Raw genomic sequence first — 144,179 nt, 5'->3', positions numbered from 1 at the left:
TTGGCTTCTGAATTTCCTAGAGAGGTCAGGTTTGTTTTAGTGTACTCCAATCAACAGCCCCTACAACCACAAAAAGGAATGGAGTCATTAGCACTTATGGTTTGTAAATGGCACCCAGAATTATGTTGCACGAAGCACAATTTCACATCATTCTGGGTCCATTTGTGTGAAAACAAGGTCCAATCAGGCTGAAACGTTACAAGAAGGTAGAATCTATTGAGTTGTAAGTGATCTGAACGTTTCATGATGATCGCACATTCCTATAGGGGGTCAAACCATGTCCCAAAGGTCACCGGGCCTGGTGTCACTTTAAAGAAGTAGTCCAGTTACACCTTTGTGGGCTTATAACTTGGCTACTGAATGTCCTAGAGAGGTCAGGTTTGTTTTAGTGTACTCCAATCAACAGTCCCTACAACCACAAAAAGGAATGGAGTCATTAGCACTTATGGTTTGTAAATGGCACCCAGAATTATGTTGCACGAAGCACAATTTCACATCATTCTGGGTCCATTTGTGTGAAAACAACGTCCAATCAGGCTGAAACGTTACAAGAAGGTAGAATCTATTGAGTTGTAAGTGATCTGAACGTTTCATGATGATTGCACATTCCTATAGGGGGTAAAACCATGTCCCAAAGGTCACCGGGCCTGGTGTCACTTTAAAGAAGTAGTCCAGTTACACATTTGTGTGCTTATAACTTGGCTTCTGAATATCCTAGAGAGGTCAGGCTTGTTTTAGAGTACTCCAATTAACAGCCCCCATTACCCCAAAAAGGAATGGAGTCATTAGCACTTATGGTTTTTAAATGGCACCCAGAATTATGTTGCACGAAGCACAATTTCACATCATTCTGGGTTCATTTGTGTGAAAACAAGGTCCAATCAGGCAGAAACGTTACAGGAAGGTAGAATCTGTTGAGCTGTAAGTGATCTGAATGTTTCATGATGATAGCCCTTTCCTAAGGGGGTCAAACCATGTTCCAAAGGTCTCCGGATCTGGTGTCAATTTAAAGAAGTAGTCCAGTTACACATTTGTGGGCTTATAACTTTGCTTCTGAATATCCTAGAGAGGTCAGGTTTGTTTTAGAGTACTCCAATTAACAGCCCCCATTACCCCAAAAAGGAATGGAGTCATTAGCACTTATGGTTTTTAAATGGCACCCAGAATTATGTTGCACAATTTCACATCATTCTGGGTTCATTTGTGTGAAAACAAGGTCCAATCAGGCTGAAACGTTACAGGAAGGTAGAATCTATTGAGTTGTAAGTGATCTGAACGTTTCATGATGATAGCACTTTCCTAAGGGGGTCAAACCATGTCCCAAAGGTCACCGGATCTGGTGTCAGTTTAAAGAAGTAGTCCAGTTACACATTTGTGGGCTTATAACTTGGCTTCTGAATGTCCTAGAGAGATCAGGTTTGTTTTAATGTACTCCAATCAACAGCCCCTACAACCACAAAAAGGAATGGAGTCATTAGCACTTATGGTTTGTAAATGGCACCCAGAATTATGTTGCATGAAGCACAATTTCACATCATTCTGGGTCCATTTGTGTGAAAACAAGGTCCAATCAGGCTGAAACGTTACAAGAGGGTAGAATATATTGAGTTGTAAGTGATCTGAACGTTTCATGATGATCGCACATTCCTATAGGGGGTCAAACCATGTCCCAAAGGTCACCGGGCATGGTGTCACTTTAAAGAAGTAGTCCAGTTACACATTTGTGGGCTTATAACTTGGCTTCTGAATTACCTAGAGAGGTCAGGTTTGTTTTAGAGTACTCCAATTAACAGCCCCCATTACCCCAAAAAGGAATGGAGTCATTAGCACTTATGGTTTTTAAACGGCACCCAGAATTATGTTACACGAAGCACAATTTCACAACATTATGGGTCCATTTGTGTGAAAACAAGGTCCAATCAGGCTGAAACGTGACAAGAAGGTAGAATCTATTGAGTTGTAAGTGATCTGAACGTTTCATAATGATCGCACATCCCTATAGGGGGTAAAACCATGTCCCAAAGGTCACCGGGCCTGGTGTCACTTAAAAGAAGTAGTCCAGTTACACATTTGTGGGCTTATAACTTGGCTTCTGAATATCCTAGAGAGATCAGGTTTGTTTTAGTGTACTCCAATCAACAGCCCCTACAACCACAAAAAGGAATGGAGTCATTAGCACTTATGGTTTGTAAATGGCACCCATAATTAAGTTGCACAAAGCACAATTTCACATCATTCTGGGTCCATTTGTGTGAAAACAAGGTCCAATCAGGCTGAAACGTTACAAGAAGGTAGAATCTATTGAGTTGTAAGTGATCTGAACGTTTCATGATGATCGCACATTCCTTTAGGGGGTCAAACCTTGTCCCAAAGGTCACTGGGCCTGGTGTCACTTTAAAGAAGTAGTCCAGTTACACATTTGTGGGCTTATAACTTGGCTTCTGAATATCCTAGAGAGGTCAGGTTTGTTTTAGAGTACTCCAAATAACAGCCCCCCTTACCACAAAAAGGAATGGAGTCATTAGCACTTATGGTTTTTAAATGGCACCCAGAATTATGTTGCACGAAGCACAATTTCACATCATTCTGGGTTCATTTGTGTGAAAACAAGGTACAATCAGGCTGAAACGATACAGGAAGGTAGAATCTATTGAGTTGTAAGTGATCTGAACGTTTCATGATGATAGCACTTTCCTAAGGGGGTCAAACCATGTCCCAAAGGTCACCGGATCTGGTGTCAATTTAAAGAAGTAGTCCAGTTACACCTTTGTGGGCTTATAACTTGGCTTCTGAATGTCCTAGTGAGATCAGGTTTGTTTTAGTGTACTCCAATCAAGAGCCCCTACAACCACAAAAAGGAATGGAGTCATTAGCACTTATGGTTTTTAAATGGCACCCAGAATTATGTTGCACGAAGCACAATTTCACATCATTCTGGGTTCATTTGTGTGAAAACAAGGTCCAATCAGGCTGAAACGTTACAGGAAGGTAGAATCTATTAAGTTGTAAGTGATCTGAACGTTTCATGATGATAGCACTTTCCTAAGGGGGTCAAACCATGTCCCAAAGGTCACCGGATCTGGTGTCAGTTTAAAGAAGTAGTCCAGTTACACATTTGTGGGCTTATAACTTGGCTTCTGAATGTCCTAGAGAGATCAGGTTTGTTTTAATGTACTCCAATCAACAGCCCCTACAACCACAAAAAGGAATGGAGTCATTAGCACTTATGGTTTGTAAATGGCACCCAGAATTATGTTGCACGAAGAACAATTTCACATCATTCTGGGTCCATTTGTGTGAAAACAAGGTCCAATCAGGCTGAAACGTTACAAGAAGGTAGAATCTATTGAGTTGTAAGTGATCTGAACTTTTCATGATGATTGCACATTCCTATAGGGGGTAAAACCATGTCCCAAAGGTCACCGGAACTGGTGTCACTTTAAAGATGTAGTCCAGTTACACATTTGTGTGCTTATAACTTGGCTTCTGAATATCCTAGAGAGGTCAGGCTTGTTTTAGAGTACTCCAATTAACAGCCCCCATTACCCCAAAAAGGAATGGAGTCATTAGCACTTATGGTTTTTAAATGGCACCCAGAATTATGTTGCACGAAGCACAATTTCACATCATTCTGGGTTCATTTGTGTGAAAACAAGGTCCAATCAGGCAGAAACGTTACAGGAAGGTAGATTCTATTGAGTTGTAAGTGATCTGAACGTTTCATGATGATAGCCCTTTCCTAAGGGGGTCAAACCATGTTCCAAAGGTCTCCGGATCTGGTGTCAATTTAAAGAAGTAGTCCAGTTACACATTTGTGGGCTTATAACTTGGCTTCTGAATATCCTAGAGAGGTGAGGTTTGTTTTAGAGTACTCCAATTAACAGCCCCCATTACCCCAAAAAGGAATGGAGTCATTAGCACTTATGGTTTTTAAATGGCACCCAGAATTATGTTGCACAATTTCACATCATTCTGGGTTCATTTGTGTGAAAACAAGGTCCAATCAGGCTGAAACGTTACAGGAAGGTAGAATCTATTGAGTTGTAAGTGATCTGAACGTTTCATGATGATAGCACTTTCCTAAGGGGGTCAAACCATGTCCCAAAGGTCACCGGATCTGGTGTCAGTTTAAAGAAGTAGTCCAGTTACACATTTGTGGGCTTATAACTTGGCTTCTGAATGTCCTAGAGAGATCAGGTTTGTTTTAGTGTACTCCAATAAACAGCCCCTACAACCACAAAAAGGAATGGAGTCATTAGCACTTATGGTTTGTAAATGGCACCCAGAATTATGTTGCATGAAGCACAATTTCACATCATTCTGGGTCCATTTGTGTGAAAACAAGGTCCAATCAGGCTGAAACGTTACAAGAGGGTAGAATATATTGAGTTGTAAGTGATCTGAACGTTTCATGATGATCGCACATTCCTATAGGGGGTCAAACCATGTCCCAAAGGTCACCGGGCATGGTGTCACTTTAAAGAAGTAGTCCAGTTACACATTTGTGGGCTTATAACTTGGCTTCTGAATTACCTAGAGAGGTCAGGTTTGTTTTAGAGTACTCCAATTAACAGCCCCCATTACCCCAAAAAGGAATGGAGTCATTAGCACTTATGGTTTTTAAACGGCACCCAGAATTATGTTGCACGAAGCACAATTTCACAACATTATGGGTCCATTTGTGTGAAAACAAGGTCCAATCAGGCTGAAACGTGATAAGAAGGTAGAATCTATTGAGTTGTAAGTGATCTGAACGTTTCATAATGATCGCACATCCCTATAGGGGGTAAAACCATGTCCCAAAGGTCACCGGGCCTGGTGTCACTTAAAAGAAGTAGTCCAGTTACACATTTGTGGGCTTATAACTTGGCTTCTGAATATCCTAGAGAGATCAGGTTTGTTTTAGTGTACTCCAATCAACAGCCCCTACAACCACAAAAAGGAATGGACTCATTAGCACTTATGGTTTGTAAATGGCACCCAGAATTAAGTTGCACAAAGCACAATTTCACATCATTCTGGGTCCATTTGTGTGAAAACAAGGTCCAATCAGGCTGAAACGTTACAAGAAGGTAGAATCTATTGAGTTGTAAGTGATCTGAACGTTTCATGATGATCGCACATTCCTTTAGGGGGTCAAACCTTGTCCCAAAGGTCACCGGGCCTGGTGTCACTTTAAAGAAGTAGTCCAGTTACACATTTGTGGGCTTATAACTTGGCTTCTGAATATCCTAGAGAGGTCAGGTTTGTTTTAGAGTACTCCAAATAACAGCCCCCCTTACCACAAAAAGGAATGGAGTCATTAGCACTTATGGTTTTTAAATGGCACCCAGAATTATGTTGCACGAAGCACAATTTCACATCATTCTGGGTTCATTTGTGTGAAAACAAGGTACAATCAGGCTGAAACGATACAGGAAGGTAGAATCTATTGAGTTGTAAGTGATCTGAACGTTTCATGATGATAGCACTTTCCTAAGGGGGTCAAACCATGTCCCAAAGGTCACCGGATCTGGTGTCAATTTAAAGAAGTAGTCCAGTTACACCTTTGTGGGCTTATAACTTGGCTTCTGAATGTCCTAGTGAGATCAGGTTTGTTTTAGTGTACTCCAATCAAGAGCCCCTACAACCACAAAAAGGAATGGAGTCATTAGCACTTATGGTTTTTAAATGGCACCCAGAATTATGTTGCACGAAGCACAATTTCACATCATTCTGGGTTCATTTGTGTGAAAACAAGGTCCAATCAGGCTGAAACGTTACAGGAAGGTAGAATCTATTGAGTTGTAAGTGATCTGAACGTTTCATGATGATAGCACTTTCCTAAGGGGGTCAAACCATGTCCCAAAGGTCACCGGATCTGGTGTCAGTTTAAAGAAGTAGTCCAGTTACACATTTGTGGGCTTATAACTTGGCTTCTGAATGTCCTAGAGAGATCAGGTTTGTTTTAATGTACTCCAATCAACAGCCCCTACAACCACAAAAAGGAATGGAGTCATTAGCACTTATGGTTTGTAAATGGCACCCAGAATTATGTTGCATGAAGCACAATTTCACATCATTCTGGGTCCATTTGTGTGAAAACAAGGTCCAATCAGGCTGAAACGTTACAAGAGGGTAGAATATATTGAGTTTTAAGTGATCTGAACGTTTCATGATGATCGCACATTCCTATAGGGGGTCAAACCATGTCCCAAAGGTCACCGGGCATGGTGTCACTTTAAAGAAGTAGTCCAGTTACACATTTGTGGGCTTATAACTTGGCTTCTGAATTACCTAGAGAGGTCAGGTTTGTTTTAGAGTACTCCAATTAACAGCCCCCATTACCCCAAAAAGGAATGGAGTCATTAGCACTTATGGTTTTTAAACGGCACCCAGAATTATGTTGCACGAAGCACAATTTCACAACATTATGGGTCCATTTGTGTGAAAACAAGGTCCAATCAGGCTGAAACGTGACAAGAAGGTAGAATCTATTGAGTTGTAAGTGATCTGAACGTTTCATAATGATCGCACATCCCTATAGGGGGTAAAACCATGTCCCAAAGGTCACCGGGCCTGGTGTCACTTAAAAGAAGTAGTCCAGTTACACATTTGTGGGCTTATAACTTGGCTTCTGAATATCCTAGAGAGATCAGGTTTGTTTTCGTGTACTCCAATCAACAGCCCCTACAACCACAAAAAGGAATGGAGTCATTAGCACTTATGGTTTGTAAATGGCACCCAGAATTAAGTTGCACGAAGCACAATTTCACATCATTCTGGGTCCATTTGTGTGAAAACAAGGTCCAATCAGGCTGAAACGTTACAAGAAGGTAGAATCTATTGAGTTGTAAGTGATCTGAGCGTTTCATGATGATCGCACATTCCTATAGGGGGTCAAACCATGTCCCAAAGGTCACCGGGCCTGGTGTCACTTTAAAGAAGTAGTCCAGTTACACCTTTGTGGGCTTATAACTTGGCTACTGAATGTCCTAGAGAGGTGAGGTTTGTTTTAGTGTACTCCAATCAACAGTCCCTACAACCACAAAAAGGAATGGAGTCATTAGCACTCATGGTTTGTAAATGGCACCCAGAATTATGTTGCACGAAGCACAATTTCACATCATTCTGGGTCCATTTGTGTGAAAACAAGGTCCAATCAGGCTGAAACGTTACAAGAAGGTAGAATCTATTGAGTTGTAAGTGATCTGAACGTTTCATGATGATTGCACATTCCTATAGGGGGTAAAACCATGTCCCAAAGGTCACCGGGCCTGGTGTCACTTTAAAGAAGTAGTCCAGTTACACATTTGTGTGCTTATAACTTGGCTTCTGAATATCCTAGAGAGGTCAGGTTTGTTTTAGAGTACTCCAATTAACAGCCCCCATTACCCAAAAAAGGAATGGAGTCATTAGCACTTATGGTTTTTAAATGGCACCCAGAATTATGTTGCACGAAGCACAATTTCACATCATTCTGGGTTCATTTGTGTGAAAACAAGGTCCAATCAGGCAGAAACGTTACAGGAAGGTAGAATCTGTTGAGCTGTAAGTGATCTGAACGTTTCATGATGATAGCCCTTTCCTAAGGGGGTCAAACCATGTTCCAAAGGTCACCGGATCTGGTGTCAATTTAAAGAAGTAGTCCAGTTACACATTTGTGGGCTTATAACTTGGCTTCTGAATATCCTAGAGAGGTCAGGTTTGTTTTAGAGTTCTCCAATTAACAGCCCCCATTACCCCAAAAAGGAATGGAGTCATTAGCACTTATGGTTTTTAAATGGCACCCAGAATTATGTTGCACAATTTCACATCATTCTGGGTTCATTTGTATGAAAACAAGGTCCAATCTGGCTGAAACGTTACAGGAAGGTAGAATCTATTGAGTTGTAAGTGATCTGAACGTTTCATGATGATAGCCCTTTCCTAAGGGGGTCAAACCATGTCCCAAAGGTCACCGGATCTGGTGTCAGTTTAAAGAAGTAGTCCAGTTACACATTTGTGGGCTTATAACTTGGCTTCTGAATGTCCTAGAGAGATCAGGTTTGTTTTAATGTACTCCAATCAACAGCCCCTACAACCACAAAAAGGAATGGAGTCATTAGCACTTATGGTTTGTAAATGGCACCCAGAATTATGTTGCATGAAGCACAATTTCACATCATTCTGGGTCCATTTGTGTGAAAACAAGGTCCAATCAGGCTGAAACGTTACAAGAGGGTAGAATATATTGAGTTTTAAGTGATCTGAACGTTTCATGATGATCGCACATTCCTATAGGGGGTCAAACCATGTCCCAAAGGTCACCGGGCATGGTGTCACTTTAAAGAAGTAGTCCAGTTACACATTTGTGGGCTTATAACTTGGCTTCTGAATTACCTAGAGAGGTCAGGTTTGTTTTAGAGTACTCCAATTAACAGCCCCCATTACCCCAAAAAGGAATGGAGTCATTAGCACTTATGGTTTTTAAACGGCACCCAGAATTATGTTGCACGAAGCACAATTTCACAACATTATGGGTCCATTTGTGTGAAAACAAGGTCCAATCAGGCTGAAACGTGACAAGAAGGTAGAATCTATTGAGTTGTAAGTGATCTGAACGTTTCATAATGATCGCACATCCCTATAGGGGGTAAAACCATGTCCCAAAGGTCACCGGGCCTGGTGTCACTTAAAAGAAGTAGTCCAGTTACACATTTGTGGGCTTATAACTTGGCTTCTGAATATCCTAGAGAGATCAGGTTTGTTTTCGTGTACTCCAATCAACAGCCCCTACAACCACAAAAAGGAATGGAGTCATTAGCACTTATGGTTTGTAAATGGCACCCAGAATTAAGTTGCACGAAGCACAATTTCACATCATTCTGGGTCCATTTGTGTGAAAACAAGGTCCAATCAGGCTGAAACGTTACAAGAAGGTAGAATCTATTGAGTTGTAAGTGATCTGAGCGTTTCATGATGATCGCACATTCCTATAGGGGGTCAAACCATGTCCCAAAGGTCACCGGGCCTGGTGTCACTTTAAAGAAGTAGTCCAGTTACACCTTTGTGGGCTTATAACTTGGCTACTGAATGTCCTAGAGAGGTGAGGTTTGTTTTAGTGTACTCCAATTAACAGCCCCCATTACCCAAAAAAGGAATGGAGTCATTAGCACTTATGGTTTTTAAATGGCACCCAGAATTATGTTGCACGAAGCACAATTTAACATCATTCTGGGTTCATTTGTGTGAAAACAAGGTCCAATCAGGCAGAAACGTTACAGGAAGGTAGAATCTGTTGAGCTGTAAGTGATCTGAACGTTTCATGATGATAGCCCTTTCCTAAGGGGGTCAAACCATGTTCCAAAGGTCACCGGATCTGGTGTCAATTTAAAGAAGTAGTCCAGTTACACATTTGTGGGCTTATAACTTGGCTTCTGAATATCCTAGAGAGGTCAGGTTTATTTTAGAGTTCTCCAATTAACAGCCCCCATTACCCCAAAAAGGAATGGAGTCATTAGCACTTATGGTTTTTAAATGGCACCCAGAATTATGTTGCACAATTTCACATCATTCTGGGTTCATTTGTGTGAAAACAAGGTCCAATCTGGCTGAAACGTTACAGGAAGGTAGAATCTATTGAGTTGTAAGTGATCTGAACGTTTCATGATGATAGCACTTTCCTAAGGGGGTCAAACCATGTCCCAAAGGTCACCGGATCTGGTGTCAGTTTAAAGAAGTAGTCCAGTTACACATTTGTGGGCTTATAACTTGGCTTCTGAATGTCCTAGAGAGATCAGGTTTGTTTTAATGTACTCCAATCCTCAGCCCCTACAACCACAAAAAGGAATGGAGTCATTAGCACTTATGGTTTGTAAATGTCACCCAGAATTATGTTGCATGAAGCACAATTTCACATCATTCTGGGTCCATTTGTGTGAAAACAAGGTCCAATCAGGCAGAAACGTTACAAGAGGGTAGAATCTATTGAGTTGTAAGTGATCTGAACGTTTCATGATGATCGCACATTCCTATAGGGGGTCAAACCATGTCCCAAAGGTCACCGGGCATGGTGTCACTTTGAAGAAGTAGTCCAGTTACAAATTTGTGGGCTTATAACTTGGCTTCTGAATTACCTAGAGAGGTCAGGTTTGTTTTAGAGTACTCCAATTAACAGCCCCCATTACCCCAAAAAAGAAAGGAGTCATTAGCACTTATGGTTTTTAAACGGCACCCAGAATTATGTTGCACGAAGCACAATTTCACAACATTATGGGTCCATTTGTGTGAAAACAAGGTCCAATCAGGCTGAAACGTGACAAGAAGGTAGAATCTATTGAGTTGTAAGTGATCTGAACGTTTCATGATGATCGCACATCCCTATAGGGGGTAAAACCATGTCCCAAAGGTCACCGGGCCTGGTGTCACTTAAAAGAAGTAGTCCAGTTACACATATATGGGCTTATAACTTGGCTTCTGAATATCCTAGAGAGATCAGGTTTGTTTTAGTGTACTCCAATCAACAGCCCATACAACCACAAAAAGGAACGGAGTCATTAGCACTTATGGTTTGTAAATGGCACCCAGAATTATGTTGCAGGAAGCACAATTTCACATCATTCTGGGTCCATTTGTGTGAAAACAAGGTCCAATCAGGCTGAAACGTTAAAAGAAGGTAGAATCTATTGAGTTGTAAGTGATCTGAATGTTTCATGATGATCGCACATTCCTTTAGGGGGTCAAACCATGTCCCAAAGGTCACCGGGCCTGGTGTCACTTTAAAGAAGTAGTCCAGTTACACATTTGTGGGCTTATAACTTGGCTTCTGAATATCCTAGAGAGGTCAGGTTTGTTTTAGAGTACTCCAAATAACAGCCCCCCTTACCACAAAAAGGAATGGAGTCATTAGCACTTATGGTTTTTAAATGGCACCCAGAATTATGTTGCACGAAGCACAATTTCACATCATTCTGTGTTCATTTGTGTGAAAACATGGTACAATCAGGCTGAAACGTTACAGGAAGGTAGAATCTATTGAGTTGTAAGTGATCTGAACGTTTCATGATGATAGCACTTTCCTAAGGGGGTCAAACCATGTCCCAAAGGTCACCGGATCTGGTGTCAATTTAAAGAAGTAGTCCAGTTACACATTTGTGGGCTTATAACTTGGCTTCTGAATGTCCTAGTGAGATGAGGTTTGTTTTAGTGTACTCCAATCAAGAGCCCCTACAACCACAAAAAGGAATGGAGTCATTAGCACTTATGGTTTTTAAATGGCACCCAGAATTATGTTGCACGAAGCACAATTTCACAACATTATGGGTCCATTTGTGTGAAAACAAGGTCCAATCAGGCTGAAACGTGACAAGAAGGTAGAATCTATTGAGTTGTAAGGGATCTGAACGTTTCATGATGATCGCACATCCCTATAGGGGGTAAAACCATGTCCCAAAGGTCACCGGGCCTGGTGTCACTTAAAAGAAGTAGTCCAGTTACACATTTGTGGGCTTATAACTTGGCTTCTGAATATCCTAGAGAGATCAGGTTTGTTTTAGTGTACTCCAATCAACAGCCCCTACAACCACAAAAAGGAACGGAGTCATTAGCACTTATGGTTTGTAAATGGCACCCAGAATTATGTTGCACGAAGCACAATTTCACATCATTCTGGGTCCATTTGTGTGAAAACAAGGTCCAATCAGGCTGAAACGTTAAAAGAAGGTAGAATCTATTGAGTTGTAAGTGATCTGAATGTTTCATGATGATCGCACATTCCTTTAGGGGGTCAAACCATGTCCCAAAGGTCACCGGGCCTGGTGTCACTTTAAAGAAGTAGTCCAGTTACACATTTGTGGGCTTATAACTTGGCTTCTGAATATCCTAGAGAGGTCAGGTTTGTTTTAGAGTACTCCAAATAACAGCCCCCCTTACCACAAAAAGGAATGGAGTCATTAGCACTTATGGTTTTTAAATGGCACCCAGAATTATGTTGCACGAAGCACAATTTCACATCATTCTGTGTTCATTTGTGTGAAAACATGGTACAATCAGGCTGAAACGTTACAGGAAGGTAGAATCTATTGAGTTGTAAGTGATCTGAACGTTTCATGATGATAGCATTTTCCTAAGGGGGTCAAACCATGTCCCAAAGGTCACCGGATCTGGTGTCAATTTAAAGAAGTAGTCCAGTTACACATTTGTGGGCTTATAACTTGGCTTCTGAATGTCCTAGTGAGATGAGGTTTGTTTTAGTGTACTCCAATCAAGAGCCCCTACAACCACAAAAAGGAATGGAGTCATTAGCACTTATGGTTTTTAAATGGCACCCAGAATTATGTTGCACGAAGCACAATTTCACATCATTCTGGGTTCATTTGTGTGAAAACAAGGTCCAATCAGGCTGAAACATTACAGGAAGGTAGAATCTATTGAGTTGGAAGTGATCTGAACGTTTCATGATGATAGCACTTTTCTAAGGGGGTCAAACCATGTCCCAAAGGTCACCAGATCTGGTGTCAATTTAAAGTAGTCCAGTTACACATTTGTGGGCTTATAACTTGGCTTCTGAATTTCCTAGAGAGGTCAGGTTTGTTTTAGTGTACTCCAATCAACAGCCCCTACAACCACAAAAAGGAATGGAGTCATTAGCACTTATGGTTTTTAAATGGCACCCAGAATTATGTTGCACGAAGCACAATTTCACATCATTCTGGGTTCATTTGTGTGAAAACAAGGTCCAATCAGGCTGAAACGTTACAAGAAGGTAGAATCTATTGAGTTGTAAGTGATCTGAATGTTTCATGATGATCGCACATTCCTATAGGGGGTCAAACCATGTCCCAAAGGTCACCGGGCCTGGTGTCACTTTAAAGAAGTAGTCCAGTTACACCTTTGTGGGCTTATAACTTGGGTTCTGAATGTCCTAGAGAGATCAGGTTTGTTTTAGTGTACTCCAATCAACAGCCCCTACAACCACAAAAAGGAATGGAGTCATTAGCACTTATGGTTTGTAAATGGCACCCAGAGTTATGTTGCACGAAGCACAATTTCACATCATTCTGGGTCCATTTGTGTGAAAACAAGGTCCAATCAGGCTGAAACGTTACAAGAAGGTAGAATCTATTGAGTTATAAGTGATCTGAACGTTTCATGATGATAGCACTTTCCTAAGGGGGTCAAACCATGTCCCAAACGTCACTGGGCCTGGTGGCACTTTAAAGAAGTAGTCCAGTTACACATTTGTGGGCTTATAACTTGGCTTCTGAATATCCTAGAGAGGTCAGGTTTGTTTTAGAGTACTCCAATTAACAGCCCCCATTACCCCAAAAAGGAATGGAGTCATTAGGACTTATGGTTTTTAAATGTCACCCAGAATTATGTTGCACGAAGCACAATTTCACATCATTCTGGGTTCATTTGTGTGAAAACAAGGTCCAATCAGGCAGAAACGTTACAGAAAGGTAGAATCTATTGAGTTGTAAGTGATCTGAACGTTTCATGATGATAGCACTTTCCTAACGGGGTCAAACCATGTCCCAAAGGTCACCGGATCTGGTGTCAATTTAAAGAAGTAGTCCAGTTACACATTTGTGGGCTTATAACTTGGTTTCTGAATTTCCTAGAGAGATCAGGTTTGTTTTAGTGTACTCCAATCAACAGCCCCTACAACCACAAAAAGGAATGGAGTCATTAGCACTTATGGTTTGTAAATGTCACCCAGAATTATTTTGCACGAAGCACAATTTCACATCATTCTGGGTCCATTTGTGTTAAAACAAGGTCCAATCAGGCTGAAACGTTACAAGAAGGTAGAATCTATTGAGTTGTAAGTGATCTGAATAATTCATGATGATTGCACATTCCTATAAGGGGTCAAGCCATGTCCCAAAGGTCACCGGATCTGGTGTCAATTTAAAGAGGTAGTCCAGTTACACATTTGTGGGCTTATAACTTGGCTTCTGAATGTCCTAGAGAGATCAGGTTTGTTTTAGTGTGCTCCAATCAACAGCCCCTACAACCACAAAAAGGAATGGAGTCATTAGCACTTATGGTTTGTAAATGGCACCCAGAATTATGTTGCACGAAGCACAATTTCACATCATTCTGGGTTCATTTGTGTGAAAACAAGGTCCAATCAGGCTGAAACGTTACAGGAAGGTAGAATCTATTGAGTTGTAAGTGATCTGAACGTTTCATGATGATAGCACTTTCCTAAGGGGGTCAAACCATGTCCCAAAGGTCACCGGATCTGGTGTCAATTTAAAGAAGTAGTCCAGTTACACATTTGTGGGCTTATAACTTGGCTTCTGAATGTCCTAGAGAGATCAGGTTTGTTTTAGTGTACTCCAACCAACAGCCCCTACAACCACAAAAAGGAATGGAGTCATTAGCACTTATGGTTTTTAAATGGCACCCAGAATTATGTTGCACGAAGCATAATTTCACATCATTCTGAGTTCATTTGTGTGAAACAAGGTCCAATGAGGCTGAAACGTTACAAGAAGGTAGAATCTGTTGAGTTGTAAGTGATCTGAACGTTTCATGATGATCGCACATTCCTATAGGGGGTCAAATCATGTCCCAAAGGTCACCGGGACTGGTGTCACTTTAAAGAAGTAGTCCAGTTACACCTTTGTGGGCTTATAACTTGGCTTCTGAATGTCCTAGAGAGATCAGGTTTGTTTTAATGTACTCCAATCAACAGCCCCTACATTCACAAAAAGGAATGGAGTCATTAGCACTTATGGTTTGTAAATGGCACCCAGAATTATGTTGCACGAAGCACAATTTCACATCATTCTGGGTCCATTTGTGTGAAAACAAGGTCCAATCAGGCTGAAACGTTACAAGAAGGTAGAATCTATTGAGTTGTAAGTGATCTGAACGTTTCATGATGATCGCACATTCCCATACGGGGTAAAACCATGTCCCAAAGGTCACCAGGCCTGGTATCACTTTAAAGAAGTTGTCCAGTTACACATTTGTGGGCTTATAACTTGGCTTCTGAATGTCCTAGAGAGATCAGGTTTGTTTTAGTGTACTCCAATCAACAGCCGCTACAACCACAAAAAGGAATGGAGTCATTAGCACTTATGGTTTGTAAATGGCACCCAGAATTATGTTGCACGAAGCACAATTTCACATCATTCTCGGTCCATTTGTGTGAAAACAAGGTCCAATCAGGCTGAAACGTTACAAGAAGGTAGAATCTATTGAGTTGTAAGTGATCTGAATGTTTCATGATGATCGCACATTCCTATAAGGGGTCAAACCATGTCCCAAAGGTCACCGGATCTGGTGTCAATTTAAAGAAGTAGTCCACTTACACATTTGTGGGCTTATAACTTGGCTTCTGAATATCCCAGAGAGATCAGGTTTGTTTTAGTGTACTCCAATCAACAGCCCCTACAACCACAAAAAGGAATGGAGTCATTAGCGCTTATGGTTTTTAAATGGCACCCAGAATTATGTTGCACGAAGCACAATTTCACATCATTCTGGGTTCATTTGTGTGAAAACAAGGTCCAATCAGGCTGAAACGTTACAAGAAGGTAGAATCTATTGAGTTGTAAGTGATCTGAACGTTTCATGATGATCGCACATTCCTATAGGGGGGCAAACCATGTCCCATAGGTCACCGGGCCTGGTGTCACTTTAAAGAAGTAGTCCAGTTACACCTTTGTGGGCTTATAACTTGGCTTCTGAATATCCTAGAGAGATCCGGTTTGTTTTAATGTACTCCAATCAACAGCCCCTACAACCACAAAAATGAATGGAGTCATTAGCACTTATGGTTTGTAAATGGCACCCAGAAATATGTTGCACGAAGCACAATTTCACATCATTCTGGGTTCATTTGTGTGAAAACAAGGTCCAATCAGGCTGAAACGTTACAGGAAGGTAGAATCTATTGAGTTGTAAGTGATCTGAAAGTTTCATGGTGATAGCACTTTCCTAAGGGGGTCAAACCATGTCCCAAAGGTCACCGGATCTGGTGTCAATTTAAAGAAGTAGTACAGTTACACATTTTTGGGCTTATAACTTGGCTTCTGAATGTCCTAGAGAGATCAGGTTTGTTTTAGTGTACTCCAATCAACAGCCCCTACAACCACAAAAAGGAATGGAGTCATTAGCACTTATGGTTTGTAAATGGCACCCAGAATAATGTTGCACGAAGCACAATTTCACATCATTCTGGGTCCATTTGTGTGACAACAAGGTCCAATCAGGCTGAAACGTTACAAGAAGGTAGAATCTATTGAGTTGTAAGTGATCTGAACGGTTCATGATGATCGCACATTCCTATAGGGGGTAAAACCATGTCCCAAAGCTCACCAGGCATGGTGTCACTTTAAAGTTGTCCAGTTACACATTTGTGGGCTTATAACTTGGCTTCTGAATGTCCTAGAGAGATCAGGTTTGTTTCAGTGTACTCCAATCAACAGCCCCTACAACCACAAAAAGGAATGGAGTCATTAGCACTTATGGTTTGTAAATGGCACCCAGAATTATGTTGCACGAAGCACAATTTCACATCATTCTGGGTCCATTTGTGTGAAAACAAGGTCCAATCAGGCTGAAACGTTACAAGAAGGTAGAATCTATTGAGTTGTAAGTGATCTGAATGTTTCATGATGATCGCACATTCCTATAAGGGGTCAAACCATGTCCCAAAGGTCACCGGATCTGGTGTCAATTTAAAGAAGTAGTCCACTTACACATTTGTGGGCATATAACTTGGCTTCTGAATATCCCAGAGACATCAGGTTTGTTTTAGTGTACTCCAATCAACAGCCCCTACAACCACAAAAAGGAATGGAGTCATTAGCACTTATGGTTTGTAAATGGCACCCAGAATAATGTTGCACGAAGCACAATTTCACATCATTCTGGGTCCATTTGTGTGACAACAAGGTCAAATCAGGCTGTACCGTTACAAGAAGGTAGAATCTATTGAGTTGTAAGTGATCTTAACGGTTTATGATGATCGCACATTCCTATAGGGGGTAAAACCATGTCCCAAAGCTCACCAGGCATGGTGTCACTTTAAAGTTGTCCAGTTACACATTTGTGGGCTTATAACTTGGCTTCTGAATGTCCTAGAGAGATCAGGTTTGTTTTAGTGTACTCCAATCAACAGCCCCTACAACCACAAAAAGGAATGGAGTCATTAGCACTTATGGTTTGTAAATGGCACCCAGAATTATGTTGCACGAAGCACAATTTCACATCATTCTGGGTCCATTTGTGTGAAAACAAGGTCCAATCAGGCTGAAACGTTACAAGAAGGTAGAATCTATTGAGTTGTAAGTGATCTGAATGTTTCATGATGATCGCACATTCCTATAAGGGGTCAAACCATGTCCCAAAGGTCACCGGATCTGGTGTCAATTTAAAGAAGTAGTCCACTTACACATTTGTGGGCATATAACTTGGCTTCTGAATATCCCAGAGACATCAGGTTTGTTTTAGTGTACTCCAATCAACAGCCCCTACAACCACAAAAAGGAATGGATTCATTAGCGCTTACGGTTTTTAAATGGCATCCAGAATTATGTTGCACGAAGCACAATTTCACATCATTCTGGGTTCATTTGTGTGAAAACAAGGTCCAATCAGGCTGAAACGTTACAGGAAGGTAGAATCTATTGAGTTGTAAGTGATCTGAACGTTTCATGATGATCGCACATTCCTATAGGGGGTCAAACCATGTCCCAAAGGTCACCGGGCCTGGTGTCACTTTAAAGAAGTAGTCCAGTTACACCTTTGTGGGCTTATAACTTGGCTTCTGAATGTCCTAGAGAGATCAGGTTTGTTTTAGTGTACTCCAATCAACAGCCGCTACAACCACAAAAAAGAATGGAGTCATTAGCACTTATGGTTTGTAAATGGCACCCAGAATTATGTTGCACGAAGCACAATTTCACATCATTCTGGGTCCATTTGTGTGAAAACAAGGTCCAATCAGGCTGAAACGTTACAAGAAGGTAGAATCTATTGAGTTGTAAGTGATCTGAATGTTTCAAGATGATCGCACATTCCTATAAGGGGACAAACCATTTCCCAAAGGTCACCGGATCTGGTGTCAATTTAAAGAAGTAGTCCAGTTACACATTTGTGGGCTTTTAACTAGGCTTCTGAATGTCCTAGAGAGATCAGGTTTGTTTTAGTGTACTCCAATCAACAGCCCCTACAACCACAAAAAGGAATGGAGTCATTAGCACTTATGGTTTGTAAATGGCACCCAGAATTATGTTGCACGAAGCACAATTTCACATCATTCTGGGTTCATTTGTGTGAAAACAAGGTCCAATCAGGCTGAAACGTTACAGGAAGGTAGAATCTATTGAGTTGTAAGTGATCTGAATGTTTCATGATGATAGCACTTTCCTAAGGGGGTCAAACCATGTCCCAAAGGTCACCGGATCTGGTGTCAATTTAAAGAAGTAGTCCAGTTACACATTTGTGGGCTTATAACTTGGTTTCTGAATTTCCTAGAGAGATCAGGTTTGTTTTAGTGTACTCCAATCAACAGCCCCTACAACCACAAAAAGGAATGGAGTCATTAGCACTTATGGTTTGTAAATGGCACCCAGAATTATTTTGCACGAAGCACAATTTCACATCATTCTGGGTCCATTTGTGTGAAAACAAGGTCCAATCAGGCTTAAACGATACAAGAAGGTAGAATCTATTGAGTTGTAAGTGATCTGAATAATTCATGATGATTGCACATTCCTATAAGGGGTCAAGCCATGTCCCAAAGGTCACCGGATCTGGTGTCAATTTAAAGAGGTAGTCCAGTTACACATTTGTGGGCTTATAACTTGGCTTCTGAATGTCCTAGAGAGATCAGGTTTTTTTAAGTGTGCTCCAATCAACAGCCCCTACAACCACAAAAAGGAATGGAGTCATTAGCCCTTATGGTTTGTAAATGGCACCCAGAATAATGTTGCACGAAGCACAATTTCACATCATTCTGGGTCCATTTGTGTGACAACAAGGTCCAATCAGGCTGTACCGTTACAAGAAGGTAGAATCTATTGAGTTGTAAGTGATCTTAACGGTTCATGATGATCGCACATTCCTATAGGGGGTAAAACCATGTCCCAAAGCTCACCAGGCATGGTGTCACTTTAAAGTTGTCCAGTTACACATTTGTGGGCTTATAACTTGGCTTCTGAATGTCCTAGAGAGATCAGGTTTGTTTTAGTGTACTCCAATCAACAGCCCCTACAACCACAAAAAGGAATGGAGTCATTAGCACTTATGGTTTGTAAATGGCACCCAGAATTATGTTGCACGAAGCACAATTTCACATCATTCTGGGTCCATTTGTGTGAAAACAAGGTCCAATCAGGCTGAAACGTTACAAGAAGGTAGAATCTATTGAGTTGTAAGTGATCTGAATGTTTCATGATGATCGCACATTCCTATAAGGGGTCAAACCATGTCCCAAAGGTCACCGGATCTGGTGTCAATTTAAAGAAGTAGTCCACTTACACATTTGTGGGCATATAACTTGGCTTCTGAATATCCCAGAGACATCAGGTTTGTTTTAGTGTACTCCAATCAACAGCCCCTACAACCACAAAAAGGAATGGATTCATTAGCACTTACGGTTTTTAAATGGCATCCAGAATTATGTTGCACGAAGCACAATTTCACATCATTCTGGGTTCATTTGTGTGAAAACAAGGTCCAATCAGGCTGAAACGTTACAGGAAGGTAGAATCTATTGAGTTGTAAGTGATCTGAACGTTTCATGATGATCGCACATTCCTATAGGGGGTCAAACCATGTCCCAAAGGTCACCGGGCCTGGTGTCACTTTAAAGAAGTAGTCCAGTTACACCTTTGTGGGCTTATAACTTGGCTTCTGAATGTCCTAGAGAAATCAGGTTTGTTTTAGTGTACTCCAATCAACAGCCGCTACAACCACAAAAAAGAATGGAGTCATTAGCACTTATGGTTTGTAAATGGCACCCAGAATTATGTTGCACGAAGCACAATTTCACATCATTCTGGGTCCATTTGTGTGAAAACAAGGTCCAATCAGGCTGAAACGTTACAAGAAGGTAGAATCTATTGAGTTGTAAGTGATCTGAATGTTTCAAGATGATCGCACATTCCTATAAGGGGTCAAACCATTTCCCAAAGGTCACCGGATCTGGTGTCAATTTAAAGAAGTAGTCCAGTTACACATTTGTGGGCTTTTAACTAGGCTTCTGAATGTCCTAGAGAGATCAGGTTTGTTTTAGTGTACTCCAATCAACAGCCCCTACAACCACAAAAAGGAATGGAGTCATTAGCACTTATGGTTTGTAAATGGCACCCAGAATTATGTTGCACGAAGCACAATTTCACATCATTCTGGGTTCATTTGTGTGAAAACAAGGTCCAATCAGGCTGAAACGTTACAGGAAGGTAGAATCTATTGAGTTGTAAGTGATCTGAATGTTTCATGATGATAGCACTTTCCTAAGGGGGTCAAACCATGTCCCAAAGGTCACCGGATCTGGTGTCAATTTAAAGAGGTAGTCCAGTTACACATTTGTGGGCTTATAACTTGGCTTCTGAATGTCCTAGAGAGATCAGGTTTGTTTTAGTGTACTCCAATCAACAGCCGCTACAACCACAAAAAGGAATGGAGTCATTAGCACTTATGGTTTGTAAATGGCACCCAGAATTATGTTGCACGAAGCACAATTTCACATCATTCTGGGTCCATTTGTGTGAAAACAAGGTCCAATCAGGCTGAAACGTTACAAGAAGGTAGAATCTATTGAGTTGTAAGTGATCTGAACGTTTCATGATGATCGCACATTCCTATAGGGGGTAAAACCATGTCCCAAAGCTCACCAGGCATGGTGTCACTTTAAAGTTGTCCAGTTACACATTTGTGGGCTTATAACTTGGCTTCTGCATGTCCTAGAGAGATCAGGTTTGTTTTAGTGTACTCCAATCAACAGCCCCTACAACCACAAAAAGGAATGGAGTCATTAGCACTTATGGTTTGTAAATGGCACCCAGAATTATGTTGCACGAAGCACAATTTCACATCATTCTGGGTTCATTTGTGTGAAAACAAGGTCCAATCAGGCTGAAACGTTACAGGAAGGTAGAATCTATTGAGTTGTAAGTGATCTGAACGTTTCATGATGATAGCACTTTCCTAAGGGGGTCAAACCATGTCCCAAAGGTCACCGGATCTGGTGTCAATTTAAAGAAGTAGTCCAGTTACACATTTGTGGGCTTATAACTTGGCTTCTGAATGTCCTAGAGAGATCAGGTTTGTTTTAGTGTACTCCAACCAACAGCCCCTACAACCACAAAAAGGAATGGAGTCATTAGCACTTATGGTTTTTAAATGGCACCCAGAATTATGTTGCACAAGGCATAATTTCACATCATTCTGAGTTCATTTGTGTGAAACAAGGTCCAATCAGGCTGAAACGTTACAAGAAGGTAGAATCTATTGAGTTGTAAGTGATCTGAACGTTTCATGATGATCGCACATTCCTATAGGGGGTCAAATCATGTCCCAAAGGTCACCGGATCTGGTGTCAATTTAAAGAAGTAGTCCAGTTACACATTTGTGGGCTTTTAACTAGGCTTCTGAATGTCCTAGAGAGATCAGGTTTGTTTTATTGTACTCCAATCAACAGCCCCTACAACCACAAAAAGGAATGGAGTCATTAGCACTTATGGTTTGTAAATGGCACCCAGAATTATGTTGCACGAAGCACAATTTCACATCATTCTGGGTTCATTTGTGTGAAAACAAGGTCCAATCAGGCTGAAACGTTACAGGAAGGTAGAATCTATTGAGCTGTAAGTGATCTGAATGTTTCATGATGATAGCACTTTCCTAAGGGGGTCAAACCATGTCCCAAAGGTCACCGGATCTGGTGTCAATTTAAAGAAGTAGTCCAGTTACACATTTGTGGGCTTATAACTTGGTTTCTGATTTTCCTAGAGAGATCAGGTTTGTTTTAGTGTACTCCAATCAACAGCCCCTACAACCACAAAAAGGAATGGAGTCATTAGCACTTATGGTTTGTAAATGGCACCCAGAATTATTTTGCACGAAGCACAATTTCACATCATTCTGGGTCCATTTGTGTGAAAACAAGGTCCAATCAGGCTGAAACGTTACAAGAAGGTAGAATCTATTGAGTTGTAAGTGATCTGAATAATTCATGATGATTGCACATTCCTATAAGGGGTCAAGCCATGTCCCAAAGGTCACCGGATCTGGTGTCAATTTAAAGAGGTAGTCCAGTTACACATTTGTGGGCTTATAACTTGGCTTCTGAATGTCCTAGAGAGATCAGGTTTGTTTTAGTGTGCTCCAATCAACCGCCCCTACAACCACAAAAAGGAATGGAGTCATTAGCACTTATGGTTTGTAAATGGCACCCAGAATTATGTTGCACGAAGCACAATTTCACATCATTCTGGGTTCATTTGTGTGAAAACAAGGTCCAATCAGGCTGAAACGTTACAGGAAGGTAGAATCTATTGAGTTGTAAGTGATCTGAACGTTTCATGATGATAGCACTTTCCTAAGGGGGTCAAACCATGTCCCAAAGGTCACCGGATCTGGTGTCAATTTAAAGAAGTAGTCCAGTTACACATTTGTGGGCTTATAACTTGGCTTCTGAATGTCCTAGAGAGATCAGGTTTGTTTTAGTGTACTCCAACCAACAGCCCCTACAACCACAAAAAGGAATGGAGTCATTAGCACTTATGGTTTTTAAATGGCACCCAGAATTATGTTGCACAAAGCATAATTTCACATCATTCTGAGTTCATTTGTGTGAAACAAGGTCCAATCAGGCTGAAACGTTACAAGAAGGTAGAATCTATTGAGTTGTAAGTGATCTGAACGTTTCATGATGATCGCACATTCCTATAGGGGGTCAAATCATGTCCCAAAGGTCACCGGGCCTGGTGTCACTTTAAAGAAGTAGTCCAGTTACACCTTTGTGGGCTTATAACTTGGCTTCTGAATGTCCTAGAGAGATCAGGTTTGTTTTAATGTACTCCAATCAACAGCCCCTACATTCACAAAAAGGAATAGAGTCATTAGCACTTATGGTTTGTAAATGGCACCCAGAATTATGTTGCACGAAGCACAATTTCACATCATTCTGGGTCCATTTGTGTGAAAACAAGGTCCAATCAGGCTGAAACGTTACAAGAAGGTAGAATCTATTGAGTTGTAAGTGATCTGAACGTTTCATGATGATCGCACATTCCTATAAGGGGTAAAACCATGTCCCAAAGGTCACCAGGCCTGGTATCACTTTAAAGAAGTTGTCCAGTTACACATTTGTGGGCTTATAACTTGGCTTCTGAATGTCCTAGAGAGATCAGGTTTGTTTTAGTGTACTCCAATCAACAGCCGCTACAACCACAAAAAGGAATGGAGTCATTAGCACTTATGGTTTGTAAATGGCACCCAGAATTATGTTGCACGAAGCACAATTTCACATCATTCTGGGTCCATTTGTGTGAAAACAAGGTCCAATCAGGCTGAAACGTTACAAGAAGGTAGAATCTATTGAGTTGTAAGTGATCTGAATGTTTCATGATGATCGCACATTCCTATAAGGGGTCAAACCATGTCCCAAAGGTCACCGGATCTGGTGTCAATTTAAAGAAGTAGTCCACTTACACATTTGTGGGCATATAACTTGGCTTCTGAATATCCCAGAGACATCAGGTTTGTTTTAGTGTACTCCAATCAACAGCCCCTACAACCACAAAAAGGAATGGATTCATTAGCGCTTACGGTTTTTAAATGGCATCCAGAATTATGTTGCACGAAGCACAATTTCACATCATTCTGGGTTCATTTGTGTGAAAACAAGGTCCAATCAGGCTGAAACGTTACAGGAAGGTAGAATCTATTGAGTTGTAAGTGATCTGAACGTTTCATGATGATCACACATTCCTATAGGGGGTCAAACCATGTCCCAAAGGTCACCGGGCCTGGTGTCACTTTAAAGAAGTAGTCCAGTTACACCTTTGTGGGCTTATAACTTGGCTTCTGAATGTCCTAGAGAGATCAGGTTTGTTTTAGTGTACTCCAATCAACAGCCGCTACAACCACAAAAAAGAATGGAGTCATTAGCACTTATGGTTTGTAAATGGCACCCAGAATTATGTTGCACGAAGCACAATTTCACATCATTCTGGGTCCATTTGTGTGAAAACAAGGTCCAATCAGGCTGAAACGTTACAAGAAGGTAGAATCTATTGAGTTGTAAGTGATCTGAATGTTTCATGATGATCGCACATTCCTATAAGGGGTCAAACCATGTCCCAAAGGTCACCGGATCTGGTGTCAATTTAAAGAAGTAGTCCACTTACACATTTGTGGGCATATAACTTGGCTTCTGAATATCCCAGAGACATCAGGTTTGTTTTAGTGTACTCCAATCAACAGCCCCTACAACCACAAAAAGGAATGGATTCATTAGCGCTTACGGTTTTTAAATGGCATCCAGAATTATGTTGCACGAAGGACAATTTCACATCATTCTGGGTTCATTTGTGTGAAAACAAGGTCCAATCAGGCTGAAACGTTACAGGAAGGTAGAATCTATTGAGTTGTAAGTGATCTGAACGTTTCATGATGATCACACATTCCTATAGGGGGTCAAACCATGTCCCAAAGGTCACCGGGCCTGGTGTCACTTTAAAGAAGTAGTCCAGTTACACCTTTGTGGGCTTATAACTTGGCTTCTGAATGTCCTAGAGAGATCAGGTTTGTTTTAGTGTACTCCAATCAACAGCCGCTACAACCACAAAAAAGAATGGAGTCATTAGCACTTATGGTTTGTAAATGGCACCCAGAATTATGTTGCACGAAGCACAATTTCACATCATTCTGGGTCCATTTGTGTGAAAACAAGGTCCAATCAGGCTGAAACGTTACAAGAAGGTAGAATCTATTGAGTTGTAAGTGATCTGAATGTTTCAAGATGATCGCACATTCCTATAAGGGGTCAAACCATTTCCCAAAGGTCACCGGATCTGGTGTCAATTTAAAGAAGTAGTCCAGTTACACATTTGTGGGCTTTTAACTAGGCTTCTGAATGTCCTAGAGAGATCAGGTTTGTTTTAGTGTACTCCAATCAACAGCCCCTACAACCACAAAAAGGAATGGAGTCATTAGCACTTATGGTTTGTAAATGGCACCCAGAATTATGTTGCACGAAGCACAATTTCACATCATTCTGGGTTCATTTGTGTGAAAACAAGGTCCAATCAGGCTGAAACGTTACAGGAAGGTAGAATCTATTGAGTTGTAAGTGATCTGAATGTTTCATGATGATAGCACTTTCCTAAGGGGGTCAAACCATGCCCCAAAGGTCACCGGATCTGGTGTCAATTTAAAGAAGTAGTCCAGTTACACATTTGTGGGCTTATAACTTGGTTTCTGAATTTCCTAGAGAGATCAGGTTTGTTTTAGTGTACTCCAATCAACAGCCCCTACAACCACAAAAAGGAATGGAGTCATTAGCACTTATGGTTTGTAAATGGCACCCAGAATTATTTTGCACAAAGCACAATTTCACATCATTCTGGGTCCATTTGTGTGAAAACAAGGTCCAATCAGGCTGAAACGATACAAGAAGGTAGAATCTATTGAGTTGTAAGTGATCTGAATAATTCATGATGATTGCACATTCCTATAAGGGGTCAAGCCATGTCCCAAAGGTCACCGGATCTGGTGTCAATTTAAAGAGGTAGTCCAGTTACACATTTGTGGGCTTATAACTTGGCTTCTGAATGTCCTTGAGAGATCAGGTTTGTTTAAGTGTGCTCCAATCAACAGCCCCTACAACCACAAAAAGGAATGGAGTCATTAGCACTTATGGTTTGTAAATGGCACCCAGAATTATGTTGCACAAAGCATAATTTCACATCATTCTGAGTTCATTTGTGTGAAACAAGGTCCAATCAGGCTGAAACGTTACAAGAAGGTAGAATCTATTGAGTTGTAAGTGATCTGAACGTTTCATGATGATCGCACATTCCTATAGGGGGTCAAATCATGTCCCAAAGGTCACCGGGCCTGGTGTCACTTTAAAGAAGTAGTCCAGTTACACCTTTGTGGGCTTATAACATGGCTTATGAATGTCCTAGAGAGATCAGGTTTGTTTTAATGTACTCCAATCAACAGCCCCTACATTCACAAAAAGGAATGGAGTCATTAGCACTTATGGTTTGTAAATGGCACCCAGAATTATGTTGCACGAAGCACAATTTCACATCATTCTGGGTCCATTTGTGTGAAAACAAGGTCCAATCAGGCTGAAACGTTACAAGAAGGTAGAATCTATTGAGTTGTAAGTGATCTGAACGTTTCATGATGATCGCACATTCCTATAAGGGGTAAAACCATGTCCCTAAGGTCACCAGGCCTGGTATCACTTTAAAGAAGTTGTCCAGTTACACATTTGTGGGCTTATAACTTGGCTTCTGAATGTCCTAGAGAGATCAGGTTTGCTTTAGTGTACTCCAATCAACAGCCGCTACAACCACAAAAAGGAATGGAGTCATTAGCACTTATGGTTTGTAAATGGCACCCAGAATTATGTTGCACGAAGCACAATTTCACATCATTCTGGGTCCATTTGTGTGAAAACAAGGTCCAATCAGGCTGAAACGTTACAAGAAGGTAGAATCTATTGAGTTGTACGTGATCTGAATGTTTCAAGATGATCGCACATTCCTATAAGGGGTCAAACCATTTCCCAAAGGTCACCGGATCTGGTGTCAATTTAAAGAAGTAGTCCAGTTACACATTTGTGGGCTTTTAACTAGGCTTCTGAATGTCCTAGAGAGATCAGGTTTGTTTTAGTGTACTCCAATCAACAGCCCCTACAACCACAAAAAGGAATGGAGTCATTAGCACTTATGGTTTGTAAATGGCACCCAGAATTATGTTGCACGAAGCACAATTTCACATCATTCTGGGTTCATTTGTGTGAAAACAAGGTCCAATCAGGCTGAAACGTTACAGGAAGGTAGAATCTATTGAGTTGTAAGTGATCTGAATGTTTCATGATGATAGCACTTTCCTAAGGGGGTCAAACCATGTCCCAAAGGTCACCGGATCTGGTGTCAATTTAAAGAAGTAGTCCAGTTACACATTTGTGGGCTTATAACTTGGTTTCTGAATTTCCTAGAGAGATCAGGTTTGTTTTAGTGTACTCCAATCAACAGCCCCTACAACCACAAAAAGGAATGGAGTCATTAGCACTTATGGTTTGTAAATGGCACCCAGAATTATTTTGCACAAAGCACAATTTCACATCATTCTGGGTCCATTTGTGTGAAAACAAGGTCCAATCAGGCTGAAACGATACAAGAAGGTAGAATCTATTGAGTTGTAAGTGATCTGAATAATTCATGATGATTGCACATTCCTATAAGGGGTCAAGCCATGTCCCAAAGGTCACCGGATCTGGTGTCAATTTAAAGAGGTAGTCCAGTTACACATTTGTGGGCTTATAACTTGGCTTCTGAATGTCCTAGAGAGATCAGGTTTGTTTAAGTGTGCTCCAATCAACAGCCCCTACAACCACAAAAAGGAATGGAGTCATTAGCACTTATGGTTTGTAAATGGCACCCAGAATTATGTTGCACAAAGCATAATTTCACATCATTCTGAGTTCATTTGTGTGAAACAAGGTCCAATCAGGCTGAAACGTTACAAGAAGGTAGAATCTATTGAGTTGTAAGTGATCTGAACGTTTCATGATGATCGCACATTCCTATAGGGGGTCAAATCATGTCCCAAAGGTCACCGGGCCTGGTGTCACTTTAAAGAAGTAGTCCAGTTACACCTTTGTGGGCTTATAACATGGCTTCTGAATGTCCTAGAGAGATCAGGTTTGTTTTAATGTACTCCAATCAACAGCCCCTACATTCACAAAAAGGAATGGAGTCATTAGCACTTATGGTTTGTAAATGGCACCCAGAATTATGTTGCACGAAGCACAATTTCACATCATTCTGGGTCCATTTGTGTGAAAACAAGGTCCAATCAGGCTGAAACGTTACAAGAAGGTAGAATCTATTGAGTTGTAAGTGATCTGAACGTTTCATGATGATCGCACATTCCTATAAGGGGTAAAACCATGTCCCTAAGGTCACCAGGCCTGGTATCACTTTAAAGAAGTTGTCCAGTTACACATTTGTGGGCTTATAACTTGGCTTCTGAATGTCCTAGAGAGATCAGGTTTGTTTTAGTGTACTCCAATCAACAGCCGCTACAACCACAAAAAGGAATGGAGTCATTAGCACTTATGGTTTGTAAATGGCACCCAGAATTATGTTGCACGAAGCACAATTTCACATCATTCTGGGTCCATTTGTGTGAAAACAAGGTCCAATCAGGCTGAAACGTTACAAGAAGGTAGAATCTATTGAGTTGTAAGTGATCTGAACGTTTCATGATGATCGCACATTCCTATAGGGGGTAAAACCATGTCCCAAAGCTCACCAGGCATGGTGTCACTTTAAAGTTGTCCAGTTACACATTTGTGGGCTTATAACTTGGCTTCTGCATGTCCTAGAGAGATCAGGTTTGTTTTAGTGTACTCCAATCAACAGCCCCTACAACCACAAAAAGGAATGGAGTCATTAGCACTTATGGTTTGTAAATGGCACCCAGAATTATGTTGCACGAAGCACAATTTCACATCATTCTGGGTTCATTTGTGTGAAAACAAGGTCCAATCAGGCTGAAACGTTACAGGAAGGTAGAATCTATTGAGTTGTAAGTGATCTGAACGTTTCATGATGATAACACTTTCCTAAGGGGGTCATCCATGTCCCAAAGGTCACCGGATCTGGTGTCAATTTAAAGAAGTAGTCCAGTTACACATTTGTGGGCTTATAACTTGGCTTCTGAATGTCCTAGAGAGATCAGGTTTGTTTTAGTGTACTCCAACCAACAGCCCCTACAACCACAAAAAGGAATGGAGTCATTAGCACTTATGGTTTTTAAATGGCACCCAGAATTATGTTGCACAAGGCATAATTTCACATCATTCTGAGTTCATTTGTGTGAAACAAGGTCCAATCAGGCTGAAACGTTACAAGAAGGTAGAATCTATTGAGTTGTAAGTGATCTGAACGTTTCATGATGATCGCACATTCCTATAGGGGGTCAAATCATGTCCCAAAGGTCACCGGATCTGGTGTCAATTTAAAGAAGTAGTCCAGTTACACATTTGTGGGCTTTTAACTAGGCTTCTGAATGTCCTAGAGAGATCAGGTTTGTTTTATTGTACTCCAATCAACAGCCCCTACAACCACAAAAAGGAATGGAGTCATTAGCACTTATGGTTTGTAAATGGCACCCAGAATTATGTTGCACGAAGCACAATTTCACATCATTCGGGGTTCATTTGTGTGAAAACAAGGTCCAATCAGGCTGAAACGTTACAGGAAGGTAGAATCTATTGAGCTGTAAGTGATCTGAATGTTTCATGATGATAGCACTTTCCTAAGGGGGTCAAACCATGTCCCAAAGGTCACCGGATCTGGTGTCAATTTAAAGAAGTAGTCCAGTTACACATTTGTGGGCTTATAACTTGGTTTCTGATTTTCCTAGAGAGATCAGGTTTGTTTTAGTGTACTCCAATCAACAGCCCCTACAACCACAAAAAGGAATGGAGTCATTAGCACTTATGGTTTGTAAATGGCACCCAGAATTATTTTGCACGAAGCACAATTTCACATCATTCTGGGTCCATTTGTGTGAAAACAAGGTCCAATCAGGCTGAAACGTTACAAGAAGGTAGAATCTATTGAGTTGTAAGTGATCTGAATAATTCATGATGATTGCACATTCCTATAAGGGGTCAAGCCATGTCCCAAAGGTCACCGGATCTGGTGTCAATTTAAAGAGGTAGTCCAGTTACACATTTGTGGGCTTATAACTTGGCTTCTGAATGTCCTAGAGAGATCAGGTTTGTTTTAGTGTGCTCCAATCAACCGCCCCTACAACCACAAAAAGGAATGGAGTCATTAGCACTTATGGTTTGTAAATGGCACCCAGAATTATGTTGCACGAAGCACAATTTCACATCATTCTGGGTTCATTTGTGTGAAAACAAGGTCCAATCAGGCTGAAACGTTACAGGAAGGTAGAATCTATTGAGTTGTAAGTGATCTGAACGTTTCATGATGATAGCACTTTCCTAAGGGGGTCAAACCATGTCCCAAAGGTCACCGGATCTGGTGTCAATTTAAAGAAGTAGTCCAGTTACACATTTGTGGGCTTATAACTTGGCTTCTGAATGTCCTAGAGAGATCAGGTTTGTTTTAGTGTACTCCAACCAACAGCCCCTACAACCACAAAAAGGAATGGAGTCATTAGCACTTATGGTTTTTAAATGGCACCCAGAATTATGTTGCACAAAGCATAATTTCACATCATTCTGAGTTCATTTGTGTGAAACAAGGTCCAATCAGGCTGAAACGTTACAAGAAGGTAGAATCTATTGAGTTGTAAGTGATCTGAACGTTTCATGATGATCGCACATTCCTATAGGGGGTCAAATCATGTCCCAAAGGTCACCGGGCCTGGTGTCACTTTAAAGAAGTAGTCCAGTTACACCTTTGTGGGCTTATAACTTGGCTTCTGAATGTCCTAGAGAGATCAGGTTTGTTTTAATGTACTCCAATCAACAGCCCCTACATTCACAAAAAGGAATAGAGTCATTAGCACTTATGGTTTGTAAATGGCACCCAGAATTATGTTGCACGAAGCACAATTTCACATCATTCTGGGTCCATTTGTGTGAAAACAAGGTCCAATCAGGCTGAAACGTTACAAGAAGGTAGAATCTATTGAGTTGTAAGTGATCTGAACGTTTCATGATGATCGCACATTCCTATAAGGGGTAAAACCATGTCCCAAAGGTCACCAGGCCTGGTATCACTTTAAAGAAGTTGTCCAGTTACACATTTGTGGGCTTATAACTTGGCTTCTGAATGTCCTAGAGAGATCAGGTTTGTTTTAGTGTACTCCAATCAACAGCCGCTACAACCACAAAAAGGAATGGAGTCATTAGCACTTATGGTTTGTAAATGGCACCCAGAATTATGTTGCACGAAGCACAATTTCACATCATTCTGGGTCCATTTGTGTGAAAACAAGGTCCAATCAGGCTGAAACGTTACAAGAAGGTAGAATCTATTGAGTTGTAAGTGATCTGAACGTTTCATGATGATCGCATATTCCTATAGGGGGTAAAACCATGTCCCAAAGCTCACCAGGCATGGTGTCACTTTAAAGTTGTCCAGTTAGACATTTGTGGGCTTATAACTTGGCTTCTGCATGTCCTAGAGAGATCAGGTTTGTTTTAGTGTACTCCAATCAACAGCCCCTACAACCACAAAAAGGAATGGAGTCATTAGCACTTATGGTTTGTAAATGGCACCCAGAATTATGTTGCACGAAGCACAATTTCACATCATTCTGGGTTCATTTGTGTGAAAACAAGGTCCAATCAGGCTGAAACGTTACAGGAAGGTAGAATCTATTGAGTTGTAAGTGATCTGAATGTTTCATGATGATAGCACTTTCCTAAGGGGGTCAAACCATGTCCCAAAGCTCACCGGATCTGGTGTCAATTTAAAGAAAGTAGTCCAGTTACACATTTGTGGGCTTATAACTTGGCTTCTGAATGTCCTAGAGAGATCAGGTTTGTTTTAGTGTACTCCAACCAACAGCCCCTACAACCACAAAAAGGAATGGAGTCATTAGCACTTATGGTTTTTAAATGGCACCCAGAATTATGTTGCACAAAGCATAATTTCACATCATTCTGAGTTCATTTGTGTGAAACAAGGTCCAATCAGGCTGAAACGTTACAAGAAGGTAGAATCTATTGAGTTGTAAGTGATCTGAACGTTTCATGATGATCGCACATTCCTATAGGGGGTCAAACCATGTCCCAAAGGTCACCAGGCCTGGTGTCACTTTAAAGAAGTAGTCCAGTTACACATTTGTGGGCTTATAACTTGGCTTCTGAATGTCCTAGAGAGATCAGGTTTGTTTTAATGTACTCCAATCAACAGCCCCTACATTCACAAAAAGGAATGGAGTCATTAGCACTTATGGTTTGTAAATGGCACCCAGAATTATGTTGCACGAAGCACAATTTCACATCATTCTGGGTTCATTTGTGTGAAAACAAGGTCCAATCAGGCTGAAACGTTACAAGAAGGTAGAATCTATTGAGTTGTAAGTGATCTGAATGTTTCATGATGATCGCACATTCCTATAAGGGGTAAAACCATGTCCCAAAGGTCACCAGGCCTGGTATCACTTTAAAGAAGTTGTCCAGTTACACATTTGTGGGCTTATAACTTGGCTTCTGAATGTCCTAGAGAGATCAGGTTTGTTTTAGTGTACTCCAATCAACAGCCGCTACAACCACAAAAAGGAATGGAGTCATTAGAACTTATGGTTTGTAAATGGCACCCAGAATTATGTTGCACGAAGCACAATTTCACATCATTCTGGGTCCATTTGTGTGAAAACAAGGTCCAATCAGGCTGAAACGTTACAAGAAGGTAGAATCTATTGAGTTGTAAGTGATCTGAACGTTTCATGATGATCGCACATTCCTATAGGGGGTAAAACCATGTCCCAAAGCTCACCAGGCATGGTGTCACTTTAAAGTTGTCCAGTTACACATTTGTGGGCTTATAACTTGGCTTCTGCATGTCCTAGAGAGATCAGGTTTGTTTTAGTGTACTCCAATCAACAGCCCCTACAACCACAAAAAGGAATGGAGTCATTAGCACTTATGGTTTGTAAATGGCACCCAGAATTATGTTGCACGAAGCACAATTTCACATCATTCTGGGTCCATTTGTGTGGAAACAAGGTCCAATCAGGCTGAAACGTTACAAGAAGGTAGAATCTATTGAGTTGTAAGTGATCTGAATGTTTCATGATGATCGCACATTCCTATAAGGGGTCAAACCATGTCCCAAAGGTCACCGGATCTGGTGTCAATTTAAAGAAGTAGTCCACTTACACATTTGTGGGCTTATAACTTGGCTTCTGAATATCCCAGAGAGATCAGGTTTGTTTTAGTGTACTCCAATCAACAGCCCCTACAACCACAAAAAGGAATGGAGTCATTAGCTCTTATGGTTTTTAAATGGCACCCAGAATTATGTTGCACGAAGCACAATTTCACATCATTCTGGGTCCATTTGTGTGAAAACAAGGTCCAATCAGGCTGAAACGTTACAAGAAGGTAGAATCTATTGAGTTGTAAGTGATCTGAACGTTTCATGATGATCGCACATTCCTATAGGGGGTCAAACCATGTCCCATAGGTCACCGGGCCTGGTGTCACTTTAAAGAAGCAGTCCAGTTACACCTTTGTGGGCTTATAACTTGGCTTCTGAATATCCTAGAGAGATCAGGTTTGGTTTAATGTACTCCAATCAACAGCCCCTACAACCACAAAAAGGAATGGAGTCATTAGCACTTATGGTTTTTAAATATCACCCAGAAATATGTTGCACAAAGCACAATTTCACATCATTCTGGGTTCATTTGTGTGAAAACAAGGTCCAATCAGGCTGAAACGTTACAGGAAGGTAGAATCTATTGAGTTGTAAGTGATCTGAACGTTTCATGATGATCGCACATTCCTATAGGGGGTCAAACCATGTCCCAAAGGTCACCGGGCCTGGTGTCACTTTAAATAAGTAGTCCAGTTACACCTTTGTGGGCTTATAACTTGGCTTCTGAATGTCCTAGAGAGATCAGGTTTGTTTTAATGTACTCAAATCAACAGCCACTACATTCACAAAAAGGAATGGAGTCATTAGCACTTATGGTTTGTAAATGGCACCCAGAATTATGTTGCACGAAGCACAATTTCACATCATTCTGGGTCCATTTGTGTGAAAACAAGGTCCAATCAGGCTGAAATGTTACAAGAAGGTAGAATCTATTGAGTTGTAAGTGATCTGAACGTTTCATGATGATCGCACATTCCTATAGGGGGTAAAACCATGTCCCAAAGGTCACCAGGCCTGGTATCACTTTAAAGAAGTTGTCCAGTTACACATTTGTGGGCTTATAACTTGGCTTCTGAATGTCCTAGAGAGATCGGGTTTGTTTTAATTTACTCCAATCAACAGTCCCTACAACCACAAAAAGGAATGGAGTCATTAGCACTTATGGTTTGTAAATGGCACCCAGAATTATGTTGCACGAAGCACAATTTCACATCATTCTGGGTTCATTTGTGTGAAAACAAGGTCCAATCAGGCTGAAACGTTACAGGAAGGTAGAATCTATTGAGTTGTAAGTGATCAAACGTTTCATGGTGATAGCACTTTCCTAAGGGGGTCAAACCATGTCCCAAAGGTCACCGGATCTGGTGTCAATTTAAAGAAGTAGTCCAGTTACACATTTTTGGGCTTATAACTTGGCTTCTGAATGTCCTAGAGAGATCAGGTTTGTTTTAGTGTACTCCAACCAACAGCCCCTACAACCACAAAAAGGAATGGAGTCATTAGCACTTATGGTTTGTAAATGGCACCCAGAATAATGTTGCACGAAGCACAATTTCACATCATTCTGGGTCCATCTGTGTGAAAACAAGGTCCAATCAGGCTGTACCGTTACAAGAAGGTAGAATCTATTGAGTTGTAAGTGATCTGAACGGTTCATGATGATCGCACATTCCTATAGGGGGTAAAACCATGTCCCAAAGCTCACCAGGCATGGTGTCACTTTAAAGTTGTCCAGTTACACATTTGTGGGCTTATAACTTTTCTTCTGAATGTCCTAGAGAGATCAGGTTTGTTTTAGTGTACTCCAATCAACAGCCCCTACAACCACAAAAAGGAATGGAGTCATTAGCACTTATGGTTTGTAAATGGCACCCAGAATTATGTTGCACGAAGCACAATTTCACATCATTCTGGGTTCATTTGTGTGAAAACAAGGTCCAATCAGGCTGAAACGTTACAAGAAGGTAGAATCTATTGAGTTGTAAGTGATCTGAACGTTTCATGATGATCGCACATTCCTATAGGGGTCAAACCATGTCCCATAGGTCACCGGGCCTGGTTTCACTTTAAAGAAGTAGTCCAGTTACACCTTTGTGGGCTTATTACTTGGCTTCTGAATATCCTAGAGAGATCAGGTTTGTTTTAATGTACTCCAATCAACAGCCCCTACAACCACAAAAAGGAATGGAGTCATTAGCACTTATGGTTTTTAAATATCACCCAGAAATATGTTGCACAAAGCACAATTTCACATCATTCTGGGTTCATTTGTGTGAAAACAAGGTCCAATAGGGCTGAAACGTTACAGAAAGGTAGAATCTATTGAGTTGTAAGTGATCTGAACGTTTCATGATGATCACACATTCCTATAGGGGGTCAAACCATGTCCCAAAGGTCACCGGGCCTGGTGTCACTTTAAAGAAGTAGTCCAGTTACACCTTTGTGGGCTTATAACTTGGCTTCTGAATGTCCTAGAGAGATCAGGTTTGTTTTAATGTACTCCAATCAACAGCCCCTACATTCACAAAAAGGAATGGAGTCATTAGCACTTATGGTTTGTAAATGGCACCCAGAATTATGTTGCACGAAGCACAATTTCACATCATTCTGGGTTCATTTGTGTGAAAACAAGGTCCAATCAGGCTGAAACTTTACAGGAAGGTAGAATCTATTGAGCTGTAAGTGATCTGAATGTTTCATGATGATAGCACTTTCCTAAGGGGGTCAAACCATGTCCCAAAGGTCACCGGATCTGGTGTCAATTTAAAGAAGTAGTCCACGTACACATTTGTGGGCTTATAACTTGGCTTCTGAATATCCTAGAGAGATCAGGTTTGTTTTAGTGTACTCCAATCAACAGCCCCTACAACCACAAAAAGGAATGGAGTCATTAGCGCTTATGGTTTTTAAATGGCATCCAGAATTATGTTGCACGAAGCACAATTTCACATCATTCTGGGTTCATTTGTGTGAAAACAAGGTCCAATCAGGCTGAAACGTTACAAGAAGGTAGAATATATTGAGTTGTAAGTGATCTGAACGTTTCATGATGATCGCAAATTCCTATAGGGGGTCAAACCATGTCCCATAGGTCACCGGGCCTGGTGTCACTTTAAAGACGTAGTCCAGTTACACATTTCTGGGCTTATAACTTGGCTTCTGAATGTCCTAGAGAGATCAGGTTTGTTTTAGTGTACTCCAATCAACAGCCCCTACAACCACAAAAAGGAATGGAGTCAATAGCACATATGGTTTGTAAATGGCACCCAGAATTATGTTGCACGAAGCACAATTTCACATCATTCTGGGTCCATTTGTGTGAAAACAAGGTCCAATCAGGCTGAAACGTTACAGGAAGGTAGAATCTTTTGAGTTGTAAGTGATCTGAACGTTTCATGATGATAGCACTTTCCTAAGGTGGTCAAACCATGTCCCAAAGGTCACCGGATCTGGTGTCAATTTAAAGAAGTAGTCCAGTTACACATTTTTGGGCTTATAACTTGGCTTCTGAATGTCCTAGAGAGATCAGGTTTGTTTTAGTGTACTCCAACCAACAGCCCCTACAACCACAAAAAGGAATGGAGTCATTAGCACTTATGGTTTTTAAATGGCACCCAGAAATATGTTGCACGAAGCACAATTTCACATCATTCTGGGTTCATTTGTGTGAAAACAAGGTCCAATCAGGCTGAAACGTTACAAGAAGGTAGAATCTATTGAGTTGTAAGTGATCTGAACGTTTCATGATGATCGCACATTCCTATAGGGGGTCAAACCATGTCCCAAAGGTCACCGGGCCTGGTGTCACTTTAAAGAAGTAGTCCAGTTACACCTTTGTGGGCTTATAACTTGGCTTCTGAATGTCCTAGAGAGATCAGGTTTGTTTTAGTGTACTCCAATCAACAGCCGCTACAACCACAAAAAGGAATGGAGTCATTAGCACTTATGGTTTGTAAATGGCACCCAGAATTATGTTGCACGAAGCACAATTTCACATCATTCTGGGTCCATTTGTGTGAAAACAAGGTCCAATCAGGCTGAAACGTTACAAGAAGGTAGAATCTATTGAGTTGTAAGTGATCTGAATGTTTCAAGATGATCGCACATTCCTATAAGGGGTCAAACCATTTCCCAAAGGTCACCGGATCTGGTGTCAATTTAAAGAAGTAGTCCAGTTACACATTTGTGGGCTTTTAACTAGGCTTCTGAATGTCCTAGAGAGATCAGGTTTGTTTTAGTGTACTCCAATCAACAGCCCCTACAACCACAAAAAGGAATGGATTCATTAGCACTTATGGTTTGTAAATGGCACCCAGAATTATGTTGCACGAAGCACAATTTCACATCATTCTGGGTTCATTTGTGTGAAAACAAGGTCCAATCAGGCTGAAACGTTACAGGAAGGTAGAATCTATTGAGCTGTAAGTGATCTGAATGTTTCATGATGATAGCACTTTCCTAAGGGGGTCAAACCATGTCCCAAAGGTCACCGGGCCTGGTGTCACTTTAAAGACGTAGTCCAGTTACACATTTCTGGGCTTATAACTTGGCTTCTGAATGTCCTAGAGAGATCAGGTTTGTTTTAGTGTACTCCAATCAACAGCCCCTACAACCACAAAAAGGAATTGAGTCAATAGCACTTATGGTTTGTAAATGGCACCCAGAATTATGTTGCACGAAGCACAATTTCACATCATTCTGGGTTCATTTGTGTGAAAACAAGGTCCAATCAGGCTGAAACGTTACAGGAAGGTAGAATCTATTGAGTTGTAAGTGATCTGAACGTTTCATGGTGATAGCACTTTCCTAAGGGGGTCAAACCATGTCCCAAAGGTCACCGGATCTGGTGTCAATTTAAAGAAGTAGTCCAGTTACACATTTTTGGGCTTATAACTTGGCTTCTGAATGTCCTAGAGAGATCAGGTTTGTTTTAGTGTACTCCAATCAACAGCCCCTACAACCACAAAAAGGAATGGAGTCATTAGCACTTATGGTTTGTAAATGGCACCCAGAATTATGTTGCACGAAGCACAATTTCACATCATTCTGGGTCCATTTGTGTGAAAACAAGGTCCAATCAGGCTGACACGTTACAAGAAGGTAGAATCTATTGAGTTGTAAGTGATCTGAATGTTTCATGATGATCGCACATTCCTATTAGGGGTCAAACCATGTCCCAAAGGTCACCGGATCTGGTGTCAATTTGAAGTAGTCCAGTTACACCTTTGTGGGCTTATAACTTGGCTTCTGAATATCCTAGAGAGATCAGGTTTGTTTTAATGTTCTCCAATCAACAGCCCCTACAACCACAAAAAGGAATGGAGTCATTAGCACTTATGGTTTTTAAATATCACCCAGAAATATGTTGCACAAAGCACAATTTCACATCATTCTGGGTTCATTTGTGTGAAAACAAGGTCCAATCAGGCTGAAACGTTACAGGAAGGTAGAATCTATTGAGTTGTAAGTGATCTGAACGTTTCATGATGATCGCACATTCCTATAGGGGGTCAAACCATGTCCCAAAGGTCACCGGGCCTGGTGTCACTTTAAAGAAGTAGTCCAGTTACACCTTTGTGGGCTTATAACTTGGCTTCTGAATGTCCTAGAGAGATCAGGTTTGTTTTAGTGTACTCCAATCAACAGCCGCTACAACCACAAAAAGGAATGGAGTCATTAGCACTTATGGTTTGTAAATGGCACCCAGAATTATGTTGCACGAAGCACAATTTCACATCATTCTGGGTCCATTTGTGTGAAAACAAGGTCCAATCAGGCTGAAACGTTACAAGAAGGTAGAATCTATTGAGTTGTAAGTGATCTGAATGTTTCAAGATGATCGCACATTCCTATAAGGGGTCAAACCATTTCCCAAAGGTCACCGGATCTGGTGTCAATTTAAAGAAGTAGTCCAGTTACACATTTGTGGGCTTTTAACTAGGCTTCTGAATGTCCTAGAGAGATCAGGTTTGTTTTAGTGTACTCCAATCAACAGCCCCTACAACCACAAAAAGGAATGGATTCATTAGCACTTATGGTTTGTAAATGGCACCCAGAATTATGTTGCACGAAGCACAATTTCACATCATTCTGGGTTCATTTGTGTGAAAACAAGGTCCAATCAGGCTGAAACGTTACAGGAAGGTAGAATCTATTGAGCTGTAAGTGATCTGAATGTTTCATGATGATAGCACTTTCCTAAGGGGGTCAAACCATGTCCCAAAGGTCACCGGGCCTGGTGTCACTTTAAAGACGTAGTCCAGTTACACATTTCTGGGCTTATAACTTGGCTTCTGAATGTCCTAGAGAGATCAGGTTTGTTTTAGTGTACTCCAATCAACAGCCCCTACAACCACAAAAAGGAATTGAGTCAATAGCACTTATGGTTTGTAAATGGCACCCAGAATTATGTTGCACGAAGCACAATTTCACATCATTCTGGGTTCATTTGTGTGAAAACAAGGTCCAATCAGGCTGAAACGTTACAGGAAGGTAGAATCTATTGAGTTGTAAGTGATCTGAACGTTTCATGGTGATAGCACTTTCCTAAGGGGGTCAAACCATGTCCCAAAGGTCACCGGATCTGGTGTCAATTTAAAGAAGTAGTCCAGTTACACATTTTTGGGCTTATAACTTGGCTTCTGAATGTCCTAGAGAGATCAGGTTTGTTTTAGTGTACTCCAACCAACAGCCCCTAGAACCACAAAAAGGAATGGAGTCATTAGCACTTATGGTTTTTAAATGGCACCCAGAATTATGTTGCACGAAGCACAATTTCACATCATTCTGGGTCCATTTGTGTGAAAACAAGGTCCAATCAGGCTGTACCGTTACAAGAAGGTAAAATCTATTGAGTTGTAAGTGATCTGAACGTTTCATGATGATCGCACATTCCTATAGGGGGTAAAACCATGTCCCAAAGCTCACCAGGCATGGTGTCACTTTAAAGTGGTCCAGTTACACATTTGTGGGCTTATAACTTGGCTTCTGAATGTCCTAGAGAGATCAGGTTTGTTTTAGTGTACTCCAATCAACAGCCCCTACAACCACAAAAAGGAATGGAGTCATTAGCACTTATGGTTTGTAAATGGCACCCAGAATTATGTTGCACGAAGCACAATTTCACATCATTCTGGGTCCATTTGTGTGAAAACAAGGTCCAATCAGGCTGACACGTTACAAGAAGGTAGAATCTATTGAGTTGTAAGTGATCTGAATGTTTCATGATGATCGCACATTCCTATAAGGGGTCAAACCATGTCCCAAAGGTCACCGGATCTGGTGTCAATTTGAAGTAGTCCACTTACACATTTGTGGGCTTATAACTTGGCTTCTGAATATCCCAGAGAGATCAGGTTTGTTTTAGTGTACTCCAATCAACAGCCCCTACAACCACAAAAAGGAATGGAGTCATTAGCGCTTATGGTTTTTAAATGGCACCCAGAATTATGTTGCACGAAGCACAATTTCACATCATTCTGGGTTCATTTGTGTGAAAACAAGGTCCAATCAGGCTGAAACGTTACAAGAAGGTAGAATCTATTGAGTTGTAAGTGATCTGAAGGTTTCATGATGATCGCACATTCCTATAGGGGGTCAAACCATGTCCCATAGGTCACCGGGCCTGGTGTCACTTTAAAGAAGTAGTCCAGTTACACCTTTGTGGGCTTATAACTTGGCTTCTGAATATCCTAGAGAGATCAGGTTTGTTTTAATGTACTCCAATCAACAGCCCCTACAACCACAAAAAGGAATGGAGTCATTAGCACTTATGGTTTTTAAATGGCACCCAGAAATATGTTGCACAAAGCACAATTTCACATCATTCTGGGTTCATTTGTGTGAAAACAAGGTCCAATCAGGCTGAAACGTTACAGGAAGGTAGAATCTATTGAGTTGTAAGTGATCTGAACGTTTCATGATGATCGCACATTCCTATAGGGGGTCAAACCATGTCCCAAAGGTCACCGGGCCTGGTGTCACTTTAAAGAAGTAGTCCAGTTACACATTTGTGGGCTTATAACTTGGCTTCTGAATGTCCTAGAGAGATCAGGTTTGTTTTAGTGTACTCCAATCAACAGCCCCTACAACCACAAAAAGGAATGGAGTCATTAGCACTTATGGTTTGTAAATGGCACCCAGAATTATTTTGCACGAAGCACAATTTCACATCATTCTGGGTCCATTTGTGTGAAAACAAGGTCCAATCAGGCTGAAATGTTACAAGAAGGTAGAATCTATTGAGTTGTAAGTGATCTGAACATTTCATGATGATCGCACATTCCTATAGGGGGTCAAACCATGTCCCAAAGGTCACCGGGCCTGGTGTAACTTTGAAGAAGTAGTCCAGTTACACATTTGTGGGCTTATAACTTGGCTTCTGAATATCCTAGAGAGGTCAGGTTTGTTTTTGAGTACTCCAATTAACAGCCCCCATTACCCCAAAAAGGAATGGAGTCATTAGCACTTATGGTTTTTAAATGGCACCCAGAATTTTGTTGCACGAAGCACAATTTCACATCATTCTGGGTTCATTTGTGTGAAAACAAGGTCCAATCAGGCTGAAACGTTACAAGAAGGTAGAATCTATTGAGTTGTAAGTGATCTGAACGTTTCATGATGATCACACATTCCTATAGGGGGTAAAACCATGTCCCAAAGGTCACCAGGCCTGGTATCACTTTAAAGAAGTAGTCCAGTTACACATGTGTGGGCTTATAACTTGGCTTCTGAATGTCCTAGAGAGATCAGGTTTGTTTTAGTGTACTCCAATCAACAGCCGCTACAACCACAAAAAGGAATGGAGTCATTAGCACTTATGGTTTGTAAATGGCACCCAGAATTATGTTGCACGAAGCACAATTTCACATCATTCTGGGTCCATTTGTGTGAAAACAAGGTCCAATCAGGCTGAAACGTTACAAGAAGGTAGAATCTATTGAGTTGTAAGTGATCTGAATGTTTCAAGATGATCTCAAATTCCTATAAGGGGTCAAACCATGTCCCAAAGGTCACCGGATCTGGTGTCAATTTAAAGAAGTAGTCCAGTTACACATTTTTGGGCTTATAACTTGGCTTCTGAATGTCCTAGAGAGATCAGGTTTGTTTTAGTGTACTCCAACCAACAGCCCCTACAACCACAAAAAGGAATGGAGTCATTAGCACTTATGGTTTTTAAATGGCACCCAGAATTATGTTGCACGAAGCACAATTTCACATCATTCTGGGTTCATTTGTGTGAAAACAAGGTCCAATCAGGCTGAAACGTTACAAGAAGGTAGAATCTATTGAGTTGTAAGTGATCTGAACGTTTCATGATGATCGCACATTCCTATAGGGGGTCAAACCATGTCCCAAAGGTCACCGGGCCTGGTGTCACTTTAAAGAAGTAGTCCAGTTACACATTTGTGGGCTTATAACTTGGCTTCTGAATGTCCTAGAAAGATCAGGTTTCTTTTAGTGTACTCCAATCAACAGCCCCTACAACCACAAAAAGGAATGGAGTCATTAGCGCTTATGGTTTTTAAATGGCACCCAGAATTATGTTGCACGAAGCACAATTTCACATCATTCTGGGTTCATTTGTGTGAAAACAAGGTCCAATCAGGCTGAAACTTTACAGGAAGGTAGAATGTATTGAGCTGTAATTGATCTGAATGTTTCATGATGATAGCACTTTCCTAAGGGGGTCAAACCATGTCCCAAAGGTCACCAGATCTGGTGTCAATTTAAAGAAGTAGTCCACTTACACATTTGTGGGCTTATAACTTGGCTTCTGAATATCCTAGAGAGATCAGGTTTGTTTTAGTGTACTCCAATCAACAGCCCCTACAACCACAAAAAGGAATGGAGTCATTAGCGCTTATGGTTTTTAAATGGCATCCAGAATTATGTTGCACGAAGCACAATTTCACATCATTCTGGGTTCATTTGTGTGAAAACAAGGTCCAATCAGGCTGAAACGTTACAAGAAGGTAGAATCTATTGAGTTGTAAGTGATCTGAACGTTTCATGATGATCGCAAATTCCTATAGGGGGTCAAACCATGTCCCATAGGTCACCGGGCCTGGTGTCACTTTAAAGACGTAGTCCAGTTACACATTTCTGGGCTTATAACTTGGCTTCTGAATGTCCTAGAGAGATCAGGTTTGTTTTAGTGTACTCCAATCAACAGCCCCTACAACCACAAAAAGGAATGGAGTCATTAGCACATATGGTTTGTAAATGGCACCCAGAATTATGTTGCACGAAGCACAATTTCACATCATTCTGGGTCCATTTGTGTGAAAACAAGGTCCAATCAGGCTGAAACGTTACAGGAAGGTAGAATCTATTGAGTTGTAAGTGATCTGAACGTTTCATGATGATAGCACTTTCCTAAGGGGGTCAAACCATGTCCCAAAGGTCACCGGATCTGGTGTCAATTTAAAGAAGTAGTCCAGTTACACATTTTTGGGCTTATAACTTGGCTTCTGAATGTCCTAGAGAGATCAGGTTTGTTTTAGTGTACTCCAACCAACAGCCCCTACAACCACAAAAAGGAATGGAGTCATTAGCACTTATGGTTTTTAAATGGCACCCAGAATTATGTTGCACGAAGCACAATTTCACATCATTCTGGGTTCATTTGTGTGAAAACAAGGTCCAATCAGGCTGAAACGTTACAAGAAGGTAGAATCTATTGAGTTGTAAGTGATCTGAACGTTTCATGATGATCGCACATTCCTATAGGGGGTCAAACCATGTCCCAAAGGTCACCGGGCCTGGTGTCACTTTAAAGAAGTAGTCCAGTTACACATTTGTGGGCTTATAACTTGGCTTCTGAATGTCCTAGAAAGATCAGGTTTCTTTTAGTGTACTCCAATCAACAGCCCCTACAACCACAAAAAGGAATGGAGTCATTAGCGCTTATGGTTTTTAAATGGCACCCAGAATTATGTTGCACGAAGCACAATTTCACATCATTCTGGGTTCATTTGTGTGAAAACAAGGTCCAATCAGGCTGAAACGTTACAAGAAGGTAGAATCTATTGAGTTGTAAGTGATCTGAACGTTTCATGATGATCGCACATTCCTATAGGGGGTCAAACCATGTCCCATAGGTCACCGGGCCTGGTGTCACTTTAAAGAAGTAGTCCAGTTACACCTTTGTGGGCTTATAACTTGGCTTCTGAATATCCTAGAGAGATCAGGTTTGTTTTAATGTTCTCCAATCAACAGCCCCTACAACCACAAAAAGGAATGGAGTCATTAGCACTTATGGTTTTTAAATATCACCCAGAAATATGTTGCACAAAGCACAATTTCACATCATTCTGGGTTCATTTGTGTGAAAACAAGGTCCAATCAGGCTGAAACGTTACAGGAAGGTAGAATCTATTGAGTTGTAAGTGATCTGAACGTTTCATGATGATCGCACATTCCTATAGGGGGTCAAACCATGTCCCAAAGGTCACCGGGCCTGGTGTCACTTTAAAGAAGTAGTCCAGTTACACCTTTGTGGGCTTATAACTTGGCTTCTGAATGTCCTAGAGAGATCAGGTTTGTTTTAATGTACTCCAATCAACAGCCCCTACATTCACAAAAAGGAATGGAGTCATTAGCACTTATGGTTTGTAAATGGCACCCAGAATTATGTTGCACGAAGCACAATTTCACATCATTCTGGGTCCATTTGTGTGAAAACAAGGTCCAATCAGGCTGAAATGTTACAAGAAGGTAGAATCTATTGAGTTGTAAGTGATCTGAACGTTTCATGATGATCGCACATTCCTATAGGGGGTAAAACCATGTCCCAAAGGTCACCAGGCCTGGTATCACTTTAAAGAAGTTGTCCAGTTACACATTTGTGGGCTTATAACTTGGCTTCTGAATGTCCTAGAGAGATCAGGTTTGTTTTAGTGTACTCCAATCAACAGCCGCTACAACCACAAAAAGGAATGGAGTCATTAGCACTTATGGTTTGTAAATGGCACCCAGAATTATGTTGCACGAAGCACAATTTCACATCATTCTGGGTCCATTTGTGTGAAAACAAGGTCCAATCAGGCTGAAACGTTACAAGAAGGTAGAATCTATTGAGTTGTAAGTGATCTGAATGTTTCAAGATGATCGCACATTCCTATAAGGGGTCAAACCATTTCCCAAAGGTCACCGGATCTGGTGTCAATTTAAAGAAGTAGTCCAGTTACACATTTGTGGGCTTTTAACTAGGCTTCTGAATGTCCTAGAGAGATCAGGTTTGTTTTAGTGTACTCCAATCAACAGCCCCTACAACCACAAAAAGGAATGGATTCATTAGCACTTATGGTTTGTAAATGGCACCCAGAATTATGTTGCACGAAGCACAATTTCACATCATTCTGGGTTCATTTGTGTGAAAACAAGGTCCAATCAGGCTGAAACGTTACAGGAAGGTAGGATCTATTGAGGTGTAAGTGATCTGAACGTTTCATGATGATAGCACTTTCCGAAGGGGGTCAAACCATGTCCCTAAGGTCACCAGATCTGGTGTCAATTTAAAGAAGTAGTCCGGTTACACATTTGTGGGCTTATAACTTGGCTTCTGAATGTCCTAGAGAGATCAGGTTTGTTTTAGTGTACGCCAACCAACAGCCCCTACAACCACAAAAAGGAATGGAGTCATTAGCACTTGTGGTTTTTAAATGGCACCTAGAATTATGTTGCACGAAGCACAATTTCACATCATTCTGGGTTCATTTGTGTGAAAACAAGGTCCAATCAGGCTGAAACGTTACAAGAAGGTAGAATCTATTGAGTTGTAAGTGATCTGAACGTTTCATGATGATCGCACATTCCTATAGGGGGTCAAACCATGTCCCAAAGGTCACCGGGCATTGTGTCACTTTAAAGAAGTAGTCCAGTTACACCTTTGTGGGCTTATAACTTGGCTTCTGAATGTCCTAGAGAGACCAGGTTTGTTTTAATGTACTCCAATCAACAGCCCCTACATTCACAAAAAGGAATGGAGTCATTAGCATTTATGGTTTGTAAATGGCACCCAGAATTATGTTGCACGAAGCACAATTTCACATCATTCTGGGTCCATTTGTGTGAAAACAAGGTCCAATCAGGCTGAAACGTTACAAGAAGGAAGAATCTATTGAGTTGTAAGTGATCTGAACGTTTCATGATGATCGCACATTCCTATAGGGTGTAAAACCATGTCCCAAAGGTCACCAGGCCTGGTGTCACTTTAAAGAAGTTGTCCAGTTACACATTTGTGGGCTTATAACTTGGCTTCTGAATGTCCTAGAGAGATCAGGTTTGTTTTAGTGTACTCCAATCAACAGCCGCTACAACCACAAAAAGGAATGGAGTCATTAGCACTTATGGTTTGTAAATGGCACCCAGAATTATGTTGCACGAAGCACAATTTCACATCATTCTGGGTCCATTTGTGTGAAAACAAGGTCCAATCAGGCTGAAACGTTACAAGAAGGTAGAATCTATTGAGTTGTAAGTGATCTGAATGTTTCATGATGATCGCACATTCCTATAAGGGGTCAAACCATGTCCCAAAGGTCACCGGATCTGGTGTCAATTTAAAGAAGTAGTCCAGTTACACATTTGTGGGCTTATAACTTGGCTTCTGAATGTCCTAGAGAGATCAGGTTTGATTTAGTGTACTCCAATCAACAGCCCCTACAACCACAAAAAGGAATGGAGTCATTAGCACTTATGGTTTTTAAATGGCACCCAGAATTATGTTGCACGAAGCACAATTTCACATCATTCTGGGTTCATTTGTGTGAAAACAAGGTCCAATCAGGCTGAAACGTTACAGGAAGGTAGAATCTATTGAGTTGTAAGTGATCTGAACGTTTCATGATGATAGCACTTTCCTAAGGGGGTCATCTTATGTCCCAAAGGTCACCGGATCTGGCGTCAATTTAAAGAAATAGTCCAATTACACATTTGTGGGCTTATAACTTGGCTTCTGAATATCCTAGAGAGATCAGGTTTGTTTTAGTGTACTCTAATCAACAGCCCCTACAACCACAAAAAGGAATGGAGTCATTAGCGATTATGGTTTTTAAATGGCACCCAGAATTATTTTGCACGAAGCACAATTTCACATCATTCTGGGTTCATTTGTGTGAAAACAAGGTCAAATCAGGCTGAAACGTTACAAGAAGGTAGAATCTATTGAGTTGTAAGTGATATGAACGTTTCATGATGATCGCACATTCCTATAGGGGGTCAAACCATGTCCCAAAGGTCACCGGATCTGGTGTCAATTTAAAGAAGTAGTCCAGTTCCACATTTGTGGGCTTATAACGTGGCTTCTGAATATCCTAGAGAGATCAGGTTTGTTTTAGTGTACTCCAATCAACAGCCCCTACAACCACAAAAAGGAATGGAGTCATTAGCGCTTATGGTTTTTAAATGGCACCCAGAATTATGTTGCACGAAGCACAATTTCACATCATTCTGGGTTCATTTGTGTGAAAACAAGGTCCAATCAGGCTGAAACGTTACAAGAAGGTAGAATCTATTGAGTTGTAAGTGATCTGAACGTTTCATGATGATCGCACATTCCTATAGGGGGTCAAACCATGTCCCATAGGTCACCGGGACTGGTGTCACTTTAAAGAAGTAGTCCAGTTACAACTTTGTGGGCTTATAACTTGGCTTCTGAATGTCCTAGAGAGATCAGGTTTGTTTTAGTGTACTCCAATCAACAGCCCCTACAACCACAAAAAGGAATGGAGTCATTAGCACTTATGGTTTTTAAATGGCACCCAGAATTATGTTGCACGAAGCACAATTTCACATCATTCTGGGTTCATTTGTGTGAAAACAAGGTCCAATCAGGCTGAAACGTTACAGGAAGGTAGAATCTATTGAGTTGTAAGTGATCTGAACGTTTCATGATGATAGCACTTTCCTAAGGGGGTCAAACTATGTCCCAAAGGTCACCGGATCTGGTGTCAATTTAAAGAAGTAGTCCAGTTACACCTTTGTGGGCTTATAACTTGGCTTCTGAATATCCTAGAGAGGTCAGGTTTGTTTTAGAGTACTCCAGTTAACAGCCCCCATTACCACAAAAAGGAATGGAGTCATTAGCACTTATGGTTTTTAAATGGCACCCAGAATTATGTTGCACAAAGCACAATTTCACATCATTCTGGGTCCATTTGTGTGAAAACAAGGTCCAATAAGGCTGAAACGTTACAAGAAGGTAGAATCTATTGAGTTGTAAGTTATCTGAACGTTTCATGATGATCGCACATTCCTATAGGGGTTTCAAACCATGTCCCAAAGGTCACCGGGCCTGTTGTCACTTTAAATAAGTAGTCCAGTTACACCTTTGTGGGCTTATAACTTGGCTTCAGAATGTCCTAGAGAGATCGGGTTTTTTTTAATGTACTCCAATCAACAGTCCCTACAACCAGAAAAAGGAATGGAGTCATTAGCACTTATGGTTTGTAAATGGCACCCAGAATTATGTTGCACGAAGCACAATTTCACATCATTCTGGGTCCATTTGTGTGAAAACAAGGTCCAATCAGGCTGAAACGTTACAAGAATGTAGAATCTATTGAGTTGTAAGTGATCTGAACGTTTCATGATGATCGCACATTCCTATAGGGGGTTAAACCATGTCCCAAAGGTCACCGGATCTGGTGTCAATTTAAAGAAGTAGTCCAGTTCCACATTTGTGGGCTTATAACGTGGCTTCTGAATATCCTAGAGAGATCAGGTTTGTTTTAGTGTACTCCAATCAACAGCCCCTACAACCACAAAAAGGAATGGAGTCATTAGCGCTTATGGTTTTTAAATGGCACCCAATATTATGTTGCACGAAGCACAATTTCACATCATTCTGGGTCCATTTGTGTGAAAACAAGGTCCAATCAGGCTGAAACGTTACATGAAGGTAGAATCTATTGAGTTGTAAGTGATATGAACGTTTCATGATGATCGCACATTCCTATAGGGGGTCAAACCATGTCCCAAAGGTCACCGGATCTGGTGTCAATTTAAAGAAGTAGTCCAGTTCCACATTTGTGGGCTTATAACGTGGCTTCTGAATATCCTAGAGAGATCAGGTTTGTTTTAGTGTACTCCAATCAACAGCCCCTACAACCACAAAAAGGAATGGAGTCATTAGCGCTTATGGTTTTTAAATGGCACCCAGAATTATGTTGCACGAAGCACAATTTCACATCATTCTGGGTTCATTTGTGTGAAAACAAGGTCCAATCAGGCTGAAACGTTACAAGAAGGTAGAATCTATTGAGTTGTAAGTGATCTGAACGTTTCATGATGATCGCACATTCCTATAGGGGGTCAAACCATGTCCCATAGGTCACCGGGACTGGTGTCACTTTAAAGAAGTAGTCCAGTTACAACTTTGTGGGCTTATAACTTGGCTTCTGAATGTCCTAGAGAGATCAGGTTTGTTTTAGTGTACTCCAATCAACAGCCCCTACAACCACAAAAAGGAATGGAGTCATTAGCACTTATGGTTTTTAAATGGCACCCAGAATTATGTTGCACGAAGCACAATTTCACATCATTCTGGGTTCATTTGTGTGAAAACAAGGTCCAATCAGGCTGAAACGTTACAGGAAGGTAGAATCTATTGAGTTGTAAGTGATCTGAACGTTTCATGATGATAGCACTTTCCTAAGGGGGTCAAACTATGTCCCAAAGGTCACCGGATCTGGTGTCAATTTAAAGAAGTAGTCCAGTTACACCTTTGTGGGCTTATAACTTGGCTTCTGAATATCCTAGAGAGGTCAGGTTTGTTTTAGAGTACTCCAGTTAACAGCCCCCATTACCACAAAAAGGAATGGAGTCATTAGCACTTATGGTTTTTAAATGGCACCCAGAATTATGTTGCACAAAGCACAATTTCACATCATTCTGGGTCCATTTGTGTGAAAACAAGGTCCAATAAGGCTGAAACGTTACAAGAAGGTAGAATCTATTGAGTTGTAAGTTATCTGAACGTTTCATGATGATCGCACATTCCTATAGGGGTTTCAAACCATGTCCCAAAGGTCACCGGGCCTGTTGTCACTTTAAATAAGTAGTCCAGTTACACCTTTGTGGGCTTATAACTTGGCTTCAGAATGTCCTAGAGAGATCGGGTTTTTTTTAATGTACTCCAATCAACAGTCCCTACAACCAGAAAAAGGAATGGAGTCATTAGCACTTATGGTTTGTAAATGGCACCCAGAATTATGTTGCACGAAGCACAATTTCACATCATTCTGGGTCCATTTGTGTGAAAACAAGGTCCAATCAGGCTGAAACGTTACAAGAATGTAGAATCTATTGAGTTGTAAGTGATCTGAACGTTTCATGATGATCGCACATTCCTATAGGGGGTTAAACCATGTCCCAAAGGTCACCGGATCTGGTGTCAATTTAAAGAAGTAGTCCAGTTCCACATTTGTGGGCTTATAACGTGGCTTCTGAATATCCTAGAGAGATCAGGTTTGTTTTAGTGTACTCCAATCAACAGCCCCTACAACCACAAAAAGGAATGGAGTCATTAGCGCTTATGGTTTTTAAATGGCACCCAATATTATGTTGCACGAAGCACAATTTCACATCATTCTGGGTCCATTTGTGTGAAAACAAGGTCCAATCAGGCTGAAACGTTACATGAAGGTAGAATCTATTGAGTTGTAAGTGATCTGAACGTTTCATGATGATAGCACTTTCCTAAGGGGGTCAAACCATGTCCCAAAAGTCACCGGATCTGGTTTCAATTTAAAGAAGTAGTCCAGCTACACATTTGTGGGCTTATAACTTGGCTTCTGAATGTCCTAGAGAGATCAGGTTTGTTTTAGTGTACTCCAATCAACAGCCCCTACAACCACAAAAAGGAATGGAGTCCTTAGCACTTATGGTTTGTAAATGGCACCCAGAATTATGTTGCACGAAGCACAATTTCAAATCATTCTGGGTTCATTTGTGTGAAAACAAGGTCCAATCAGGCTGAAACGTTTCAAGAAGGTAGAATCTATTGAGTTGTAAGTGATCTGAACGTTTCATGATGATCGCACATTCCTATAGGGGGTCAAACCATGTCCCAAAGGTCACCGGGCCTGGTGTCACTTTAAATAAGTAGTCCAGTTACACCTTTGTGGGCTTATAACTTGGCTTCAGAATGTCCTAGAGAGATCGGGTTTGTTTTAATGTACTCCAATCAACAGTCCCTACAACCACAAAAAGGAATGGAGTCATTAGCACTTATGGTTTGTAAATGGCACCCAGAATTATGTTGCACGAAGCACAATTTCACATCATTCTGGGTCCATTTGTGTGAAAACAAGGTCCAATCAGGCTGAAACGTTGCAAGAATGTAGAATCTATTGAGTTGTAAGTGATCTGAACGTTTCATGATGATCGCACATTCCTATAGGGGGTCAAACCATGTCCCAAAGGTCACCAGGCCTGGTGTCACTTTAAAGAAGTAGTCCAGTTACACATTTGTGGGCTTATAACTTGGCTTCTGAATGTCCTAGAGAGATCAGGTTTGTTTTAGTGTACTCCAATCAACAGCCCCTACAACCACAAAAAGGAATGGCGTCATTAGCACTTATGGTTTGTAAATGGCACCCAGAATTATGTTGCATGAAGCACAATTTCACATCATTCTGGGTCCATTTGTGTGAAAACAAGGTCCAATCAGGCTGAAACGTTACAGGAAGGTAGAATCTATTGAGCTGTAAGTGATCTGAACGTTTCATGATGATCGCACATTCCTAAGGGGGTCAAACCATGTCCCAAACGTCACCGGATCTGGTGTCAATTTAAAGTAGTAGTCCAGTTACACCTTTGTGGGCTTATAACTTGGCTTCTGAATATCCTAGAGAGGTCAGGTTTGTTTTAGAGTACTCCAATTAACAGCCCCTACAACCACAAAAAGGAATGGAGTCATTAGCACTTATGGTTTGTAAATGGCACCCAGAATTATGTTGCACGAAGCACAATTTCACATCATTCTGGGTCCATTTGTGTGAAAACAAGGTCCAATCAGGCTGAAACATTACAAGAAGGTGGAATCTATTGAGTTGTAAGTGATCTGAACGTTTCATTATGATCCCACATTCCTATAGGGAGTCAAACCATGTCCCAAAGGTCACCAGGCCTGGTGTCACTTTAAAGAAGTAGTCCAGTTACACATTTGTGGGCTTATAACTTGGCTTCTGAATGTCCTAGAGAGATCAGGTTTGTTTTAGTGTACTCCAATCAACAGCCCCTACAACCACAAAAAGGAATGGAGTCATTAGCACTTATGGTTTTTAAATGGCATGCAGAATTATGTTGCACAAAGCACAATTTCACATCATTCTGGGTTCATTTGTGTGAAAACAAGGTCCAATCAGGCTGAAACGTTACAGGAAGGTAGAATCTATTGAGTTGTAAGTGATCTGAACGTTTCTTGATGATAGCACCTTCCTAAGGGGGTCAAACCATGTCCCAAAGGTCACCGGATCTGGTGTCACTTTAAAGAAGTAGTCCAGTTACACCTTTGTGGGCTTATAACTTGGCTTCTGAATGTTCTAGAGAGATCAGGTTTGTTTTAGTGTACTCCAATCAACAGCCCCTACAACCACAAAAAGGAATGGAGTCATTAGCACTTATGGTTTTTAAATGGCACCCAGAATTATGTTGCACGAAGCACAATTTCACATCATTCTGGGTTCATTTGTGTGAAAACAAGGTCCAATCAGGCTGAAACGTTACAAGAAGGTAGAATCTATTGAGTTGTAAGTGATCTGAACGTTTCATGATGATCGCACATTCCTATAGGGGGTCAAACCATGTCCCAAAGGTCACCGGGCCTGGTGTCACTTTAAATAAGTAGTCCAGTTCCACCTTTGTGGGCTTATAACTTGGCTTCAGAATGTCCTAGAGAGATCAGGTTTGTTTTAATGTACTCCAATCAACAGTCCCTACAACCACAAAAAGGAATGGAGTCATTAGCACTTATGGTTTGTAAATGGCACCCAGAATTATGTTGCACGAAGCACAATTTCACATCATTCTGGGTCCATTTGTGTGAAAACAAGGTCCAATCAGGCTGAAACGTTGCAAGAATGTAGAATCTATTGAGTTGTAAGTGATCTGAACGTTTCATGATGATAGCACTTTCCTAAGGGGGTCAAACCATGTCCCAAAGGTCACCGGATCTGGTGTCAATTTAAAGAAGTAGTCCAGTTACACATTTGTGGGCTTATAACTTGGCTTCTGAATGTCCTAGAGAGATCAGGTTTGTTTTAGTGTACTCCAACCAACAGCCCCTACAACCACAAAAAGGAATGGAGTCATTAGCACTTATGGTTTTTAAATGGCACCCAGAATTATGTTGCACGAAGCACAATTTCACATCTTTCTGGGTCCATTTGTGTGAAAACAAGGTCCAATCAGGCTGAAACGTTACAAGAAGGTAGAATCTATTGAGTTGTAAGTGATCTGAATGTTTCATGATGATCGCACAATTCTATAAGGGGTCAAACCATGTCCCAAAGGTTACCGGATCTGGTGTCATTTTAAAGAAGTAGTCCAGTTACACATTTGTGGGCTTATAACTTGGCTTCTGAATGTCCTAGAGAGATCAGGTTTGTTTTAGTGTACTCCAACCAACAGCCCCTACAACCACAAAAAGGAATGGAGTCATTAGCACTTATGGTTTTTAAATGGCACCTAGAATTATGTTGCACGAAGCACAATTTCACATCATTCTGGGTTCATTTGTGTGAAAACAAGGTCCAATCAGGCTGAAACGTTACAAGAAGGTAGAATCTATTGAGTTGTAAGTGATCTGAACGTTTCATGATGATCGCACATTCCTATAGGGGGTCAAACCATGTCCCAAAGGTCACCGGGCATTGTGTCACTTTAAAGAAGTAGTCCAGTTACACCTTTGTGGGCTTATAACTTGGCTTCTGAATGTCCTAGAGAGGTCAGGTTTATTTTAGTGTACTCCAATCAACAGCCCCTCCAACCACAAAAAGGAATGGAGTCATTAGCACTTATGGTTTTTAAATGGCACCCAGAATTATGTTGCATGAAGCACAATTTCACATCATTCTGGGTTCATTTGTGTGAAAACAAGGTCCAATCAGGCTGAAACGTTACAAGAAGGTAGAATCTATTGAGTTGTAAGTGATCTGAATGTTTCATGATGATCGCACATTCCTATAGGGGGTCAAACCATGTCCCAAAGGTCACCGGATCTGGTGTCAATTTAAAGAAGTAGTCAAGTTCCACATTTGTGGGCTTATAACGTGGCTTTTGAATATCCTATAGAGATCAGGTTTGTTTTATTGTACTCCAATCAACAGCCCCTACAACCACAAAAAGGAATGGAGTCATTAGCACTTATGGTTTTTAAATGGCACCCAGAATTATGTTGCACGAAGCACAATTTCACATCATTCTGGGTTCATTTGTGTGAAAACAAGGTCCAATCAGGCTGAAACGTTACAGGAAGGTAGAATCTATTTAGTTGTAAGTGATCTGAACGTTTCATGATGATAGCACTTTCCTAAGGGGGTCAAACCATGTCCCAAAGGTCACCGGATCTGGTGTCAATTTAAAGAAGTAGTCCAGTTACACCTTTGTGGGCTTATAACTTGGCTTCTGAATATCCTAGAGAGGTCAGGTTTGTTTTAGAGTACTCCAGTTAACAGCCCTTATTACCACAAAAAGGAATGAAGTCATTAGCACTTATGGTTTTTAAATGGCACCCAGAATTATGTTGCACGAAGCACAATTTCACATCATTCTGGGTCCATTTGTGTGAAAACAAGGTCCAATCAGGCTGAAACGTTTCAAGAAGGTAGAATCTGTTGAGTTGTAAGTGATCTGAACGTTTCATGATGATCGCACATTCCTATAGGGGGTCAAACCATGTCCCATAGGTCACCGGGACTGGTGTCACTTTAAAGATGTAGTCCAGTTACACCTTTGTGGGCTTATAACTTGGCTTCTGAATGTCCTAGAGAGATCAGGTTTGTTTTAGTGTACTCCAATCAACAGCCCCTACAACCCCAAAAAGGAATGGAGTCATTAGCACTTATGGTTTGTAAATGGCACCCAGAATTATGTTGCACGAAGCACAATTTCACATCATTCTGGGTTCATTTGTGTGAAAACAAGGTCCAATCAGGCTGAAACGTTACAGGAAGGTAGAATCTATTGAGTTGTAAGTGATCTGAACGTTTCATGATGATAGCACTTTCCTAAGGGGGTCAAACCATGTCCCAAAAGTCACCGGATCTGGTTTCAATTTAAAGAAGTAGTCCAGTTACACATTTGTGGGCTTATAACTTGGCTTCTGAATGTCCTAGAGAGATCAGGTTTGTTTTAGTGTACTCCAATCAACAGCCCCTACAACCACAAAAAGGAATGGAGTCATTAGCACTTATGGTTTGTAAATGGCACCCAGAATTATGTTGCACGAAGCACAATTTCACATCATTCTGGGTTCATTTGTGTGAAAACAAGGTCCAATCAGGCTGAAACGTTAGAGGAAAGTAGAATATATTGAGTTGTAAGTGATCTGAACGTATCATGATGATAGCACTTTCCTAAGGGGGTCAAACCATGTCCCAAAGGTCACCGGATCTGGTGTCAATTTAAAGAAGTAGTCCAGATACACCTTTGTGGGCTTATAACTTGGCTTCTGAATATCCTAGAGAGGTCAGGTTTGTTTTAGAGTACTTCAGTTAACAGCCCCCATTACCACAAAAAGGAATGGAGTCATTAGCACTTATGGTTTTTAAATGGCATCCAGAATTATGTTGCACGAAGCACAATTTCACATCATTCTGGGTTCATTTGTGTGAAAACAAGGTCCAATCAGGCTGAAACGTTACAGGAAGGTAGGATCTATTGAGTTGTAAGTGATCTGAACGTTTCATGATGATAGCACTTTCCTAAGGGGGTCAAACCATGTCCCTAAGGTCACCAGATCTGGTGTCAATTTAAAGAAGTAGTCCAGTTACACATTTGTGGGCTTATAACTTGGCTTCTGAATGTCCTAGAGAGATCAGGTTTGTTTTAATGTACTCCAATCAACAGCCCCTACATTCACAAAAAGGAATGGAGTCATTAGCACTTATGGTTTGTAAATGGCACCCAGAATTATGTTGCACGAAGCACAATTTCACATCATTCTGGGTCCATTTGTGTGAAAACAAGGTCCAATCAGGCTGAAACGTTACAAGAAGGTAGAATCTATTGAGTTGTGAGTGATCTGAACGTTTCATGATGATCGCACATTCCTATAGGGTGTAAAACCATGTCCCAAAGGTCACCAGGCCTGGTGTCACTTTAAAGAAGTTGTCCAGTTACACATTTGTGGGCTTATAACTTGGCTTCTGAATGTCCTAGGGAGATCAGGTTTGTTTTAGTGTACTCCAATCAACAGCCGCTACAACCACAAAAAGGAATGGAGTCATTAGCACTTATGGTTTGTAAATGGCACCCAGAATTATGTTGCACGAAGCACAATTTCACATTATTCTGGGTCCATTTGTGTGAAAACAAGGTCCAATCAGGCTGAAACGTTACAAGAAGGTAGAATCTATTGAGTTGTAAGTGATCTGAATGTTTCATGATGATCGCACATTCCTATAAGGGGTCAAACCATGTCCCAAAGGTCACCGGATCTGGTGTCAATTTAAAGAAGTAGTCCAGTTACACATTTGTGGGCTTATAACTTGGCTTCTGAATGTCCTAGAGAGATCAGGTTTGTTTTAGTGTACTCAAATCAACAGCCCCTACAACCACAAAAAGGAATGGAGTCATTAGCACTTATGGTTTTTAAATGGCACCCAGAATTATGTTGCACGAAGCACAATTTCACATCATTCTGGGTTCATTTGTGTGAAAACAAGGTCCAATCAGGCTGAAACGTTACAGGAAGGTAGAATCTATTGAGTTGTAAGTGATCTGAACGTTTCATGATGATAGCACTTTCCTAAGGGGGTCATCTTATGTCCCAAATGTCACCGGATCTGGTGTCAATTTAAAGAAGTAGTCCAGTTCCACATTGGTGGGCTTATAACTTGGCTTCTGAATGTCCTAGAGAGATCAGGTTTGATTTAGTGTACTCCAATCAACAGCCCCTACAACCACAAAAAGGAATGGAGTCATTAGCGCTTATGGTTTTTAAATGGCACCCAGAATTATGTTGCACGAAGCACAATTTCACATCATTCTGGGTTCATTTGTGTGAAAACAAGGTCCAATCAGGCTGAAACATTACAAGAAGGTAGAATCTATTGAGTTGTAAGTGATCTGAACGTTTCATGATGATCGCACATTCCTATAGGGGGTCAAACCATGTCCCATAGGTCACCGGGACTGGTGTCACTTTGAAGAAGTAGTCCAGTTACAACTTTGTGGGCTTATAACTTGGCTTCTGAATGTCCTAGAGAGATCAGGTTTGTTTTAGTGTACTCCAATCAACAGCCCCTACAACCACAAAAAGGAATGGAGTCATTAACACTTATGGTTTTTAAATGGCACCCAGAATTATGTTGCACGAAGCACAATTTCACATCATTCTGGGTTCATTTGTGTGAAAACAAGGTCCAATCAGGCTGAAACGTTACAGGAAGGTAGAATCTATTGAGTTGTAAGTGATCTGAACGTTTCATGATGATAGCACTTTCCTAAGGGGGTCAAACCATGTCCCAAAAGTCACCGGATCTGGTTTCAATTTAAAGAAGTAGTCCAGTTACACATTTGTGGGCTTATAACTTGGCTTCTGAATGTCCTAGAGAGATCAGGTTTGTTTTAGTGTACTCCAATCAACAGCCCCTACAACCACAAAAAGGAATGGAGTCATTAGCACTTATGGTTTGTAAATGGCACCCAGAATTATGTTGCACGAAGCACAATTTCACATCATTCTGGGTTCATTTGTGTGAAAACAAGGTCCAATCAGGCTGAAACGTTAGAGGAAAGTAGAATATATTGAGTTGTAAGTGATCTGAACGTATCATGATGATAGCACTTTCCTAAGGGGGTCAAACCATGTCCCAAAGGTCACCGGATCTGGTGTCAATTTAAAGAAGTAGTCCAGATACACCTTTGTGGGCTTATAACTTGGCTTCTGAATATCCTAGAGAGGTCAGGTTTGTTTTAGAGTACTTCAGTTAACAGCCCCCATTACCACAAAAAGGAATGGAGTCATTAGCACTTATGGTTTTTAAATGGCATCCAGAATTATGTTGCACGAAGCACAATTTCACATCATTCTGGGTTCATTTGTGTGAAAACAAGGTCCAATCAGGCTGAAACGTTACAGGAAGGTAGGATCTATTGAGTTGTAAGTGATCTGAACGTTTCATGATGATAGCACTTTCCTAAGGGGGTCAAACCATGTCCCTAAGGTCACCAGATCTGGTGTCAATTTAAAGAAGTAGTCCAGTTACACATTTGTGGGCTTATAACTTGGCTTCTGAATGTCCTAGAGAGATCAGGTTTGTTTTAATGTACTCCAATCAACAGCCCCTACATTCACAAAAAGGAATGGAGTCATTAGCACTTATGGTTTGTAAATGGCACCCAGAATTATGTTGCACGAAGCACAATTTCACATCATTCTGGGTCCATTTGTGTGAAAACAAGGTCCAATCAGGCTGAAACGTTACAAGAAGGTAGAATCTATTGAGTTGTGAGTGATCTGAACGTTTCATGATGATCGCACATTCCTATAGGGTGTAAAACCATGTCCCAAAGGTCACCAGGCCTGGTGTCACTTTAAAGAAGTTGTCCAGTTACACATTTGTGGGCTTATAACTTGGCTTCTGAATGTCCTAGGGAGATCAGGTTTGTTTTAGTGTACTCCAATCAACAGCCGCTACAACCACAAAAAGGAATGGAGTCATTAGCACTTATGGTTTGTAAATGGCACCCAGAATTATGTTGCACGAAGCACAATTTCACATTATTCTGGGTCCATTTGTGTGAAAACAAGGTCCAATCAGGCTGAAACGTTACAAGAAGGTAGAATCTATTGAGTTGTAAGTGATCTGAATGTTTCATGATGATCGCACATTCCTATAAGGGGTCAAACCATGTCCCAAAGGTCACCGGATCTGGTGTCAATTTAAAGAAGTAGTCCAGTTACACATTTGTGGGCTTATAACTTGGCTTCTGAATGTCCTAGAGAGATCAGGTTTGTTTTAGTGTACTCAAATCAACAGCCCCTACAACCACAAAAAGGAATGGAGTCATTAGCACTTATGGTTTTTAAATGGCACCCAGAATTATGTTGCACGAAGCACAATTTCACATCATTCTGGGTTCATTTGTGTGAAAACAAGGTCCAATCAGGCTGAAACGTTACAGGAAGGTAGAATCTATTGAGTTGTAAGTGATCTGAACGTTTCATGATGATAGCACTTTCCTAAGGGGGTCATCTTATGTCCCAAATGTCACCGGATCTGGTGTCAATTTAAAGAAGTAGTCCAGTTCCACATTGGTGGGCTTATAACTTGGCTTCTGAATGTCCTAGAGAGATCAGGTTTGATTTAGTGTACTCCAATCAACAGCCCCTACAACCACAAAAAGGAATGGAGTCATTAGCGCTTATGGTTTTTAAATGGCACCCAGAATTATGTTGCACGAAGCACAATTTCACATCATTCTGGGTTCATTTGTGTGAAAACAAGGTCCAATCAGGCTGAAACATTACAAGAAGGTAGAATCTATTGAGTTGTAAGTGATCTGAACGTTTCATGATGATCGCACATTCCTATAGGGGGTCAAACCATGTCCCATAGGTCACCGGGACTGGTGTCACTTTGAAGAAGTAGTCCAGTTACAACTTTGTGGGCTTATAACTTGGCTTCTGAATGTCCTAGAGAGATCAGGTTTGTTTTAGTGTACTCCAATCAACAGCCCCTACAACCACAAAAAGGAATGGAGTCATTAACACTTATGGTTTTTAAATGGCACCCAGAATTATGTTGCACGAAGCACAATTTCACATCATTCTGGGTTCATTTGTGTGAAAACAAGGTCCAATCAGGCTGAAACGTTACAGGAAGGTAGAATCTATTGAGTTGTAAGTGATCTGAACGTTTCATGATGATAGCACTTTCCTAAGGGGGTCAAACCATGTCCCAAAGGTCACCGGATCTGGTGTCAATTTAAAGAAGTAGTCCAGATACACCTTTGTGGGCTTATAACTTGGCTTCTGAATATCCTAGAGAGGTCAGGTTTGTTTTAGAGTACTTCAGTTAACAGCCCCCATTACCACAAAAAGGAATGGAGTCATTAGCACTTATGGTTTTTAAATGGCATCCAGAATTATGTTGCACGAAGCACAATTTCACATCATTCTGGGTTCATTTGTGTGAAAACAAGGTCCAATCAGGCTGAAACGTTACAGGAAGGTAGGATCTATTGAGTTGTAAGTGATCTGAACGTTTCATGATGATAGCACTTTCCTAAGGGGGTCAAACCATGTCCCTAAGGTCACCAGATCTGGTGTCAATTTAAAGAAGTAGTCCAGTTACACATTTGTGGGCTTATAACTTGGCTTCTGAATGTCCTAGAGAGATCAGGTTTGTTTTAATGTACTCCAATCAACAGCCCCTACATTCACAAAAAGGAATGGAGTCATTAGCACTTATGGTTTGTAAATGGCACCCAGAATTATGTTGCACGAAGCACAATTTCACATCATTCTGGGTCCATTTGTGTGAAAACAAGGTCCAATCAGGCTGAAACGTTACAAGAAGGTAGAATCTATTGAGTTGTGAGTGATCTGAACGTTTCATGATGATCGCACATTCCTATAGGGTGTAAAACCATGTCCCAAAGGTCACCAGGCCTGGTGTCACTTTAAAGAAGTTGTCCAGTTACACATTTGTGGGCTTATAACTTGGCTTCTGAATGTCCTAGGGAGATCAGGTTTGTTTTAGTGTACTCCAATCAACAGCCGCTACAACCACAAAAAGGAATGGAGTCATTAGCACTTATGGTTTGTAAATGGCACCCAGAATTATGTTGCACGAAGCACAATTTCACATTATTCTGGGTCCATTTGTGTGAAAACAAGGTCCAATCAGGCTGAAACGTTACAAGAAGGTAGAATCTATTGAGTTGTAAGTGATCTGAATGTTTCATGATGATCGCACATTCCTATAAGGGGTCAAACCATGTCCCAAAGGTCACCGGATCTGGTGTCAATTTAAAGAAGTAGTCCAGTTACACATTTGTGGGCTTATAACTTGGCTTCTGAATGTCCTAGAGAGATCAGGTTTGTTTTAGTGTACTCAAATCAACAGCCCCTACAACCACAAAAAGGAATGGAGTCATTAGCACTTATGGTTTTTAAATGGCACCCAGAATTATGTTGCACGAAGCACAATTTCACATCATTCTGGGTTCATTTGTGTGAAAACAAGGTCCAATCAGGCTGAAACGTTACAGGAAGGTAGAATCTATTGAGTTGTAAGTGATCTGAACGTTTCATGATGATAGCACTTTCCTAAGGGGGTCATCTTATGTCCCAAATGTCACCGGATCTGGTGTCAATTTAAAGAAGTAGTCCAGTTCCACATTGGTGGGCTTATAACTTGGCTTCTGAATGTCCTAGAGAGATCAGGTTTGATTTAGTGTACTCCAATCAACAGCCCCTACAACCACAAAAAGGAATGGAGTCATTAGCGCTTATGGTTTTTAAATGGCACCCAGAATTATGTTGCACGAAGCACAATTTCACATCATTCTGGGTTCATTTGTGTGAAAACAAGGTCCAATCAGGCTGAAACATTACAAGAAGGTAGAATCTATTGAGTTGTAAGTGATCTGAACGTTTCATGATGATCGCACATTCCTATAGGGGGTCAAACCATGTCCCATAGGTCACCGGGACTGGTGTCACTTTGAAGAAGTAGTCCAGTTACAACTTTGTGGGCTTATAACTTGGCTTCTGAATGTCCTAGAGAGATCAGGTTTGTTTTAGTGTACTCCAATCAACAGCCCCTACAACCACAAAAAGGAATGGAGTCATTAACACTTATGGTTTTTAAATGGCACCCAGAATTATGTTGCACGAAGCACAATTTCACATCATTCTGGGTTCATTTGTGTGAAAACAAGGTCCAATCAGGCTGAAACGTTACAGGAAGGTAGAATCTATTGAGTTGTAAGTGATCTGAACGTTTCATGATGATAGCACTTTCCTAAGGGGGTCAAACCATGTCCCATAGGTCACCGGATCTGGTGTCAATTTAAAGAAGTAGTCCAGTTACACCTTTGTGGGCTTATAACTTGGCTTCTGAATATCCTAGAGAGGTCAGGTTTGTTTTAGAGTACTCCAGTTAACAGCCCCCATTACCACAAAAAGGAATGGAGTCATTAGCACTTATGGTTTTTAAATGGCACCCAGAATTATGTTGCACGAAGCACAATTTCACATCATTCTGGGTCCATTTGTGTGAAAACAAGGTCCAATCAGGCTGAAACGTTACAAGAAGGTAGAATCTGTTGAGTTGTAAGTGATCTGAACGTTTCATGATGATTGCACATTCCTATAGGGGGTCAAACCATGTCCCATAGGTCACCGGGACAGGTGTCACTTTAAAGAAGTAGTCCAGTTACACCTTTGTGGGCTTATAACTTGGCTTCTGAATGTCCTAGAGAGATCAGGTTTGTTTTAGTGTACTCCAATCAACAGCCCCTACAACCACAAAAAGGAATGGAGTCATTAGCACTTATGGTTTGTAAATGGCACCCAGAATTATGTTGCACGAAGCACAATTTCACATCATTCTGGGTTCATTTGTGTGAAAACAAGGTCCAATCAGGCTGAAACGTTACAGGAAGGTAGAATCTATTGAGTTGTAAGTGATCTGAACGTTTCATGATGATAGCACTTTTTCTAAGGGGGTCAAACCATGTCCAAAAAGTCACCGGATCTGGTTTCAATTTAAAGAAGTAGTCCAGTTACACATTTGTGGGCTTATAACTTGGCTTCTGAATGTCCTAGAGAGATCAGGTTTGTTTTAATGTACTCCAATCAACAGCCCCTACAACCACAAAAAGGAATGGAGTCATTAGCACTTATGGTTTGTAAATGGCACCCAGAATTATGTTGCACGAAGCACAATTTCACATCATTCTGGGTTCATTTGTGTGAAAACAAGGTCCAATCAGGCTGAAACGTTACAGGAAAGTAGAATCTATTGAGTTGTAAGTGATCTGAACGTTTCATGATGATAGCACTTTCCTAAGGGGGTCAAACCATGTCCCAAAGGTCACCGGATCTGGTGTCAATTTAAAGAAGTAGTCCAGTTACACCTTTGTGGGCTTATAACTTGGCTTCTGAATATCCTAGAGAGGTCAGGTTTGTTTTAGAGTACTTCAGTTAACAGCCCCCATTACCACAAAAAGGAATGGAGTCATTAGCACTTATGGTTTTTAAATGGCACCCAGAATTATGTTGCACGAAGCACAATTTCACATCATTCTGGGTTCATTTGTGTGAAAACAAGGTCCAATCAGGCTGAAACGTTACAAGAAGGTAGAATCTATTGAGTTGTAAGTGATCGGAACGTTTCATGATGATCGCACATTCCTATAGGGGGTCAAACCATGTCCCAAAGGTCACCGGGCCTGGTGTCACTTTAAATAAGTAGTCCAGTTACACCTTTGTGGGCTTATAACTTGGCTTCAGAATGTCCTAGAGAGATCGGGTTTGTTTTAATGTACTCGATTCAACAGTCCCTACAACCACAAAGAGGAATGGAGTCATTAGCACTTATGGTTTGTAAATGGCACCCAGAATTATGTTGCACGAAGCACAATTTCACATCATTCTGGGTCCATTTGTGTGAAAACAAGGTCCAATCAGGCTGAAACGTTACAGGAAGGTATAATCTATTGAGTTGTAAGTGATCTGAACGTTTCATGATGATCGCACATTCCTAAGGGGGTCAAACCATGTCCCAAACGTCACCGGATCTGGTGTCAATTTAAAGAAGTAGTCCAGTTACACATTTGTGGGCTTATAACTTGGCTTCTGAATGTCCTAGAGAGATCAGGTTTGTTTTAGTGTACTCCAATCAACAGCCCCTACAACTACAAAAAGGAATGGAGTCATTAGCACTTATGGTTTGTAAATGGCACCCAGAATTATGTTGCACGAAGCACAATTTCACATCATTCTGGGTCCATTTGTGTGAAAACAAGGTCCAATCAGGCTGAAACGTTACAAGAAGGTAGAATCTATTGAGTTGTAAGTGATCTGAACGTTTCATGATGATCACACATTCCTATAGGGGGTCAAACCATGTCCCAAAGGTCACCGGGCTTGGTGTCACTTTAAAGAAGTAGTCCAGTTACACCTTTGTGGGCTTATAACGTGGCTTTTGAATATCCTAGAGAGATCAGGTTTGTTTTATTGTACTCCAATCAACAGCCCCTACAACCACAAAAAGGAATGGAGTCATTAGCGCTTATGGTTTTTAAATGGCACCCAGAATTATGTTGCACGAAGCACAATTTCACATCATTCTGGGTTCATTTGTGTGAAAACAAGGTCCAATCAGGCTGAAACGTTACAAGAAGGTAGAATCTATTGAGTTGTAAGTGATCTGAACGTTTCATGATGATCGCACATTCCTATAGGGGGTCAAACCATGTCCCATAGGTCACCGGGACTGGTGTCACTTTGAAGAAGTAGTCCAGTTACAACTTTGTGGGCTTATAACTTGGCTTCTGAATGTCCTAGAGAGATCAGGTTTGTTTTAGTGTACTCCAATCAACAGCCCCTACAACCACAAAAAGGAATGGAGTCATTAACACTTATGGTTTTTAAATGGCACCCAGAATTATGTTGCACGAAGCACAATTTCACATCATTCTGGGTTCATTTGTGTGAAAACAAGGTCCAATCAGGCCGAAACGTTACAGGAAGGTAGAATCTATTGAGTTGTAAGTGATCTGAACGTTTCATGATGATAGCACTTTCATAAGGGGGTCAAACCATGTCCCAAAGGTCACCGGATCTGGTGTCAATTTAAAGAAGTAGTCCAGTTACACCTTTGTGGGCTTATAACTTGGCTTCTGAATATCCTAGAGAGGTCAGGTTTGTTTTAGAGTACTCCAGTTAACAGCCCCCATTACCACAAAAAGGAATGGAGTCATTAGCACTTATGGTTTTTAAATGGCACCCAGAATTATGTTGCACGAAGCACAATTTCACATCATTCTGGGTCCATTTGTGTGAAAACAAGGTCCAATCAGGCTGAAACGTTACAAGAAGGTAGAATCTGTTGAGTTGTAAGTGATCTGAACGTTTCATGATGATCGCACATTCCTATAGGGGGTCAAACCATGTCCCATAGGTCACCGGGACTGGTGTCACTTTAAAGAAGTAGTCCAGTTACACCTTTGTGGGCTTATAACTTGGCTTCTGAATGTCCTAGAGAGATCAGGTTTGTTTTAGTGTACTCCAATCAACAGCCCCTACAACCACAAAAAGGAATGGAGTCATTAGCACGTATGGTTTGTAAATGGCACCCAGAATTATGTTGCACGAAGCACAATTTCACATCATTCTGGGTTCATTTGTGTGAAAACAAGGTCCAATCAGGCTGAAACGTTACAGGAAAGTAGAATCTATTGAGTTGTAAGTGATCTGAACGTTTCATGATGATAGCACTTTCCTAAGGGGGTCAAACCATGTCCCAAAGGTCACCGGATCTGGTGTCAATTTAAAGAAGTAGTCCAGTTACACCTTTGTGGGCTTATAACTTGGCTTCTGAATATCCTAGAGAGGTCAGGTTTGTTTTAGAGTACTTCAGTTAACAGCCCCCATTACCACAAAAAGGAATGGAGTCATTAGCACTTATGGTTTTTAAATGGCACCCAGAATTATGTTGCACGAAGCACAATTTCACATCATACTGGGTTCATTTGTGTGAAAACAAGGTCCAATCAGGCTGAAACGTTACAAGAAGGTAGAATCTATTGAGTTGTAAGTGATCGGAACGTTTCATGATGATCGCACATTCCTATAGGGGGTCAAACCATGTCCCAAAGGTCACCGGGCCTAGTGTCACTTTAAATAAGTAGTCCAGTTACACCTTTGTGGGCTTATAACTTGGCTTCAGAATGTCCTAGAGAGATCGGGTTTGTTTTAATGTACTCGATTCAACAGTCCCTACAACCACAAAGAGGAATGGAGTCATTAGCACTTATGGTTTGTAAATGGCACCCAGAATTATGTTGCACGAAGCACAATTTCACATCATTCTGGGTCCATTTGTGTGAAAACAAGGTCCAATCAGGCTGAAACGTTGCAAGAATGTAGAATCTATTGAGTTGTAAGTGATCTGAACGTTTCATGATGATCGCACATTCCTATAGGGGGTCAAACCATGTCCCAAAGGTCACCAGGCCTGGTGTCACTTTAAAGAAGTAGTCCAGTTACACATTTGTGGGCTTATAACTTGGCTTCTGAATGTCCTAGAGAGATCAGGTTTGTTTTAGTGTACTCCAATCAACAGCCCCTACAACCACAAAAAGGAATGGAGTCATTAGCACTTATGGTTTTTAAATGGCACCCAGAATTATGTTGCACGAAGCACAATTTCACAACATTCTGGGTCCATTTGTGTGAAAACAAGGTCCAATCAGGCTGAAACGTTACAGGAAGGTAGAATCTATTGAGTTGTAAGTCATCTGAACGTTTCATGATGATCGCACATTCCTAAGGGGGTCAAACCATGTCCCAAACGTCACCGGATCTGGTGTCAATTTAAAGAAGTAGTCCAGTTACACATTTGTGGGCTTATAACTTGGCTTCTGAATGTCCTAGAGAGATCAGGTTTGTTTTAGTTTACTCCAATCAACAGCCCCTACAACCACAAAAAGGAATGGAGTCATTAGCACTTATGGTTTGTAAATGGCACCCAGAATTATGTTGCACGAAGCACAATTTCACATCATTCTGGGTCCATTTGTGTGAAAACAAGGTCCAATCAGGCTGAAACGTTACAAGAAGTTAGAATCTATTGAGTTGTAAGTAATCTGAACGTTTCATGATGATCACACATTCCTATAGGGGGTCAAACCATGTCCCAAAGGTCACCGGGCTTGGTGTCACTTTAAAGAAGTAGTCCAGTTACACCTTTGTGGGCTTATAACTTGGCTTCTGAATATCCTAGAGAGGTCAGGTTTGTTTTAGAGTACTCCAATTAACAGCCCCTACAACCACAAAAAGGAATGGAGCCATTAGCACTTATGGTTTTTAAATGGCACCCAGAATTATGTTGCACGAAGCACAATTTCACATCATTCTGCGTCCATTTGTGTGAAAACAAGGTCCAATCAGGCTGAAACGTTACAAGAAGGTAGAATCTATTGAGTTGTAAGTGATCTGAACGTTTCATGATGATCGCACATTCCTATAGGGGGTAAAACCATGACCCAAAGGTCACCAGGCCTGGTGTCACTTTAAAGAAGTAGTCCAGTTATACATTTGTGGGCTTATAACTTGGCTTCTGAATGTCCTAGAGAGATCAGGTTTATTTTAGTGTACTTCAATCAACAGCCCCTACAACCACAAAAAGGAATGGAGTCATTAGCACTTATGGTTTGTAAATGGCACCCAGAATGATGTTGCACGAAGCACAATTTCACATCATTCTTGGTCCATTTGTGTGAAAACAAGGTCCAATCAGGCTGAAACGTTACAAGAAGGTAGAATCTATTGAGTTGTAAGTGATCTGAATGTTTCATGATGATCACACTTTCCTATAAGGGGTCAAACCATGTCCCAAAGGTCACCGTATCTGGTGTCAATTTAAATAAGTAGTCCAGTTACACATTTGCGGGCTTATAACTTGGCTTCTGCATGTCCTAGAGAGATCAGGTTTGTTTTAGTGTACTCCAATCAACAGCCCCTACAACCACAAAAAGGAATGGAGTCATTAGCACTTATGGTTTTTAAATGGCACCCAGAATTATGTTGCACGAAGCACAATTTCACATCATTCTGGGTTCATTTGTGTGAAAACAAGGTCCAATCAGGCTGAAACGTTACAGGAAGGTAGAATCTATTGAGTTGTAAGTGATCTGAACGTTTCATGATGATAGCACTTTCCTAAGGGGGTCAAACCATGTCCCAAAGGTCACCGGATCTGGTGTCAATTTAAAGAAGTAGTCCAGTTACACCTTTGTGGGCTTATAACTTGGCTTCTGAATGTCCTAGAGAGATCAGGATTGTTTTAGTGTACTCTAATCAACAGCCCCTACAACCACAAAAAGGAATGGAGTCATTAGCACTTATGGTTTTTAAATGGCACCCAGAATTATGTTGCACGAAGCACAATTTCACATCATTCTGGGTTCTTTGTGTGAAAACAAGGTCCAATCAGGCAGAAACGTTACAGGAAGGTAGAATCTATTGAGTTGTAAGTGATCTGAATGTTTCATGATGATAGCACTTTCCTAAGGGGGTCAAACCATGTCCCAAATGTCACCGGATCTGGTGTCAATTTAAAGAAGTAGACCAGTTACACCTTTGTGGGCTTATAACTTGGCTTCTGAATATCCTAGAGAGGTCAGGTTTGTTTTAGAGTACTCCAATTAACAGCCCCCACTACCACAAAAAGGAATGGAGTCATTAGCACTTATGGTTTTTAAATGGCACCCAGAATTATGTTGCACGAAGCACAATTTCACATCATTCTGGGTCCATTTGTGTGAAAACAAGGTCCAATCAGGCTGAAACGTTACAAGAAGGTAGAATCTATTGAGTTGTAAGTGATCTGAACGTTTCATGATGATCGCACATTCCTATAGGGGGTCAAACCATGTCCCAAAGGTCACCGGGCCTGGTGTCACTTTAAATAAGTAGTCCAGTTACACCTTTGTGGGCTTATAACTTGGCTTCAGAATGTCCTAGAGAGATCGGGTTTGTTTTAATGTACTCCAATCAACAGTCCCTACAACCACAAAAAGGAATGGAGTCATTAGCACTTATGGTTTGTAAATGGCACCCAGAATTATGTTGCACGAAGCACAATTTCACATCATTCTGGGTCCATTTGTGTGAAAACAAGGTCCAATCAGGCTGAAACGTTGCAAGAATGTAGAATCTATTGAGTTGTAAGTGATCTGAACGTTTCATGATGATCGCACATTCCTATAGGGGGTCAAACGATGTCCCAAAGGTCACCAGGCCTGGTGTCACTTTAAAGAAGTAGTCTAGTTACACATTTGTGGGCTTATAACTTGGCTTCTGAATGTCCTAGAGAGATCAGGTTTGTTTTAGTGTACTCCAATCAACAGCCCCTACAACCACAAAAAGGAATGGAGCCATTAGCACTTATGGTTTTTAAATGGCACCCAGAATTATGTTGCACGAAGCACAATTTCACATCATTCTGGGTCCATTTGTGTGAAAACAAGGTCCAATCAGGCTGAAACGTTACAAGAAGGTAGAATCTATTGAGTTGTAAGTGATCTGAACGTTTCATGATGATCGCACATTCCTATAGGGGGTAAAACCATGTCCCAAAGGTCACCAGGCCTGGTGTCACTTTAAAGAAGTAGTCCAGTTACACATTTGTGGGCTTATAACTTGGCTTCTGAATGTCCTAGAGAGATCAGGTTTGTTTTAGTGTACTTCAATCAACAGCCCCTACAACCACAAAAAGGAATGGAGTCATTAGCACTTATGGTTTGTAAATGGCACCCAGAATTATGTTGCACGAAGCACAATTTCACATCATTCTGGGTCCATTTGTGTGAAAACAAGGTCCAATCAGGCTGAAACGTTACACGAAGGTAGAATCTATTGAGTTGTAAGTGATCTGAATGTTTCATGATGATCACACTTTCCTATAAGGGGTCAAACCATGTCCCAAAGGTCACCGGATCTGGTGTCAATTTAAAGAAGTAGTCCAGTTACACCTTTGTGGGCTTATAACTTGGCTTCTGAATGTCCTAGAGAGATCAGGTTTGTTTTAGTGTACTTCAATCAACAGCCCCTACAACCACAAAAAGGAATGGAGTCATTAGCACTTATGGTTTTTAAATGGCACCCAGAATTATGTTGCACGAAGCACAATTTCACATCATTCTGGGTCCATTTGTGTGAAAACAAGGTCCAATCAGGCTGAAACGATACAAGAAGGTAGAATCTATTGAGTTGTAAGTGATCTGAACGTTTCATGATGATCGCACATACCTATAGGGGGTCAAACCATGTCCCAAAGGTCACCAGGCCTGGTGTCACTTTAAAGAAGTAGTCCAGTTACACATTTGTGGGCTTATAACTTGGCTTCTGAATGTCCTAGAGAGATCAGGTTTGTTTTAGTGTACTCCAATCAACAGCCCCTACAACCACAAAAAGGAATGGAGTCATTAGCACTTATGGTTTTTAAATGGCACCCAGAATTATGTTGCACGAAGCACAATTTCACAACATTCTGGGTCCATTTGTGTGAAAACAAGGTCCAATCAGGCTGAAACGTTACAGAAAGGTAGAATCTATTGAGTTGTAAGTGATCTGAACGTTTCATGATGATCGCACATTCCTAAGGGGGTCAAACCATGTCCCAAACGTCACCGGATCTGGTGTCAGTTTAAAGAAGTAGTCCAGTTACACATTTTTGGGCTTATAACTTGGCTTCTGAATGTCCTAGAGAGATCAGGTTTGTTTTAGTTTACTCCAATCAACAGCCCCTACAACCACAAAAAGGAATGGAGTCATTAGCACTTATGGTTTGTAAATGGCACCCAGAATTATGTTGCACGAAGCACAATTTCACATCATTCTGGGTCCATTTGTGTGAAAACAAGGTCCAATCAGGCTGAAACGTTACAAGAAGTTAGAATCTATTGAGTTGTAAGTAATCTGAACGTTTCATGATGATCACACATTCCTATAGGGGGTCAAACCATGTCCCAAAGGTCACCGGGCTTGGTGTCACTTTAAAGAAGTAGTCCAGTTACACCTTTGTGGGCTTATAACTTGGCTTCTGAATATCCTAGAGAGGTCAGGTTTGTTTTAGAGTACTCCAATTAACAGCCCCTACAACCACAAAAAGGAATGGAGCCATTAGCACTTATGGTTTTTAAATGGCACCCAGAATTATGTTGCACGAAGCACAATTTCACATCATTCTGGGTCCATTTGTGTGAAAACAAGGTCCAATCAGGCTGAAACGTTACAAGAAGGTAGAATCTATTGAGTTGTAAGTGATCTGAACGTTTCATGATGATCGCACATTCCTATAGGGGGTAAAACCATGACCCAAAGGTCACCAGGCCTGGTGTCACTTTAAAGAAGTAGTCCAGTTACACATTTGTGGGCTTATAACTTGGCTTCTGAATGTCCTAGAGAGATCAGGTTTATTTTAGTGTACTTCAATCAACAGCCCCTACAACCACAAAAAGGAATGGAGTCATTAGCACTTATGGTTTGTAAATGGCACCCAGAATGATGTTGCACGAAGCACAATTTCACATCATTCTTGGTCCATTTGTGTGAAAACAAGGTCCAATCAGGCTGAAACGTTACAAGAAGGTAGAATCTATTGAGTTGTAAGTGATCTGAATGTTTCATGATGATCACACTTTCCTATAAGGGGTCAAACCATGTCCCAAAGGTCACCGTATCTGGTGTCAATTTAAATAAGTAGTCCAGTTACACATTTGCGGGCTTATAACTTGGCTTCTGCATGTCCTAGAGAGATCAGGTTTGTTTTAGTGTACTCCAATCAACAGCCCCTACAACCACAAAAAGGAATGGAGTCATTAGCACTTATGGTTTTTAAATGGCACCCAGAATTATGTTGCACGAAGCACAATTTCACATCATTCTGGGTTCATTTGTGTGAAAACAAGGTCCAATCAGGCTGAAACGTTACAGGAAGGTAGAATCTATTGAGTTGTAAGTGATCTGAACGTTTCATGATGATAGCACTTTCCTAAGGGGGTCAAACCATGTCCCAAAGGTCACCGGATCTGGTGTCAATTTAAAGAAGTAGTCCAGTTACACCTTTGTGGGCTTATAACTTGGCTTCTGAATGTCCTAGAGAGATCAGGATTGTTTTAGTGTACTCTAATCAACAGCCCCTACAACCACAAAAAGGAATGGAGTCATTAGCACTTATGGTTTTTAAATGGCACCCAGAATTATGTTGCACGAAGCACAATTTCACATCATTCTGGGTTCTTTGTGTGAAAACAAGGTCCAATCAGGCAGAAACGTTACAGGAAGGTAGAATCTATTGAGTTGTAAGTGATCTGAATGTTTCATGATGATAGCACTTTCCTAAGGGGGTCAAACCATGTCCCAAATGTCACCGGATCTGGTGTCAATTTAAAGAAGTAGACCAGTTACACCTTTGTGGGCTTATAACTTGGCTTCTGAATATCCTAGAGAGGTCAGGTTTGTTTTAGAGTACTCCAATTAACAGCCCCCACTACCACAAAAAGGAATGGAGTCATTAGCACTTATGGTTTTTAAATGGCACCCAGAATTATGTTGCACGAAGCACAATTTCACATCATTCTGGGTCCATTTGTGTGAAAACAAGGTCCAATCAGGATGAAACGTTACAAGAAGGTAGAATCTACTGAGTTGTAAGTGATCTGAACGTTTCATGATGATCGCACATTCCTATAGGGGGTAAAACCATGTCCCAAAGGTCACCGGGCCAGGTGTCGCTTTAAATAAGTAGTCCAGTTACACCTTTGTGGGCTTATAACTTGGCTTCTGAATGTCCTAGAGAGATCAGGTTTGTTTTATTGTACTCCAATCAACAGCCCCTACAACCACAAAAAGGAATGGAGTTATTAGCACTTATGGTTTTTAAATGGCACCCAGAATTATGTTGCACGAAGCACAATTTCACATCATTCTGGGTCCATTTGTGTGAAAACAAGGTCCAATCAGGCTGAAACATTACGAGAAGGTAGAATCTATTGAGTTGTAAGTGATCTGAAAGTTTCATTATGATCCCACATTCCTATAGGGGGTCAAACCATGTCCCAAAGGTCACCAGGCCTGGTGTCACTTTAAAGAAGTAGTCCAGTTACACATTTGTGGGCTTATAACTTGGCTTCTGAATGTCCTAGAGAGATCAGGTTTGTTTTAGTGTACTCCAATCAACAGCCCCTACAACGACAAAAAGGAATGGAGTCATTATCACTTATGGTTTTTAAATGGCACGCAGAATTATGTTGCACGAAGCACAATTTCACATCATTCTGGGTTCATTTGTGTGAAAACAAGGTCCAATCAGGCTGAAACGTTACAGGAAGGTAGAATCTATTGAGTTGTAAGTGATCTGAACGTTTCTTGATGATAGCACTTTCCTAAGGGGGTCAAACCATGTCCCAAAGGTCACCGGATCTGGTGTCACTTTAAAGAAGTAGTCCAGTTACACCTTTGTGGGCTTATAACTTGGCTTCTGAATGTCCTAGAGAGATCAAGATTGTTTTAGTGTACTCCAATCAACAGCCCCTACAACCACAAAAAGGAATGGAGTCATTAGCACTTATGGTTTTTAAATGGCACCCAGAATTATGTTGCACGAAGCACAATTTCACATCATTCTGGGTTCATTTGTGTGAAAACAAGGTCCAATCAGGCTGAAACGTTACAAGAAGGTAGAATCTATTGAGTTGTAAGTGATCTGAACGTTTCATGATGATCGCACATTCCTATAGGGGGTCAAACCATGTCCCAAAGGTCACCGGGCCTGGTGTCACTTTAAATAAGTAGTCCAGTTACACCTTTGTGGGCTTATAACTTGGCTTCAGAATGTCCTAGAGAGATCGGGTTTGTTTTAATGTACTCCAATCAACAGTCCCTACAACCACAAAAAGGAATGGAGTCATTAGCACTTATGGTTTGTAAATGGCACCCAGAATTATGTTGCACGAAGCACAATTTCACATCATTCTGGGTCCATTTGTGTGAAAACAAGGTCCAATCAGGCTGAAACGTTGCAAGAATGTAGAATCTATTGAGTTGTAAGTGATCTGAACGTTTCATGATGATCGCACATTCCTATAGGGGGTCAAACAATGTCCCAAAGGTCACCAGGCCTGGTGTCACTTTAAAGAAGTAGTCTAGTTACACATTTGTGGGCTTATAACTTGGCTTCTGAATGTCCTAGAGAGATCAGGTTTGTTTTAGTGTACTCCAATCAACAGCCCCTACAACCACAAAAAGGAATGGAGCCATTAGCACTTATGGTTTTTAAATGGCACCCAGAATTATGTTGCACGAAGCACAATTTCACATCATTCTGGGTCCATTTGTGTGAAAACAAGGTCCAATCAGGCTGAAACGTTACAAGAAGGTAGAATCTATTGAGTTGTAAGTGATCTGAACGTTTCATGATGATCGCACATTCCTATAGGGGGTAAAACCATGTCCCAAAGGTCACCAGGCCTGGTGTCACTTTAAAGAAGTAGTCCAGTTACACATTTGTGGGCTTATAACTTGGCTTCTGAATGTCCTAGAGAGATCAGGTTTGTTTTAGTGTACTTCAATCAACAGCCCCTACAACCACAAAAAGGAATGGAGTCATTAGCACTTATGGTTTGTAAATGGCACCCAGAATTATGTTGCACGAAGCACAATTTCACATCATTCTGGGTCCATTTGTGTGAAAACAAGGTCCAATCAGGCTGAAACGTTACACGAAGGTAGAATCTATTGAGTTGTAAGTGATCTGAATGTTTCATGATGATCACACTTTCCTATAAGGGGTCAAACCATGTCCCAAAGGTCACCGGATCTGGTGTCAATTTAAAGAAGTAGTCCAGTTACACCTTTGTGGGCTTATAACTTGGCTTCTGAATGTCCTAGAGAGATCAGGTTTGTTTTAGTGTACTTCAATCAACAGCCCCTACAACCACAAAAAGGAATGGAGTCATTAGCACTTATGGTTTTTAAATGGCACCCAGAATTATGTTGCACGAAGCACAATTTCACATCATTCTGGGTCCATTTGTGTGAAAACAAGGTCCAATCAGGCTGAAACATTACTAGAAGGTAGAATCTATTGAGTTGTAAGTGATCTGAAAGTTTCATTATGATCCCACATTCCTATAGGGGGTCAAACCATGTCCCAAAGGTCACCAGGCCTGGTGTCACTTTAAAGAAGTAGTCCAGTTACACATTTGTGGGCTTATAACTTGGCTTCTGAATGTCCTAGAGAGATCAGGTTTGTTTTAGTGTACTCCAATCAACAGCCCCTACAACGACAAAAAGGAATGGAGTCATTATCACTTATGGTTTTTAAATGGCACGCAGAATTATGTTGCACGAAGCACAATTTCACATCATTCTGGGTTCATTTGTGTGAAAACAAGGTCCAATCAGGCTGAAACGTTACAGGAAGGTAGAATCTATTGAGTTGTAAGTGATCTGAACGTTTCTTGATGATAGCACTTTCCTAAGGGGGTCAAACCATGTCCCAAAGGTCACCGGATCTGGTGTCACTTTAAAGAAGTAGTCCAGTTACACCTTTGTGGGCTTATAACTTGGCTTCTGAATGTCCTAGAGAGATCAGGATTGTTTTAGTGTACTCCAATCAACAGCCCCTACAACCACAAAAAGGAATGGAGTCATTAGCACTTATGGTTTTTAAATGGCACCCAGAATTATGTTGCACGAAGCACAATTTCACATCATTCTGGGTTCATTTGTGTGAAAACAAGGTCCAATCAGGCTGAAACGTTACAAGAAGGTAGAATCTATTGAGTTGTAAGTGATCTGAACGTTTCATGATGATCGCACATTCCTATAGGGGGTCAAACCATGTCCCAAAGGTCACCGGGCCTGGTGTCACTTTAAATAAGTAGTCCAGTTACACCTTTGTGGGCTTATAACTTGGCTTCAGAATGTCCTAGAGAGATCGGGTTTGTTTTAATGTACTCCAATCAACAGTCCCTACAACCACAAAAAGGACTGGAGTCATTAGCACTTATGGTTTGTAAATGGCACCCAGAATTATGTTGCACGAAGCACAATTTCACATCATTCTGGGTCCATTTGTGTGAAAACAAGGTCCAATCAGGCTGAAACGTTGCAAGAATGTAGAATCTATTGAGTTGTAAGTGATCTGAACGTTTCATGATGATCGCACATTCCTATAGGGGGTCAAACAATGTCCCAATGGTCACCAGGCCTGGTGTCACTTTAAAGAAGTAGTCTAGTTACACATTTGTGGGCTTATAACTTGGCTTCTGAATGTCCTAGAGAGATCAGGTTTGTTTTAGTGTACTCCAATCAACAGCCCCTACAACCACAAAAAGGAATGGAGCCATTAGCACTTATGGTTTTTAAATGGCACCCAGAATTATGTTGCACGAAGCACAATTTCACATCATTCTGGGTCCATTTGTGTGAAAACAAGGTCCAATCAGGCTGAAACGTTACACGAAGGTAGAATCTATTGAGTTGTAAGTGATCTGAATGTTTCATGATGATCACACTTTCCTATAAGGGGTCAAACCATGTCCCAAAGGTCACCGGATCTGGTGTCAATTTAAAGAAGTAGTCCAGTTACACCTTTGTGGGCTTATAACTTGGCTTCTGAATGTCCTAGAGAGATCAGGTTTGTTTTAGTGTACTTCAATCAACAGCCCCTACAACCACAAAAAGGAATGGAGTCATTAGCACTTATGGTTTTTAAATGGCACCCAGAATTATGTTGCACGAAGCACAATTTCACATCATTCTGGGTCCATTTGTGTGAAAACAAGGTCCAATCAGGCTGAAACATTACGAGAAGGTAGAATCTATTGAGTTGTAAGTGATCTGAAAGTTTCATTATGATCCCACATTCCTATAGGGGGTCAAACCATGTCCCAAAGGTCACCAGGCCTGGTGTCACTTTAAAGAAGTAGTCCAGTTACACATTTGTGGGCTTATAACTTGGCTTCTGAATGTCCTAGAGAGATCAGGTTTGTTTTAGTGTACTCCAATCAACAGCCCCTACAACGACAAAAAGGAATGGAGTCATTATCACTTATGGTTTTTAAATGGCACGCAGAATTATGTTGCACGAAGCACAATTTCACATCATTCTGGGTTCATTTGTGTGAAAACAAGGTCCAATCAGGCTGAAACGTTACAGGAAGGTAGAATCTATTGAGTTGTAAGTGATCTGAACGTTTCTTGATGATAGCACTTTCCTAAGGGGGTCAAACCATGTCCCAAAGGTCACCGGATCTGGTGTCACTTTAAAGAAGTAGTCCAGTTACACCTTTGTGGGCTTATAACTTGGCTTCTGAATGTCCTAGAGAGATCAGGATTGTTTTAGTGTACTCCAATCAACAGCCCCTACAACCACAAAAAGGAATGGAGTCATTAGCACTTATGGTTTTTAAATGGCACCCAGAATTATGTTGCACGAAGCACAATTTCACATCATTCTGGGTTCATTTGTGTGAAAACAAGGTCCAATCAGGCTGAAACGTTACAAGAAGGTAGAATCTATTGAGTTGTAAGTGATCTGAACGTTTCATGATGATCGCACATTCCTATAGGGGGTCAAACCATGTCCCAAAGGTCACCGGGCCTGGTGTCACTTTAAATAAGTAGTCCAGTTACACCTTTGTGGGCTTATAACTTGGCTTCAGAATGTCCTAGAGAGATCGGGTTTGTTTTAATGTACTCCAATCAACAGTCCCTACAACCACAAAAAGGACTGGAGTCATTAGCACTTATGGTTTGTAAATGGCACCCAGAATTATGTTGCACGAAGCACAATTTCACATCATTCTGGGTCCATTTGTGTGAAAACAAGGTCCAATCAGGCTGAAACGTTGCAAGAATGTAGAATCTATTGAGTTGTAAGTGATCTGAACGTTTCATGATGATCGCACATTCCTATAGGGGGTCAAACAATGTCCCAATGGTCACCAGGCCTGGTGTCACTTTAAAGAAGTAGTCTAGTTACACATTTGTGGGCTTATAACTTGGCTTCTGAATGTCCTAGAGAGATCAGGTTTGTTTTAGTGTACTCCAATCAACAGCCCCTACAACCACAAAAAGGAATGGAGTCATTAGCACTTATGGTTTTTAAATGGCACCCAGAATTATGTTGCACGAAGCACAATTTCACATCATTCTGGGTCCATTTGTGTGAAAACAAGGTCCAATCAGGCTGAAACGTTACAAGAAGGTAGAATCTATTGAGTTGTAAGTGATCTGAACGTTTCATGATGATCACACATTCCTATAGGGGTTCAAACCATGTCCCAAAGGTCACCGGGCTTGGTGTCACTTTAAAGAAGTAGTCCAGTTACACCTTTGTGGGCTTATAACTTGGCGTCTGAATATCCTAGAGAGGTCAGGTTTGTTTTAGAGTACTCCAATTAACAGCCCCTACAACCACAAAAAGGAATGGAGCCATTAGCACTTATGGTTTTTAAATGGCACCCAGAATTATGTTGCACGAAGCACAATTTCACATCATTCTGGGTCCATTTGTGTGAAAACAAGGTCCAATCAGGCTGAAACGTTACAAGAAGGTAGAATCTATTGAGTTGTAAGTGATCTGAACGTTTCATGATGATCGCACATTCCTATAGGGGGTAAAACCATGTCCCAAAGGTCACCAGGCCTGGTGTCACTTTAAAGAAGTAGTCCAGTACCACATTTGTGGGCTTATAACTTGGCTTCTGAATGTCCTAGAGAGATCAGGTTTGTTTTAGTGTACTTCAATCAACAGCCCCTACAACCACAAAAAGGAATGGAGTCATTAGCACTTATGGTTTGTAAATGGCACCCAGAATGATGTTGCACGAAGCACAATTTCACATCATTCTGGGTCCATTTGTGTGAAAACAAGGTCCAATCAGGCTGAAACGTTACACGAAGGTAGAATCTATTGAGTTGTAAGTGATCTGAATGTTTCATGATGATCACACTTTCCTATAAGGGGTCAAACCATGTCCCAAAGGTCACCGGATCTGGTGTCAATTTAAAGAAGTAGTCCAGTTACACCTTTGTGGGCTTATAACTTGGCTTCTGAATGTCCTAGAGAGATCAGGTTTGTTTTAGTGTACTCTAATCAACAGCCCCTACAACCACAAAAAGGAATGGAGTTATTAGCACTTATGGTTTTTAAATGGCACCCAGAATTATGTTGCACGAAGCACAATTTCACATCATTCTGGGTCCATTTGTGTGAAAACAAGGTCCAATCAGGCTGAAACATTACAAGAAGGTAGAATCTATTGAGTTGTAAGTGATCTGAACGTTTCATAATGATCACACATTCCTATAGGGGGTCAAACCATGTCCCAAAGGTCACCAGTCCTGGTGTCACTTTAAAGAAGTAGTCCAGTTACAAATTTGTGGGCTTATAACTTGGCTTCTGAATGTCCTAGAGAGATCAGGTTTGTTTTAGTGTACTCCAATCAACAGCCCCTACAACCACAAAAAGGAATGGAGTCATTAGCACTTATGGTTTTTAAATGGCACGCAGAATTATGTTGCACGAAGCACAATTTCACATCATTCTGGGTTCATTTGTTTGAAAACAAGGTCCAATCAGGCTGAAACGTTACAGGAAGGTAGAATCTATTGAGTTGTAAGTGATCTGAACGTTTCTTGATGATAGCACTTTCCTAAGGGGGTCAAACCATGTCCCAAAGGTCACCAGATCTGGTGTCAATTTAAAGAAGTAGTCCAGTTACACATTTGTGGGCTTATAACTTGGCTTCTGAATGTCCTAGAGAGATAAGGTTTGTTTTAGTGTACTCCAATCAACAGCCCCTACAACCACAAAAAGGAATGGAGTCATTAGCACTTATGGTTTTTAAATGGCACCCAGAATTATGTTGCACGAAGCACAATTTCACATCATTCTGGGTTCATTTGTGTGAAAACAAGGTCCAATCAGGCTGAAACGTTACAGGAAGGTAGAATCTATTGAGTTGTAAGTGATCTGAATGTTTCATGATGATAGCACTTTCCTAAGGGGGTCAAACCATGTCCCAAAGGTCACCGGATCTGGTGTCAATCTAAAGAAGTAGTCCAGTTACACATTTGTGGGCTTATAACTTGGCTTCTGAATGTCCTAGAGAGATCAAGTTTGTTTTAGTGTACTCCAAAAAACAGCCCATACAACCACAAAAAGGAATGGAGTCATTAGCACTTATGGTTTTTAAATGGCACCCAGAATTATGTTGCACGAAGCGCAATTTCACATCATTCTGGGTCCATTTGTGTGAAAACAAGGTCCAATCAGGCTGAAACGTTACAAGAAGGTAGAATCTATTGAGTTGTAAGTGATCTGAACGTTTCATGATGATCGCACATTCCTATAGGGGGTCAAACCATGTCCCAAAGGTCACCGGGCCTGGTGTCACTTTAAAGAAGTAGTCCAGTTACACATTTGTGGGCTTATAACTTGGCTTCTGAATGTCCTAGATAGGTCAGGTTTGTTTTAGTGTACTCCAATCAACAGCCCCTACAACCACAAAAAGGAATGGAGTCATTAGCACTTATGGTTTGTAAATGGCACCCCGAATTATGTTGCACGAAGCACAATTTCACATCATTCTGGGTCCATTTGTGTGAAAACAAGGTCCAATCAGGCTGAAACGTTACAAGAAGGTAGAATCTATTGAGTTGTAAGTGATCTGAATGTTTCATGATGATCGCACATTCCTATACGGGGGTAAAACCATGTCCCAAAGGTCAAAGGGCCAGGTGTCACTTTAAAGAAGTAGTCCAGTTACACATTTGTGGGCTTATAACTTGGCTTCTGAATGTTCTAGAGAGATCAGGTTTGTTTTAGAGTACTCCAATCATCAGCCCCTACAACCTCAAAAAGGAATGGAGTCATTAGCACTTATGGTTTTTAAATGGCACCGAGAATTATGTTGCACGAAGCACAATTTCACATCATTCTGGGTCCATTTGTGTGAAAACAAGGTCCAATCAGGCTGAAACGTTACAGGAAGGTAGTATCTATTGAGTTGTAAGTGATCTGAACGTTTCATGATGATAGCACTTTCCTAAGGGGGTCAAACTATGTCCCAAAGGTCACCGGATCTGGTGTCAATTTAAAGTAGTCCAGTTACACATTTGTGGGCTTATAACTTGGCTTCTGAATGTCCTAGAGAGATCAAGTTTGTTTTAGTGCACTCCAATCAACAGCCCATACAACCACAAAAAGGAATGGAGTCATTAGCACTTATGGTTTGTAAATGGCACCTAGAATAATGTTGCACGAAGCACAATTTCACATCATTCTGGGTCCATTTGTGTGAAAACAAGGTCCAATCAGGCTGAAACGTTACAAGAAGGTAGAATCTATTGAGTTGTAAGTGATCTGAACGTTTCATGATGATCACACATTCCTATAGGGGGTCAAACCATGTCCCAAAGGAAACCGGGCTTGGTGTCACTTTAAAGAAGTAGTCCAGTTACACCTTTGTGGGCTTATAACTTGGCTTCTGAATGTCCTAGAGAGATCAGGTTTGTTTTAGTGTACTCCAATCAACAGCCCCTACAACCACAAAAAGGAATGGAGTCATTAGCACTTATGGTTTGTAAATGGCACCCAGAATTATGTTGCACGAAGCACAATTTCACATCATTCTGGGTCCATTTGTGTGAAAACAAGGTCCAATCAGGCTGAAACCTTACAGGAAGGTAGAATCTATTGAGTTGTAAGTGATATGAACGTTTCATGATGATCGCACATTCCTAAATGGGTCAAACCATGTCCCAAACGTCACCGGATCTGGTGTCAATTTAAAGAAGTAGTCCAGTTACACATTTGTGGGCTTATAACTTGGCTTCTGAATGTCCTAGAGAGATCAGGTTTGTTTTAGTGTACTCCAATCAACAGCCCATACAACCACAAAAAGGAATGGAGTCATTAGCACTTATGGTTTGTAAATGGCACCTAGAATAATGTTGCACGAAGCACAATTTCACATCATTCTGGGTCCATTTGTGTGAAAACAAGGTCCAATCAGGCTGAAACGTTACAAGAAGGTAGAATCTATTGAGTTGTAAGTGATCTGAACGTTTCATGATGATCACACATTCCTATAGGGGGTCAAACCATGTCCCAAAGGAAACCGGGCTTGGTGTCACTTTAAAGAAGTAGTCCAGTTACACCTTTGTGGGCTTATAACTTGGCTTCTGAATGTCCTAGAGAGATCAGGTTTGTTTTAGTGTACTCCAATCAACAGCCCCTACAACCACAAAAAGGAATGGAGTCATTAGCACTTATGGTTTGTAAATGGCACCCAGAATTATGTTGCACGAAGCACAATTTCACATCATTCTGGGTCCATTTGTGTGAAAACAAGGTCCAATCAGGCTGAAACCTTACAGGAAGGTAGAATCTATTGAGTTGTAAGTGATATGAACGTTTCATGATGATCGCACATTCCTAAGTGGGTCAAACCATGTCCCAAACGTCACCGGATCTGGTGTCAATTTAAAGAAGTAGTCCAGTTACACATTTGTGGGCTTATAACTTGGCTTCTGAATGTCCTAGAGAGATCAGGTTTGTTTTAGTGTACTCCAATCAACAGCCCCTACAACCACTAAAAGGAATGGAGTCATTAGCACTTATGGTTTGTAAATGGCACCCAGAATTATGTTGCACGAAGCACAATTTCACATCATTCTGGGTCCATTTGTGTGAAAACAAGGTCCAATCAGGCTGAAACGTTACAAGAAGGTAGAATCTATTGAGTTGTAAGTGATCTGAACGTTTCATGATGATCGCACATTCCTATAGGGGGTAAAACCATGTCCCAAAGGTCACCAGGCCTGGTGTCACTTTAAAGAAGTAGTCCAGTTACACATTTGTGGGCTTATAACTTGGCTTCTGAATGTCCTAGAGAGATCAGGTTTGTTTTAGTGTACTTCAATCAACAGCCCCTACAACCACAAAAAGGAATGGAGTCATTAGCACTTATGGTTTGTAAATGGCACCCAGAATGATGTTGCACGAAGCACAATTTCACATCATTCTGGGTCCATTTGTGTGAAAACAAGGTCCAATCAGGCTGAAACGTTACACGAAGGTAGAATCTATTGAGTTGTAAGTGATCTGAATGTTTCATGATGATCAAACTTTCCTATAAGGGGTCAAACCATGTCCCAAAGGTCACCGGATCTGGTGTCAATTTAAAGAAGTAGTCCAGTTACACCTTTGTGGGCTTATAACTTGGCTTCTGAATGTCCTAGAGAGATCAGGTTTGTTTTAGTGTACTCTAATCAACAGACCCTACAACCACAAAAAGGAATGGAGTTATTAGCACTTATGGTTTTTAAATGGCACCCAGAATTATGTTGCACGAAGCACAATTTCACATCATTCTGGGTCCATTTGTGTGAAAACAAGGCCCAATCAGGCTGAAACATTACAAGAAGGTAGAATCTATTGAGTTGTAAGTGATCTGAACGTTTCATAATGATCGCACATTCCTATAGGGGGTCAAACCATGTCCCAAAGGTCACCAGGCCTGGTGTCACTTTAAAGAAGTAGTCCAGTTACACATTTGTGGGCTTATAACTTGGCTTCTGAATGTCCTAGAGAGATCAGGTTTGTTTTAGTGTACTCCAATCAACAGCCCCTACAACCACAAAAAGGAATGGAGTCATTAGCACTTATGGTTTTTAAATGGCACGCAGAATTATGTTGCACGAAGCACAATTTCACATCATTCTGGGTTCATTTGTGTGAAAACAAGGTCCAATCAGGCTGAAACGTTACAGGAAGGTAGAATCTATTGAGTTGTAAGTGATCTGAACGTTTCTTGATGATAGCATTTTCCTAAGGGGGTCAAACCATGTCCCAAAGGTCACCAGATCTGGTGTCAATTTAAAGAAGTAGTCCAGTTACACATTTGTGGGCTTATAACTTGGCTTCTGAATGTCCTAGAGAGATAAGGTTTGTTTTAGTGTACTCCAATCAACAGCCCCTACAACCACAAAAAGGAATGGAGTCATTAGCACTTATGGTTTTTAAATGGCACCCAGAATTATGTTGCACGAAGTTCAATTTCACATCATTCTGGGTTCATTTGTGTGAAAACAAGGTCCATTCAGGCTGAAACGTTACAGGAAGGTAGAATCTATTGAGTTGTAAGTGATCTGAACGTTTCATGATGATAGCACTTTCCTAAGGGTGTCAAACCATGTCCCAAAGGTCACCGGATCTGGTGTCAATCTAAAGAAGTAGTCCAGTTACACATTTGTGGGCTTATAACTTGGCTTCTGAATGTCCTAGAGAGATCAAGTTTGTTTTAGTGTACTCCAAAAAACAGCCCATACAACCACAAAAAGGAATGGAGTCATTAGCACTTATGGTTTGTAAATGGCACCCAGAATTATGTTGCACGAAGCACAATTTCACATCATTCTGGGTCCATTTGTGTGAAAACAAGGTCCAATCAGGCTGAAACGTTACAAGAAGGTAGAATCTATTGAGTTGTAAGTGATCTGAACGTTTCATGATGATCGCACATTCCTATAGGGGGTCAAACCATGTCCCAAAGGTCACTGGGCCTGGTGTCACTTTAAAGAAGTAGTCCAGTTACACATTTGTGGGCTTATAACTTGGCTTCTGAATGTCCTAGATAGGTCAGGTTTGTTTTAGTGTACTCCAATAAACAGCCCCTACAACCACAAAAAGGAATGGAGTCATTAGCACTTATGGTTTGTAAATGGCACCCAGAATTATGTTGCACGAAGCACAATTTCACATCATTCTGGGTCCATTTGTGTGAAAGCAAGGTCCAATCAGGCTGAAACGTTACAGGAAGGTAGAATCTATTGAGTTGTAAGTGATCTGAACGTTTCTTGATGATAGCACTTTCCTAAGGGGGTCAAACCATGTCCCAAAGGTCACCAGATCTGGTGTCAATTTAAAGAAGTAGTCCAGTTACACATTTGTGGGCTTATAACTTGGCTTCTGAATGGCCTAGAGAGATCAGGTTTGTTTTAGTGTACTCCAATCAACAGCCCCTACAACCACAAAAAGGAATGGAGTCATTAGCACTTATGGTTTTTAAATGGCACCCAGAATTATGTTGCACGAAGCACAATTTCACATCATTCTGGGTCCATTTGTGTGAAAACAAGGTCCAATCAGGCTGAAACATTACGAGAAGGTAGAATCTATTGAGTTGTAAGTGATCTGAAAGTTTCATTATGATCCCACATTCCTATAGGGGGTCAAACCATGTCCCAAAGGTCACCAGGCCTGGTGTCACTTTAAAGAAGTAGTCCAGTTACACATTTGTGGGCTTATAACTTGGCTTCTGAATGTCCTAGAGAGATCAGGTTTGTTTTAGTGTACTCCAATCAACAGCCCCTACAACGACAAAAAGGAATGGAGTCATTATCACTTATGGTTTTTAAATGGCACGCAGAATTATGTTGCACGAAGCACAATTTCACATCATTCTGGGTTCATTTGTGTGAAAACAAGGTCCAATCAGGCTGAAACGTTACAAGAAGGTAGAATCTATTGAGTTGTAAGTGATCTGAACGTTTCATGATGATCGCACATTCCTATAGGGGGTCAAACCATGTCCCAAAGGTCACCGGGCCTGGTGTCACTTTAAATAAGTAGTCCAGTTACACCTTTGTGGGCTTATAACTTGGCTTCAGAATGTCCTAGAGAGATCGGGTTTGTTTTAATGTACTCCAATCAACAGTCCCTACAACCACAAAAAGGACTGGAGTCATTAGCACTTATGGTTTGTAAATGGCACCCAGAATTATGTTGCACGATGCACAATTTCACATCATTCTGGGTCCATTTGTGTGAAAACAAGGTCCAATCAGGCTGAAACGTTGCAAGAATGTAGAATCTATTGAGTTGTAAGTGATCTGAACGTTTCATGATGATCGCACATTCCTATAGGGGGTCAAACAATGTCCCAATGGTCACCAGGCCTGGTGTCACTTTAAAGAAGTAGTCTAGTTACACATTTGTGGGCTTATAACTTGGCTTCTGAATGTCCTAGAGAGATCAGGTTTGTTTTAGTGTACTCCAATCAACAGCCCCTACAACCACAAAAAGGAATGGAGTCATTAGCACTTATGGTTTTTAAATGGCACCCAGAATTATGTTGCACGAAGCACAATTTCACATCATTCTGGGTCCATTTGTGTGAAAACAAGGTCCAATCAGGCTGAAACGTTACAAGAAGGTAGAATCTATTGAGTTGTAAGTGATCTGAACGTTTCATGATGATCACACATTCCTATAGGGGTTCAAACCATGTCCCAAAGGTCACCGGGCTTGGTGTCACTTTAAAGAAGTAGTCCAGTTACACCTTTGTGGGCTTATAACTTGGCTTCTGAATATCCTAGAGAGGTCAGGTTTGTTTTAGAGTACTCCAATTAACAGCCCCTACAACCACAAAAAGGAATGGAGCCATTAGCACTTATGGTTTTTAAATGGCACCCAGAATTATGTTGCACGAAGCACAATTTCACATCATTCTGGGTCCATTTGTGTGAAAACAAGGTCCAATCAGGCTGAAACGTTACAAGAAGGTAGAATCTATTGAGTTGTAAGTGATCTGAACGTTTCATGATGATCGCACATTCCTATAGGGGGTAAAACCATGTCCCAAAGGTCACCAGGCCTGGTGACACTTTAAAGAAGTAGTCCAGTTACACCTTTGTGGGCTTATAACTTGGCTTCTGAATGTCCTAGAGAGATCAGGTTTGTTTTAGTGTACTCTAATCAACAGCCCCTACAACCACAAAAAGGAATGGAGTTATTAGCACTTATGGTTTTTAAATGGCACCCAGAATTATGTTGCACGAAGCACAATTTCACATCATTCTGGGTCCATTTGTGTGAAAACAAGGTCCAATCAGGCTGAAACATTACAAGAAGGTAGAATCTATTGAGTTGTAAGTGATCTGAACGTTTCATAATGATCACACATTCCTATAGGGGGTCAAACCATGTCCCAAAGGTCACCAGGCCTGGTGTCACTTTAAAGAAGTAGTCCAGTTACAAATTTGTGGGCTTATAACTTGGCTTCTGAATGTCCTAGAGAGATGAGGTTTGTTTTAGTGTACTCCAATCAACAGCCCCTACAACCACAAAAAGTAATGGAGTCATTAGCACTTATGGTTTTTAAATGGCACGCAGAATTATGTTGCACGAAGCACAATTTCACATCATTCTGGGTTCATTTGTGTGAAAACAAGGTCCAATCAGGCTGAAACGTTACAGGAAGGTAGAATCTATTGAGTTGTAAGTGATCTGAACGTTTCTTGATGATAGCACTTTCCTAAGGGGGTCAAACCATGTCCCAAAGGTCACCAGATCTGGTGTCAATCTAAAGAAGTAGTCCAGTTACACATTTGTGGGCTTATAACTTGGCTTCTGAATGTCCTAGAGAGATCAAGTTTGTTTTAGTGTACTCCAAAAAACAGCCCATACAACCACAAAAAGGAATGGAGTCATTAGCACTTATGGTTTTTAAATGGCACCCAGAATTATGTTGCACGAAGCGCAATTTCACATCATTCTGGGTCCATTTGTGTGAAAACAAGGTCCAATCAGGCTGAAACGTTACAAGAAGGTAGAATCTATTGAGTTGTAAGTGATCTGAACGTTTCATGATGATCGCACATTCCTATAGGGGGTCAAACAATGTCCCAAAGGTCACCGGGCCTGGTGTCACTTTAAAGAAGTAGTCCAGTTACACATTTGTGGGCTTATAACTTGGCTTCTGAATGTCCTAGATAGGTCAGGTTTGTTTTAGTGTACTCCAATCAACAGCCCCTACAACCACAAAAAGGAATGGAGTCATTAGCACTTATGGTTTGTAAATGGCACCCCGAATTATGTTGCACGAAGCACAATTTCACATCATTCTGGGTCCATTTGTGTGAAAACAAGGTCCAATCAGGCTGAAACGTTACAAGAAGGTAGAATCTATTGAGTTGTAAGTGATCTGAATGTTTCATGATGATCGCACATTCCTATACGGGGGTAAAACCATGTCCCAAAGGTCAAAGGGCCAGGTGTCACTTTAAAGAAGTAGTCCAGTTACACATTTGTGGGCTTATAACTTGGCTTCTGAATGTTCTAGAGAGGTCAGGTTTGTTTTAGAGTACTCCAATCATCAGCCCCTACAACCTCAAAAAGGAATGGAGTCATTAGCACTTATGGTTTTTAAATGGCACCGAGAATTATGTTGCACGAAGCACAATTTCACATCATTCTGGGTCCATTTGTGTGAAAACAAGGTCCAATCAGGCTGAAACGTTACAGGAAGGTAGTGTCTATTGAGTTGTAAGTGATCTGAATGTTTCATGATGATAGCACTTTCCTAAGGGGGTCAAACTATGTCCCAAAGGTCACCGGATCTGGTGTCAATTTAAAGTAGTCCAGTTACACATTTGTGGGCTTATAACTTGGCTTCTGAATGTCCTAGAGAGATCAAGTTTGTTTTAGTGCACTCCAATCAACAGCCCATACAACCACAAAAAGGAATGGAGTCATTAGCACTTATGGTTTGTAAATGGCACCTAGAATAATGTTGCACGAAGCACAATTTCACATCATTCTGGGTCCATTTGTGTGAAAACAAGGTCCAATCAGGCTGAAACGTTACAAGAAGGTAGAATCTATTGAGTTGTAAGTGATCTGAACGTTTCATGATGATCACACATTCCTATAGGGGGTCAAACCATGTCCCAAAGGAAACCGGGCTTGGTGTCACTTTAAAGAAGTAGTCCAGTTACACCTTTGTGGGCTTATAACTTGGCTTCTGAATGTCCTAGAGAGATCAGGTTTGTTTTAGTGTACTCCAATCAACAGCCCCTACAACCACAAAAAGGAATGGAGTCATTAGCACTTATGGTTTGTAAATGGCACCCAGAATTATGTTGCACGAAGCACAATTTCACATCATTCTGGGTCCATTTGTGTGAAAACAAGGTCCAATCAGGCTGAAACGTTACAGGAAGGTAGAATCTATTGAGTTGTAAGTGATATGAACGTTTCATGATGATCGCACATTCCTAAGTGGGTCAAACCATGTCCCAAACGTCACCGGATCTGGTGTCAATTTAAAGAAGTAGTCCAGTTACACATTTGTGGGCTTATAACTTGGCTTCTGAATGTCCTAGAGAGATCAGGTTTGTTTTAGTGTACTCCAATCAACAGCCCCTACAACCACAAAAAGGAATGGAGTCATTAGCACTTATGGTTTGTAAATGGCACCCAGAATTATGTTGCACGAAGCACAATTTCACATCATTCTGGGTCCATTTGTGTGAAAACAAGGTCCAATCAGGCTGAAACGTTACAAGAAGGTACAATCTATTGAGTTGTAAGTGATCTGAACGTTTCATGATGATCACACATTCCTATAGGGGGTCAAACCATGTCCCAAAGGTCACCGGGCTTGGTGTCACTTTAAAGAAGTAGTCCAGTTACACCTTTGTGGGCTTATAACTTGGCTTCTGAATATCCTAGAGAGGTCAGGTTTGTTTTAGAGTACTCCAATTAACAGCCCCTACAACCACAAAAAGGAATGGAGCCATTAGCACTTATGGTTTTTAAATGGCACCCAGAATTATGTTGCACGAAGCACAATTTCACATCATTCTGGGTCCATTTGTGTGAAAACAAGGTCCAATCAGGCTGAAACGTTACAAGAAGGTAGAATCTATTGAGTTGTAAGTGATCTGAACGTTTCATGATGATCGCACATTCCTATAGGGGGTGAAACCATGTCCCAAAGGTCACCAGGCCTGGTGTCACTTTAAAGAAGTAGTCCAGTTACACATTTGTGGGCTTATAACTTGGCTTCTGAATGTCCTAGAGAGATCAGGTTTGTTTTAGTGTACTTCAATCAACAGCCCCTACAACCACAAAAAGGAATGGAGTCATTAGCACTTATGGTTTGTAAATGGCACCCAGAATGATGTTGCACGAAGCACAATTTCACATCATTCTGGGTCCATTTGTGTGAAAACAAGGTCCAATCAGGCTGAAACGTTACACGAAGGTAGAATCTATTGAGTTGTAAGTGATCTGAATGTTTCATGATGATCAAACTTTCCTATAAGGGGTCAAACCATGTCCCAAAGGTCACCGGATCTGGTGTCAATTTAAAGAAGTAGTCCAGTTACACCTTTGTGGGCTTATAACTTGGCTTCTGAATGTCCTAGAGAGATCAGGTTTGTTTTAGTGTACTCTAATCAACAGCCCCTACAACCACAAAAAGGAATGGAGTTATTAGCACTTATGGTTTTTAAATGGCACCCAGAATTATGTTGCACGAAGCACAATTTCACATCATTCTGGGTCCATTTGTGTGAAAACAAGGCCCAATCAGGCTGAAACATTACAAGAAGGTAGAATCTATTGAGTTGTAAGTGATCTGAACGTTTCATAATGATCGCACATTCCTATAGGGGGTCAAACCATGTCCCAAAGGTCACCAGGTCTGGTGTCACTTTAAAGAAGTAGTCCAGTTACACATTTGTGGGCTTATAACTTGGCTTCTGAATGTCCTAGAGAGATCAGGTTTGTTTTAATGTACTCCAATCAACAGCCCCTACAACCACAAAAAGGAATGGAGTCATTAGCACTTATGGTTTTTAAATGGCACGCAGAATTATGTTGCACGAAGCACAATTTCACATCATTCTGGGTTCATTTGTGTGAAAACAAGGTCCAATCAGGCTGAAACGTTACAGGAAGGTAGAATCTATTGAGTTGTAAGTGATCTGAACGTTTCTTGATGATAGCACTTTCCTAAGGGGGTCAAACCATGTCCCAAAGGTCACCAGATCTGGTGTCAATTTAAAGAAGTAGTCCAGTTACACATTTGTGGGCTTATAACTTGGCTTCTGAATGTCCTAGAGAGATAAGGTTTTTTTAGTGTACTCCAATCAACAGCCCCTACAACCACAAAAAGGAATGGAGTCATTAGCACTTATGGTTTTTAAATGGCACCCAGAATTATGTTGCACGAAGTTCAATTTCACATCATTCTGGGTTCATTTGTGTGAAAACAAGGTCCAATCAGGCTGAAACGTTACAGGAAGGTAGAATCTATTGAGTTGTAAGTGATCTGAACGTTTCATGATGATAGCACTTTCCTAAGGGTGTCAAACCATGTCCCAAAGGTCACCGGATCTGGTGTCAATCTAAAGAAGTAGTCCAGTTACACATTTGTGGGCTTATAACTTGGCTTCTGAATGTCCTAGAGAGATCAAGTTTGTTTTAGTGTACTCCAAAAAACAGCCCATACAACCACAAAAAGGAATGGAGTCATTAGCACTTATGGTTTTTAAATGGCACCCAGAATTATGTTGCACGAAGCACAATTTCACATCATTCTGGGTCCATTTGTGTGAAAACAAGGTCCAATCAGGCTGAAACGTTACAAGAAGGTAGAATCTATTGAGTTGTAAGTGATCTGAACGTTTCATGATGATCGCACATTCCTATAGGGGGTCAAACCATGTCCCAAAGGTCACCGGGCCTGGTGTCACTTTAAAGAAGTAGTCCAGTTACACATTTGTGGGCTTATAACTTGGCTTCTGAATGTCCTAGATAGGTCAGGTTTGTTTTAGTGTACTCCAATCAACAGCCCCTACAACCACAAAAAGGAATGGAGTCATTAGCACTTATGGTTTGTAAATGGCACCCCGAATTATGTTGCACGAAGCACAATTTCACATCATTCTGGGTCCATTTGTGTGAAAACAAGGTCCAATCAGGCTGAAACGTTACAAGAAGGTAGAATCTATTGAGTTGTAAGTGATCTGAACGTTTCATGATGATCGCACATTCCTATACGGGGGTAAAACCATGTCCCAAAGGTCAAAGGGCCAGGTGTCACTTTAAAGAAGTAGTCCAGTTACACATTTGTGGGCTTATAACTTGGCTTCTGAATGTCCTAGAGAGATCAGGTTTGTTTTAGTGTACTCCAATAAATAGCCCCTACAACCTCAAAAAGGAATGGAGTCATTAGCACTTATGGTTTTTAAATAGCACCCAGAATTATGTTGCACGAAGCACAATTTCACATCATTCTGGGTCCATTTGTGTGAAAACAAGGTCCAATCAGGCTGAAACGTTACAAGAAGGTAGAATCTATTGAGTTGTAAGTGATCTGAACGTTTCATGATGATAGCACTTTCCTAAGGGGGTCAAACCATGTCCCAAAGGTCACCGGATCCGATGTCAATTTAAATAAGTAGTCCAGTTACACATTTGTGGCCTTATAACTTGGCTTCTGAATGTTCTAGAGAGGTCAGGTTTGTTTTAGAGTACTCCAATCATCAGCCCCTACAACCCCAAAAAGGAATGGAGTCATTAGCACTTATGGTTTTTAAATGGCACCGAGAATTATGTTGCACGAAGCACAATTTCACATCATTCTGGGTCCATTTGTTTGAAAACAAGGTCCAATCAGGCTGAAACATTACAGGAAGGTAGTATCTATTGAGTTGTAAGTGATCTGAACGTTTCATGATGATAGCACTTTCCTTAGGGGGTGAAACTATGTCCCAAAGGTCACCGGATCTGGTGTCAATTTAAAGTAGTCCGGTTACACATTTGTGGGCTTATAACGTGGCTTCTGAATGTCCTAGAGAGATCAGGTTTGTTTTAGTGTACTCCAATCAACAGCCCCTACAACCACAAAAAGGAATGGAGTCATTAGCACTTATGGTTTGTAAATGGCACCCAGAATTATGTTGCACGAAGCACAATTTCACATCATTCTGGGTCCATTTGTGTGAAAACAAGGTCCAATCAGGCTGAAACGTTACAAGAAGGTAGAATCTATTGAGTTGTAAGTGATCTGAACGTTTCATGATGATCACACATTCCTATAGGGGGTCAAACCATGTCCCAAAGGTCACCGGGCTTGGTGTCACTTTAAAGAAGTAGTCCAGTTACACCTTTGTGGGCTTATAACTTGGCTTCTGAATATCCTAGAGAGGTCAGGTTTGTTTTAGAGTACTCCAATTAACAGCCCCTACAACCACAAAAAGGAATGGAGCCATTAGCACTTATGGTTTTTAAATGGCACCCAGAATTATGTTGCACGAAGCACAATTTCACATCATTCTGGGTCCATTTGTGTGAAAACAAGGTCCAATCAGGCTGAAACGTTACAAGAAGGTAGAATCTATTGAGTTGTAAGTGATCTGAACGTTTCATGATGATCGCACATTCCTATAGGGGGTCAAACCATGTCCCAAAGGTCACCAGGCCTGGTGTCACTTTAAAGAAGTAGTCCAGTTACACATTTGTGGGCTTATAACTTGGCTTCTGAATGTCCTAGAGAGATCAGGTTTGTTTTAGTGTACTTCAATCAACAGCCCCTACAACCACAAAAAGGAATGGAGTCATTAGCACTTATGGTTTGTAAATGGCACCCAGAATGATGTTGCACGAAGCACAATTTCACATCATTCTGGGTCCATTTGTGTGAAAACAAGGTCCAATCAGGCTGAAACGTTACACGAAGGTAGAATCTATTGAGTTGTAAGTGATCTGAATGTTTCATGATGATCAAACTTTCCTATAAGGGGTCAAACCATGTCCAAAAGGTCACCGGATCTGGTGTCAATTTAAAGAAGTAGTCCAGTTACACCTTTGTGGGCTTATAACTTGGCTTCTGAATGTCCTAGAGAGATCAGGTTTGTTTTAGTGTTCTCTAATCAACAGCCCCTACAACCACAAAAAGGAATGGAGTCATTAGCACTTATGGTTTTTAAATGGCACCCAGAATTATGTTGCACGAAGCACAATTTCACATCATTCTGGGTCCATTTGTGTGAAAACAAGGCCCAGTCAGGCTGAAACATTACAAGAAGGTAGAATCTATTGAGTTGTAAGTGATCTGAACGTTTCATAATGATCGCACATTCCTATAGGGGGTCAAACCATGTCCCAAAGGTCACCAGGCCTGGTGTCACTTTAAAGAAGTAGTCCAGTTACACATTTGTGGGCTTATAACTTGGCTTCTGAATGTCCTAGAGAGATCAGGTTTGTTTTAATGTACTCCAATCAACAGCCCCTACAACCACAAAAAGGAATGGAGTCATTAGCACTTATGGTTTTTAAATGGCACGCAGAATTATGTTGCACGAAGCACAATTTCACATCATTCTGGGTTCATTTGTGTGAAAACAAGGTCCAATCAGGCTGAAACGTTACAGGAAGGTAGAATCTATTGAGTTGTAAGTGATCTGAACGTTTCTTGATGATAGCACTTTCCTAAGGGGGTCAAACCATGTCCCAAAGGTCACCAGATCTGGTGTCAATTTAAAGAAGTAGTCCAGTTACACATTTGTGGGCTTATAACTTGGCTTCTGAATGTCCTAGAGAGATAAGGTTTTTTTAGTGTACTCCAATCAACAGCCCCTACAACCACAAAAAGGAATGGAGTCATTAGCACTCATGGTTTTTAAATGGCACCCAGAATTATGTTGCACGAAGTTCAATTTCACATCATTCTGGGTTCATTTGTGTGAAAACAAGGTCCAATCAGGCTGAAACGTTACAGGAAGGTAGAATCTATTGAGTTGTAAGTGATCTGAACGTTTCATGATGATAGCACTTTCCTAAGGGTGTCAAACCATGTCCCAAAGGTCACCGGATCTGGTGTCAATCTAAAGAAGTAGTCCAGTTACACATTTGTGGGCTTATAACTTGGCTTCTGAATGTCCTAGAGAGATCAAGTTTGTTTTAGTGTACTCCAAAAAACAGCCCATACAACCACAAAAAGGAATGGAGTCATTAGCACTTATGGTTTTTAAATGGCACCCAGAATTATGTTGCACGAAGCACAATTTCACATCATTCTGGGTCCATTTGTGTGAAAACAAGGTCCAATCAGGCTGAAACGTTACAAGAAGGTAGAATCTATTGAGTTGTAAGTGATCTGAACGTTTCATGATGATCGCACATTCCTATAGGGGGTCAAACCATGTCCCAAAGGTCACCGGGCCTGGTGTCACTTTAAAGAAGTAGTCCAGTTACACATTTGTGGGCTTATAACTTGGCTTCTGAATGTCCTAGATAGGTCAGGTTTGTTTTAGTGTACTCCAATCAACAGCCCCTACAACCACAAAAAGGAATGGAGTCATTAGCACTTATGGTTTGTAAATGGCACCCCGAATTATGTTGCACGAAGCACAATTTCACATCATTCTGGGTCCATTTGTGTGAAAACAAGGTCCAATCAGGCTGAAACGTTACAAGAAGGTAGAATCTATTGAGTTGTAAGTGATCTGAACGTTTCATGATGATCGCACATTCCTATACGGGGGTAAAACCATGTCCCAAAGGTCAAAGGGCCAGGTGTCACTTTAAAGAAGTAGTCCAGTTACACATTTGTGGGCTTATAACTTGGCTTCTGAATGTCCTAGAGAGATCAGGTTTGTTTTAGTGTACTCCAATAAACAGCCCCTACAACCTCAAAAAGGAATGGAGTCATTAGCACTTATGGTTTTTAAATAGCACCCAGAATTATGTTGCACGAAGCACAATTTCACATCATTCTGGGTCCATTTGTGTGAAAACAAGGTCCAATCAGGCTGAAACGTTACAAGAAGGTAGAATCTATTGAGTTGTAAGTGATCTGAACGTTTCATGATGATAGCACTTTCCTAAGGGGGTCAAACCATGTCCCAAAGGTCACCGGATCCGATGTCAATTTAAATAAGTAGTCCAGTTACACATTTGTAGCCTTATAACTTGGCTTCTGAATGTTCTAGAGAGGTCAGGTTTGTTTTAGAGTACTCCAATCATCAGCCCCTACAACCCCAAAAAGGAATGGAGTCATTAGCACTTATGGTTTTTAAATGGCACCGAGAATTATGTTGCACGAAGCACAATTTCACATCATTCTGGGTCCATTTGTGTGAAAACAAGGTCCAATCAGGCTGAAACGTTACATGAAGGTAGTATCTATTGAGTTGTAAGTGATCTGAACGTTTCATGATGATAGCACTTTCCTTAGGGGGTGAAACTATGTCCCAAAGGTCACCGGATCTGGTGTCAATTTAAAGTAGTCCGGTTACACATTTGTGGGCTTATAACTTGGCTTCTGAATGTCCTAGAGAGATCAAGTTTGTTTTAGTGCACTCCAATCAACAGCCCATACAACCACAAAAAGGAATGGAGTCATTAGCACTTATGGTTTTTAAATGGCACCCAGAATTATGTTGCACGAAGCACAATTTCACATCATTCTGGGTCCATTCGTGTGAAAACAAGGTCCAATCAGGCTGAAACGTTACAAGAAGGTAGAATCTATTGAGTTGTAAGTGATCTGAACGTTTCATGATGATCACACATTCCTATAGGGGGTCAAACCATGTCCCAAAGGAAACCGGGCTTGGTGTCACTTTAAAGAAGTAGTCCAGTTACACCTTTGTGGGCTTATAACTTGGCTTCTGAATATCCTAGAGAGGTCAGGTTTGTTTTAGAGTACTCCAATCAACAGCCCCTACAACCACAAAAAGGAATGGAGTCATTAGCACTTATGGTTTTTAAATGGCACCCAGAATTATGTTGCACGAAGCACAATTTCACATCATTCTGGGTTCATTTGTGTGAAAACAAGGTCCAATCAGGCTGAAACGTTACAGGAAGGTTGAATCTATTGAGTTGTAAGTGATCTGAACGTTTCATGATGATAGCACTTTCCTAAGGGGGTCAAACCATGTCCCAAAGGTCACCGGATCTGGTGTCAATTTAAAGAAGTAGTCCAGTTACACCTTTGTGGGCTTATAACTTGGCTTCTGAATGTCCTAGAGAGATCAGGTTTGTTTTAGTGTACTCCAATCAACAGCCTCTACAACCACAAAAAAGAATGGAGTCATTAGCACTTATGGTTTTTAAATGGCACCCAGAATTATGTTGCACGAAGCACAATTTCACATCATTCTGGGTCCATTTGTGTGAAAACAAGGTCCAATCAGAATGAAACGTTACAAGAAGGTAGAATCTACTGAGTTGTAAGTGATCTGAACGTTTCATGATGATCGCACATTCCTAAAGGGGGTAAAACCATGTCCCAAAGGTCACCGGGCCTGGTGTCACTTTAAAGAAGTAGTCCAGTTACACCTTTGTGGGCTTATAACTTGGCTTCTGAATGTCCTAGAGAGATCAGGTCTGTTTAAGTGTACTCCAATCAACAGCCCCTACAACCACAAAAAGCAATGGAGTTATTAGCACTTATGGTTTTTAAATGGCACCCAGTATTATGTTGCACGAAGCACAATTTCACATCATTCAGGGTCCATTTGTGTGAAAACAAGGTCCAATCAGGCTGAAACATTACAAGAAGGTAGAATCTATTGAGTTGTAAGTGATCTGAACGTTTCATGATGATCGCACATTCCTATAGGGGGTCAAACCATGTCCCAAACGTCACCAGGCCTGGTGTCACTTTTAAGAAGTAGTCCAGTTACACATTTGTGGGCTTATAACTTGGCTTCTGAATGTCCTAGAGAGATCAGGTTTGTTTTAGTGTACTCCAATCAACAGCCCCTACAACCACAAAAAGGAATGGAGTCATTAGCACTTATGGTTTTTAAATGGCACGCAGAATTATGTTGCACGAAGCACAATTTCACATCATTCTGGGTTCATTTGTGTGAAAACAAGGTCCCATCAGGCTGAAACGTTACAGGAAGGTAGAATCTATTGAGTTGTAAGTGATCTGAACGTTTCACGATGATAGCACTTTCCTAAGGGGGTCAAACCATGTCCCAAAGGTCACCGGATCTGGTGTCAATCTAAAGAAGTAGACCAGTTACACATTTGTGGGCTCATAACTTGGCTTCTGAATGTCCTAGAGAGATCAAATTTGTTTTAGTGTACTCCAATCAACAGCCCATACAACCACAAAAAGGAATGGAGTCATTAGCACTTATGGTTTGTAAATGGCACCCCGAATTATGTTGCACGAAGCACAATTTCACATCATTCTGGGTCCATTTGTGTGAAAACAAGGTCCAATCAGGCTGAAACGTTACAGGAAGGTAGAATCTATTGCGTTGTAAGTGATCTGAACGTTTCATGATGAGCACAGATTCCTATAGGGGGTCAAACCATGTCCCAAAGGTCACCGGGCCTGGTGTCACTTTAAAGAAGTAGTCCAGTTACACCTTCGTGGGCTTATAACTTGGCTTCTGAATGTCCTAGAGAGATCAAGTTTGTTTTAGTGTACTCCAATCAACAGCCCATACAACCACAAAAAGGAATGGAGTCTTTAGCACTTATGGTTTGTAAATGGCACCCAGAATTATGTTGCATGAAGCACAATTTCACATCATTCTGGGTCCATTTGTGTGAAAACAAGGTCCAATCAGAATGAAACGTTACAAGAAGGTAGAATCTACTGAGTTGTAAGTGATCTGAACGTTTCATGATGATCGCACATTCCTAAAGGGGGTAAAACCATGTCCCAAAGGTCACCGGGCCTGGTGTCACTTTAAAGAAGTAGTCCAGTTACACCTTTGTGGGCTTATAACTTGGCTTCTGAATGTCCTAGAGAGATCAGGTCTGTTTAAGTGTACTCCAATCAACAGCCCCTACAACCACAAAAAGCAATGGAGTTATTAGCACTTATGGTTTGTAAATGGCACCCAGAATTATGTTGCATGAAGCACAATTTCACATCATTCTGGGTCCATTTGTGTGAAAACAAGGTCCAATCAGAATGAAACGTTACAAGAAGGTAGAATCTACTGAGTTGTAAGTGATCTGAACGTTTCATGATGATCGCACATTCCTAAAGGGGGTAAAACCATGTCCCAAACGTCACCAGGCCTGGTGTCACTTTTAAGAAGTAGTCCAGTTACACATTTGTGGGCTTATAACTTGGCTTCTGAATGTCCTAGAGAGATCAGGTTTGTTTTAGTGTACTCCAATCAACAGCCCCTACAACCACAAAAAGGAATGGAGTCATTAGCACTTATGGTTTTTAAATGGCACGCAGAATTATGTTGCACGAAGCACAATTTCACATCATTCTGGGTCCATTTGTGTGAAAACAAGGTCCAATCAGGCTGAAACGTTACAGGAAGGTAGAATCTATTGCGTTGTAAGTGATCTGAACGTTTCATGATGAGCACAGATTCCTATAGGGGGTCAAACCATGTCCCAAAGGTCACCGGGCCTGGTGTCACTTTAAAGAAGTAGTCCAGTTACACCTTCGTGGGCTTATAACTTGGCTTCTGAATGTCCTAGAGAGATCAAGTTTGTTTTAGTGTACTCCAATCAACAGCCCATACAACCACAAAAAGGAATGGAGTCTTTAGCACTTATGGTTTGTAAATGGCACCCAGAATTATGTTGCATGAAGCACAATTTCACATCATTCTGGGTTCATTAGTGTGAAAACAAGGTCCAATCAGGCTGAAACGTTACAGGAAGGTAGAATCTATTGAGTTGTAAGTGATCTGAACGTTTCATGATGATAGCACTTTCCTAAGGGGGTCAAACCATGTCCCAAAGGTCACCGGATCTGGTGTCAATTTAAAGAAGTAGTCCAGTTACACATTTGTGGGGCTTATAACTTGGCTTCTGAATGTCCTAGAGAGATCAGGTTTGTTTTAGTGTACTCCAATTAACAGCCCCTACAACCACAAAAAGGTATGGAGTCATTAGCACTTATGGTTTGTAAATGGCACCCAGAATTATGCTGCACGAAGCACAATTTCACATCATTCTGGGTCCATTTGTGTGAAAACAAGGTCCAATCAGGCTGAAACGTTACAGGAAGGTAGAATCTATTGAGTTGTAAGTGATCTGAATGTTTCACGATGATAGCACTTTCCTAAGGTGGTCAAACCATGTCCCAAAGGTCACCGGATCTGGTGTCAATTTAAAGAAGTAGTCCAGTTACACATTTGTGGGCTTATAACTTGGCTTCTGAATGTCCTAGAGAGATCAGGTTTGTTTTAGTGTACTCCAATTAACAGCCCCTACAACCACAAAAAGGAATGGAGTCATTAGCACTTATGGTTTGTAAATGGCACCCAGAATTATGTTGCATGAAGCACAATTTCACATCATTCTGGGTCCATTTGTGTGAAAACAAGGTCCAATCAGGCTGAAACGTTACAGGAAGGTAGAATCTATTGAGTTGTAAGTGATCTGAACATTTCACGATGATAGCACTTTCCTAAGGGGGTCAAACCATGTCCCAAAGGTCACCGGATCTGGTGTCAAATCTAAAGAAGTAGTCCAGTTACACATTTGTGGGCTCATAACTTGTCTTCTGAATGTCCTAGAGAGATCAAGTTTGTTTTAGTGTACTCCAATCAACAGCCCATACAACCACAAAAAGGAATGGAGTCATTAGCACTTATGGTTTGTAAATGGCACCCCGAATTATGTTGCACGAAGCACAATTTCACATCATTCTGGGTCCATTTGTGTGAAAACAAGGTCCAATCAGGCTGAAACGTTACAGGAAGGTAGAATCTATTGAGTTGTAAGTGATCTGAACGTTTCATGATGATCACACATTCCTATAGGGGGTCAAACCATATCCCAAAGGTCACCGGGCCTGGTGTCACTTTAAAGAAGTAGTCCAGTTACACATTTGTGGGCTTATAACTTGGCTTCTGAATGTCCAAGAGAGATCAGGTTTGTTTTAGTGTACTCCAAATAACAGCCCCTACAACCACAAAAAGGAATGGAGTCATTAGCACTTATGGTTTGTAAATGGCACCCAGAATTATGTTGCACGAAGCACAATTTCACATCATTCTGGGTCCATTTGTGTGAAAACAAGGTCCAATCAGGCTGAAACGTTACAGGAAGGTAGAATCTATTGAATTGTAAGTGATCTGAATGTTTCACGATGATAACACTTTCCTAAGGGGGTCAACCCATGTCCCAAAGGTCACCGGATCTGGTGTCAATCTAAAGAAGTGGTCCAGTTACACATTTGTGGGCTTATAACTTGGCTTCTGAATGTCCTAGAGAGATCAAGTTTGTTTTAGTGTACTCCAATAAACAGCCCATACAACCACAAAAAGGAATGGAGTCATTAGCACTTATGGTTTTTAAATGGCACCCAGAATTATGTTGCACGAAGCACAATTTCACATCATTCTGGGTCCATTTGTGTGAAAACAAGGTCCATTCAGGCTGAAACGTTACAAGAAGGTAGAATCTATTGAGTTGTAAGTGATCTGAATGTTTCATGATGATCGCACATTCCTATAGGGGGTCAAACCATGTCCGAAAGGTCACCGGGCCTGGTGTCACTTTAAAGAAGTAGTCCAGTTACACATTTGTGGGCTTATAACTTGGCTTCTGAATGTCCTAGATTGGTCAGGTTTGTTTTAGTGTACTCCAATCAACAGCCCCTACAACCACAAAAAGGAATGGAGTCATTAGCACTTATGGTTTGGAAATGGCACCCCGAATTATGTTGCACGAAGCACAATTTCACATCATTCTGGGTCCATTTGTGTGAAAACAAGGTCCAATCAGGCTGAAACGTTACAAGAAGGTAGAATCTATTGAGTTGTAAGTGATCTGAACGTTTCATGATGATCGCTTATTCCTATAGGTGGTAAAACCATGTCCCAAAGGTCACAGGGTCTGGTGTCAATCTAAAGAAGTAGTCCAGTTACACATTTGTAGGCTTATAACTTGTCTTCTGAATGTCCTAGAGAGACCAGGTTTGTTTTAGTGTACTCCAATCAACAGCCCCTACAACCACAAAAAGAAATGGAGTCATTAGCACTTATGGTTTGTAAATGGCACCCCGAATTATGTTGAACGAATCACCATTTCACATCATTCTGGGTACATTTGTGTGAAAACAAGGACCAATCAGGATTAAACGTTACAAGAAGGTAGAATCTATTGAGTTGTAAGTGATCTGAACATTTCATGATGATCGCACATTCCTATAGGGGGTAAAGCCATGTCCCAAAGGTCACAGGGCCTGGTGTCACTTTAAAGAAGTAGTCCAGTTACACATTTGTGGGCTTATAACTTGGCTTCTGAATGTCCTAGAGAGATCAGGTTTGTTTTAGTGTACTCCAATCAACAGCCCCTACAACCACAAAAAGGAATGGAGTCATTAGCACTTATGGTTTGTAAATGGCACCCAGAATTATGTTGCACGAAGCACTATTTCACATCATTCTGGGTCCATTTGTGTGAAAACAAGGTCCAATCAGGCTGAAACGTTACAAGAAGGTAGATTCTATTGAGTTGTAAGTGATCTGAACGTTTCATGATGATCACACATTCCTATAGGGGGTCAAACCATGTCCCAAACGTCACCCCGCCTAGTGTCACTTTAAAGAAGTAGTCCAGTTACACATTTGTGGGCTTATAACTTGGCTTCTGAATGTCCTAGAGAGGTCAGGTTTGTTTTAGAGTACTCCAATTAACAGCCCCTACAACCACAAAAAGGAATGGAGTCATTAGCGCTTATGGTTTGTAAATGGCACCCCGAATTATGTTGCACAAAGCACAATTTCACATCATTCTGGGTCCATTTGTGTGAAAACAAGGTCCAATCAGGCTGAAACGTTACAGGAACGTAGAATCTATTGAGTTTTAAGTGATCTGAACGTTTCATGATGATAGCACTTTCCTAAGGGGGTCAAACTATGTCCCAAAGGTCACCGGGCCTGGTGTCACTTTAAAGAAATAGTTCTGTTACAACTTTGTGGGCTTATAACTTGGCTTCTGAATTTCCAAGAGAGGTCAGGTTTGTTTTAGTGTACTCCAATCAACAGCCCCTACAACCACAAAAAGGAATGGAGTCATTAGCGCTTATGGTTTTTAAATGGCACCCAGAATTATGTTGCACGAAGCACAATTTCACATCATTCTGGGTTCATTTGTGTGAAAACAAGGTCCAATCAGGCTGAAACGTTACAGGAAGGTAGAATCTATTGAGTTGTAAGTGATCTGAACGTTTCATGATGATAGCACTTTCCTAAGGGGGTCAAACTATGTCCCAAAGGTCACCGGGCCTGGTGTCACTTTAAAGAAATAGTTCTGTTACAACTTTGTGGGCTTATAACTTGGCTTCTGAATGTCCAAGAGAGGTCAGGTTTGTTTTAGTGTACTCCAATCAACAGCCCCTACAACCACAAAAAGGAATGGAGTCATTAGCGCTTATGGTTTGTAAATGGCACCCCGAATTATGTTGCACAAAGCACAATTTCACATCATTCTGGGTCCATTTGTGTGAAAACAAGGTCCAATCAGGCTGAAACGTTACAGGAACGTAGAATCTATTGAGTTTTAAGTGATCTGAACGTTTCATGATGATAGCACTTTCCTAAGGGGGTCAAACCATGTCCCAAAGGTCACCGGATCTGGTGTCAATTTAAAGAAGTAGTCCAGTTACACATTTGTGGGCTTATAACTTGGCTTCTGAATGGCCTAGAGAGATCAGGTTTGTTTTAGTGTACTCCAATCAACAGCCCCTACAACCACAAAAAGGAATGGAGTCATTAGCACTTATGGTTTGTAAATGGCACCCAGAATTATGTTGCACGAAGCACAATTTCACATCATTCTTGGTCCATTTGTGTGAAAACAAGGTCCAATCAGGCTGAAACATTACAAGAAGGTAGAATCTATTGAGTTGTAAGTGATCTGAACGTTTCATGATGATCGCACATTCCTATAGGGGGTCAAACCATGTCCCAAAGGTCACCGGGCCTGGTGTCATTTTAAAGAAGTAGTCCAGTTACACATTTGTGGGCTTATAACTTGGCTTCTGAATGTCCTAGATAGGTCAGGTTTGTTTTAGTGTACTCCAATCAACAGCCCCTACAACCACAAAAAGGAATGGAGTCATTAGCACTTATGGTTTGTAAATGGCACCCCGAATTATGTTGCACGAAGCACAATTTCATATCATTCTGGGTCCATTTGTGTGAAAACAAGGTCCAATCAGGCTGAAACGTTACAAGAAGGTAGAATCTATTGAGTTGTAAGTGATCTGAACGTTTCATGATGATCGCACATTCCTATAGGGGGTAAAACCATGTCCCAAAGGTCACAGGGCCTGGTGTCACTTTAAAGAAGTAGTCCAGTTACACATTTGTGGGCTTATAACTTGGCTTCTGAATGTCCTAGAGGGATCAGGTTTGTTTTAGTGTACTCCAATCAACAGCCCCTACAACCACAAAAAGGAATGGAGTCATTAGCACTTATGGTTTGTAAATGGCACCCAGAATTATGTTGCACTAAGCACAATTTCACATCATTCTGGGTCCATTTGTGTGAAAACAAGGTCCAATCAGGCTGAAACGTTACAAGAAGGTAGAATCTATTGAGTTGTAAGTGATCTGAACGTTTCATGATGATCACACATTCCTATAGGGGGTCAAACCATGTCCCAAAGGTCACCGGGCCTGGTGTCACTTTAAAGAAGTAGTCCAGTTACACATTTGTGGGCTTACAACTTGGCTTCTGAATATCCTAGAGAGGTCAGGTTTGTTTTAGAGTACTCCAATTGACAGCCCCCATTACCCCAAAAAGGAATGGAGTCAGTAGCACTTATGGTTTTTAAATGGCACCCAGAATTATGTTGCACGAAGCACAATTTCACATCATTCTGGGTTCATTTGTGTGAAAACAAGGTCCAATCAGGCTGAAATGTTACAGGAAGGTAGAATCTATTGAGTTGTAAGTGATCTGAACGTTTCATGATGATAGCACTTTCCTAAGGGGGTCAAACCATGTCCCAAACGTCACCGGATCTGGAGTCAATTTAAAGAAGTAGTCCAGTTACACATTTGTTGGCTTATACCTTGGCTTCTGAATGTCCTAGAGAGATCAGGTTTGTTTTAGTGTACTCCAATCAACAGCCCCTACAACCACAAAAAGGAATGGAGTCATTAGCACTTATGGTTTTTAAATGGCACCCAGAATTATGTTGCACGAAGCACAATTTCACATCATTCTGCATCCATTTGTGTGAAAAGAAGGTCCAATCAGGCTGAAAAGTTACAGGAAGGTAGAATCTATTGAGTTGTAAGTGATCTGAACGTTTCATGATGATAGCACTTTCCTAAGGGGGTCAAACCATGTCCCAAAGGTCACCGGGCCTGGTGTCACTTTAAAGAAATAGTCCTGTTACAACTTTGTGGGCTTATAACTTGGCTTCTGAATGTCCTAGAGAGGTCAGGTTTGTTTAATGTGTTCTCCAATCAACAGCCCCTACAACCACAAAAAGGAATGGAGTCATTAGCACTTATGGTTTTCAAACGGCACCCAGAATTATGTTGCACGAAGCACAATTTCATATCATTCTGGGTTCATTTGTGTGAAAACAAGGTCCAATCAGGCTGAAACATTACAGGAAGTTAGAATCTATTGAGTTGTAAGTGATCTGAACGTTTCATGATGATAACACTTTCCTAAGGGGGTCAAACCATATCCCAAAGGTCACCGGGCCTGGTGTCACTTAAAAGAAGTAGTCCAGTTACACCTTTGTGGGCTTATAACTTTTCTTCTGTATGTTCTAGAGAGGTCAGGTTTGTTTTAGAGTACTCCAATTAACAGCCCCTATAACCCCAAAAAGGAATGGAGTCATTAGCACTCATGGTTATTAAATGGCACCCAGAATTATGTCGCACAAAGCACAATTTCACATCATTCCGGGTCCATTTCTCAGAAAAAAGCTTCAATCAGGCTGAAACGTCACAGAAAAGTAGAATCTATTGAGTTGTAAATGATTCATGTGTTTCATGATGATAGCACATTCCTAAGGGTGTCAAATCAGGTCATAAAGGTCACCGGATCACTTGTTCCTTAAAGGTAGGGTTCCAAACACACCTTTGGGGGCTTATAACTTGGCTTCTGAATGTCTCAGAGAGGTCAGGTTTGTTTTAGGGTACTCCCATCAACAGCCCCTATTACCCCAAAAAGGAATGGAGTCATTAGCACTTATGGTTTTTAAATGGCACCCAGATTTATGTTGCACGAAGCACAATTTCACATCATTCTGGGTCCATTTGTGTGGAAAAAAAAAGGTCCACTCAGGCTGAAACGCTACAAGAAGGTAGAATATTTTGAGTTGTAGGTGATCTGAACGTTTTATGATGATAGTCCATTCCTAAGGGGGTCAAACCATGTCCTAAAGGTCACCGGATCTGGTGTCACTTTAAAGAAGTAGTCCAGTTACACATTTGTGGGCTTATAACTTGGCTTCTGAATTTCCTAGAGAGATCAGGTTTGTTTTAGTGTACTCCAATTAACAGCCCCTACAACCACAAAAAGGAATGGAGTCATTAGCACTTATGGTTTGTAAATGGCACCCAGAATTATGTTGCACGAAGCACAATTTCACATCATTCTGGGTCCATTTGTGTGAAAACAAGGTCCAATCAGGCTGAAACGTTACAGGAAGGTAGAATCTATTGAGTTGTAAGTGATCTGAACATTTCACGATGATAGCGCTTTCCTAAGGGGGTCAAACCATGTCCCAAAGGTCACCGGATCTGGTGTCAAATCTAAAGAAGTAGTCCAGTTACACATTTGTGGGCTCATAACTTGGCTTCTGAATGTCCTAGAGAGATCAAGTTTGTTTTAGTGTACTCCAATCAACAGCCCATACAACCACAAAAAGGAATGGAGTCATTAGCACTTATGGTTTGTAAATGGCACCCCGAATTATGTTGCACGAAGCACAATTTCACATCATTCTGGGTCCATTTGTGTGAAAACAAGGTCCAATCAGGCTGAAACGTTACAGGAAGGTAGAATCTATTGAGTTGTAAGTGATCTGAACGTTTCATGATGATCACACATTCCTATAGGGGGTCAAACCATATCCCAAAGGTCACCGGGCCTGGTGTCACTTTAAAGAAGTAGTCCAGTTACACATTTGTGGGCTTATAACTTGGCTTCTGAATGTCCAAGAGAGATCAGGTTTGTTTTAGTGTACTCCAAATAACAGCCCCTACAACCACAAAAAGGAATGGAGTCATTAGCACTTATGGTTTGTAAATGGCACCCAGAATTATGTTGCACGAAGCACAATTTCACATCATTCTGGGTCCATTTGTGTGAAAACAAGGTCCAATCAGGCTGAAACGTTACAGGAAGGTAGAATCTATTGAATTGTAAGTGATCTGAATGTTTCACGATGCTAACACTTTCCTAAGGGGGTCAAACCATGTCCCAAAGGTCACCGGATCTGGTGTCAATCTAAAGAAGTGGTCCAGTTACACATTTGTGGGCTTATAACTTGGCTTCTGAATGTCCTAGAGAGATCAAGTTTGTTTTAGTGTACTCCAATAAACAGCCCATACAACCACAAAAAGGAATGGAGTCATTAGCACTTATGGTTTTTAAATGGCACCCAGAATTATGTTGCACGAAGCACAATTTCACATCATTCTGGGTCCATTTGTGTGAAAACAAGGTCCAATCAGGCTGAAACGTTACAAGAAGGTAGAATCTATTGAGTTGTAAGTGATCTGAACGTTTCATGATGATCGCACATTCCTATAGGGGGTCAAACCATATCCGAAAGGTCACCGGGCCTGGTGTCACTTTAAAGAAGTAGTCCAGTTACACATTTGTGGGCTTATAACTTGGCTTCTGAATGTCCTAGATTGGTCAGGTTTGTTTTAGTGTACTCCAATCAACAGCCCCTACAACCACAAAAAGGAATGGAGTCATTAGCAGTTATGGTTTGGAAATGGCACCCCGAATAATGTTGCACGAAGCACAATTTCACATCATTCTGGGTCCATTTGTGTGAAAACAAGGTCCAATCAGGCTGAAACGTTACAAGAAGGTAGAATCTATTGAGTTGTAAGTGATCTGAACGTTTCATGATGATCGCTTATTCCTATAGGTGGTAAAACCATGTCCCAAAGGTCACAGGGTCTGGTGTCAATCTAAAGAAGTAGTCCAGTTACACATTTGTAGGCTTATAACTTGTCTTCTGAATGTCCTAGAGAGACCAGGTTTGTTTTAGTGTACTCCAATCAACAGCCCCTACAACCACAAAAAGGAATGGAGTCATTAGCACTTATGGTTTGTAAATGGCACCCCGAATTATGTTGCACGAATCACCATTTCACATCATTCTGGGTCCATTTGTGTGAAAACAAGGACCAATCAGGATTAAACGTTACAAGAAGGTAGAATCTATTGAGTTGTAAGTGATCTGAACATTTCATGATGATCGCACATTCCTATAGGGGGTAAAGCCATGTCCCAAAGGTCACAGGGCCTGGTGTCACTTTAAAGAAGTAGTCCAGTTACACATTTGTGGGCTTATAACTTGGCTTCTGAATGTCCTAGAGAGATCAGGTTTGTTTTAGTGTACTCCAATCAACAGCCCCTACAACCACAAAAAGGAATGGAGTCATTAGCACTTATGGTTTGTAAATGGCACCCAGAATTATGTTGCACGAAGCACAATTTCACATCATTCTGGGTCCATTTGTGTGAAAACAAGGTCCAATCAGGCTGAAACGTTACAAGAAGGTAGATTCTATTGAGTTGTAAGTGATCTGAACGTTTCATGATGATCACACATTCCTATAGGGGGTCAAACCATGTCCCAAACGTCACCCCGCCTAGTGTCACTTTAAAGAAGTAGTCCAGTTACACATTTGTGGGCTTATAACTTGGCTTCTGAATGTCCTAGAGAGGTCAGGTTTGTTTTAGAGTACTCCAATTAACAGCCCCCATTACCCCAAAAAGGAATGGAGTCATTAGCACTTATGGTTTTTAAATGGCACCCAGAATTATGTTGCACGAAGCACAATTTCACATCATTCTGGGTTCATTTGTGTGAAAACAAGGTCCAATCAGGCTGAAACGTTACAGGAAGGTAGAATCTATTGAGTTGTAAGTGATCTGAACGTTTCATGATGATAGCACTTTCCTAAGGGGGTCAAACTATGTCCCAAAGGTCACCGGGCCTGGTGTCACTTTAAAGAAATAGTCCTGTTACAACTTTGTGGGCTTATAACTTGGCTTCTGAATGTCCAAGATAGGTCAGGTTTGTTTTAGTGTACTCCAATCAACAGCCCCTACAACCACAAAAAGGAATGGAGTCATTAGCACTTATGGTTTGTAAATGGCACCCAGAATTATGTTGCACGAAGCACAATTTCACATCATTCTGGGTTCATTTGTGTGAAAACAAGGTCCAATCAGGCTGAAACGTTACAGGAAGGTAGAATCTATTGAGTTGTAAGTGATCTGAACGTTTCATGATGATAGCACTTTCCTAAGGGGGTCAAACCATGTCCCAAAGGTCACCGGATCCGGTGTCAATTTAAAGAAGTAGTCCAGTTACACATTTGTGGGCTTATAACTTGGCTTCTGAATGTTCTAGATAGGTCAGGTTTGTTTTAGTGTACTCCAATCAACAGCCCCTACAACCACAAAAAGGAATGGAGTCATTAGCGCTTATGGTTTGTAAATGGCACCCCGAATTATGTTGCACAAAGCACAATTTCACATCATTCTGGGTCCATTTGTGTGAAAACAAGGTCCAATCAGGCTGAAACGTTACAGGAAGGTAGAATCTATTGAGTTTTAAGTGATCTGAACGTTTCATGATGATAGCATTTTCCTAAGGGGGTCAAACCATGTCCCAAAGGTCACCGGATCTGGTGTCAATTTAAAGAAGTAGTCCAGTTACACATTTGTGGGCTTATAACTTGGCTTCTGAATGGCCTAGAGAGATCAGGTTTGTTTTAGTGTACTCCAATCAACAGCCCCTACAACCACAAAAAGGAATGAAGTCATTAGCACTTATGGTTTGTAAATGGCACCCAGAATTATGTTGCACGAAGCACAATTTCACATCATTCTGGGTCCATTTGTGTGAAAACAAGGTCCAATCAGGCTGAAACATTACAAGAAGGTAGAATCTATTGAGTTGTAAGTGATCTGAACGTTTCTTGCTGATCGCACATTCCTATAGGGGGTCAAACCATGTCCCAAAGGTCACCGGGCCTGGTGTCACTTTAAAGAAGTAGTCCAGTTACACATTTGTGGGCTTATAACTTGGCTTCTGAATGTCCTAGATAGGTCAGGTTTGTTTTAGTGTACTCCAATCAACAGCCCCTACAACCACAAAAAGGAATGGAGTCATTAGCACTTATGGTTTGTAAATGGCACCCCGAATTATGTTGCACAAAGCACAATTTCATATCATTCTGGGTCCATTTGTGTGAAAACAAGGTCCAATCAGGCTGAAACGTTACAAGAAGGTAGAATCTATTGAGTTGTAAGTGATCTGAACGTTTCATGATGATCGCACATTCCTATAGGGGGTAAAACCATGTCCCAAAGGTCACAGGGCCTGGTGTCACTTTAAAGAAGTAGTCCAGTTACACATTTGTGGGCTTATAACTTGGCTTCTGAATGTCCTAGAGGGATCAGGTTTGTTTTAGTGTACTCCAATCAACAGCCCCTACAACCACAAAAAGGAATGGAGTCATTAGCACTTATGGTTTGTAAATGGCACCCAGAATTATGTTGCACTAAGCACAATTTCACATCATTCTGGGTCCATTTGTGTGAAAACAAGGTCCAATCAGGCTGAAACGTTACAAGAAGGTAGAATCTATTGAGTTGTAAGTGATCTGAACGTTTCATGATGATCACACATTCCTATAGGGGGGTCAAACCATGTCCCAAAGGTCACCGGGCCTGGTGTCACTTTAAAGAAGTAGTCCAGTTACACATTTGTGGGCTTACAACTTGGCTTCTGAATATCCTAGAGAGGTCAGGTTTGTTTTAGAGTACTCCAATTGACAGCCCCCATTACCCCAAAAAGGAATGGAGTCAGTAGCACTTATGGTTTTTAAATGGCACCCAGAATTATGTTGCACGAAGCACAATTTCACATCATTCTGGGTTCATTTGTGTGAAAACAAGGTCCAATCAGGCTGAAACGTTACAGGAAGGTAGAATCTATTGAGTTGTAAGTGATCTGAACGTTTCATGATGATAGCACTTTCCTAAGGGGGTCAAACCATGTCCCAAACGTCACCGGATCTGGAGTCAATTTAAAGAAGTAGTCCAGTTACACATTTGTTGGCTTATACCTTGGCTTCTGAATGTCCTAGAGAGATCAGGTTTGTTTTAGTGTACTCCAATCAACAGCCCCTACAACCACAAAAAGGAATGGAGTCATTAGCACTTATGGTTTTTAAATGGCACCCAGAATTATGTTGCACGAAGCACAATTTCACATCATTCTGCATCCATTTGTGTGAAAAGAAGGTCCAATCAGGCTGAAAAGTTACAGGAAGGTAGAATCTATTGAGTTGTAAGTGATCTGAACGTTTCATGATGATAGCACTTTCCTAAGGGGGTCAAACCATGTCCCAAAGGTCACCGGGCCTGGTGTCACTTTAAAGAAATAGTCCTGTTACAACTTTGTGGGCTTATAACTTGGCTTCTGAATGTCCTAGAGAGGTCAGGTTTGTTTAATGTGTACTCCAATCAACAGCCCCTACAACCACAAAAAGGAATGGAGTCATTAGCACTTATGGTTTTCAAACGGCACCCAGAATTATGTTGCACGAAGCACAATTTCATATCATTCTGGGTTCATTTGTGTGAAAACAAGGTCCAATCAGGCTGAAACATTACATGAAGGTAGAATCTATTGAGTTGTAAGTTATCTGAACGTTTCATGATGATAGCACTTTCCTAAGGGGGTCAAACCATATCCCAAAGGTCACCGGGCCTGGTGTCACTTAAAAGAAGTAGTCCAGTTACACCTTTGTGGGCTTATAACTTTTCTTCTGTATGTTCTAGAGAGGTCAGGTTTGTTTTAGAGTACTCCAATTAACAGCCCCTATAACCCCAAAAAGGAATGGAGTCATTAGCACTCATGGTTATTAAATGGCACCCAGAATTATGTCGCACAAAGCACAATTTCACATCATTCCGGGTCCATTTCTCAGAAAAAAGCTTCAATCAGGCTGAAACGTCACAGAAAAGTAGAATCTATTGAGTTGTAAATGATTCATGTGTTTCATGATGATAGCACATTCCTAAGGGTGTCAAATCAGGTCATAAAGGTCACCGGATCACTTGTTCCTTAAAGGTAGGGTTCCAAACACACCTTTGGGGGCTTATAACTTGGCTTCTGAATGTCTCAGAGAGGTCAGGTTTGTTTTAGGGTACTCCCATCAACAGCCCCTATTACCCCAAAAAGGAATGGAGTCATTAGCACTTATGGTTTTTAAATGGCACCCAGATTTATGTTGCACGAAGCACAATTTCACATCATTCTGGGTCCATTTGTGTGGAAAAAAAAAGGTCCACTCAGGCTGAAACGCTACAAGAAGGTAGAATATTTTGAGTTGTAGGTGATCTGAACGTTTTATGATGATAGTCCATTCCTAAGGGGGTCAAACCATGTCCTAAAGGTCACCGGATCTGGTGTCACTTTAAAGAAGTAGTCCAGTTACACATTTGTGGGCTTATAACTTGGCTTCTGAATATCCTAGAGAGGTCAGGCTTGTTTTAGTGTACTCCAATCAACAGCCCCTACAACCACAAAAAGGAATGGAGTCATTAGCACTTATGGTTTGTAAATGGCACCCAGAATTATGTTGCACGAAGCACAATTTCACATCATTCTGGGTCCATTTGTGTGAAAACAAGGTCCAATCAGGCTGAAACGTTACAAGAAGGTAGAATCTATTGAGTTTTAAGTGATCTGAACGTTTCATGATGATCACACATTCCTATAGGGGGTCAAACCATGTCCCAAAGGTCACCGGGCCTGGTGTCACTTTAAAGAAGTAGTCTAGTTACACATTTTTGGGCTTATAACTTGGCTTCTGAATATCCTAGAGAGGTCAGGTTTGTTTTAGAGTGCTCCAATTAACAGCCCCCATTACCCCAAAAAGGAATGGAGTCAGTAGCACTTATGGTTTTTAAATGGCACCCAGAATTATGTTGCACGAAGCACAATTTCACATCATTCTGGGTTCATTTGTGTGAAAACAAGGTCCAATCAGGCTGAAACGTTACAGGAAGGTAGAATCTATTGAGTTGTAAGTGATCTGAACGTTTCATGATGATAGCACATTCCTATAGGGGGTCAAACCATGTCCCAAAGGTCACCAGGCCTGGTGTCAATTTAAAGAAGTAGTCCAGTTACACATTTGTGGGCTTATACCTTGGCTTCTGAATGTCCTAGAGAGATCAGGTTTGTTTTAGTGTACTCCAATCATCAGCCCCTACAACCACAAAAAGGAATGGAGTCATTAGCACTTATGGTTTTTAAATGGCACCCAGAATTATGTTGCACGAAGCACAATTTCACATCATTCTGCGTCCATTTGTGTGAAAAGAAGGTCCAATCAGGCTGAAAAGTTACAGGAAGGTAGAATCTATTGAGTTGTAAGTGATCTGAACGTTTCATGATGATAACACTTTCCTAAGGGGGTCAAACCATGTCCCAAAGGTCACTGGATCTGGTGTCAATTTAAAGAAGTAGTCCAGTTACACATTAGTGGGCTTATAACTTGGCTTCTGAATGTCCTAGAGAGATCAGGTTTGTTTTAGTGTACTCCAATCCTCAGCCCCTAAAACCTCAAAAAGGAATGGAGTCATTAGCACTTTTGGTTTTTAAATGGCACCCAGAATTATGTTACACGAAGCACAATTTCACATCATTCTGGGTCCATTTGTGTGAAAACAAGGTCCAGTCAGGCTGAAACGTTACAGGAAGGTAGAATCTATTGAGTTGTAAGTGATCTGAACGTTTCATGATGATAGCACTTTCCTAAGGGGGTCAAACCATGTCCCAAAGGTCACCGGATCTGGTGTCACTTTAAAGAAGTAGTCCAGTTACACATTTGTGGGCTTATAACTTGGCTTCTGAATTTCCTAGAGAGATCAGGTTTGTTTTAGTGTACTCCAATCAACAGCCCCTACAACCACAAAAAGGAATGGAGTCATTAGCACTTATGGTTTGTAAATGGCACCCAGAATTATGTTGCACAAAGCACAATTTCTCATCATTCTGGGTCCATTTGTGTGAACACAAGGTCCAATCAGGCTGAAACGTTACAGGAAGGTAGAATCTACTGAGTTGTAAGTGATCTGAACGTTTCATGATGATAGCACTTTCCTAAGGGGGTAAAACCATGTCCCAAAGGTCACCGGATCTGGTGTCAATTTAAAGAAGTAGTCCAGTTACACATTTGTGGGCTTATAACTTGGCTTCTGAATGTCCTAGAGAGATCAGGTTTGTTTTAGTATACTCAAATCAACAGCCCCTACAACCACAAAAAGGAATGGAGTCATTAGCACTTATGGTTTGTAAATGGCACCCAGAATTATGTTGCACAAAGCACAATTTCTCATCATTCTGGGTCCATTTGTGTGAAAACAAGGTCCAATCAGGCTGAAACGTTACAGGAAGGTAGAATCTACTGAGTTGTAAGTGATCTGAACGTTTCATGATGATAGCACTTTCCTAAGGGGGTCAAACCATGTCCCAAAGGTCACCGGATCTGGTGTCAATTTAAAGAAGTAGTCCAGTTACACATTTGTGGGCTTATAACTTGGCTTCTGAATGTCCTAGAGAGATCAGGTTTGTTTTAGTGTACTCCAATTAACAGCCCCTACAACCACAAAAAGGAATGGAGTCATTAGCACTTATGGTTTGTAAATGGCACCCAGAATTATGTTGCACGAAGCACAATTTCACATCATTCTGGGTCCATTTGTGTGAAAACAAGGTCCAATCAGGCTGAAATGTTACAGGAAGGTAGAATCTATTGAGTTGTAAGTGATCTGATCATTTCATGATGATAGCACATTCCTAAGGGGGTCAAACCATGTCCCAAAGGTCACCGGATCTGGTGTCAATTTAAAGAAGTAGTCCAGTTACACATTTGTGGGCTTATAACTTTTCTTCTGTATGTTCTAGAGAGGTCAGGTTTGTTTTAGAGTACTCCAATTAACAGCCACTATAACCCCAAAAAGGAATGGAGTCATTAGCACTTATGGTTATTAAATGGCACCCAGAATGATGTCGCACAAAGCACAATTTCACATCATTCCGGGTCCATTTCTCAGAAAAAAGCTTCAATCAGGCTGAAACGTCACAGAAAAGTAGAATCTATTGAGTTGTAAATGATTCCTGTGTTTCATGATGATAGCACATTCCTAAGGGCGTCAAATCAGGTCATAAAGGTCACCGGATCACTTGTTCCTTAAAGGTAGGGTTCCAAACACACCTTTGGGGGCTTATAACTTGGCTTCTGAATGTCTCAGAGAGGTCAGGTTTGTTTTAGGGTACTCCCATAAACAGCCCCTATTACCCCAAAAAGGAATGGAGTCATTAGCACTTATGGTTTTTAAATGGCACCCAGATTTATGTTGCACGAAGCACAATTTCACATCATTCTGGGTCCATTTGTGTGAAAAAAAAGGTCCACTCAGGCTGAAACGCTACAAGAAGGTAGAATATTTTGAGTTGTAGGTGATCTGAACGTTTTATGATGATAGTACATTCCTAAGGGGGTCAAACCATGTCCTAAATGTCACCAGGCCTGGTGTCACTTTAAAGAAGTAGTCCAGTTACACATATGTGGGCTTATAACTTGGCTTCTGAATTTCCTAGAGAGATCAGGTTTGTTTTAGAGTACTCCAATCAACAGCCCCTACAACCACAAAAAGGAATGGAGTCATTAGCACTTATGGTTTGTAAATGGCACCCAGAATTATGTTGCACGAAGCACAATTTCACATCATTCTGGGTCCATTTGTGTGAAAACAAGGTCCAATCAGGCTGAAACGTTACAAGAAGGTAGAATCTATTGAGTTGTAAGTGATCTGAACGTTTCATGATGATAGCACTTTCCTAAGGGGGTCAAACCATGTCCCAAACGTCACCGGATCTGGTGTCAATTTAAAGAAGTAGTCCAGTTACACATTTGTGGGCTTATAACTTGGCTTCTGAATGCCCTAGAGAGATCAGGTTTGTTTTAGTGTACTCCAATCAACAGCCCCTATAACCCCAAAAAGGAATGGAGCCATTAGCACTTATGGTTATTAAATGGCACCCAGAATTATGTCGCACAAAGCACAATTTCACATCATTCCGGGTCCATTTCTCAGAAAAAAGCTTCAATCAGGCTGAAACGTCACAGAAAAGTAGAATCTATTGAGTTGTAAATTATTCCCTTGTTTCATGATGATAGCACATTCTTAAGGGCGTCAAATCAGGTCATAAAGGTCACCGGATCACTTGTTCCTTAAAGGCGGTATTCCAAAAACACATTTGGGGGCTTATAACTTGGCTTCTGTATGTCTCAGAGAGGTCAGGTTTGTTTTAGGGTACTCGAATCAACAGCCCCTATTACCCCAAAAAGGAATGGAGTCATTAGCACTAATGGTTTTTAAATGGCACCCAGAATTATGTTGCAGGAAGCACAATTTCACATCATTCTGGGTCCATTTGTGTGAAAAAAAGGTCCACTCAGGCTGAAACGCTACAGGAAGGTAGAATCTATTGAGTTGTAGGTGATCTGAACGTTTTATGATGATAGTACATTCCTAAGGGGGTCAAACCATGTCCCAAATGTCATCGGGCCTGGTGTCACTTTAAAGAAGTAGTCCAGTTACACCTTTGTGGGCTTATAACTTTTCTTCTAAATGTCCTAGAGAGGTCAAGTTTGTTTTAGAGTACTCCAATTACCAGCCCCTAGAACCCCAAAAAGGAATGGAGTCATTAGCACTTATGGTTTTTAAATGGCACCCAGAATTATGTCGCACAAAGCACAATTTCACATCATTCCGGGTCCATTTCTCAGAAAAAAGCTTCAATCAGGCTGAAACGTCAAAGAAAAGTAGAATCTATTGAGTTGTAAATGATTCCTGTGTTTCATGATGTTAGCACATTCCTAAGGGGGTCAAATCAGGTCATAAATGTCACCGGATCACTTGTTCCTTAAAGGGGGCGTTCTAAACACACATTTGGGGGCTTATAACTTGGCTTCTGAATGTCTCAGAGAGGTCAGGTTTGTTTTAGGGTACTCCAGTCAACAGCCCCTATTACCCCAAAAAGGAATGGAGTCATTAGCACTTATGGTTTTTAAATGGCACGCAGAATTATGTTGTACAAAGCACAATTTCACATCATTCTGGGTCCATTTGTGTGAAAACAAGGTTCAATCAGGCTGAAACGTTACATGAAGGTAGAATCTATTGAGTTGTAAGTGATCTGAAAGTTTCATGATGATAGACATTCCTAAGGGGGTCAAAACATGTCCCAAAGGTCACCGGGCCTGGTGCCACTTAAAAGAAGTAGTCCAGTTACACCTTTGTGGGCTTATAACTTTTCTTCTGAATGTTCTAGAGAGGTAGGGTTTGTTTTAGAGTACTCCAATTAACAGCCCCTATAACCCCAAAAGGAATGGAGTCATTAGCACTTATGGTTACTAAATGGCACACAGAATTATGTCGCACAAAGCACAATTTCACATCATTCCGGGTCCATTTCTCAGAAAAAAGCTTCAATCAGGCTGAAACATCACAGAAAAGTAGAATCTGTTGAGTTGTAAATGATTCCTGTGTTTCATGATGATAGCACATTCCTAAGGGCGTCAAATCAGGTCATAAGGGTCACCGGATCACTTGTTCCTTAAAGGTAGGGTTCCAAACACACATTTGGGGGCTTATAACTTGGCTTCTGAATGTCTCAGAGAGGTCAGGTTTGTTTTAGGGTACTCCAATCAACATCCCCTATTACCCCAAAAAGGAATGGAGTCATTAGCACTTATGGTTTTTAAATGGCACCCAGAATTATGTTGCACGAAGCACAATTTCACATCATTCTGGGTCCATTGGTAAGTTAACAAGGTCCAATCAGGCTGAAACGTTACAGGAAGGTAGAATCTATTAAGTTGTAAGTGATCTGAACGTTTCATGATGATAGCACATTCCTAAGGGGGTCAAACCATGTCCCAAATGTCACCGGATCTGGTGTCACTTTAAAGAAGTAGTCCAGTTACACCTTTGTGGGCTTATAACTTTTCTCCTGAATGTCCTAGAGAGGTCAGGTTTGTTTTAGAGTACTCCAATTAACAGCCCCCATAACCCCAAAAAGGAATAGAGTCATTAGCACTTATGGTTATTAAATGGCAGCCAGAATTATGTCGCACAAAGCACAATTTCACATCATTCCGGGTCCATTTCTCATAAAAAAGCTTCAATCAGGCTGAAACGTCACAGAAAAGTAGAATCTATTGAGTTGCACTTGATTGCTGTGTTTCATGATGATAGCACATTCATAAGGGGGTCAAGTTAGGTCATAAAGGTCACCAGAACACTTGTTCCTTAAAGGCGGCATTCTAAACACACATATGGGGGCCAATAACTTGGCTTCTGAATGTCTCAGAGAGGTTAGGTTTGTTTTAGGGTACTCCAATCAACAGCCCCTATTACCCCACAAAGGAATGGAGTCATTAGCACTTATGGTTTTTAAATGGTACCCAGAATTATGTTGCACGAAGCACAATTTCACATCATTCTGGGTCCATTTGTATGAAAACAAGGTTCAATCAGGCTGAAACGCTACAGGAAGGTAGAATCTGTTGAGTTGTAAGTCATCTGAACGTTTCATGATGATAGCACATTCCTAAGGGGGTCAAACCATTTCCCAAAGGTCACCGGGCCTGGTGTCACTTTAAAGAAGTAGTCCTGTTTCACCTTTGTGGGCTTATAACTTTTCTTCTGAATGCCCTAGAGAGGTCAGGTTTGTTTTAGAATACTCCAATTAACAGCCCCTATAACCCTAAAAAGGAATGGAGTCATTAGCACTTATGGTTATTAAATGGCACCCAGAATTATGTCGCACAAAGCACAATTTCACATCATTCTGGGTCCATTTCTAAGAAAAAAGCTTCAATCAGGCTGAAACGTCACAGAAAAGTAGAATCTATTGAGTTGTAAATGATTCATGTGTTTCATGATGATAACACATACCCAAGGGCGTTGAATCAGGTCATAAAGGTCACCGGATCACTTGTTCCTTAAAGGCGGTATTAGAAACACACATTTGGGGGCTTATAACTTGGCTTCTGAATGTCTCAGAGAGGTCAAGTTTGTTTAGAGTACTCCAATTACCAGCCTCTACAACCCCAAAAAGGAATGGAGTCATTAGCACTTATGGTTTTTAAATGGCACCCAGAATTATGTCGCACAAAGCACAATGTCACATCATTCTGGGTCCATTTGTGTGAAAACAAGGTTCAATCGGGCTGAAATGTTACATGAAGGTAGAATATTTTGAGTTGTAAGTGATCTGAAAGTTTCATGATGATAGCACATTCCTAAGGGGGTCATACCATGTCTCAAAGGTCACCGGGCCTGGTGTCACTTTAAAGAAGTAGTCCAGTTACACCTTTGTGGGCTTATAACTAGGCTTCTAAATATCCTAAAGAGGTCAGGTTTGTTTTAGAGTACTCCAATTAACAGCCCCCATTACCCCAAAAAGGAATGGAGTCATTAGCACTTATGGTGTTTAAATGGCACCCAGAATTATGTTGCACGAAGCACAATTTCACATCATTCTGGGTTCATTTGTGTGAAAAAAAGGTCCAATCAGCTTGAAACGTTACAGGAAGGTAGAATCTATTGAGTTGTAAGTGATCTGAACGTTTCATGATGATAGCACTTTCCTAAGGGGGTCAAACCATGTCCCAAAGGTCACAGGGCCTGGTGTCACTTTAAAGAAGTAGTCCTGTTTCACCTTTGTGGGCTTACAACTTGGCTTCTGAATTTCTCAGAGAGGTCAGGTTTCTTTTAGGGTACTCCAATTAACAGCCCCTATTACCCCAAAAAGGAATGGAGTCATTAGCACTTATGGTTTTTAAATGGCACCCAGAATTATGTCACACAAAGCACAATTTCACATAATTCCGGGTCCATTTCTCAGAAAAAAGCTTCAATCAGGCTGTAACGTCACAGAAAAGACGAATCTATTGAGTTGTAAATGATTCCTGTGTTTAGTGATGATAGCACATTCCTAAGGGGGTCAAGTTAGGTCATAAAGGTCACCGGATCACTTGTTCCTTAAAGGCGGTATTCCAAACACACATTTGGGGGCTTATAACTTGGCTTCTGAATGTCTCAGAGAGGTCAGGTTTGTTTGAGGGTACTCCAATCAACAGCCCCTACAACCACAAAAAGGAATGGAGTCATTAGCACTTATGGTTTTTAAATGGCACCGAGAATTATGTTGCACGAAGCACAATTTCACATCATTCTGGGTTCATTTGTGTGAAAACAAGGTCCAATCAGGCTGAAACGTTACAGGAAGGTAGAATCTATTGAGTTGTAAGTGATCTGAACGTTTCATGATGATAGCACTTTCCTAAGGGGGTCAAACCATGTCCCATAGGTCACCGGATCTGGTGTCAATTTAAAGAAGTAGTCCAGTTACACCTTTGTGGGCTTATAACTTGGCTTCTGAATGTCCTAGAGAGATCAGGGTTGTTTCAATGTACTCCAATCAACAGCCCCTAAACCCACAAAAAGGAATGGAGTCATTAGCACTTATGGTTTTTAAATGGCACCCAGAATTATGTTGCACGAAGCACAATTTCACATCATTCTGGGTTCATTTGTTTGAAAACAAGGTCCAATCAGGCTGAAACGTTACAGGAAGGTAGATTCTATTGAGTTGTAAGTGATCTGAATGTTTCATGACGATTGCACATTCCTATAGGGGGTCAATCCATGTCCCAAAGGTCACCGGGCCTGGTGTCACTTTAAAGAAGTAGTCCAGTTACACATTTGTGGGCTTATAACTTGGCTTCTGAATGTCCTAGAGAGATCAGGTTTGTTTTAGTGTATTCAAATCAACAGCCCCTACAACCACAAAAAGGAATGGAGTCATTAGCACTTATGGTTTGTAAATGGCACCCAGAATTATGTTGCACGAAGCACAATTTCACATCATTCTGGGTCCATTTGTGTGAAAACAAGGTCCAATCAGGCTGTACCGTTACAAGAAGGTAAAATCTATTGAATTGTAAGTGATCTGAATGTTTCATGATGATCGCACATTCCTATAAGGGGTCAAACCATGTCCCAAAGGTCACCGGATCTGGTGTCATTTTAAAGAAGTTGTCCAGTTACACATTTGTGGGCTTATAACTTGGCTTCTGAATGTCCTAGAGAGATCAGGTTTGTTTTAGTGTACTCCAATCAACAGCCCCTACAACCACAAAAAGGAATGGAGTCATTAGCACTTATGGTTTTTAAATGGCACCCAGATTTATGTTGCACGAAGCACAATTTCACATCATTCTGGGTTCATTTGTATGAAAACAAGGTCCAATCAGGCTGAAACGTTACAAGAAGGTAGAATCTACTGAGTTGTAAGTGATCTGAACGTTTCATGATAATAGCACTTTCCTAAGGGGGTCAAACCATGTCCCAAAGGTCACCGGATCTGGTGTCAATTTAAAGAAGTAGTCCAGTTACACATTTGTGGGCTTATAACTTGGCTTCTGAATATCCTAGAGAGATCAGGTTTGTTTTAGTGTACTCCAATCAACAACCCCTACAACCAAAAAAGGAATGGAGTCATTAGCACTTATGGTTTTTAAATGGCACCCAGAATTATGTTGCACGAAGCACAATTTCACATCATTCTGGGTTCATTTGTTTGAAAACAAGGTCCAATCAGGCTGAAACGTTACAGGAAGGTAGATTCTATTGAGTTGTAAGTGATCTGAATGTTTCATGACGATTGCACATTCCTATAGGGGGTCAATCCATGTCCCAAAGGTCACCGGGCCTGGTGTCACTTTAAAGAAGTAGTCCAGTTACACATTTGTGGGCTTATAACTTGGCTTCTGAATGTCCTAGAGAGATCAGGTTTGTTTTAGTGTATTCAAATCAACAGCCCCTACAACCACAAAAATGAATGGAGTCATTAGCACTTATGGTTTGTAAATGGCACCCAGAATTATGTTGCACGAAGCACAATTTCACATCATTCTGGGTCCATTTGTGTGAAAACAAGGTCCAATCAGGCTGTACCGTTACAAGAAGGTAAAATCTATTGAGTTGTAAGTGATCTGAATGTTTCATGATGATCGCACATTCCTATAAGGGGTCAAACCATGTCCCAAAGGTCACCGGATCTGGTGTCATTTTAAAGAAGTTGTCCAGTTACACATTTGTGGGCTTATAACTTGGCTTCTGAATGTCCTAGAGAGATCAGGTTTGTTTTAGTGTACTCCAATCAACAGCCCCTACAACCACAAAAAGGAATGGAGTCATTAGCACTTATGGTTTTTAAATGGCACCCAGAATTATGTTGCACGAAGCACAATTTCACATCATTCTGGGTTCATTTGTATGAAAACAAGGTCCAATCAGGCTGAAAAGTTACAAGAAGGTAGAATCTACTGAGTTGTAAGTGATCTGAACGTTTCATGATAATAGCACTTTCCTAAGGGGGTCAAACCATGTCCCAAAGGTCACCGGATCTGGTGTCAATTTAAAGAAGTAGTCCAGTTACACATTTGTGGGCTTATAACTTGGCTTCTGAATATCCTAGAGAGATCAGGTTTGTTTTAGTGTACTCCAATCAACAACCCCTACAACCAAAAAAGGAATGGAGTCATTAGCACTTATGGTTTTTAAATGGCACCCAGAATTATGTTGCACGAAGCACAATTTCAAATCATTCTGGGTTCATTTGTGTGAAAACAAGGTCCAATCAGGCTGAAACGTTACAAGAAGGTAGAATCTATTGAGTTGTAAGTGATCTGAACGTTTCATGATGATCGCACATTCCTATAGGGGGTCAAACCATGTCCCATAGGTCACCAGGCCTGGTGTCACTTTAAAGAAGTAGTCCAGTTACACATATGTGGGCTTATAACTTGGCTTCTGAATTTCCTAGAGAGATCAGGTTTGTTTTAGAGTACTCCAATCAACAGCCCCTACAACCACAAAAAGGAATGGAGTCATTAGCACTTATGGTTTGTAAATGGCACCCAGAATTATGTTGCACGAAGCACAATTTCACATCATTCTGGGTCCATTTGTGTGAAAACAAGGTCCAATCAGGCTGAAACGTTACAAGAAGGTAGAATCTATTGAGTTGTAAGTGATCTGAACGTTTCATGATGATAGCACTTTCCTAAGGGGGTCAAACCATGTCCCAAACGTCACCGGATCTGGTGTCAATTTAAAGAAGTAGTCCAGTTACACATTTGTGGGCTTATAACTTGGCTTCTGAATTCCCTAGAGAGATCAGGTTTGTTTTAGTGTACTCCAATCAACAGCCCCTATAACCCCAAAAAGGAATGGAGCCATTAGCACTTATGGTTATTAAATGGCACCCAGAATTATGTCGCACAAAGCACAATTTCACATCATTCCGGGTCCATTTCTCAGAAAAAAGCTTCAATCAGGCTGAAACGTCACAGAAAAGTAGAATCTATTGAGTTGTAAATTATTCCCTTGTTTCATGATGATAGCACATTCTTAAGGGCGTCAAATCAGGTCATAAAGGTCACCGGATCACTTGTTCCTTAAAGGCGGTATTCCAAAAACACATTTGGGGGCTTATAACTTGGCTTCTGTATGTCTCAGAGAGGTCAGGTTTGTTTTAGGGTACTCGAATCAACAGCCCCTATTACCCCAAAAAGGAATGGAGTCATTAGCACTAATGGTTTTTAAATGGCACCCAGAATTATGTTGCAGGAAGCACAATTTCACATCATTCTGGGTCCATTTGTGTGAAAAAAAGGTCCACTCAGGCTGAAACGCTACAGGAAGGTAGAATCTATTGAGTTGTAGGTGATCTGAACGTTTTATGATGATAGTACATTCCTAAGGGGGTCAAACCATGTCCCAAATGTCATCGGGCCTGGTGTCACTTTAAAGAAGTAGTCCAGTTACACCTTTGTGGGCTTATAACTTTTCTTCTAAATGTCCTAGAGAGGTCAAGTTTGTTTTAGAGTACTCCAATTACCAGCCCCTAGAACCCCAAAAAGGAATGGAGTCATTAGCACTTATGGTTTTTAAATGGCACCCAGAATTATGTCGCACAAAGCACATTTTCACATCATTCCGGGTCCATTTCTCAGAAAAAAGCTTCAATCAGGCTGAAACGTCAAAGAAAAGTAGAATCTATTGAGTTGTAAATGATTCCTGTGTTTCATGATGTTAGCACATTCCTAAGGGGGTCAAATCAGGTCATAATTGTCACCGGATCACTTGTACCTTAAAGGGGGCGTTCTAAACACACATTTGGGGGCTTATAACTTGGCTTCTGAATGTCTCAGAGAGGTCAGGTTTGTTTTAGGGTACTCCAGTCAACAGCCCCTATTACCCCAAAAAGGAATGGAGTCATTAGCACTTATGGTTTTTAAATGGCACGCAGAATTATGTTGTACAAAGCACAATTTCACATCATTCTGGGTCCATTTGTGTGAAAACAAGGTTCAATCAGGCTGAAACGTTACATGAAGGTAGAATCTATTGAGTTGTAAGTGATCTGAAAGTTTCATGATGATAGACATTCCTAAGGGGGTCAAAACATGTCCCAAAGGTCACCGGGCCTGGTGCCACTTAAAAGAAGTAGTCCAGTTACACCTTTGTGGGCTTATAACTTTTCTTCTGAATGTTCTAGAGAGGTAGGGTTTGTTTTAGAGTACTCCAATTAACAGCCCCTATAACCCCAAAAGGAATGGAGTCATTAGCACTTATGGTTACTAAATGGCACACAGAATTATGTCGCACAAAGCACAATTTCACATCATTCCGGGTCCATTTCTCAGAAAAAAGCTTCAATCAGGCTGAAACATCACAGAAAAGTAGAATCTGTTGAGTTGTAAATGATTCCTGTGTTTCATGATGATAGCACATTCCTAAGGGCGTCAAATCAGGTCATAAGGGTCACCGGATCACTTGTTCCTTAAAGGTAGGGTTCCAAACACACATTTGGGGGCTTATAACTTGGCTTCTGAATGTCTCAGAGAGGTCAGGTTTGTTTTAGGGTACTCCAATCAACATCCCCTATTACCCCAAAAAGGAATGGAGTCATTAGCACTTATGGTTTTTAAATGGCACCCAGAATTATGTTGCACGAAGCACAATTTCACATCATTCTGGGTCCATTTGTAAGTTAACAAGGTCCAATCAGGCTGAAACGTTACAGGAAGGTAGAATCTATTAAGTTGTAAGTGATCTGAACGTTTCATGATGATAGCACATTCCTAAGGGGGTCAAACCATGTCCCAAATGTCACCGGATCTGGTGTCACTTTAAAGAAGTAGTCCAGTTACACCTTTGTGGGCTTATAACTTTTCTCCTGAATGTCCTAGAGAGGTCAGGTTTGTTTTAGAGTACTCCAATTAACAGCCCCCATAACCCCAAAAAGGAATGGAGTCATTAGCACTTATGGTTATTAAATGGCAGCCAGAATTATGTCGCACAAAGCACAATTTCACATCATTCCGGGTCCATTTCTCATAAAAAAGCTTCAATCAGGCTGAAACGTCACAGAAAAGTAGAATCTATTGAGTTGCACTTGATTGCTGTGTTTCATGATGATAGCACATTCATAAGGGGGTCAAGTTAGGTCATAAAGGTCACCAGAACACTTGTTCCTTAAAGGCGGCATTCTAAACACACATATGGGGGCCAATAACTTGGCTTCTGAATGTCTCAGAGAGGTTAGGTTTGTTTTAGGGTACTCCAATCAACAGCCCCTATTACCCCACAAAGGAATGGAGTCATTAGCACTTATGGTTTTTAAATGGTACCCAGAATTATGTTGCACGAAGCACAATTTCACATCATTCTGGGTCCATTTGTATGAAAACAAGGTTCAATCAGGCTGAAACGCTACAGGAAGGTAGAATCTGTTGAGTTGTAAGTCATCTGAACGTTTCATGATGATAGCACATTCCTAAGGGGGTCAAACCATTTCCCAAAGGTCACCGGGCCTGGTGTCACTTTAAAGAAGTAGTCCTGTTTCACCTTTGTGGGCTTATAACTTTTCTTCTGAATGCCCTAGAGAGGTCAGGTTTGTTTTAGAATACTCCAATTAACAGCCCCTATAACCCTAAAAAGGAATGGAGTCATTAGCACTTATGGTTATTAAATGGCACCCAGAATTATGTCGCACAAAGCACAATTTCACATCATTCTGGGTCCATTTCTAAGAAAAAAGCTTCAATCAGGCTGAAACGTCACAGAAAAGTAGAATCTATTGAGTTGTAAATGATTCATGTGTTTCATGATGATAACACATTCCCAAGGGCGTTGAATCAGGTCATAAAGGTCACCGGATCACTTGTTCCTTAAAGGCGGTATTAGAAACACACATTTGGGGGCTTATAACTTGGCTTCTGAATGTCTCAGAGAGGTCAGGATTGTTTGAGGGTACTCCAATCAACAGCCCCTATTACCCCAAAAAGGAATGGAGTCATTAGCACTTATGGTTTTTAAATGGCACCCAGAATTATGTTGCACGAAGCACAATTTCACATCATTCTGGGTCCATTTGTGTGAAAACAAGGTCCAATCAGGCTGAAACGCTACAGGAAGGTAGAATCTATTGAGTTGTAGGTGATCTGAACGTTTTATGATGATAGTACATTCCTAAGGGGGTCAAACCATGTCCCAAAGGTCACCAACCTGGTGTCACTTTAAAGAAGTAGTCCTGTTACACCTATGTGGGCTTATAACTTTTCTTCAAAATGTCCTAGAGAGGTCAAGTTTGTTTAGAGTACTCCAATTACCAGCCTCTACAACCCCAAAAAGGAATGGAGTCATTAGCACTTATGGTTTTTAAATGGCACCCAGAATTATGTCGCACAAAGCACAATGTCACATCATTCTGGGTCCATTTGTGTGAAAACAAGGTTCAATCGGGCTGAAATGTTACATGAAGGTACAATATTTTGAGTTGTAAGTGATCTGAAAGTTTCATGATGATAGCACATTCCTAAGGGGGTCATACCATGTCTCAAAGGTCACCGGGCCTGGTGTCACTTTAAAGAAGTAGTCCAGTTACACCTTTGTGGGCTTATAACTAGGCTTCTAAATATCCTAAAGAGGTCAGGTTTGTTTTAGAGTACTCCAATTAACAGCCCCCATTACCCCAAAAAGGAATGGAGTCATTAGCACTTATGGTGTTTAAATGGCACCCAGAATTATGTTGCACGAAGCACAATTTCACATCATTCTGGGTTCATTTGTGTGAAAAAAAGGTCCAATCAGGCTGAAACGTTACAGGAAGGTAGAATCTATTGAGTTGTAAGTGATCTGAACGTTTCATGATGATAGCACTTTCCTAAGGGTGTCAAACCATGTCCCAAAGGTCACAGGGCCTGGTGTCACTTTAAAGAAGTAGTCCTGTTTCACCTTTTGTGGGCTTACAACTTGGCTTCTGAATTTCTCAGAGAGGTCAGGTTTCTTTTAGGGTACTCCAATTAACAGCCCCTATTACCCCAAAAAGGAATGGAGTCATTAGCACTTATGGTTTTTAAATGGCACCCAGAATTATGTCGCACAAAGCACAATTTCACATAATTCCGGGTCCATTTCTCAGAAAAAAGCTTCAATCAGGCTGTAACGTCACAGAAAAGACGAATCTATTGAGTTGTAAATGATTCCTGTGTTTAGTGATGATAGCACATTCCTAAGGGGGTCAAGTTAGGTCATAAAGGTCACCGGATCACTTGTTCCTTAAAGGCGGTATTCCAAACACACATTTGGGGGCTTATAACTTGGCTTCTGAATGTCTCAGAGAGGTCAGGTTTGTTTGAGGGTACTCCAATCAACAGCCCCTACAACCACAAAAAGGAATGGAGTCATTAGCACTTATGGTTTTTAAATGGCACCCAGAATTATGTTGCACGAAGCACAATTTCACATCATTCTGGGTTCATTTGTGTGAAAACAAGGTCCAATCAGGCTGAAACGTTACAGGAAGGTAGAATCTATTGAGTTGTAAGTGATCTGAACGTTTCATGATGATAGCACTTTCCTAAGGGGGTCAAACCATGTCCCATAGGTCACCGGATCTGGTGTCAATTTAAAGAAGTAGTCCAGTTACACCTTTGTGGGCTTATAACTTGGCTTCTGAATGTCCTAGAGAGATCAGGGTTGTTTCAATGTACTCCAATCAACAGCCCCTAAACCCACAAAAAGGAATGGAGTCATTAGCACTTATGGTTTTTAAATGGCACCCAGAATTATGTTGCACGAAGCACAATTTCACATCATTCTGGGTTCATTTGTTTGAAAACAAGGTCCAATCAGGCTGAAACGTTACAGGAAGGTAGATTCTATTGAGTTGTAAGTGATCTGAATGTTTCATGACGATTGCACCTTCCTATAGGGGGTCAATCCATGTCCCAAAGGTCACCGGGCCTGGTGTCACTTTAAAGAAGTAGTCCAGTTACACATTTGTGGGCTTATAACTTGGCTTCTGAATGTCCTAGAGAGATCAGGTTTGTTTTAGTGTATTCAAATCAACAGCCCCTACAACCACAAAAAGGAATGGAGTCATTAGCACTTATGGTTTGTAAATGGCACCCAGAATTATGTTGCACGAAGCACAATTTCACATCATTCTGGGTCCATTTGTGTGAAAACAAGGTCCAATCAGGCTGTACCGTTACAAGAAGGTAAAATCTATTGAGTTGTAAGTGATCTGAATGTTTCATGATGATCGCACATTCCTATAAGGGGTCAAACCATGTCCCAAAGGTCACCGGATCTGGTGTCATTTTAAAGAAGTTGTCCAGTTACACATTTGTGGGCTTATAACTTGGCTTCTGAATGTCCTAGAGAGATCAGGTTTGTTTTAGTGTACTCCAATCAACAGCCCCTACAACCACAAAAAGGAATGGAGTCATTAGCACTTATGGTTTTTAAATGGCACCCAGATTTATGTTGCACGAAGCACAATTTCACATCATTCTGGGTTCATTTGTATGAAAACAAGGTCCAATCAGGCTGAAACGTTACAAGAAGGTAGAATCTACTGAGTTGTAAGTGATCTGAACGTTTCATGATAATAGCACTTTCCTAAGGGGGTCAAACCATGTCCCAAAGGTCACCGGATCTGGTGTCAATTTAAAGAAGTAGTCCAGTTACACATTTGTGGGCTTATAACTTGGCTTCTGAATATCCTAGAGAGATCAGGTTTGTTTTAGTGTACTCCAATCAACAACCCCTACAACCAAAAAAGGAATGGAGTCATTAGCACTTATGGTTTTTAAATGGCACCCAGAATTATGTTGCACGAAGCACAATTTCACATCATTCTGGGTTCATTTGTTTGAAAACAAGGTCCAATCAGGCTGAAACGTTACAGGAAGGTAGATTCTATTGAGTTGTAAGTGATCTGAATGTTTCATGACGATTGCACATTCCTATAGGGGGTCAATCCATGTCCCAAAGGTCACCGGGCCTGGTGTCACTTTAAAGAAGTAGTCCAGTTACACATTTGTGGGCTTATAACTTGGCTTCTGAATGTCCTAGAGAGATCAGGTTTGTTTTAGTGTATTCAAATCAACAGCCCCTACAACCACAAAAATGAATGGAGTCATTAGCACTTATGGTTTGTAAATGGCACCCAGAATTATGTTGCACAAAGCACAATTTCACATCATTCTGGGTCCATTTGTGTGAAAACAAGGTCCAATCAGGCTGTACCGTTACAAGAAGGTAAAATCTATTGAGTTGTAAGTGATCTGAATGTTTCATGATGATCGCACATTCCTATAAGGGGTCAAACCATGTCCCAAAGGTCACCGGATCTGGTGTCATTTTAAAGAAGTTGTCCAGTTACACATTTGTGGGCTTATAACTTGGCTTCTGAATGTCCTAGAGAGATCAGGTTTGTTTTAGTGTACTCCAATCAACAGCCCCTACAACCACAAAAAGGAATGGAGTCATTAGCACTTATGGTTTTTAAATGGCACCCAGAATTATGTTGCACGAAGCACAATTTCACATCATTCTGGGTTCATTTGTATGAAAACAAGGTCCAATCAGGCTGAAACGTTACAAGAAGGTAGAATCTACTGAGTTGTAAGTGATCTGAACGTTTCATGATAATAGCACTTTCCTAAGGGGGTCAAACCATGTCCCAAAGGTCACCGGATCTGGTGTCAATTTAAAGAAGTAGTCCAGTTACACATTTGTGGGCTTATAACTTGGCTTCTGAATATCCTAGAGAGATCAGGTTTGTTTTAGTGCACTCCAATCAACAACCCCTACAACCAAAAAAGGAATGGAGTCATTAGCACTTATGGTTTTTAAATGGCACCCAGAATTATGTTGCACGAAGCACAATTTCACATCATTCTGGGTTCATTTGTGTGAAAACAAGGTCCAATCAGGCTGAAACGTTACAAGAAGGTAGAATCTATTGAGTTGTAAGTGATCTGAACGTTTCATGATGATCGCACATTCCTATAGGGGGTAAAACCATGTCCCAAAGGTCACCAGGCCTGGTGTCACTTTAAAGAAGTAGTCCAGTTACACCTTTGTGGGCTTATAACTTGGCTTCTGAATGTCCTAGAGAGATCAGGTTTGTTTTAGTGTACTCCAATCAACAGCCCCTACAACCACAAAAAGGAATGGAGTCATTAGCACTTATGGTTTTTAAATGGCACCCAGAATTATGTTGCACGAAGCACAATTTCACATCATTCTGGGTTCATTTGTATGAAAACAAGGTCCAATCAGGCTGAAACGTTACAAGAAGGTAGAATCTATTGAGTTGTAAGTGATCTGAACGTTTCATGATAATATCACTTTCCTAAGGGGGTCAAACCATGTCCCAAAGGTCACCGGATCTGGTGTCAATTTAAAGAAGTAGTCCAGTTACACATTTGTGGGCTTATAACTTGGCTTCTGAATATCCTAGAGAGATCAGGTTTGTTTTAGTGTACTCCAGTCAACAACCCCTACAACCAAAAAAGGAATGGAGTCATTAGCACTTATGGTTTTTAAATGGCACCCAGAATTATTTTGCACGAAGCACAATTTCACATCATTCTGGGTTCATTTGTGTGAAAACAAGGTCCAATCAGGCTGAAACGTTACAAGAAGGTAGAATCTATTGATTTGTAAGTGATCTGAACGTTTCATGATGATCGCACATTCCTATAGGGGGTCAAACCATGTCCCAAAGGTCACCGGGCCTGGTGTCACTTTAAAGAAGTAGTCCAGTTACACATTTGTGGGCTTATAACTTGGCTCCTGAATGACCTATATAGATCAGGTTTGTTTTAGTGTACTCCAATCAACAGCCCCTACAACCACAAAAAGGAATGGAGTCATTTGCACTTATGGTTTGTAAATGGCACCCAGAATTATGTTGCACGAAGCACAACTTCACATCATTCTGGGTCCATTTGTGTGAAAACAAGGTCCAATCAGGCTGAAACGTTACAGGAAGGTAGAATCTATTGAGTTGTAAGTGATCTGAACGTTTCATGATGATTGCACATTCCTAAGGGGGTCAAACCATGTCCCAAAGGTCACCGGATCTGGTGTCAATTTAAAGGAGTAGTCCAGTTACACATTTGTGGTCTTATAACTTGGCTTCTGAATGTCCTAGAGAGATCAGGTTTGTTTTAGTGTACTCCAACCAACAGCCCCTACAACCACAAAAAGGAATGGAGTCATTAGCACTTATGGTTTTTAAATGGCACCCAGAATTATGTTGCACAAAGCACAATTTCAAATCATTCTGTGTTCATTTGTGTGAAAACAAGGTCCAATCAGGCTGTACCGTTACAAGAAGGTAGAATCTATTGAGTTGTAAGTGATCTGAACGTTTCATGATGATCGCACATTCCTATAGGGGGTAAAACCATGTCCCAAAGGTCACCAGGCCTGGTGTCACTTTAAAGAAGTTGTCCAGTTACACATTTGTGGGCTTATAACTTGGCTTCTGAATGTCCTAGAGAGATCAGGTTTGTTTTAATGTACTCCAATCAACAGCCCCTACAACCACAAAAAGGAATGGAGTCATTAGCACTTATGGTTTGTAAATGGCACCCAGAATTATGTTGCACGAAGCACAATTTCACATCATTCTGGGTTCATTTGTGTGAAAACAAGGTCCAATCAGGCTGAAACGTTACAGGAAGGTAGAATCTATTGAGTTGTAAGTGATCTGAACGTTTCATGACGATAGCACTTTCCTAAGGGGGTCAAACCATGTCCCAAAGGTCACCGGATCTGGTGTCAATTTAAAGAAGTAGTCCAGTTACACATTTGTGGGCTTATAACTTGGCTTCTGAATGTCCTAGAGAGATCAGGTTTGTTTTAGTGTACTCCAACCAACAGCCCCTACAACCACAAAAAGGAATGGAGTCATTAGCACTTATGGTTTTTAAATGGCACCCAGAATTATGTTGCACGAAGCACAATTTCACATCATTCTGGGTTTCTTTGTGTGAAAACAAGGTCCAATCAGGCTGAAACATTACAGGAAGGTAGAATCTATTGAGTTGTAAGTGATCTGAACGTTTCATGATGATAGCACTTTCCTAAAGGGGTCAAACCATGTCCCAAAGGTCACCGGATCTGGTGTCAATTTAAAGAAGTAGTCCAGTTACACCTTTGTGGGCTTATAACTTGGCTTCTGAATGTCCAAGAGAGATCAGGTTTGTTTTAAAGTACTCCAATCAACAGCCCCTACAACCACAAAAAGGAATGGAGTCATTCGCACTTATGGTTTGTAAATGGCACCCAGATTTATGTTGCACGAAGCACAATTTCACATCATTCTGGGTCCATTTGTGTGAAAACATGGTCCAATCAGGCTGTGCCGTTACAAGAAGGTAGAATCTATTGAGTTGTAAGTGATCTGAACGTTTCATGATGATCGCACATTCCTATAGGGGGTCAAACCATGTCCCAAAGGTCACCAGGCCTGGTGTCACTTTAAAGAAGTTGTCCAGTTACACATTTGTGGGCTTATAACTTGGCTTCTGAATGTCCTAGAGAGATCAGGTTTGTTTTAGTGTAATCCAATCAACAGCCCCTACAACCACAAAAAGGAATGGAGTCATTAGCACTTATGGTTTGTAAATGGCACCCAGAATTATGTTGCACGAAGCACAATTTCACATCATTCTGGGTCCATTTGTGTGAAAACAAGGTCCAATCAGGCTGAAACGTTACAGGAAGGTAGAATCTATTGAGTTGTAAGTGATCTGAACGTTTCATGATGATAGCACTTTCCTTAGGGGGTCAAACCATGTCCCAAAGGTCACCGGATCTGGTGTCAATTTAAAGAAGTAGTCCAGTTACACATTTGTGGGCTTATAACTTGGCTTCTGAATGTCCTAGAGAGATCAGGTTTGTTTTAGTGTACTCCAACCAACAGCCCCCACAACCACAAAAAGGAATGGAGTCATTAGCAGTTATGGTTTTTAAATGGCACCCAGAATTATGTTGCACAAAGCACAATTTCAAATCATTCTGGGTTCATTTGTGTGAAAACAGGGTCCAATCAGGCTGAAACGTTACAAGAAGGTAGAATCTATTGAGTTGTAAGTGATCTGAACGTTTCATGATGATCACATATTCCTATAGGGGGTCAAACCATGTCCCAAAGGTCACCGGATCTGGTGTCAATTTAAAGAAGTAGTCCAGTTACACATTTGTGGGCTTATAACTTGGCTTCTGAATGTCCTAGAGAGATCAGGTTTGTTTTATTGTACTCCAATCAACAGCCCCTACAACCACAAAAAGGAATGGAGTCATCAGCACTTATGGTTTGTAAATGGCACCCAGAATTATGTTGCACGAAGCACAATTTCACATCAGTCTGGGTTCATTTGTGTGAAAACAAGGTCCAGTCAGGCTGAAACGTTACAGGAAGGTAGAATCTACTGAGTTGTAAGTGATCTGAACGTTTCATGATGATAGCACTTTCCTAAGGGGGTAAAACCATGTCCCAAAGGTCACCGGATCTGGTGTCAATTTAAAGAAGTAGTCCAGTTACACATTTGTGGGCTTATAACTTGGCTTCTGAATGTCCTAGAGAGATCAGGTTTGTTTTAGTATACTCCAATCAACAGCCCCTACAACCACAAAAAGGAATGGAGTCATTAGCACTTATGGTTTGTAAATGGCACCCAGAATTATGTTGCACAAAGCACAATTTCTCATCATTCTGGGTCCATTTGTGTGAAAACAAGGTCCAATCAGGCTGAAACGTTACAGGAAGGTAGAATCTACTGAGTTGTAAGTGATCTGAACGTTTCATGATGATAGCACTTTCCTAAGGGGGTAAAACCATGTCCCAAAGGTCACCGGATCTGGTGTCAATTTAAAGAAGTAGTCCAGTTACACATTTGTGGGCTTATAACTTGGCTTCTGAATGTCCTAGAGAGATCAGGTTTGTTTTAGTATACTCCAATCAACAGCCCCTACAACCACACAAAGGAATGGAGTCATTAGCACTTATGGTTTGTAAATGGCACCCAGAATTATGTTGCACGAAGCACAATTTCACATCATTCTGGGTTCATTTGTGTGAAAACAAGGTGCAATCAGGCTGAAACGTTACAGGAAGGTAGAATCTATTGAGTTGTAAGTGATCTGAACGTTTCATGATGATAGCACTTTCCTAAGGGGGTCAAACCATGTCCCAAAGGTCACCGGATCTGGTGTCAATTTAAAGAAGTAGTCCAGTTACACATTTGTGGGCTTATAACTTGGCTTCTGAATGTCCAAGAGAGATCAGGTTTGTTTTAGTGTACTCCAATTAACAGCCCCTACAACCACAAAAAGGAATGGAGTCATTAGCACTTATGGTTTGTAAATGGCACCCAGAATTATGTTGCACGAAGCACAATTTCACATCATTCTGGGTCCAATTGTGTGAAAACAAGGTCCAATCAGGCTGAAACGTTACAGGAAGGTAGAATCTATTGAGTTGTAAGTGATCTGAACGTTTCATGATGATAGCACATTCCTAAGGGGATCAAACCATGTCCCAAAGGTCACCGGATCTGGTGTCAATTTAAAGAAGTAGTCCAGTTACACATTTGTGGGCTTATAACTTTTCTTCTGTATGTTCTAGAGAGGTCAGGTTTGTTTTAGAGTACTCCAATTAACAGCAACTATAACCCCAAAAAGGAATGGAGTCATTAGCACTTATGGTTATTAAATGGCTCCCAGAATTATGTCGCACAAAGCACAATTTCACATCATTCCGGGTCCATTTCTCAGAAAAAAGCTTCAATCAGGCTGAAACGTCACAGAAAAGTAGAATCTATTGAGTTGTAAATGATTCCTGTGTTTCATGATGATAGCACATTCCTAAGGGCGTCAAATCAGGTCATAAAGGTCACCGGATCACTTGTTCCTTAAAGGTAGGGTTCCAAACACACCTTTGGGGGCTTATAACTTGGCTTCTGAATGTCACAGAGAGGTCAGGTTTGTTTTAGGGTACTCCCATAAACAGCCCCTATTACCCCAAAAAGGAATGGAGTCATTAGACTTATGGTTTTTAAATGGCACCCAGATTTATGTTGCATGAAGCACAATTTCACATCATTCTGGGTCCATTTGTGTGAAAAAAAAGGTCCACTCAGGCTGAAACGCTACAAGAAGGTAGAATATTTTGAGTTGTAGGTGATCTGAACGTTTTATGATGATAGTACATTCCTAAGGGGGTCAAACCATGTCCTAAATGTCACCAGGCCTGGTGTCACTTTAAAGAAGTAGTCCAGTTACACATATGTGGGCTTATAACTTGGCTTCTGAATTTCCTAGAGAGATCAGGTTTGTTTTAGAGTACTCCAATCAACAGCCCCTACAACCACAAAAAGGAATGGAGTCATTAGCACTTATGGTTTGTAAAAGGCACCCAGAATTATGTTGCACGAAGCACAATTTCACATCATTCTGGGTCCATTTCTCAGAAAAAAGCTTCAATCAGGCTGAAACGTCACAGAAAAGTAGAATCTATTGAGTTGTAAATGATTCTTGTGTTTCATGATGATAGCACATTCCTAAGGGGGTCAAGTTAGGTCATAAAGGTCACCGGACCACTTGTTCCTTAAAGGCGGCGTTCTAAACACACCTTTGGGGGGTTATAACTTGGCTTCTGAATGTCTCAGAGAGGTCAGGTTTGTTTTAGGGTACTCAAATCAACAGCCCCTATTACCCCAAAAAGGAATGGAGTCATTAGCACTTATGGTTTTTAAATGGCACCCAGAATTATGTTGCACGAAGCACAATTTCACATCATTCTGGGTCTATTTGTGTGAAAACAAGGTCCAAACAGGCTGTAACGCTACAGGAAGGTAGAATCTATTGAGTTGTAGGTGATCTGAACGTTTCATGATGATAGCACTTTCCTAAGGGGGTCAAACCATGTCCCAAAGGTCACCGGGCCTGGTGTCACTTTAAAGAAGTAGTCCAGTTACACCTTTGTGGGCTTATAACTTTTCTTCTGAATGTCCTAGAGAGGTCAGGTTTGTTTTAGAGTACTCATATTAACAGCCCCTATAACCCCAAAAAGGAATGGAGTCATTAGCACTTATGTTTATTAAATGGCACCTAGAATTATGTCGCACAAAGCACAACTTCACATCATTCCGGGTCCATTTCTCAAAAAAAAAGCTTCAATTAGGCTGAAACGTCACAGAAAAGTAGAATCTATTGAGTTGTAAATTATTCCCTTGTTTCATGATGATAGCACATTCTTAAGGGCGTCAAATCAGGTCATAAAGGTCACCGGATCACTTGTTCCTTAAAGGCGGTATTCCAAAAACACATTTGGGGGCTTATAACTTGGCTTCTGTATGTCTCAGAGAGGTCAGGTTTGTTTTAGGGTACTCAAATCAACAGCCCCTATTACCCCAAAAAGGAATGGAGTCATTAGCACTAATGGTTTTTAAATGGCACCCAGAATTATGTTGCAGGAAGCACAATTTCACATCATTCTGGGTCCATTTTTGTGAAAAAAAGGTCCACTCAGGCTGAAACGCTACAGGAAGGTAGAATCTATTGAGTTGTAGGTGATCTGAACGTTTTATGATGATAGTACGTTCCTAAGGGGGTCAAACCATGTCCCAAAGGTCACCGGGCCTGGTGTCACTTTAAAGAAGTAGTCCAGTTACACCTTTGTGGGCTTATAACTTTTCTTCTAAATGTCCTAGAGAGGTCAAGTTTGTTTTAGAGTACTCCAATTACCAGCTCCTACAACCCCAAAAAGGAATGGAGTCATTAGCACTTATGGTTTTTAAATGGCACCCAGAATTATGTCGCACAAAGCACAATTTCACATCATTCCGGGTCCATTTCTCAGAAAAAAGCTTCAATCAGGCTGAAACGTCAAAGAAAAGTAGAATCTATTGAGTTGTAAATGATTCCTGTGTTTCATGATGTTAGCACATTCCTAAGGGGGTCAAATCAGGTCATAAATGTCACCGGATCACTTGTTCCTTAAAGGGGGCGTTCTAAAAACACATTTGGGGGCTTATAACTTGGCTTCTGAATGTCTCAGAGAGGTCAGGTTTGTTTTAGGGTACTCCAGTCAACAGCCCCTATTACCCCAAAAAGGAATGGAGTCATTAGCACTTATGGTTTTTAAATGGCACGCAGAATTATGTTGTACAAAGCACAATTTCACATCATTCTGGGTCCATTTGTGTGAAAACAAGGTTCAGTCAGGCTGAAACGTTACATGAAGGTAGAATCTATTGAGTTGTAAGTGATCTGAAAGTTTCATGATGATAGCACATTCCTAAGGGGGTCAAAACATGTCCCAAAGGTCACCGGGCCTGGTGCCACTTAAAAGAAGTAGTCCAGTTACACCTTTGTGGGCTTATAACTTTTCTTCTGAATTTTCTAGAGAGGTAGGGTTTTTTTTACAGTACTCCAATTAACAGCCCCTATAACCCCAAAAGGAATGGAGTCATTAGCACTTATGGTTATTAAATGGCACCCAGAATTATGTCGCACAAAGCACAATTTCACATCATTCCGGGTCCATTTCTCAGAAAAAAGCTTCAATCAGGCTGAAACGTCACAGAAAAGTAGAATCTGTTGAGTTGTAAATGATTCCTGTGTTTCATGATGATAGCACATTCCTAAGGGCGTCAAATCAGGTCATAAGGGTCACCGGATCACTTGTTCCTTAAAGGTAGGGTTCCAAACACACATTTGGGGACTTATAACTTGGCTTCTGAATGTCTCAGAGAGGTCAGGTTTGTTTTAGGGTACTCCAATCAACAGCCCCTATTACCCCAAAAAGGAATGGAGTCATTAGCACTTATGGTTATTAAATGGCAGCCAGAATTATGTCGCACAAAGCACAATTTCACATCATTCCGGGTCCATTTCTCATAAAAAAGCTTCAATCAGGCTGAAACGTCACAGAAAAGTAGAATCTATTGAGTTGCACTTGATTGCTGTGTTTCATGATGATAGCACATTCCTAAGGGGGTCAAGTTAGGTCATAAAGGTCACCAGAACACTTGTTCCTTAAAGGCGGCATTCTAAACACACATATGGGGGCCAATAACTTGGCTTCTGAATGTCTCAGAGAGGTTAGGTTTGTTTTAGGGTACTCCAATCAACAGCCCCTATTACCCCACAAAGGAATGGAGTCATTAGCACTTATGGTTTTTAAATGGTACCCAGAATTATGTTGCACGAAGCACAATTTCACATCATTCTGGGTCCATTTGTATGAAAACAAGGTTCAATCAGGCTGAAACGCTACAGGAAGGTAGAATCTGTTGAGTTGTAAGTCATCTGAACGTTTCATGATGATAGCACATTCCTAAGGGGGTCAAACCATTTCCCAAAGGTTACCGGGCCTGGTGTCACTTTAAAGAAGTAGTCCTGTTTCACCTTTGTGGGCTTATAACTTTTCTTCTGAATGCCCTAGAGAGGTCAGGTTTGTTTTAGAATACTCCAATTAACAGCCCCTATAACCCCAAAAAGGAATGGAGTCATTAGCACTTATGGTTATTAAATGGCACCCAGAATTATGTCGCACAAAGCACAATTTCACATCATTCTGGGTCCATTTCTAAGAAAAAAGCTTCAATCAGGCTGAAACGTCACAGAAAAGTAGAATCTATTGAGTTGTAAATGATTCATGTGTTTCATGATGATAACACATTCCCAAGGGCGTTGAATCAGGTCATAAAGGTCACCGGATCACTTGTTCCTTAAAGGCGGTATTAGAAACACACATTTGGGGGCTTATAACTTGGCTTCTGAATGTCTCAGAGAGGTCAGGATTGTTTGAGGGTACTCAATTCAACAGCCCCTATTACCCCAAAAAGGAATGGAGTCATTAGCACTTATGGTTTTTAAATGGCACCCAGAATTATGTTGCACGAAGCACTATTTCACATCATTCTGGGTCCATTTGTGTGAAAACAAGGTCCAATCAGGCTGAAACGCTACAGGAAGGTAGAATCTATTGAGTTGTAGGTGATCTGAACGTTTTATGATGATAGTACATTCCTAAGGGGGTCAAACCATGTCCCAAAGGTCACCAACCTGGTGTCACTTTAAAGAAGTAGTCCTGTTACACCTTTGTGGGCTTATAACTTTTCTTCAAAATGTCCTAGAGAGGTCAAGTTTGTTTAGAGTACTCCAATTACCAGCCCCTACAACCCCAAAAAGGAATGGAGTCATTAGCACTTATGGTTTTTAAATGGCACCCAGAATTATGTCGCACAAAGCACAATGTCACATCATTCTGGGTCCATTTGTGTGAAAACAAGGTTCAATCGGGCTGAAATGTTACATGAAGGTAGAATATTTTGAGTTGTAAGTGATCTGAAAGTTTCATTATGATAGCACATTCCTAAGGGGGTCATACCATGTCTCAAAGGTCACCGGGCCTGGTGTCACTTTAAAGAAGTAGTCCAGTTAAACCTTTGTGGGCTTATAACTAGGCTTCTAAATATCCTAAAGAGGTCAGGTTTGTTTTAGAGTACTCCAATTAACAGCCCCCATTACCCCAAAAAGGAATGGAGTCATTAGCACTTATGGTGTTTAAATGGCACCCAGAATTATGTTGCACGAAGCACAATTTCACATCATTCTGGGTTCATTTGTGTGAAAAAAAGGTCCAATCAGGCTGAAACGTTACAGGAAGGTAGAATCTATTGAGTTGTAAGTGATCTGAACGTTTCATGATGATAGCACTTTCCTAAGGGGGTCAAACCATGTCCCAAATGTCACAGGGCCTGGTGTCACTTTAAAGAAGTAGTCCTGTTTCACCTTTGTGGGCTTATAACTTGGCTTCTGAATTTCTCAGAGAGGTCAGGTTTGTTTTAGGGTACTCCAATTAACAGCCCCTATTACCCCAGAAAGGAATGGAGTCATTAGCACTTATGGTTTTTAAATGGCACCCAGAACTATGTCGCACAAAGCACAATTTCACATAATTCCGGGTCCATTTCTCAGAAAAAAGCTTCAATCAGGCTGTAACATCACAGAAAAGAAGAATCTATTGAGTTGTAAATGATTCCTGTGTTTAGTGATGATAGCACATTCCTAAGGGGGTCAAGTTAGGTCATAAAGGTCACCGGATCACTTGTTCCTTAAAGGTGGTTTTCCAAACACACATTTGGGGGCTTATAACTTGGCTTCTGAATGTCTCAGAGAGGTCAGGTTTGTTTGAGGGTACTCCAATCAACAGCCCCTACAACCACAAAAAGGAATGGAGTCATTAGCACTTATGGTTTTTAAATGGCACCCAGAATTATGTTGCACGAAGCACAATTTCACATCATTCTGGGTTCATTTGTGTGAAAACAAGGTCCAATCAGGCTGAAACGTTACAGGACGGTAGAATCTATTGAGTTGTAAGTGATCTGAACGTTTCATGATGATAGCACTTTCCTAAGGGGGTCAAACCATGTCCCATAGGTCACCGGATCTGGTGTCAATTTAAAGAAGTAGTCCAGTTACACCTTTGTGGGCTTATAACTTGGCTTCTGAATGTCCTAGAGAGATCAGGGTTGTTTCAATGTACTCCAATCAACAGCCCCTACAACCACAAAAAGGAATGGAGTCATTAGCACTTATGGTTTTTAAATGGCACCCAGAATTATGTTGCACGAAGCACAATTTCACATCATTCTGGGTTCATTTGTGTGAAAACAAGGTCCAATCAGGCTGAAACGTTACAGGAAGGTAGATTCTATTGAGTTGTAAGTGATCTGAATGTTTCATGACGATTGCACATTCCTATAGGGGGTCAATCCCTGTCCCAAAGGTCACCGGGCCTGGTGTCACTTTAAAGAAGTAGTCCAGTTACACATTTGTGGGCTTATAACTTGGCTTCTGAATGTCCTACAGAGATCAGGTTTGTTTTAGTGTACTCAAATCAACAGCCCCTACAACCACAAAAAGGAATGGAGTCATTAGCACTTATGGTTTGTAAATGGCACCCAGAATTATTTTGCACGAAGCACAATTTCACATCATTCTGGGTCCATTTGTGTGAAAACAAGGTCCAATCAGGCTGTACCGTTACAAGAAGGTAAAATCTATTGAGTTGTAAGTGATCTGAATGTTTCATGATGATCGCACATTCCTATAAGGGGTCAAACCATGTCCCAAAGGTCACCGGATCTGGTGTCAATTTAAAGAAGTTGTCCAGTTACACATTTGTGGGCTTATAACTTGGAGTCTGAATGTCCTAGAGAGATCAGGTTTGTTTTAATGTACTCCAATCAACAGCCCCTAAAACCACAAAAAGGAATGGAGTCATTAGCACTTATGGTTTTTAAATGGCACCCAGAATTATGTTGCACGAAGCACAATTTCACATCATTCTGGGTTCATTTGTATGAAAACAAGGTCCAATCAGGCTGAAACGTTACAAGAAGGTAGAATCTATTGAGTTGTAAGTGATCTGAACGTTTCATGATAATAGCACTTTCCTAAGGGGGTCAAACCATGTCCCAAAGGTCACCGGATCTGGTGTCAATTTAAAGAAGTAGTCCAGTTACACATTTGTGGGCTTATAACTTGGCTTCTGAATATCCTAGAGAGATCAGGTTTGTTTTAGTGTACTCCAATCAACAACCCCTACAACCAAAAAAGGAATGGAGTCATAAGCACTTATGGTTTTTAAATGGCACCCAGAATTATGTTGCACGAAGCACAATTTCACATCATTCTGGGTTCATTTGTGTGAAAACAAGGTCCAATCAGGCTGAAACGTTACAAGAAGGTAGAATCTATTGAGTTGTAAGTGATCTGAACGTTTCATGATGATCGCACATTCCTATAGGGGGTCAAACCATGTCCCATAGGTCACTGGGCCTCGTGTCACTTTAAAGAAGTAGTCCAGTTACACCTTTGTGGGCTTATAACTTGGCTTCTGAATGTCCTAGAGAGATCAGGTTTGTTTTAGTGTACTCCAATCAACAGCCCCTACAACCACAAAAAGGAATGGAGTCATTAGCACTTATGGTTTTTAAATGGCACCCAGAATTATGTTGCACGAAGCATAATTTCACATCATTCTGGGTTCATTTGTTTGAAAACAAGGTCCAATCAGGCTGAAACGTTACAAGAAGGTAGAATCTATTGAGTTGTAAGTGATCTGAAAGTTTCATGATAATAGCACTTTCCTAAGGGGGTCAAACCATGTCCCAAAGGTCACCGGATCTGGTGTCAATTTAAAGAAGTAGTCCAGTTACACATTTGTGGGCTTATAACTTGGCTTCTGAATATCCTAGAGAGATCAGGTTTGTTTTAGTGTACTCAAATCAACAACCCCTACAACCAAAAAAGGAATGGAGTCATTAGCACTTATGGTTTTTAAATGGCACCCAGAATTATTTTGCACGAAGCACAATTTCACATCATTCTGGGTTCATTTATGTGAAAACAAGGTCCAATCAGGCTGAAACGTTACAAGAAGGTAGAATCTATTGATTTGTAAGTGATCTGAACGTTTCATGATGATCGCACATTCCTATAGGGGGTCAAACCATGTCCCATAGGTCACCGGGCCTCGTGTCACTTTAAAGAAGTAGTCCAGTTACACCTTTGTGGGCTTATAACTTGGCTTCTGAATATCCAAGAGAGATCAGGTTTGTTTTAATGTACTCCAATCAACAGCCCCTACAACCACAAAAAGGAATGGAGTCATTAGCACTTATGGTTTTTAAATGGCACCCAGAATTATGTTGGACAAAGCACAATTTCACATCATTCTGGGTTCATTTGTGTGAAAACAAGGTCCAATCAGGCTGAAACGTTACAGGAAGGTAGACTCTATTGAGTTGTAAGTGATCTGAACGTTTCATGATGATCAAACATTCCTATAGGGGGTCAAACCATGTCCCAAAGGTCACCGGGCCTGGTGTCACTTTAAAGAAGTAGTCCAGTTACACATTTGTGGGCTTATAACTTGGCTCCTGAATGACCTATAGAGATCAGGTTTGTTTTAGTGTACTCCAATCAACAGCCCCTACAACCACAAAAAGGAATGGAGTTATTTGCACTTATGGTTTGTAAATGGCACCCAGAATTATGTTGCACGAAGCACAACTTCACATCATTCTGGGTCCATTTGTGTGAAAACAAGGTCCAATCAGGCTGAAACGTTACAGGAAAGTAGAATCTATTGAGTTGTAACTGATCTGAACGTTTCATGATGATTGCACATTCCTAAGGGGGTCAAACCATGTCCCAAAGGTCACCGGATCTGGTGTCAATTTAAAGAAGTAGTCCAGTTACACATTTGTGGTCGTATAACTTGGCTTCTGAATGTCCTAGAGAGATCAGGTTTGTTTTAGTGTACTCCAACCAACAGCCCCTACAACCACAAAAAGGAATGGAGTCATTAGCACTTATGGTTTTTAAATGGCACCCAGAATTATGTTGCACAAAGCACAATTTCAAATCATTCTGTGTTCATTTGTGTGAAAACAAGGTCCAATCAGTCTTAAACGTTACAAGAAGGTAGAATCTATTGAGTTGTAAGTGATCTGAACGTTTCATGATGATCGCACATTCCTATAGGGGGTCAAACCATGTCCCAAAGGTCACCGGGCCTGGTGTCACTTTAAAGAAGTAGTCCAGTTACACCTTT

The sequence above is a fragment of the Nothobranchius furzeri genome, chromosome 10, assembly GCF_043380555.1.
Source record: "Nothobranchius furzeri strain GRZ-AD chromosome 10, NfurGRZ-RIMD1, whole genome shotgun sequence".
NCBI lineage: Eukaryota > Metazoa > Chordata > Actinopteri > Cyprinodontiformes > Nothobranchiidae > Nothobranchius > Nothobranchius furzeri.
This window is presented reverse-complemented; position numbering follows the sequence as displayed.